Raw genomic sequence first — 144,179 nt, forward strand, 5'->3', positions numbered from 1 at the left:
ATTGAATGTGTGCTTGCCAAGTATACATCACATTCATAGTGGGTTCATTTGTTTTAAAATGCATCAGGTTTAGTCTGCTCAATATATTTTTTAGCTTTGCTAAGCAACATTAAATGCATTGAAAATGTTCCTGATGTTTTCAGCACGTTCAGCAAAGGAAAATATCGCTTTGAGTCCAAAACCACCTTCTGCCATCCATCTTTGGTAGCCAAAACAAATCACATGCATTGCCCTGGCATCTTCCTCTAGATGAGGTTTATTTTAAAATTTAAGCAGCCAGATCTTTTATCTCCTCTGGTTTGATGTTTATTAACATTTGTATCAGTCTCCCACTGGATTGTGCTGTTTTCCTTTTAACCATATAGAGATCTTCTACCTCAGTTTTAAGACCAATAGACTAGTGGACTATGTAGTAGACTTCATGTGTTTTACTTCATTACTGCAATGAACTCTAGCAGTTTGGTTATTCATACAGTACACAAATCCAATACAATTTGTACACAAATCCACTTAGATTTGCACTATTTTTTTTTTATTTTTTTTTTATTTCACAATCAGGTATTTGGTAACACTTTGCAATTAGATTCCATTTATTAACAATAAACTATATTAGTTAACATGAACTTACAATGAATAATACTTCTACATCATTTATTAATCTTTATCTTTGAACATTCGTTAATGCACTGTGAACTAACATGAATGAACAGTTGCATTTATATTAACATTACATTAACCTTCTTGTGGCAGTCAAAAAATGACCTTTTTTTTCAATGAAGTGAATGTACTATATTTTAGTTTGATAATATTTTTAACCTTTAATATTTTGTAATTTTAGTGGATTATATGGTACTAAATTATATTTATGCCATAGTTACAATCTATTTATTTATTTTTTGAGCATAGACCTTAAAATGATATTTCCAACCTAAACTGTACTGAAGTTTAAAGAAGTGAACTTAAAGTTATAGAATTTTATGTTTATTGTTATGAAAAATGCACAAAAATACTATTTTTAATTTTTATGTAAAATATACAGTACTGTGCAAAAGTCTTCGACCACCACCAGCTTTGTTTTAGCAATGCTTTAATAACATCCATATTTATTTTTCAGTCTCTTTATTACGATACAAACTGAAAATACAGGACATATGTACTCAAAATGTTAATAAAAAAAAAAAATAAAAAAAATGAACAAAATTGTTTCTTTAAGCAAAAATCAGTATTTAGTGTGAGCTCCTGGACTTCTTCCATTTTCTCAAAACTGAAACTCTGAGAAACTTCTCATCAGATTTTGAAAGTTTTCTTGGCCTTCCAGCCATTTAGGCTTAGGAGAACTTTTCCCTGCTATTGCTCAAGTGTAAGGGACACTAAATACTTAGCCTTAAAGGGACAGTTCACCCAAAAATGAAAATTTGATGTTTATCTGCTTACCCCCAGCGCATCCAAGATGTAGGTGACTTTGTTTCTTCAGTAGAACACAAATGATGATTTTTAACTCCAACCGTTGCCGTCTGTCAGTTGTATAATGCCTGTCAATGGTAACACAATCTATAAAAGTAAAAAAATGCACAGACAAATCCAAATGAAACCCTGCGGCTCGTGACGACACATTGATGCCCTAAGACATGAAACGGTTGGTTTGTGCGAGAAACCAAACAGTATTTATATCACGAACAGAGCAAAGCCAGGGCTGGGTCTGACTCCTCCGAATGCAGCGCTTGCAGGTTCACTACCTGATCTCTGAAGGGAGTGGTAGGAACCTTGGGCCCACATCCGGGCCGGGGTCTCAGGATAACGTGAGAGTCACCAGGCCCGAACTCCAGGCACGATTCGTCGACCGAAAATGCGTGCAGGTCCCCTACCCTCTTAACCGAGGCCAATGCAACCAGGAAGACAGTCTTAAGGGACAGTTCTTTTAACTCAGCTGATTGCAAAGGCTCAAAGGGAGGTCCCCGGAGAGATGTAAGTAGTAGGGACAGGTCCCAAGAGGGTATGGAGGGAGGGCGACGTGGATTCAGTCTCCTCGCTGCCCTCAGGAACCTGATGATCAGGTCATGCTTCCCCAAGGACTTACCATCAACTGCACTGTGACGTGCAGCAATAGCGGCAACATACACCTTGAGGGTGGATGGAGACAGCCTTCGCTCCAAGCCCTCTTGTAGGAAGGAAAGCACTGACAGGCGAGTTGCGACATGCAACAGGAGCGTAGACAGCCCTGGTGGTTGACGTACGCAACAGTCACAGTGCTGTCAGTATGGGATATCTCTAGCGATATCCCAATTCGTCGGTTCATTTCTGACGTACATTGAACGTGACTGACTGAAAGGGAACAGAGGTTTTACTTAGTTTAACGGCTCTGGCCGAGCTGTGATTTAAACAAAACGCTATTGGCTATTTTAAAAAAGGGCGGGGCTGTTCAATATATCGCCCTGTCTTCCTGTCAACACACTGAATAACAACGATTAAAAAATGTTGTAAGAAATATATTACTCAGTTCATGATAGCTAATGTACTAACTAATGTTCACAAATGTGATCTTTTTATAAAGTATTACAGAAGATTTTATATACAGTAACAATATATTTGGAAGTGTGTGTATACAGTTTCACATTTTAACATATTAAAAAAAATACCATGGTAGTTTTTGTTTATATTAATTTTATTTTAAAATGAATTTTTACAATGTTGTTTACATCATTTCCTATTTCCCGTAACTCTCAGTTGGTTTCCTGTTGGTCTCCATTGTGCTCTCCCATGAAAAAGTCTCTTATACAGTTCCATACACATGCAGCTCACTGTGTTTGACTGCTCTGGTGGTATGTTGGGATGTCATATGAACAGTCATCGGTTGGTAGGTCACAACAATGTTCAGCAGCTACTGGTAGTGAAGTGGGCATATCCTAGTGGGTTGTCTAATCTAGGTGGTCATCGTCCTTGACTAACTGGTTTTGATAATAATTGTAGTGGATGCCGGGGGGTTCAGGAGACATATGTGCACAGATGCTACCCCCTGCAGTGGCTCGACTTACTCTCCTGACCTCGTACAAGCCTCAGCCCAAATACATCTGATCATGAGTCCAACATAACCTGCTGTGTGCCACGACCAACCCAAACACATCCTGCGGCTCATTGATCCTTTCTGTTGTCAGACAACAGGCCGCAAGAACAGGATTAAACTTGTTTTTGTCCGTCTCTTTAATCCAGCTTCACTGAAACGATGAGTGCTGAAAAAAATGAGAAAGAAGTGAATGAACATGATCATAGAGTAGGAAATATCTAGTCATTTAGTAAACTCTTTTCCACTGCACAGTACACTTACAAAGACAATCCACTCAGAGCAACCTGAGGTTAAGTACCTTACTCAAGAGCACAATGGTTCTTATAGGGCTTGAACCAGCAACCTTACATCTCAGTTGCTAAGTGGAAAAATTTGTCCCAATGCACTTGAGATGGTTGACTTGCTCATTTTCAAACTGAAGACAATGGGATCTTGAACGATGGACAGAATCAAACCCATGTATCCCACACCAGCACCATAGCTTGATGTTTCTAGAGCATGTGTGCCAGTTGCTTGACCACTGTTGGCAAGTTTACATTTACATTTACATTACATTACTTAACATTACATTTTATTTGTTTGTTTGTTTGTTTGTTTGAGCATTTACACATTTTTTAATGCATTTATTCAATAATTTATTTATTTAAGCATTTATTTTGTTCATTTGTATATGCATTTATTTATTATGAATTGGTGTATATTTTTAAGCATTTATTTATTTGTGCATCTGTTTAAGCATTTATTCATTTAATCATGTATTTTGTTTGTTTGTTTATGCATTTAAGTATTTAACCCTTTACGATCACACCGGTGTGAATAGAGGGTATGCATCGACGTCACTTTCCCGCCGAAAGCGCGCTCCCTCAGCTGGACTGAGTGGCAAAAGAACCTGCTGCGTAACTGCATTTAATAGAGGAAACTGCGAAAACGCGAGTAAAACTGACCAATTACACTAAAGGTTGGAATTGAATGTGTTCCTTACAACTTGTCAAATAAACCTAATCCATGGATATTGTATGCAGCCAGGAGTCGTGTTTCCTGACATTTATATGTGCCTGATTTCGACGCCGGGGAAATACATAAAGCAAATCTGCCTGTGAATATTTTATATAACTACAATATAGATAGGTTTAAATCCGCATAATCACTTATATCAATGTTATATCGTCATATTGTCCAGCCCTAAAACATATATAGTTTCATAGTATAGTTTTTGTCAGTGTTGTTTATTTAAAAACACCCAATTATGCAGATTATAAGATGGGAAATATTTAATTGATGAGTTGTCAACATAATATATAACAATACAACATATACGGTATGATTTTACCTCAAAATCCAACAATTTGACACAAAATGATTAAATCCATGTTTATCTGCTGGAGTCAAGTTGTTTCTGTGAATTACAGTGATCCATTTGCTTCTTTTTTCTGTAGCTTTTGGCGGTCTTTGAATATACAGGGTTTGTGTCAAAGCTATTTGTACAGTCAATCACAAAGCTCTTTCCCGTTTTGGATGTGTTTTGTGTGTTTTTCGCGACATTTACGCTGAAAACCAATGCTGCCGCTCAGTCTTTTGCCACTCAGTGGACGTGACCGCAGTCGTAACGGTCGACTGTGACGTCACGTGCATACCCTCTATAGAACGTTCAGCGCATCACGTGATCAACTGCCAAATTCAAATGTGCGTGCTTTGGCTGGCGCTAAACCAGAGACGGACACGTGCAACGCTTTCATTTATCACATATATGCAGTGTTTTCAACCAAATAACATTTATTTTAGGTTTCAGACATTGCACATGAATACTAACAAAACAATATATCTAGAGTTTGTATAATACACAATGATGTCCATAGAATACAAATTGTGAAAGTAACTTTAAGTAACTCTATTCTTCCCCAGTTCACTGACTCACTTACTTTAATGTATTTCGGGAGAATTGGATGAATTCACGTGTTGTAAATCCAGCAGATCCGATACTCTGTGCGGCGTGATCGTTATAAAGGTGTTTAAACAGCAAAACACATCCACTTGCACATATTTGACAATCGGAATATCAGATATTTCATGCTATTGCTAACAAATTTGTGAATATTTTGAATAAAAAAGGAAAAATTAAATAAAAGTAGATCATCAGTCATAAAGCGTTGTGGTGTGTTACTGACAAGCGATGACGTGTCACCGTGGAAACAATAAAGTGATACATTCTAAATAAGGGTCGCCTTAAAAAAAAGGTCAGCCAGAATATTTTAAACTTAAGTGCGAAAAGGGTTATTTATGCAATTTTTACTTATTATTGTTTATTATTTACTTGTTTGTGTTTTTATTCCTTTTATTTTGTTCATTTTTTTATTTATGCATTGGTTTAATAATTTATTTATTATGAATGTGTTTATTTAAGCATTTATTTTGTTTATGCATTTATTTATTTATTTGAATTCATTTATTTTGTTCATTTGCTTATGCATTCGTTTAAGCATTTATTTATTATGAATTTGTGCATTTAAGCATTTATTTATTTGTGCATATTTATGCGTTTATTTAAAGGTGCCCTCGAATGAAAAATTTAATTTACCTTGGCATAGTTAAATAACAAGAGTTCAGTACATGGAAATGACATACAGTGAGTGTCAAACTCCATTGTTTCCTCCTTCTTATATAAATCTCATTTGTTTAAAAGACCTCAGAAGAACAGGCGAATCTCAACATAACACCGACTGTTATGTAACAGTTTGGGTGTACGCCCCAAATATTTGCAAATGCCAGCCCACGTTTCCAACATTATAAAAGGCATTAGACAAGTGCAGCCAGTATTAACGTCTGGATGTGCACAACCAAATCATCAGACTAGGTAAGCAAGCAAGAACCATAGCGAAAAATGGCAGATGGAGCAATAATAACTGACATGATCCATTATAACATGATATTTTTAGTGATATTTGTAAACTGTCTTTCTAAATGTTTCGTTAGCATGTTGCTAATGTACTGTTAAATGTGGTTAAAGTTACCATCGGTTATTTCTGTATTCACGGAGACAAGAGCCGTCGCTATTTTCATATTTAAACACTTGCAGTCTGTATAATGCATAAACACAACTTCATTCTTTATAAATCTCTCCAACAGTGTAGCATTACCCGTTAGCCATGGAGCACTATCAAACTCATTCAAAATCAGAAGTAAACAGTATACAATACTCACATAATCCGACGCATGCATGCCGCATGCATGACGAACACTTTGTAAAGATCCATTTTGAGGGTTATATTAGCTGTGTAAACTTTAAGGCACTGTTCAAGGCAAGCGCGAGCTCTGTGGGCGGAGAGCACGGGATTTAAAGGGGCCGCAGCATAAAATCGGCGTGTTTATAATGATGCCCCAAAATAGGCAGTTAAAAAAATTAATAAAAAAAAATCTATGGGGTATTTTGAGCTGAAACTTCACAGACACATTCAGGGGACACCTTAGACTTATATTACATCTTTTAAAAACATAATCTAGGGCACCTTTAAGCATTTATTTTCTTTGCTTATGAATTAGTTTATTTAAGCATTTATTTATGCACATTTTTATACATTATTTTTATGTATGTATTTTTGTGCATTTGCGTATTTATTTATGTGCTCATTTAATTTAAAATGTATTTATTTATTTATTTTCATTTTCATTTGACAGTTAATGAAGGTGATCAGGCTGTTTCTTGTCACTGACACTCCACTTTGTCTCTCACAAGCAGCATACACAAAATAAGTGTGCACAGCTCACAACTACTCTCAGGTACGTAGCTTTATAAACACACACGCACATCATACTCACACCTCTAGACCTCATAAATTCTTGCAAAAATATTTAATTACTTGTTGTAGCACCTAGTTGCCCTTGATAATGTGAAACTATCATCTATCAAAAAAAGACTCTTCTTACCTGCAGCCAATCAGAGTCTGCGCCTGACAAGTGACCTTGCTGCTGAGCAGTTGATTGGCCATGTCAGAACTGTCAATCACTTCAAGAATCTGACAGGATAAACAGAGTAGAGATATGCACAGAGTCACAAACAAAAGAGATGCAGGAGGAATGTGAGTGAAAGGAAACATACAGAGAAAATAAAAAAAAGCTGGAAAGGCATTTAAGCAGTCTATCTATTAAATATTACCTTCAAGAAAAAACAAAATAAGAATTATATTCTAAACTAATATATAATTAAGAAAATAGCATGCCCACCATAACCATTCAACCATAATCATTGATCTCAAGTGTAATGTATCTTTACCTCATAATAATCGTTTTATAGAATTTGACCAAAATGGATATAACCTCTCCATCTCTGCCCAAACTAGAAATGCTGACTTAAAGGTGCTACAGAGGATCTTTTCGTCGACTGAGAAACCAAAGACTGAGTTTTTGAAATGAGTGCATGCGTAAGAACAATCCCCTCCTTCACAGCTCATTTCGAGGGAACGCCTCCCAAAACTCGTGCACGAGTATTGGAACACAAGTGTTTACCACCGGCATTCGCTGTGTCGTGTTAGTGGATTCGTTATGTTGGACTCACCGCAGGTAACTCATTATCTGCAGTTGTTACTCCTGTCTCCTGACAAAAACATTGCATGCGGCGCCTGTGGAGTGTGGAAAGTTACGAGTGTGCAGCCGCGCACGTCTCTCACAAGGAATGTCATGGCAGTGATTGACAAGCCAGAGGGCCAATCGTTTATGCGATGATCGCGTAAACGATTGGCTGATGGTTTTAAGGCCCCACCTCATGCACAGATGATGTATATTAATATTATTCCTTTCAGTGCACCTAATAAATAGTCTTTTATCAGTTAGTAAAGACAGTTTCAAGTAATATTGCAAAAATATATAAAATAAAACATCCTCTGTAGCACCTTTAAGGTCTGTTGCAAATAAATGGCAGATCATAGCTTGATATTTTGGTGTGAAGACGTTCATAGAGATGGACAGTGTTAAATAAAGCAAGCATCACTGTTATCATTAGCCATATACTTTAATAAATAAAGCTTTAAAAGCAACTCATCCTGCAGCACTTGTAGACATTTCAGTGGAATCTTTTTGCTCTTTCATTTACTATTCTTTAGTCTTTTTGTTTGTCATATTCATTGTGTATTTGTGCTTTATTTTGCAGTGCATTAATGTTTAGCAGAAGACAGGAAGAGAAGTACTCGTTCCCCAGGTCGTTATTTGTATGGGTGAGTCATATCCATTCTGCTTTTATTCTGGTCATGCCCATCACGCAGGAAGCAGAGCACATGGTAGCAGGAAGTGCCCCATGGGCAGCTAAAAGTGTCACAGCATGAATCGAAACACACACACACACACACACACACACACACACACACTATGAGCACGAGAGCCCCAGATGCTATTCAGGATAGGTTTGCAGACATACTGAGAGTTGTCATTGCTAAATTCAAGACTGAATGAGTACTTATGCACCATCATATTCAGCTTGCATTGTATGAATCCCTTTTAAAGAGACAGACAGTATTTTGAAAGTTGAAATATATATATATATATATATATATATATATATATATATATATATATATATATATATACGGTTAGTTTCTGTCCTTGATTCTGATTGGTCAATATCTGTGTTTTATTCACAATAAAACACGGCTATGACTACTTCACCCAACGGTTCTGTGTATCACTACACAACACCCTTAGCAACCACTCTTAGCAACGTAAACTGTATGTTCTCAATTGATATTGTTCATTGAAGCTTACTGCATTATGTAGAATTAGCATTTTCCTTCAGGTCAGTCCTATGTTCATAATAAAACATCTGTTTAAATGTCTGATGTATTATCTTGTCCTTTTAACAGTTAAGGGGTTTTTCTGTGACTGACAGCGCTAGTCAAAACATTTGTCAGTTGCGTCTTGTTCCGTGTTCACAACAATTCAGTCTTTTCAATGTAAAAGTCTTCACTACTGACTGGCACACTCATAAAGACAGTCTTTGCCTTTAGAAGCAGTCTTTAGAAGCAGGAAAAATGGGCAAGCATAAGGATTTGAGCGAGTTTGACAAGGGCCAAATTGTGATGGCTAGACAACTGGGTCAGAGTATCTCCAAAACTGCAGCTCTTGTGGGATGTTCCCCGTCTGCAGTGGTCAGTATCTATCAAAAGTGCTTCAAGGAAGGAACAGTGGTGAACCGACGACAGGGTCATGGGCGACCAAGTGAAGGCTGGCCCGTGTGGTCCGATCCAACAGATGAACTACTGTAGTTCAAATTGTTCAAGAAGTTAATGCTGGTTCTGATAGAAAGGTGTCAGAATACACAGTGAATCACAGTTTGTTGCGTATAGAGCTGCATAGCCGCAGACCAGTCAGGGTGCTCATGCTGACCCCTGTCCATCGCCGAAAACAGTGGGCACGTGAGCATCAGAACTGGATCATGGAGCAATGGAAGAAGGTGGCCTGGTCTGATGAATCACGTTTTCTTTTACATCACGTGGATGGCTGGGTGCATGTGCGTCGCTTACCTGGGGAACACATGGCATCAGGATGCACTATGGGAAGAAGGCAAGCCGACGGAAGCAGTGTGATGCTTTGGGTAATGTTCTGCTGGGAAACCTTGGGCCCTGCCATCCATGTGGTTGTTACTTTAACACGTACCACCTACCTAAGAGTTGTTGCAGACCATGTACACCCTTTCATGGAAACGGTATTCCCTTGTGGCCGTGGCCTCTTTCAGCAGGATAATGCACCCTGTCACAAAGCAAAAATGGTTCAGGAATGGTTTGAGGAGCACAACAGCGAGTTTAAGGTGTTGACTTGGCCTCCAAATTCCCCAGATCTCAATCCAATCGAGCATCTGCGGGATGTGCTGAACAAACAAGTCCGATCCATGGAGGCTCCACCTCACAACTTACAGGACTTAAAGGATCTGCTTCTAACATCTTGGTGCCAGATACCACAGCACACCTTCAGGGGTCTAGTGGAGTCCATGCCTTGGCGGGTCAGGGCTGTTTTGGCAGCAAAAGGGGGACCGACACAATATTAGGAAGGTGGTCATAATGTTATGCCTGATCAGTGTGTCTTATATTATACTATAATATATTTTCACTTGATAGTTCAAAGATTTTGAAAATGGCAAAATTTGGTGGAATTACAAAAAAATGTTTATTTAAATAAGCAAACAGTAGATCTTTTGCTGTTTCCAGTGTCAAATGGGACCTCAGAGTTTGACCTTTGTGTTTCAGGCTCAGATTAAACATTGACTCTTTCACGTCCTCCTCGAACCCACTGACCTTTACTGATGTCATTTCAACCTCTTACCTCACCCCTGTTTTCCTGTAGTTTAATTTTAGATGTAAGACAAAACTTGCCTTTCAGTCTAAGAGCACTTAATAAATTACCCCCACTTTTCTGTTTTCTCTTCTGTCTTCTGTCTCCGGCCTTTTCTTTTTTTCCCCCAGTCTTGAATATTGCTTTTGAGACTTGAGGTATTTTAAAAGGCTTGAAGGGAGATGTCTGTGCAGATGTTCTGAGGCAACAGCGTGGATGGTCCATAAAGGAACTGCCATTTTAGTCACTTATTGTAAGCGGAGAAACACGTCAATACCAGAACTGAAAAGGCCTGCCTGCCTACTTAACCTCAGAGCTTTCATGAAAAATTCTCATAAATTACAGGCTGCCACTAGCATTAAGGCAGGTAATTTTCCCTTGTGATTTTTTCTTCTTCTTTTTTCTTTCCCTGACACACAAAAAGTCCTGTGACCTCTTCTGCAAAAGAACTAGCAGACAACGAAAAGATTTTATTCTTCTCTTTATTTTGCAAAATGAAAGAACATCAAATCTTTATTAAATGTGTTATTTATGCAGTCTTTGGAGGAATTTGCTGTCACTGCATGTGTTAACTATCATTGTTAATGCATATCATTAAATAATTCCTTAATGTCCAGAAAAAAATTCATTTTAACGTGGGATTGCACATCAACTAAAACACTTGTCAGATGTTCTCAACTCTATATTTCCAAACATTAATCCTTTGTTCTGGCTTTGGAATTTACATTCGGAGTGAAGGCAGTGCTGTTTTGGCTCACACGTACGAGAGGTTGGATGAATGGGGATGGGTGGTAAGCGACGGCAGAGGACGGATGGGTTGGTGAACAGAACAGGAACAGAGACGAAGGAGATTTGCAGTGCATTGCAAAACAGCAAAGAGCAGCGGCAGACACAGGGGGTTATAAATAGATCTCCATATATAGAGCCAGAGGCTACTTGGCTGGTGAGGGCGAGCGCTCGCTACAGTAATCACGGATGATTTATACCTGGTCCGGTGAGGTGCCGCGGTTCTACACCTGAGTTCTGCCACATGTGGTGTCAATTATGTGATTAAAGATCAGACGGTGACTGTGTTTACATAGACGGCACGGCAATAATATGACCACAGACAATATCTGGGATAAGAAAATTGCTGTAAGCAAGGCATGTGGAACATTTTTCGAATTTTGTCATGTTATTTAAGACATGTTGACACTTTAATCGGTCTATAACTCTTTATTTAGTTTGTGAGCAACTGGCAGTCAAAGCACTTTACTGCACGTGCTTTACATTCCTTAGATGCAATCATTAATCAGACCATAGCATGAGAGTAAGTGGGGAATTTGAATGAAACAGTTGTACAACCCATGTTAACAAATTCAAAACCTATGTAAACAACTTAATCAGTATATCGTCTAATTCCGAATAATGCTGAATATGTAGACGGTGAGTTGTGAGTGAAGCTGAGAAATTAATACAATAACAAAGCAGAAAATGTATTTTGATCGGCTCTTTTAACTGAAAGGAGGGACTTCCTTTACCTACAGCTGTTATATTACGCGTTACAACTTCAGTGGTATCACTGAGTGTTTTTGTACAGCACAGTCATTGAAAGTTCAGATATTTTTTCACACATTGAAGTGTTAGTTTACACAAAAACCCTCAAGCCATCCTAGATGTATATTGTTCTGTCAGTCAAACCAAAGACTAACACAAGACGCGTCACTCGTATTGTTTTGAATGGGAGAAAGTGCAAAGTGCAATATGGCGGAATAAGTCCCGCCTTCTAAATAAGAAGCAATCACTGATTGAACAGTCTGCACTTGCATGCACGAGAGGCGTTTCAATGTTGGCCGCCAAGTGAAATGACTTGTCTTAAAGGGACTTTGGTCAAACACAGTCAACCTCGATTTTGAAGCCCAAAAAAGCACATTCATCCATCATAAAAGTAATCCAAACGGCTCCAGGGGGTTGATAAAGGCCTTCTGAAGCCAAGCGATGTGTTTTTGTAAGAAAAATATCCATATTTATCACTGGCTTCCGTATGCGTGTCGATTCCGGCGGAAGAGTGAACTTTGACCTGACACAAGACTTATTGACAAACACAGAAGTGCAGAGGATAGAGCAAAACAAAAGAGGTCTTTAGAAGTCTAAAACGAGAATTTTTAAAGAGAAATGTCGGAGGAGCTTGAGTTTGTTTCCCAGCCCTATTTATTTGAACCGCAAGAGGCCACCCAAGCTTACGCTACTCCTACATCCTCGCCAGAACTCGACTCTCGTGACTGCGAGGACGGATCTTACCGTAAGCTATTGATTATAGTTTAAGTTATAAATATGGATTTTTTTTTTAACAAAAACGCATCGCTTCACTTTATTAACCCCCAGAAGTCGTATAGATTACTTTTATGATGGATGAATGTGCTTTTTTTGGGCTTCAAAATCGCAGTTACTTTTCACTCCCATTATAAATATTTTTTATTATAACTCCGATTTTGTTTGGCTGACAGAACAAAGTCATATACATCCAGGATGGCTTGAGGGTGAGTAAATTATGGGATAATTTTTAGTTTTAATTTTTAGATTTTTGGGTGAACTAACCCTTGAAGGCTTTTTTTTTAGCTAACATTTCAGGTTGTGGTGTTTTTAAGTCACTTTACAGTAAACGCTGACAATTCAGCAATTAAATTAGCCATCTGAGAACAATTCAGAGCAAATGCAGTGTTAGCGTTTGACAGCTCAAGCACAACGCAACTAGAGTTACACTTAGTTAAAGTTATACACACACAGACATCTTATCTGAACTCTTAATAGCACGTAATAATTCATAACCTAATAAAGAACCAGATAATTGTCCGAGCATATAACATGTCCCGTAACGATGTCTGGGAGCTTGCCCTACTCCCAGAGCTCTATGACCTATATAGAATATTTATTTTCATCTAATTCCAGTTTTAGCACACAAATCATGCAACATGAATGCAACTAACATAGTAACCTAAAAATTTAATTGAAATTATTTTATTTATTTAATTTTTTCTTGAGCACTGCCTTTGATGTTTGTTATTTCTACTGTTATTCCTTTTCTCTTTTTTCTCTTTTTGTTCCTATATCCCAGATGGTACATGGTAAAAAAAAAGAAAAAGAAGAGTAACTACACATAACTAGGAAACACTTTTGTAACGAAGGCGGGACTCAGAGTGAGATCCAAATGCAGCGTTTATTAGAAGTAAGAGTGGTCGTACAGGCAGGGTCAAAACAGGAACAAACAGGAACAGTGAGGAACAGGCAGAGTCGTAGTCAGGGTACAGGCAAGGATCGAGGCAGGCAGCAATGGGTCGTAAAACAGGAATCAGGCAGGAACAGTAACAAACGGGTAAACAGGGATATAACGCTCGGAAATGTCACACTGGGTAAACAAGACTTCGCGGTGAGGTGGTGTGTGTATGAGTCTTTTATAGTCCAGGTAATGTGTGGCAGCTGGGTGTGGTGATTAGTGTGGAGTGATTGTGAAGTGAGTGCAGGTGATGAGCAATGGAGGATCATGGGAAATGTAGTCCGGGATGTGACAGGAACAGACGTGATCGTGACATAACGCCCCCCTCCCGGAAGGCGCGTCCTCGCGGCGTAGATGACACCAATAGGGAGGGGGGGGGGTGCATTGGAGCTCTAGTGGCGGACAGGAACGGAGTCTCCAATGCAGGTTCCCGGGCCGCCATGGCGGGTCAGGTGCTACGGGCAGCCATGGCGGGTCAGGTGCCACGGGCAGCCATGGTGAGTCCGGAGTGTCAGAAGGCCATGGGGGATCAGGTGGCTTGGGTAACCTCGGCAGGTCAGGTGACTTGAGCAACCACGGCAGGTCAGGCGGGTCAGGTGGCTTGGTCAGCCACAGCAGGTCAGGTGGTCTGGGTAACAACGGTAGGTCAGGTGGTTTGGGTAACCACGGTAGGTCAGGTGGTTTGGGTAACCACGGCAGGTTAGGGTCCATAAACGGCCATAATAGTTCAAAGGCCAATGACGGCAGTGGCCAGGCAGAGTGCCCACCCACAAGCTCCCCACCCTCAGGTATACTGCTCCCCCCAAAAAGTTCTTGGGGATTTCAACGGGGTCTGTTGCGGCCTCGTGGGCAAGGAGTTCAGGTGGTTCCGGCAGGGCCAGGCGTTCGGGTGGTGCCGGCAGGGCGAGACGCCTGGGTGGCGCTGGCAGAGCAAGGAGTTTGGGCGGCGTTGGCAGGGCTAGGAGCTTAGATGGTGCCAGCAGGGCCAGGAGCTCGGGTGGTGCCGGCAGGGCCAGGAGCTCGGGTGGTGCTGGCAGGGCCAGGAGCTCGGGTGGTGCTGGCAGGGCAAGGAGTTCAGGTGGTGCTGGCAAGGCAGGGAGTTCAGGTGGCGCCGGCAGAGCGAGAAGCGCAGGTGGCGCTGGCAGGGCAAGAAGCGCAGGTGGCGCTGGCAGGGCAAGAAGCTTAGGTGGCGCCGGCCGAGCAAGCAGCTTGGGCGTAAGAGGGGAAGAACGGAAGAAGCCTTCCTCCTCCTCCTCTTCCGAGGATGAGGCGATGCGGCCATCTTGTCCGTAGACACAGGCAATGTGGCCCTCTTGTCCGTAGACACAGGCGATGCGGCCATCTTGTCCGTAGACACAGGCGATGCGGCCATCTTGTCCGTAGACACAGGCGATGCGGCCATCTTGTCCGTAGACACAGGCGATGCGGCCATCTTGTCCGTAGACACAGGCGAAGTGGCCCTCTTGTCCGTAGACACAGGCGATGCGGCCATCTTGTCCGTAGACACAGGCGAACTTGAGAGCGTTGCAACCGGTTGGCTTGAGTGCGAAGCGACCGCCGGGCTTGAGTGCGAAGCGGCCGGCGGGCTTGAGAGCGAAGCGGCCACCGGGCTTGAGAGCGAAGCGGCCACCGGGCTTGAGAGTGAAGCGGCCGACTGGTTTGAGAGCGACTTGGGGATGCCAGTTGCTCGGACCGTAGTCAGTGGAGGATCAGCCACACCGGAACGCAACCCTCTCCGCTCCCGGACTGATCTAGAGACGTGACGTGACTCTGGGTGATCAGCGGCGACGTGACTTTGCTCTGGGCGATCAGCGGCGACGTGACGTTGCTCTGGGCGATCAGCGAAGGCGTGACGTTGCTCTGGGCGATCAGCGAAGACGTGACGTGACTCTGGGCGATCAGCGGAGACGTGACATGACTCTGGGCGATCAGCGGAGACGTGACGTGACTCTGGGCAATCAGCGGAGACGTGACGTGACTCTGGGCAATCAGCGGAGACGTGACGTGACTCTGGGCGATCAGCGGAGATGTGACGTGGCTCTGGGCGATCAGCGAAGGCGTGAACTGTTGCTGTTGTGATGGTAGCCATCATTTCGTGCGTGTTCCTTGGCGCGGCGGCCGTTACGTGATTTACCATGGTGTCGGAATCCTCCGCGACACCCACAGTAAAACGTGAACCATCAGATAACAGGGCAAAGTCCAGGAATTCCACGAACGACCCTCAGGGACCATTGGTAAGCAAATAGTCCTTTAGTGGTTCATTTAATCCATAACAGAAAAAGTCCATGAGGGCACAGTCCGGTAGATCAGATAGGTAGGCAATATCCAAAAATTTCTGAATATGTGCCTCGAGGGTACAATCACCCTGACGCAGGCTGACGAGACACCATGCCGGGTCCATGCTGAGGCTGGACATGCTCAGAAAAGCTGCTGGATCTTGGTTGGCGAAGTCTTCTGTAATGAAGGCGGGACTCAGAGTGAGATCCAAATGCAGCGTTTATTAGAAGTAAGAGTGGTCGTACAGGCAGGGTCAAAACAGGAACAAACAGGAACAGTGAGGAACAGGCAGAGTCGTAGTCAGGGTACAGGCAAGGATCGAGGCAGGCAGCAATGGGTCGTAAAACAGGAATCAGGCAGGAACAGTAACAAACGGGTAAACAGGGATATAACGCTCGGAAATGTCACACTGGGTAAACAAGACTTCGCGGTGAGGTGGTGTGTGTATGAGTCTTTTATAGTCCAGGTAATGTGTGGCAGCTGGGTGTGGTGATTAGTGTGGAGTGATTGTGAAGTGAGTGCAGGTGATGAGCAATGGAGGATCATGGGAAATGTAGTCCGGGATGTGACAGGAACAGACGTGATCGTGACAACTTTACACTAAGGTTCATTTGTTAACATTAGTTAATGTATTAACTAACATGAACTAACCATGAGCAATACATTTGTTACTGTATTTGTTAGTCTTTGTTAATGTTAGTTAATAAAAATCCAGCTGTTCATAGTTTGTGCTTGTTAGTTCACAGTGCATTAACTAATGTTAACAAATACAACTTATGATTCTAATAATGTATTAGTAAATGTTGAAAATGAAATTAACATTAACAAAGATGAATAAATGCTGTATAAGTGCAGTTAATTATTAGTTCATGTTAACTAATGTGGTTAACTAATGTTAACTAATTAACCTTATTGTAAAGTGTTACCCATAACTGTTATCAGTTCACATACTATAGTAAAAGCTAAACCTATACTCCAGTAATAGATAGGATATCAACTTTATTTTATTTTAGATGTGGGCCTACACTACTGCGCAGGTGTTTGAATTACTAATTTTCCCATGGCAGTTTATCATTGGCTTTGACTTTGACTTCAGATTCATGCATCCCTATATGATACAATAAAACACAATTCACTGTAATCAGACAAACATTTCCTGTTTAACTGGGTGATTCTCAGCCAGAATAAACTGTAAATTGGACCAGACTATTAGTCAAATGTCTGGCTACATAAGACTATGTTCAACATAACCAAAGCTATGGCTAGTTAGCATGACCCTGTTTTCCCCTGCTGGTAGATGTTATAACTACACCATCTGAATACATAGAGATTTTTTTTTCTATTGACATCCTTTAAAAGTAACTATATATTTTAGGAAAGTAAATGTTATTTTATTTATTTTATGGTCCTACAAATGTAACATGTACTTATTTTCCCTGTCCATTGCTTTTAACAAATTTTATTTTATTTGAATTTATTTTGGTGTAATTTTCCTGTGGCATGCCATAAACAGTTCAGATAACTGGAATAAAATGTATTTTCTTAAAATCTTCCAATCTTCAAATAATGGATCCTGTTCCAACCAGGCAGCTGCCATTGAGATGAATGGGAGTGTGAACGGCTATCTCTCTCCAGGTATTAAAGACTTCCTTGGACATAACTAACTTTCCCTTCCTGTGTTTTTTGTCTATGCAATCATATTTTGTGTATGTATCTATATACAGTTGTGGCCAGAATTATTAGCCCCCTTCATAAATATGATCAAAGATGACTCTAAAAATAAATCTGCATTGTTTATCCTTTTGATCTTTAATTCATAAAATTAGCAAAAATCTAACCTTTCATTGAAGGAAAAGAATTGAAAGTGGGGGGCAAATAACATTAAGAAATAAATGTTTTTCTCCAAAACACGTTGCCCACAATTATTAGCACCCCTAGAATTTTTTATGAGTAAAATATCTCTGAAGTATATTCCCATTCATATTTAAATTTTTTTAGCTCACCGGGGTGATCATGAACATGAAATTGGCCAGCCATGACTTCCCGTTCCACAGGAGTATAAACATGAGGAAACACAAAGGCCAAATTCCCTTAATCATTCATCACAATGAGAAAAAACAAAGAATTTAGTTCTGATGTGTAGTGACTGTAAGAAAATAGCTAAAGCATTGAAAATCCCCATTTCCGCTATCAGGGCAATAATTGAGAAGTTTCAATCAACTAAAGATGTTACAAATCTGACTGAAAGAGGACATGTGTCTAAATCATCCTAATGCGCAGTGAGGAGGAATGTTTAAGTGGCCAAAGACTCTCCAAGGATCACAGCTGGAGAATTGCAGAGATTAGTTGAGTCTTGAATCTCAGAAAGCCTAAAAAAAATTATCAAAAGGACCTACATCCCCACAAGATGTTCGGGAAGGTTTCAAGAAAAATCCTCTGCTTTCATCCAGAAACAATCTCCAGCATATTCAGTTGTCAGACAAGACTGGAACTTCAAACGGGACGAGCTTCTATGGTCAGATGAAACTAAAACAAGAGCTTCTTGGCAGCAAACCCACCAGATGGGTTTGGTGCACACATGGATAAAAAGTGCCCATGTCCACGGTTAAATATACTGCTGGATCTTTAATGTTGTGGGCCTATTTTTCTGCTGGAGTTCCTGGACAACTTGTTCAGATATATCGTATCATGGATTCTATCAAATACCAACAGATAAAAAATCAAAATCTGACCGCTTCTGCTAGAAATATTATAATGGGCCCTGATTGGATCTTCCATCAGGACAATGATCCAAAACAAACATCAAAACCAGCACAAAAATGTGTCACTGAGCACAAAATGAAGCTTCTGACATGGCCATCTCAGTCCTCTGACCTGAACCCTAAAGAAAATGAGTGGAGTGAACTGAAGAGAAGAAGCACCAACATGGAGCTGGAATCTGAAGGATCTGGAGAGATTCTGCATGAAGGAATGGTCTCTGATCTCTTGTCAGTTGTTCTCCAAACTCATCAGGCGTTATAGAAGAAGACTCAGAGCTGTTCTCTTGGCAAAAGGAGGTTGCAAAAAGTATTGAATAAAAGGGTGCTAATAATTGTGGGCAACATGTTTTGGAGAAAAACATTTATTTCATAATGTTATTTCCCCCCCACTTTCAATTCTTTTCCTTCAATGAAAGGTTAGATTTTTGCTAATTTTATAAATTAAAGATCAAAAGGATAAACAATGCAGATTTATTTTTAGAGTCATCTTTGATCATATTTATGAAGGGGGCTAATAATTCTGGCCACAACTGTATGTCTGTATGTATCTCTATTTGTACCTCTTTTTTACCCAAAGCCCTTGTCCACCTTATCCACTCTCTCTTTAAAAAACATGATCACATTACTTTTGCCCCTCATACTCTCAGTTTCCTGTTGTGATTTGTGAGAAGGTGTCAAGGGATGCTGTGAATCTGGAAGAGGGGTCACTCTCACACCCCCTGTCTGACACCCCTCGACAATACCCTACCAGACCTCACAATCAACCCATTGTTCATGCAGACAATTTCGTAAAAGAAAAGGTAAGGTGTGTGTGTGTGTGTGTGTGTGTGTGTGTGTGTGTGTGCGTGTGCGCGCATTTATATTGACTCCTGCACTTACTGCAACAACCCCAGTAAGACTGTGATCAAAAGCATGAGGATTTTAAGATCTGGTAACTCAATAAATTAACTATAATAGACTCCATTAACACAACAGTAATAATGAATCAATGACTATTTACTTATTTTGTGTTGAAGTGGAAAAGTGTTTTATTAATTTTTTTATTTTTATTTTTTTTTGCATTTGAAAAAATACTTCAACCAAAAAATTTACAGTTATTATTTTCAACTCCCTTACAATTTGTAACCCTAATGATATTTTTTTTTCCCCATGGTACAAACACACACATCAAAAATACTGAAAAAAAAACAGTAATATTGTGAAATATTATTACAATTTAAAATGACAGTTTTCTATTTTAGTATACTTTAAAATATAATTTATTTCTGTGATGCAAAGCTGAATTTTCAGCATCATTACTCCAGTCTTCAGTGTCACATGATCTTTCAGAAATCATTCTAATATGCTGATTTGATACTCAGTTATTATCAATGTTGGAAATAGTTGTGTTGCTTAAAATGTGACCCTGGACCACAACTTCAATCCTAAGATTTATACATCATCTGAATGCTGAATAAATAAGCTTTCCATTGATGTATGGTTCGTTAGGATAGGACAATATTTGTTAAAGATAATCTGGAATCTGAGAGTGCAAAAAAAAAAAAAAAATCAAAATATTGAGAAAATTGCCTTTAAAGTTATCCTTAGCAATGCATATCCACTCACAAAAATACATTTTTGATATATTTATGGTAGGAAATTTACAAAATATTTTCATGGATCATGATTTGTACTTAATATCCTAATGATTTTTGGTACAAATTGCTACAAATATACCCGTGTGACTTATGACTGGTTTTGTGGTCCAGGGTCACATATGTTTTATAACCTGTGATACTTTTTTCAGGATTCTTTGATGAAAAAACATTAAAAAGAACAGCATTTATTTAAAATAGAAATCTTACATAGAATATACATATATATGTAATGTATATAGGTGTATGTATATAATGTATACCAAAGGTGGTACCAAATATATATCGAACCAACTACCATTGGCACTAAATCCTTGTCTTATTTGCAATGATTTTTAACCAGTCTGGCTCCACAGTAATTTTTAGTAGATGATTGCAGTCAGTTTCCCTCATACCTGATGATTTCTGATTAGAAACTGTGTCCATGCGTCTCTGTTTTGTATATTCAGCAGCTCCATCTGAAGTTTAGCACGGCAGATCTCGTGAGTATTCGCTCACACACACACACACACACACTCCTGTATATACATATAATGTAAATGCTGCAGTTCTCAGTATAATGAGCCCTTGTGTATACACATCTGGACGTACACACACACTTAGCTTCCTCTGTACATGCTAATATTCAGTCTCCCCTGCTAGTGCTGCAAAAACAAGCAGCTCCCGTTAGAGGCCTGGAATAATTGGCTCCATTTTTCTCTCTTACTCTCCCTCTCTTTCTGTTTCTTTTTTTTTCTCTGAGACGGGCCATTCTTTACATCCCATGAATACTGCATAAAGCTAGCCACGCGCCTACTAGTCCTCCGGGGCCTTCCCCAGACACAGGCGGGCAGGCCTAGGCCCACTCAAAGAGCTCTCTCGCCTTTATTCTTGTGTAAAGCGTTCACACAGAGCCTACGGACTGCTCAGAATCTAAACCTTCAGAGCTGAGTTCACAACATACAGTGAAGTGCAGGACAGGTTTGGCCAATTCTGTGTAAGTTTGTCTTAAGGCCAAACATACATATTTATGCGGCCACATTGCACATGAATGGAAACAGACTTATATTTATTGAAGCTACTAAACTGCTTACATTATCATCTGAATCTCAACTGGAAACTGTAGAAGTCTCCCACACAAAAACACTGCATATGGTCAATAAAAAACCAAATGCAATGCAGTTTTTCATACCTTGCACCCTGGATAAAACAAATAAATGGTTTATGATGAAGAACAGCAAGTTGGCCTTGTCATATTGTACATTCATTTTAAAGTGCCCTTATTATGCCATTTTTAAGATTTCTAATTTTGTTTTGAGAGCCTCCTAGAAAAGGTTTACATGCATGCAAGGTCAAAAACACTTTCGTTTTCTCATAATATACATTTAATATCTCCTTATTTCTTAAAGGTGCCCTCGAATCAAAAATTGAAGTGATTCATTCCAAGCAGTTTGAAGACTCAGTCTCTCTAAACCCCTCCTTTCCGTGCCTACTCAGATGCTCTGATTGGTCGGTCTGTTGTGATTGGTCTGGCTTCCGCCATAAGTCCAACTATATTCCCGCAAGCAGTAAGTAGTGCTTTTATCCACATCTTGGCTGTAGAAACTATTTCTGATTAAATGTAAAGTTTCTTAGTGAGCTAACAACATTAACGACCATGTACCCAGTGTTGTCTAGATCTAATGAAGATGCTGTACAGTAACAAATAGCAAAGTTTACGTAACTACTATTAACGTGAGGTTAAAATTTATTACTGTCTTTGTTATATAAATCTATAACATAACCGTAGATACATATGCCAATTCTCTTTGTCGGATATAATTATAATTTGACCTATATTTAACCAACAACACATTACACCGAAGCTAACTATGTTAGTTTATTTGCTTACAGATAGCTACAGATACTCGATCCTTCTAGCTAACTTTCTACACCGTTCAAACTGAAACGATAGTCATTTGACAAGACATTTAGTCACTTTTTTTCAAATATTTTTATTTTTGAGAACTTGTATGACTTGTATGCGTACACCTGTGGAAAAAGATATTTATAGACGATGTAAGTTTTTGTTACTAATAGCTAAATCGTAATCACACTACGGCAGCTGAGTAGTAAACATGACACTGCTTTTTTGGAATGTCTTCTATGCTTTACTTTGGTTGGCTAAATAAATCAAATTTAAAATCATATCGGTAATGTCAATATATTAGAAACAAATTTTCGTTCGTTGTTTAGAGTTGTTATTGCAAAGTGAAGAAGCTATCATTGTAAAACCATACAGCGACACATTATTACAATTATTTTTTTTTACAATGCTAAAAACAAAGTTGCAAATACTGACGTTATGAGTTATAGTGTAAAGTTAACGCTATATGCTAGTTCCATTGACGTAACAGTTACGTTTTGCAGGTGCATACTGAAAATAAAGACTAACTTACCACTCAGAAACGTCTATGGCCAATCGCAACAAAATTGGTTGTTCCTCTACATCTGCATCTTCGTCAGAAACAGGCTCAAACATATAAGGTTGAATACCAAAACTCTCCATCGTTCACGCCGTACAGTACAGATTTGTTCGCTATCAGTGTGAGCTACTGGAAGGAGCCGAACAGTGAAACAGCCAATCAGAGCGGAGCACCATATTACTATTCATGAGCCTTCCAAATAAGGCAAAAACAGACCTTTTCATTCTAGGGGCTATTTGTGGGGTTATAAATGGAGCTGTAAAACCATATCTGGACAATTTTCGGCCATAAAAAAGCCACATACCCTCTATGTAGATATCAGGGAACAATTTAAAATGTTTTTTCAAATCACTCAAGGGCACCTTTAAAGGTTCTTAAGTGATTCATTCCAAGCAGTTTGAAGACTCAGTCTCTCTAAACCCCTCCTTTCCGTGCCTACTCTGCTCTGATTGGTCGGTCTGTTGTGATTGGTCTGGCTTCCGCCATAAGTCGACTTGCGTAGCCTACGGATGTTTGTCGGAAGCTGGTTACTATAGTTTATAAAGTTTTGAATATGGATATTTTTCTTACAAAAACACATCGCTTGGCTTCAGAAGGCCTTTATTAACCCCTCTGGAGCCGTATGGATAACTTTTATGATGGATGGATGCGCTTTTTTGGGCTTCAACTATTCACTCCCATTATAAAGCTTGGAAAAGCCAGAATATTTTTTAATATAACTCTGATTGTGTTTATCTGAAAGAAGAAAGTCATATACACCTAGGATGGCTTGAGGGTGAGTAAATCATGGGATAATTTTCATTTTTGGGTGAACTATCCCTTTAAAATGCCTGTTCTCTATGAAGTCACAGAAAATATTGAATGTAATGTTCTATTTATCAAAACCAAGTCAATCTCATCAAGTTAGAGTTTTAAGCATTTCTACATTCATTCCAAAATAATAACTAAAGGCAATAATAATTTAAACAATATTTGATTTGTGTATTGCGGTTTTTCTTTTTAATTGTCAACCTAGGATATTTTGGATCATTAGTCATGCTCCGTAAACACCGTCTGTCACAGACACGAATTGTATTTTCTATTTCACCAAGCTGATTGCAGTAAAAAAAACCCGCAGTCATCATGTTTTCAGTCCATTTCCGTTTGATTTTGACGTGACATAAAGCGGTGATATCTAACTGTGATCTGTTTACTTACTTTTCAATTAGTTTTCCGATTGACGCCATCATTTGTTTAGTGAGTCAAACCCACTCGCGGAAAGTGCACGTCAACAAGAGGCGGGATTTATCGCACAAACCAATCATATCCAATCATAACCAATTACATCCAATGATAGCGCGATGGAGACATTGCCTTCTCTTACGTGACTTTCCCCCATTCATTCTCAATTACCCCCCACAAAACCCACCGCACGCCGGGGGTCTGATGATTTTAAATGGTTTTCTATGAGAGGAAAGGGAGGCATGACTCCATAGACTGTAAAGCATGACTCCTCTGTGTAACTTTACCTGCAGGTGTCGCTGTTGGGCAGTGTTCCTTAAGAAATACGCGTGACTTGCGCTCTTTTTAATGTCATAATTTGTAATATTTGTGTTGTTTTATATGTAATATGGATTATTTTCTCATACTATTTTTTTGAGGAGGCACTGCCTCCCTTGCCTACTTGGAGGAAACACCCCTGATATATATATATATATATATATATATATATATATATATATATATATATATATATATATATATATATATATATATATATATATATATCAGGTGCTGGTCCAATAATTAGAATATCATCAAAAAGTTGATTTATTTCACTAATTCCATTCAAAAAGTGAAACTTGTGTATTCATTCATTACACACAGACTGATATATTTCAAATGTTTATTTCTTTTCATTTTGATGATTATAACTGACAACTAAGGAAAATCCCAAATTCAGTATCTCAGAAAATTAGAATATTACTTACAAAGAATAAAGTAATATTATATAATGAACCATATATATTTTTATCCCTTAACCCTTTTTTTTCTGCCATGTACTGTACCTGATAGGCTCCAGATTAATCAATATTGAATTAAAGTTAATCAAATCATAATTAAATCACAAGCTTGTGAATCGAGTCCAACTGTAAAATTTGTGGCAATGCCCAGCCCTAGTGTCAATAATGTTTTTCTTTTACTTGCAATGTTGTCTTTTCCCTTTATTTTCTTGTCAGAGAGCACCAGAATGCTTCGTTTACATGTTAAAATCACAAAAACTTTCTCAAGGGGGAGGATGTACCCAGACCTCCCTACAATTTATTTCGTGAACATGTCACCTGCAGATTTTCACCTCTTGTGAATCTGCAGGTCTGATATATTATATATAGTATAATATATAATATTATAGTATAATATATATGATATATATATATATATATATATATATATATATATATATATATATATATATATACACATACTACAGCATAGTGTGTAATGATTTCATATATATCAGCTCCAGCAGGGGCTTTTGCATGTGTTTCATTCAAATATGGCTTTTCAGTGAATCCGTAAGAAAAACTACAGCCTCCCACATCAAGGTGAAAATTGTACTATTGTTAGAGCCCCTGCTGAGTGAGTGATTGGAAACATGAGCTGCAGCTACATTACAAGGTAAATAATATTGTAAACTATATACACACATGCATGTCATTCTTTGCTTGTTTTTGTGATTCTTTCATGTCATCTGTATTTATTTTGACTGAACAGACAGCATGCAAATATTTGTGTGTGTATGAGAGAAAGGCATAGCCGCGCCACAAGTCCAGATGGAACACATGAGTGAGCGGCAGAATTTGATTGTGTGCGATGGCCCTGAGGTTGAGAGATGCCACAGTTATACTTGAGGTCATCAATTTAACAGACAGACTTTATTTGTCCGTTTCTTTTCTTGTCCCACTCTCAGTTTTTGCCCATGCACACGACATAAACACATCTCCTCATCAGCACTCTCTTTCTTGTTCATTTATCTTTTTGTGTATGTGAAAAGAGATATGTTTTGTACTGTAAATCATGAACAGGCTTTTCATATATTTCAGCAATCTGCTTCTTGGGTCCAGTAGAAGATCTGATTGGACTGAAGCATTGAGGATGCAGTTGATTTTTTGTGTCTTCAGTAAATTTGTCTCAATAGATAAGATAAATTATCCAAATTTTTTAAAGATGAAAATCATATTTCATTTATTTTCAATATGCAAAGTCGCTTTGGATAAAATGTTTCTTGAGGATCAAATCAGCATATTAGAATGATTTCTGATGGATCATGTGACACTGAAGACTAGAGTAATTATGCTGAAATAATTATTCATTATTATTCGTGCATATTCAATGTAGTTACGATGCAAGCTGCCTCTAAAAACACGAACGATTTAGGAGAAGAACAACATAGTGACCTAAACGCTGTAGAAAAACATGCCGGCACAAAATGACGACTTGACATGGAGGGGGGACCCCGCGCGGTGTGAGATTCTAAGGTAATAAAAACATAACAGTTCATTATGTAAGGTCTTTATGTACCACTGAAAACATAGTTATGTATATTATATTGAATTTCTGTCAATAGATCCTCCCAGATTTCACATTGCACCTTTAACTTATAAAATCATTTTTTTAAATTGTTATCATTTTATTGGTTTGTCCTATAAAATGTGTGCTTAATTTCACTTTCCATTGCATTAGTATTTATTTAACAGTGCCATAGTGACATCATCGGCCAGGAAGTGACATTTTGGTGTGAAAATAACAGAAACATAAGTAATCTGTACTAGCAATGAATTTGATTTTTTTTTTTTTTTTTTTGGCATTAGTTGGTATTTTTACATTCCACCCAGCTTGATAGTATTATAGAAATATGTATGTCAACATTTCAAAAGAATATTTAAAAGATAGCAAAATCAAGTCGACATCTTTGTTAATCAATCCCTCATTTATCAAAGGCTACTTTAGTTCTTGATTTCAGTCCTGTTAGGCATTCATTCATTTTTGTGTCATCACGTAAATAATCAACTTATCTAAAATGTCCCTGAAGCCTGAATACCCTTTAATATAAATACATACATAAGATACAAGCGTATTCATTTTTTAGAGTTCAGAAGGGATTGCATAGCAGGCATGACCCAGGAATGCTTTTTATGAAAGCGCTATGAACAGCTCAAAAATATGACAGACAGAGTGAGAAAGAGAAATAGAGATGAATTGAAAGCAGGCAAAGAGGGGCGGGAAATAGCTTTGCAGTGAGGAGTTGGCTAAAACATGGTAAATCATGGCCACGGGACAGCAACCAGGAATGCCATTGACAGGATATAAAACATTGCATGTACTCGATTGGCTCTCAGTCATCTCTCTCACACACACACACACACACATGCACACACAATCATGCTGTCTTCTTCCACATAATGAAGAGACCATCTACAATCTCCTCTCAAGATGGAATAGAGAGTTAAATGGAAGTGGGAAGAGAGGAAGGATGGGGGAAGGGAAGGAAAGATAGAGACAGATGTGTAGAGATGGAGCAATGGGTAAATGGATGCATACAGGAAGCAGAGATAGAGTAAATATGCCACACAGGAAGTAGTTCTGTTTTGAATTCACCCCTGAATGACAATCATGCTAAAGTTAAATCCACAAAGACTATACAGAGCTAAAGAGGAGTGAATCCTTTTTAGTATCATTCTGTGTGTGAACAGAGTAAAGGATTCATTCTTGAACTTGTGATTGTGATGGCCATAGTTTTTTGGTATCTCCTTAATATAGACATGGATGTTTAACCTGTTTGGTATTTTTGACTAAATGAATTTTAGAAACTACACTACCCATAATCCTGCAGAAAGCTCATTTACTGAAATCACTGTCGCCATGCAAAGTAGTGTAAGTATGCAGTAATGTTGTGAAGTATTATTATAATTTAAAATAACTTTTTTCTGTTTGAATATATTTAAAATTGAATTTATTCCTGTGATGACGAAGCTGAATTTTCAGCATCATTACTCCATTCTTCAGTGTCACATGATTCTTCAGAAATCATTTGAATATGCTGATTTGCTGCTCAAGAAACATTTCTTCTTCTTCTTCTTCTTCTTCTTCTTCTTATTATTATTATTATTATTATCAATGTTGAAAAAAGTTGTGATGCTTAATATTATAGTAGAAACCGTAATACATTTTTTATGTAAGGATTAAAGAATAGAAAGTTCAAGAACAGTGTTTATTTGAAAAAGGAATCTTTTGTAAAACTATAAATGTCTTCATTGTCACTTTTGATCATTTTAATGCATCCTTGCTAAATAAAAGTACTAATTACTTTGAAAAAAAAAAAAAAAATGAATGACCCAAACCTTTGAATGATAGTATATATTTGAAGATTTTTTAAAGGAAACCCTTTTCACAGGATGTAATATAAGTCTCTGGTGTCCCCAGAATGTGTCCCCATAGATCATTTATTATAGCTTGTCAAATTTGCCCCAATTTGGGTGTGAGCAAAAACATGCTGTTTTTGTGTGTGTCCCTTTAAATGCAAATGAGCTTTAACAGCTCGCGCTTCAGTTGCTCAACAACAACAAAACTGGAGAATCTCACGCAGCCAAAATGAGGATTTTCAGTAACGGTGTTCAGCGTTACATTGTTCAAACTGGAGTCGGACACTGATGGAGAGACTCAGGAAGAAGTTACAACTTTTAGAATGATTTTAGGATGTTTCTGAATGGTTAGTGGATAAATTTATGTAGTTGCTGAGGAGTTGATTCAACTCATCGACTAGTTAATTCATGTTAACCTTTTGTGCAAAACCCGTATGGACGCCCATACATAGCGTACCTATTTGCCAAACAGAGCCATACACACCAGGCTAACATTTATGATTGCTATCAGATGCTTTCAATGGTCTAAAAAAAAATTCCAAAATATGGCTCAGACAGAAATGCTCCTTTTTTAGCATTCGAGCTTGCCAGGGTCAACTTGCAGGCTATCCAAGCTAACAAGACTCTAAATAGTGTTTCATACTCGTCTGTGCAGCCAACGACGGAACAGTTAGCATGCTTTGCTTGAACTTTTGCCATGGCCTTATGCTGCCTTCACGTGCTATTGGAAAATTGACCTAGGAAAACTTGTATTATCGGATAATTCCGAGAGCACATGAAGGCAGCATTAGAACTGGTACACCGTTTTCGCTTACAAACAAACAAAATGGCGGCACCGCGGTAATATAATAAAAAAATCCCCTTCCTATGTCACAAGGGGAGCGAAATCTGAGCGGCTTGTTTTTTCACATGCTTGCAGAGAAAGTTTTGCCAAAATAAAGATACTGGGTTGTCCTTTTTCAAGTTTTCTGGGTTTTTAGATGCACCAGGGACCTGATTATAGCACTCAAACGGAAAAAGTCAGATTTTCATGATATGTCCCCTTTAAATAAATTGCAAGTTTATACTGCTATTTGAAAGACTATAAGTCAATAGTTTTATATTGTACTGTTTCTATTAGATGAGTATTTCATTCAGCTTATAATTACTGATTTTGTTTCAAATTATATTGTAAATGTGGAGCTGGTTGTTTTGATTGATGCATTATGGTTTGGTACACTGTGAAAAGTGGTGTGGTGACATTTAAAATGGCTTTTATTAGCAGGTATAGGCAGTTCTAATTTTAAATATATACATAAAGTCACATTTATATTTAAATTAATAATAGAAAAAAGGGATTTCTAAAAATGTCCACATTTTTTTGTGCCTTAAATAAAATCAGTTAATTTAGGAGATGTTTCCAAGCAAAGCACATTGTTTTAGGTTACCTGACAAAACATTTATAATTTAGGGGATCCACTCCCGTCGTCACTGCCAAACCTTAGTCACCACAGTGTTCATGTGGCCAAATAGTTATAACGTGCATCCAAACAACTGAGAGCTCCGAGCTTTCAAGAAATTAAACAGTGCGGTTTGTTTGCTTTCATTCCAAATGAGTCTGAAATTTCATTAGAACCAAGAGCCCGAGAACATCAAGCCTCTCAATACTATTAACGGCACACATGATTTCTCTTTTCTCATTGAATATGGGGAGACTATAAAAATGTAATCAATACGTTCTAAATCAAATTGGTTTTCATATTTGTTCCTTTCAAAATATAATGTGTAATCATAGAGTGCATGGGCTTGCAGTCTGATTTATTTGATTATTGGGGACAAATAAGACGTCAGCCTTGTGTGTTTCATTGCAGGCCTGTTGACTGATTGAGAGGGATGAGAACGAATGTTTGACAGAGAGTGAAATAAAGACGCTACAGAGACAAACATCGCCTGCCGCACACACACTTACACGCACATACACAAACAATTCTCAGAGCAAAACACCATCAACAACCACAGCAGGGTGGAAAGCAATGAAAGTGTTCTCGTGCCAGTGCTAAAGCACAGACTTCATGGTCCAGATATATCACACTTCTATCTAAAGATAAACAATATATACATATATTCATGATTCACATGCATTATTCACATGAGAGACCATTTCAAGTGGTATATCTGAGGCCATAAAGTCTAAATGCATTAGATCACGTGTATATATATGACCATCATGTAGTAAAAGTTCAGTTGGTTCACCACTGACTAAAATCAATGTTTACAGTCAGATGCCTGCATGATTACACATACTCTTTTGTCCAGATTTGTCAAAGACAGTTATATTTCAAGCCAAAAATAAAAAGAAATTATATTTTGCATGAAGAAAATTAAGTCTATATTTTAGGCCATGTTGGGCTGCTTTATAGAGAAAAGGAAGAGTTGTTGTAGTAGAGCGTTGTTACCATGCAAGGTCCTTTTACTCCAGACTGCTTCACAAATGAGGGTCAATTCAATGCTGGATTTGCACAAAAGTGTAACTTGACGGTTAGTCGATGAGTTAAATCAACTTATATCCACTAACCATTCAGAAACATCCTAAAATCATTCTAAAAGTTGTAACTTCTTCCCGAATCTTTCCATCAGTGTCCGACTCCAGTTTGAACAATGTAACGCTGAACACCGTTACATTCCTCATTTTGGCTGCGTGAGATTCTCCAGCTTTGTTGTTGTTATACAACCGAAGTGTGAACTGTTAAAGCTCTGCCCTCTTCTGGAAAGGGGGCCGTGAGCAGCAGCTCATTTGCATTTAAAGGGACACACAAAAATGGCGTGTTTTTGCTCACACCCAAATAGGGGCAAATTTGACAAGTTATAATAAATGATCTGTGGGGTATTTTGAGCTAAAGCTTCACAGACACATTCTGGGGAGACCAGAGACTTATATTACATCTTGTTAAAGGAACATTTTAGGTCACCTTTAATATAATTATATATTAATATATTTTTAATCACAATTAAGTTGTTTCTTATATTTTATTATATATCTTATCTTATTTTATTATTATATATTGTATTAATATGCTATTTTCATGGCAATTAAGCAGATTCTTACCATAAAAATTTTGTTTCCATTATGTAAAAATATTTCAGCATTTAAATAATTTTATTTAAACTATATATATTTTTTATATTAAAGTAGAGAAAATGAATTTTAGGAACTGAGGTAATGTAAAAAAAAAAAAAAAAAAAAAAAAATGGGTTAATTGGGTCAAAATATGTCCTAGACAGATTTTGTGAAATTTACCTCATTAGCTTTTGTTCCTTATTCTCTTCCACAGCCCAAACTTGGACTTGCTACACCTTCTAACCAACATGTAAGGCTGTCTTTTGTTTCACACTTTAGTTGCTGTCAGTATCCCATCTCTACAATAAACCAGTTTTCTGTTATTCCTTGTCTATCTATCTATCTTGCACCTAAGAGCAAAAGATCAGCTTCAGTCATGAGTGGATCTGTCTTTATGGGATGTACTGTTACAGAACAACAGACCTTTGTAAACCCTGTCAAAACATGACAAGAGGCCAATCCACGCTTTGTAGAAGCAGCATTGTGTCTCAGTTCTCACCCTGATCAGTGCTCCAGTTCTCCGTGATTTCCGAAAGGTAATACTTGTAGCGTCCACCTTTGGACCCACAGGCGCACAACTGTCAAAGCCACAATGAATAAAACTCCTGGGTTAAACTTTATGAATGGAACCTGATATTTTACAAATATACACTACCATTCAAGGCTGCATTTATTTGATCAAAAATAGTTTTATTTTTTTTTTTTTTCAATTTAAAATGGTTTTTTTTTATTGAATTTAGTCATATTGAATTTTATTGTGATGTAAAGCTGATTTTTCAGCATCATCTTCGGTGTCACGTGATCCTTCAGAAATCATTCTAATATGCTGATTTGCTGCTCAAGAAAAAATTCTTATTATTATCAATGTTGTTTATGTATGTGTCCTTTCTGAATTAAGTATTAATTCATTTTTAAGCATATTGACCCAAAACTTTGAACTTGAAACAATGTATTTATATGTGCTGCTTTACTGTCAAGTCAACTAGTGTGTTTCATTATTTACAGGGAAGTCAACATTATAATAAATGTTAAAAGCTCTCCCTTGTGTTCTACATTTCATGGCTGCTCTCTCTTTATGTACTAATCTAGTTTTTTAACTTGGCATTGTGTACTATGAAAATGTAGATGTTCCCCATTTGTAAAGTCTGAAATACACTTCTTGCGACTTTTGTCCAGACTTTTGCACCTATTTGCAGTTTGGACGAGTCGACACTAGTTGTGAAAGTCAGAGTCAGTCTGCAGATTTTTGGCAGTCAGAGTTGACAGATTGCACAAAAACTTGTATGTATGATGGGCACAGACTTTTTTTTTAGCTTCAGACTATAATTCACTCCAAATGGAGGATATCAAACCTGTTTGATATTTCTGAGAATTTTAGAACACAATGTTTTAATTTGTCATGCATCTCCAGCAACAAGGCACATGTTTCTACATGAATTTGTTGTGTTCGGAAAGACAAGTCTGCGATCCTCAATTGTTTAGTGTATGATGACTAGTTGTATCCATTTACAAAGTAGGCAATGATGCCTAGTTTTTTAAAATCTGTTCGGTTTTTTAAAGTTGTGTAGTGTTTTCCAGCCTTAACTAGCTTTGGATAAAAGCATCTGCTAAATGAATAAATGTAAATGAAAAATATCAGGGTATAAATATGAAAATTATCAAGCACGTACAAACAAAGGTTCAGTGTTTGGCTGCTTAGAATTGGGCAGTCAGCCCCTGCTGGTACATAATGTAATGACACCATATTGTTCCTCTACTGATGGCTATTCAAAATTAGCTGTGTATACTGAAGAAGTGCAAATATTTCATATTATAGTAGATGTTTGTGAAATAAATTTTTTTCCTGTCAGCTGCCTTTGATGACACAGCTCAGGATACTCTTTTAAAAATAAAGCTTCTTTATTGGCATTGATGGTTCCATGAAGAACCTTTAGCATCCATGGAATCTTTCCATCGCACAAAATAATAGTGGAAAAAAAAAAAAGTTCTTCACACTAAAGAAAAAAATATTCTTTTAAGAACTGAGTGGGTTTCGTGTGCATTCTGACATCAGTCAATCAGTGGAATCATGATATCATGTGACCTTTTATGGCTCAGGTGACGGGCTCAAAAAGAAAACTGAGGCTGTGTCTATATAGTATGAATGTAATCTGGATGTATACATTTGCCATGCTGTCATTATCATGTGACCTACCAGCGTCAGTTGCGTCGCTTCACTGCCATTCACAAATCCCTTCCCGTGGACTCATGGGATAGTAAAGTGTCCATCGAATGCACACTTCAGAATATTGCCGGAAGTAGTAGGTACTTTTTGCCTCTTTTATGAGTACTGTGAATTCAGACTACATCTTTTGTCACATACTGTTTTTCGCCAACTATACACTGTAAAAAAAATCCCAGTAAAATTTACAGTAAAAAACCGGCAGCTGTGGTTACCAGAACTTTACCGTAAAAAATCTGTTAAATTTATGGTAAAATAACGTATTTCATGAACTGATATAATGTTAATTTACCAACCTAATGAAGTACTAATATCTGTTTTGTACCTTTATAATACACTGACAGTCACCAAACACAGTGGTGATAAGAGTCACATGATGAATCAAAGTTCATCACAAGCAGATTTTACACAAGCTGAGAAGGACAATACTAATTTATAGAAGGTGCACACAGTGTCATTCACACAAACACTAAACACCATCATGGTAACATGCATGAAATTGTAAAAATGCAATAAACATTAATTTAACAACATTAGATGTAACATAAAACCCTAATGAACTGATTAGAAAAAAAATGAGAAAAACTAAGAAGAAACAGAGTTATTTCAATGAAAATATATCAAATGTGAAGTGTCACGCAGGGAATTGTGGGAATGTCAATTTACGGTTTTTCACTGTAAATTTTACAATGAATTGTTATTTTTCACATCCAAAAACTGTGAATTTAACTGTATTTTACCGTAAAATTACATTAAATGTACCGTTAGATCTATTACAGTTATTCACCGTATATAGTACGGACACTTTCTGTAAACCAATTGACAGTTTTTCACCGCAGTATTTTTACAGTCTTTTACTGTTAAAATCACAGTCATTTTTTACAGTGTAGGGAAATATGTGATTTCATGAGCAAAGATAGCCATTGAGGTGAATAGGAATATACTTCTTTCTTTCAGGTATTACTGACTTTATTATAGATAAAAAAAAAAAAAAAAAATCCTTTTGACTGAAATTAATTCAGCCAGTCATGCAGTGCAATAGCATATGAAATCCAATTGTTTTATTTTTCTCTTCATCTCTCGTTTCCTATAGTCCTGATTTCCTATTACAAAGAGCGATAATATGTGTAATCACTATAAATCTATGTGTGCGTGTGACTGTGTTTGTGTGCTGCTATCTATCCGTGAGCCCCTCGTGCCCCTGCTGCTAGATTTGGGTTAAGTGAAAATCACCCACCTCTCGTCACACAGAGTCTATCTCACCCTCCTGGTTAATATGGCTTTTATTCCATTTTCATTTTCATGGAGTCATTTTGCCCCTCTTTTATAGAAGGTCATAAAATATATAGTGAATTTTTAAAGCATTCTGCATAACATTTACATTTTCTATTGTATAGATGTGATCAGGGGAAGGAGACTGAATAAAACATTCATGTCAGAGGCCATTTCTTCAGTGACATTTGAAGCTGTATCTATCATCACTCTCTCTCGCTAGCGCGGGCAGGGGAACAAATGATGGTGCAGTGTTTAACGGCGCTCTCCACGAATAAAATTCCTACCCTGCCTTCACATTACTGCCCGCTGGCTAGTCAAAGAAAACACATTTTCCAGAGATTAGAGAAAAGTCAAATAGAAATGTTGCTTAGTTGTGAGTGGTTTGTCTGTATTAGTGTGTGTGGGTTTGCGAAAATTGAAACATGTCAGTGAAAAATTCCACATTTCAAAGATCCACCTTTTTGTGCGACACACGTATGCAGTGTCCAATGCCATCACTTCTGTTAGTAATGGATTTCAGATTTCATTGAAAGAATACACAAAACTAAATGCATTCCTCATAAGAAATTAAAAGCTTTCATTCCGAGTAATTCATATTTTTTTCATTAACCCTGTCGTGATTTTCTCGGATCAGAGACAATAAGGAACCATATTTATGAACCATATTTTGGATATGGCATTCAGATCTGAATAGGCTGCCAGGTAAGATAGGGGTTTCATTTTCTTTTAAGATTCAATATTCAATCACTGCAAATGCTTTTGCCACAATAGTATTTGATGTGTACACTGATTTGATTGAGTTCGCCAAGGTGGGAACGATGTTCCGGTTTTAAGGTTTATAATTACAAAACATATATACAGTCAACCCAAAATTTATTCAGACACCTTGAACATTCCATTCATTAATACAGTTTATTCACTATAGTAATGGTAATAAAATATGACAAGATCTCAGAGTGAAACTGTCAGAAAAAAATGTATCTTAATTATGTCAGATAACACTTAAGGTCAAAGTGTCTGAATAATTTTTGGTCCCAAATTTTTATCAGTTTTACTGGTAGTCCACTGTATAAAGAATTTTTGGGTATAATAAGTCAGTTTCCTTTATTATGCTATCCTCACTTACATAAATGAACTACAGTGTCCTGCACCCACTAGTAAAAAATATATAAAAAATATTTTAAAAAAGTCTGAATAATCTTTGGTTTTACTGTACATATAAAGTTTCTAAACTTAACGTAAGATAAATTGGGCCACCAAGTTTATCTTTTATTAAAACTAATAAAATAATTAAAATAATCCAATTTCAGTGCCCTGACATACATGCTAATTGCAACTTATTTTCAATTATAAGGTTTTTTTATATGTACAAAACAGTATTGAACATCTAAAAACCATCATGAATGACAATTTTCAAAAAAAAAAAAAAAAAAAAAAATTGTCTCAATTAAAAAAAAAAATGCTGGGATTTTCAAAACAATCCCATATAAAGTTGCTAAATCACATGTCAGATACAATGGGCCACTAAGTTTATTTATGACCTGATTTTTAAGATATTTTGATGGTTTCTTTTAGTAAAACTGAATCTAAAAGAATCTAATTTCAAGCTAGGATGTCATATTTACAGTATATTGTATGAATGCATTATCCATAAATATATAAAACACACTCACTCACTATCAGTTAAAAAGCACCGTTGCACATTAAAATCTAAAAGAAATCATGAATGCTTCTGTACAACGGTCTAGACTGTTTGAGAAATTCTATGCAGTTGTTCTTTAGAGCTCTACACTAATTTGTCTCTCTCACACACCTACACACTCTAGTTGAGTTTTATCAGAAGTTGCTTTTTAATGATATATTTTTCTTATTTGACACCCACAAGTCAATCAGTCTGAACTGAACCTGTCGCTCACATACATTTAGCACATTTAATTGGTCATAATGCATGTCCTATAATAGCATGTTATAAATTAAAGTCACCATGAAATCAAAATTGACAATTCTCATTTTTTATGGAATATTGCAGTAATTATTATAAATTATGTGCCCTAATAATCTTTAATCAAAATAACTTGCAGTGACATCTCTTCTCTGATGACACGTTTACTGGCGCGGGGGCGGGGCAATCTGTCACTCACATGAATTCCACCAATAGCAAACCACAACCATCCAATCAATTCAAGTCCCGCGCCTACATTTATTCTTGTTCGAGAAGCCGTTTCACTCGAATATATGTCATATATGTCTGACTTTAAATCACGAACAACTGCAAAAAGAGGGTTCGATTCTCTGTTCACATTTTACCATGAACACAGCAGTGTTTAGATACTGAAGTAAGTCTTGTGCGATTTGTTACATATTTTCAACATAAAATGAGGGAAGGGATCCGATATAACACAAAGAGCGGTGTGGAAACTGTGGCCGTGATCAAAAAGTAGCCCATTTTACATGACTTCACCCTACAAAATAAATGAAAGCAAGACCATTTTTAGTCAGCCATAGATTGAAAAGTTTGCAAACGTCACTTGATTTTGACAGTAACAAAGACCCTGACCTACAGCTCTCTCACACACAGTGTAAATTATAGTTTCTTCTTTAAGACGTAAACTAAATTAGCACTCCCTCAAGGTACTTTATGTCCTCTCAGGTTTGATTAAAGCAGTGCAATAAAATGTAACCCTCAAAACAAAGGACACTGCAGAAAGACCCGAAAATAAGCAGCAGAAGAGGTTCTCTCCTCTCCACGTGTGAACGCGTATCATGGCAGACTCTTCAGAGGGAGGGGAGGAGTAACCACACACACACTCACACACATACTCGCTCCGCCATACTAGTACGGAGGCTATGCTCTCGTCGCTGCTCTCTGACCCCAGTGGCAGTCCTTTCTTCCTCCACTGCGGTCTAGACTCACTCCCCCTCTCCGCCAGTCAGAGCGAGGCTCGCCGCCTGCCTGCGCTGCTTTTCCCGCGTGTCGCCGCCAGCTCGCTGGAGGGTCTCCCAGGGTCGAGGGTCCTGCCCCTGCCCGGCTCCGAGTGCCACCTCTTCGGCTACCGACATCTGCATTCCCCGGCGTGCATGGAGCAACATCTTTAGAGGTGGGCGAGAGAGAAAGAGACGCTTTCAACCTCTTCTTGTGTGTTATGCAGCTTGGACATGTACGCTTAGACAGGGAGCGAGAGAAAAATAAGACACAAAAGGGTTAGAGGTGTCTTGTCATTGAGCGGCGGTGTCAGCGCGGCCACTCACCCGGGGAACGATCACCCTCCGCGGCGAGTGTGTTAGACACATTTACACACGAGTTTGCGTGTTTTAACTCGAAATGTCCGTGATATTGTAGTCGGGGGTGATGTAGGTTCAACTTGATCTCTTTTGCTCTCTCTCTCTGTAAGAGTGTAAGCCTGCACTTGAGGCATGATTTCCAGCCTTTATTTTGATCGTTCCCTCGCATTGTTCAGCCGGAAGCAGTAGAGTTGAGCGCAAATAAATATCACGCGCGTTATGTAGACGTTATATTAAACGCAAAGGCAGTTTTTTACGCAGCTAAGCTAGTGGTTGCTAGCTAGCTGAGGTGAGGAAAGCGTTTTTTTTTTTTTTTCAGAATATGTTGAGTAATGAGGATGAATATAGTTTTATGGAAAATTGGGCATTTACAAAACCTATATTTTACATTAAACAAAATAGTGTATTACCTGTAGAGTTATTTGTAAATTACTGTAAAGAGTTTGACGTAAAATCAAAAATAACTTAATGACACATGTACGTGACAGGAAATTACTGTATTTCATATTAATTTTGTTTTTTAAAACTGTAGTTTACAGCATATCGTATAATGTCATATAACAGTACGTGATAGTAGACTACTATTAAATTAAAATGAACCTATTTTATCATTTGTATGTCATTAGTACAGCACTGTAGATATAAGTACAGTAAGCATAATTAACTACAATCTGTTACAGTTGAATGAAAAAGTGAAGACTTTTTGCAAAATAATAGGTAATGCATAATAATAATAATAATATGCAGTAAAGCTACAGAAATATTGAACAGAGGACAGGAAAACAAGACTCATAAATTAGACAAGACAAATAAATAATTCATACATTTAAAAAAAAAAGCATCGAATTGATTGACAGAATACTACTGACTAATTCTTGCATGCCCAAACCTACAGAACAACATACAATTCAGTTCATTTGCATCGCATATTAACAGTTAAATGCCTTCAATCCTTTACATATTTAAATGTTATATTTAGTGTAATAATGTGAATGTGGTTTTTGCGTTCGCCTGGCTGGTAAAGTGGTAGATAACTCATTTCTTAAGGATGTGTGATAATGGGTTGCCTCATTAAATGATGTCTAGTAAGGTATCAAAGCTTATCAAAGCTTACCCGTATTTTAATAAGAAACTCAAAAGCAATCTTTGTGGCGGGTGTTACTGAGCAAATTCAGTGATTATTATTGCATTCATTTATACAGTAAAATAACGAACCTCTAATTGTTTTCATTGGGGTTTTTTTTCAAAGAATAAAATGGAAACTGACAGCAATGTACTGCACAGTTTTTAAAGTAAACATGTTTACACATCATTTTGAGTAAGTGAATGAAAGTAGTTTTGAGAGGGTTAGATGAAGTAGCTCAGGGGTTGGTCGTAGTTAACTGGCCCTCCAGATGGCGAGAGAGCTGGAGATGTTGACTGTGCTCACTTCTGTCTTTCAGCGTTTTTTATTATGTTTTGGTTTCAACACTTTTGCTCAATTTTATTTATTTGTTTTGGATCATATATTAACCTGTCATTAGACATTATGTTTAAGTTTTGGTCAAGTTTAAAACTGGAGTTTGTGTGCATGTTGAGTTTGGATAAGTTTAACTTTATAAGCGATCATGAATTTTTAATTTGTGTTTGTTTGTTATAATAAGAGGGGCATCAATACAGCATAAAGTTTTTCAGTTGTTTTATCATAAGTTTTAGTGGAAAAAAATGTAATAAATTATAATTAGCAAATGTTTCCCTGAAAAAATGTAAACAAATATTTAAGCAGATGTATTCTAGAAAATACAATTGATATCCACTGTTATGAAATGTTTTATTAAATGTGTTAGATGTGGTAACATCTAAATTAACTGGTTTTATTCAAGTCTAAATATGACCTGTCAATACCAACAAAAGTCATTTTTCAGATAGAAATAGCTGTTTAATGTAACAATTGCACAGTGTAGGTATTACAACATATCTTTGAGAAGTAATCCACATATAAAGAATATAAAACACTTAAATATCTGACTTTCCACAATCCAAATGTAGTTATTTGCTTATTTCCATTTCAATCCTTGTTTTACTCTAAATTTTTTTTCTGTATTACTCATACAGTCATTTTATGCAATTGATTTCACATCATAATCTTTTTCCGCGGCTCTTTCTTTACAGATAGTATCTTGTCCTCCTCCTCGGCGCTATCAAGGGTTCTTTTCCGTGTTTAAGTGGTGGTTCTGAAGGATGCTGACTGCGTGGGTCGCTCCAGGGTCCTGGTGAAGTGTCTCATGTGTCACGTGGAGAGAGAATGGCCCACGGAATGCCGTCACAAGGCAAAGTGACCATCTCGGTGGACGAGTACAGCTCCAACCCCACGCAGGCCTTCACCCACTACAACATTAACCAGAGCCGCTTTCAACCGCCACACGTGCATATGTGAGTAACAAGGGATGATGGCACAGAAATGCATTTTTTTTATACATTCCCTTTATGGTTGTGATTCATTTTAGTTTTTAGCAATTCTGTTTTGTGCTCACAAAAAAAAAAAAGTATCAATTCATTTGTTTTTCCTAATCTGTCAGGCTCGCAGTATCGCACTAGCTTATATGTCTAACATGGCGTTTGGTCCTGAATAAGCAAACTTTGTAATAGGTTTGGACTGCATCAGACACAAGATATCTTTAATAGCATAATGGTCTACACGGGTCAGACAGAAATAGATAGTTGCTATTACGATTTTTCAGGCTCTTGGTTTTTCTATCGACCTCAGCTGTGGCACAGTATTACATATTTCATGTGAAACGTACACTGAATGCTTTGTCAAATATATTTTCATGCACTGCGTTATGTGCAATTTAAAACCAGATTGTTCACTCCACGTGTAGTGGTTTGTGGTTTGGAGGAAAAAGTATTTGGTGCAGACATGTTCGAGCATTATTCATCTTCATGGCAGTGGTAGAGGTGTGCGATATTGACAAAAAAATGATATCTCAATATTTTCTGGGATTTTATCGATAACAATAATTGGACAATATTTTGCTGTGTGTTGTTGTGCCGGTACCTTGGCAGGCTTAGGACTGCCGTGGACAGCTGACTCCTAAAGTTTTTCTTATGCTGTATGGTGGTCAGTTCGCAGCAGTGACAGACATTATCTTTTCCAATAAGTTTAAATAGATTTTTACCTTTTATGGGCATTTTTACCTTTTATAAAGCCATTTTTTTTTAAACTAAATTAAATATATGCATCATCTTTTGTGTCAAATTCTTATATTTAATCAATAAATTCAATTAGAATAATAAGACACAGTAGGGCTGTTACAAATCAAATGAAATCAGTATCAAGAAAATTCATCTTTGCAGTGCAGAGGAAACACAGAAGCTGTGGCATTTAGTGGCATTGACACAGATTGTTTAATGCAGCTCAGAGGGGTTTTAACCTGCAGTTATGTTTTGATGTTTTAAACATGTTAGTTAGTGAGTGAGTCATTGTGTTTCAACTGATTCATTCAGAAACAAAGCATTTGACTGTCTTAATGAGTGAGTCATTGAATCATTCATTCATTCATTCAATTTGTTCATTCAGTAACGAAACGCCGCTGTGTGTTGCTCAAATGCAAAACAGTCCTGTGGCTTTGTTTGGATCTACCATATTGTTCTGAATAGAAGATGTTTTTTTTCTTATAAATACATCTGAAAAAAAAAAAAAATGTGTTCGTCTTAGATTCAGGGTCTAGACTTTTACATGTCAATAATACACCAGCCACCATAGGTGGCTCCAAATATTCGTAAAACGAGTGTGCCAAGAAATACGGCATGTAAGAGTGTAATGTTAGAAGATCGCAAGTGCAAAAAGACAAATGCTAACAATCAAAGAAAAGCTTACACGAAACTTACCCCATACATGATTAAAACGTAAGATGTTATCCAAATTTCAAAACTACAATAAGATTTTACTTCTATTGTTAATGAAATTTTGGTAGGCTACATGGTTTCCACTGTGAGATGGATAGCCTAATTGTTATATAATTGAGACAAAAAAGTGTTTATTTTTAAATGTGATCATTGGTACGTTTTTACCAGTATCTACCATACTTTCAATACAAATATTAAAATACGCAAAATATGTAATATGAAAATTATTTTCAATTAAAAGCATTTTCTTTATAAACAATACAAGATTTGCTCTACAAAGGGTACATCTTGAAAAAGGAGGGGAGGTCTTATAATCGCGGTCGTCTTATATTCAGAACAATATGGTATTTTCTTTTGCGAAATAGACCAAAAACAGGCAATATTGTGTCTAAAATGTAAGGCACTTAATATTAACTTCTTGTTTATTGAACTGTTGTATAAAATCAATATTACATTTGTAATCATGCTGATATTTGAAGAAAAAACAGCACTAGTCTTCGTGTGATATTGATTAACTGTATTAAATGATATAAATATAGAAGACATACAGAGGTATTTTTCCCACTTATCTTGAAAATTGGGGGCATTTTAATAGACTCTCTCTAGGTGTGTTTTTGTAAAGTGAAGGACATACTCGATAACGTCAGATTGCACATCATTAAAACGGCAATTATTTTATTACCGTAGACGATATATATCCCACACCCCTAAGTAACGGTGTGGCATCGTCTTAGTTTTGGCTAAAGTCTTCTAGACTATTGAATATGGTGTCATTACAAAGCTTTTACATTACTCCAGTTCTCATTGTCTGTGCTATGGGATGATAATTTTGCATGATCCACCGTTCAGTTAAATTATAAACCAAGCCATTTAAATTCAGCAAGTGTTTTCGAGCTGTAACATGATGAAGATTAAAAAGGTGGCATCATTATTTAAAGTTTGCATCACCCGTAGTTTAATGTCCCAGTGCCTGTGATTCCTCTCTAGTAGCAGTCCTCTCATCCACTGCTTTCTCCTTAATCACCTCCTTGCTTATAGAGCAGTGTGTTCTGGGAGAGCAAAGGCTTGTTTAGATTGGGGAGATAATGATCGTGTTTACCAGAGGCTTGCGTTGCTGAACATAAACACACACAACTGCACATTCGCTTGAATAAACGGGGGATGATTAGAAAAGGCCTTTTTCTTCATGTTTTCAGTTTCTGGTCAGCATGCACCATGACTTACTTTACTTTAAAGAGTTTCTTCAACCTGATCTGGCCCTTAATGTCAGCATGAAATGAAAATGAAGACTAGCTAGTTGGTTGAAACTTAAAGGGTTAGTTCACCCAAAAAATGAAAATTCTGTCATTTATTACTCACCCTCATGTCGTTCCACACCCGTAAGACCTTCGTTAATTTTCGGAACACAAATTGAGATATTTTGATTAAATCCGATGGCTCAGTAAGGCCTGCATTCACAGCAATGGTATTTCCTCTCTCAAGATCCAGAAAGGTACTCAAAACATATTTAAAACAGTTAATGTGAGTTCAGTGGTTCTACCTTAATATTATAAAGCGACAAGAATATTTTTTGTTCACCCAAAAAATAAAATAACGACTTTTCAATAATATAGTGATGGGCCGATTTCAAAACACTGCTTCGGAGCTTTACGAATCAAATCAGTAATTCAGATCTCCTATCAAACAGCTAAACTGCTGAAATCACGCGACTTCGGCTTTCTGAATCACTGATTTGATTCGTGAAGCTCAGAGGCAGTGTTTTGAAATCGGCCCATCTCTATATTGTTGAGAAGTTGTTATTTTGCTTTCGGGGAACAAAAAGTATACTCATTTATAATATAATATTTATAATATTTTATATACTTTATAATATTAAGGTAGAACTACTGAACTTGCATGAACTGTTTTAAATATGTTTTTAGTACCTTTATGGATCTTGAGAGAGGAAGTACCATTGCTGTCTATGCAGGCCTCGCTGAGCCATCGGATTTAATCAAAAATATCTTAATTTGTGTTCTGAAGATGAACGAAGGTCTTACGGGTTTAGAACAACATGAGGGTGAGTAATTAATGACATTATTTTCATTTTGGGGTGAACTAACCCTTTAAGCACCCTTGCTGGCGTCAGTTTAAAAGTGGGGGGAAAAAATGCTGGGTTAAAAATAGCCCAAGTTGGGTTAAATATGGACAAACCCAATGATTGGGATGTTTTAACCAACCTGCTGGGTAGTTTTATTTAAAGGTTCTCTTAGCGATCCTGAGCGGAGTCACTTCCTGTTGACGTTCGAAGTGTTGTCAAACAAAACAGAGGCTAGCTAGACCCTCCCTCCTCCTCCTCCTCCCCTTCCCCTCCGTGCTTCCTGAAACAGTCATGAACGCGCATTTAAAATCATTCTTGTCGGTTATTGGCTGGACCGTGTTTATTATGTTTCGTGGTCCAGGCTGCACCAGTTTGTTTTTGTTTCCGTTTTTGGAGCTTGTGGCGACTACAGAGACCGCGTTTTTTTTACAGTGTGTTCAGGGGACAGGCAGCTAGCGGATAGTGTGGAGATGTTTGCTGTATGTGACAAAAAAATGTTTTGGCCTAAAAACACTTGACATCGCTTAGAGGACCTTTAAAGGTCCCGTTCTTCGTGATCCCATGTTTCAAACTTTAGTTAGTGTGTAATGTTGTTGTTAGAGTATAAATAAAATCTGTAAAATTTTAAAGCTCAAAGTTCAATGCCAAGCGAGATATTTTATTTAACAGAAGTCGCCTACATCGAACGGCCAGTTTGGACTACATCCCTCTACTTCCTTCTTTAATGACGTCACTAAAACAGTTTTTTGACTAACCTCCGCCCACAGGAATACACAAGAGTTGCGTTTGTAGAGTGTGTTTGTCGCCATGTCGTCGAAACGCTGTTATTTTCATCCCGCAGTCCAATCACCGGGTCTGATTCCGGCTCAAATTGATAGGGTAAAATTAAAGACATGTTTACAATAACACTGAGCGCGTGCATCTCCACGTTATGGTAAGAGGAGTGACCTTGCCGGGCAAGGTGCGCTAAGCTGCTGTCGAACGCTGTCGAATCACAACACAGGAACCGCTGGCACAATCAGAACTCGTTACGTATTTCTGAAGGAGGGACTTCATAGAACAAGGAAGTCATCAGCCCGTTTTTATGACCGTGGAAACAGCGGTATACAGATAAGTAAATTATGTGAAAAATACTGTGTTTTTTTACACGCGAAACATGAACACATGTTATATTGCACACTATAAACACAATCAAAGCTTCAAAAAACACGAAAAACAGGACCTTAAACTCAACTGTTGATTAAAAATAACTATATGGCTGGCTTAAAATGAGCCCAAAATAGGTTGGAAATTAAAAATCAGGCACATTATTACTAGAAGCAACACTAATAATCAAAAGGTGAACGTTTATTAATAAGCAATTCAATAAATGTTTATTATTTATTTATTATTTATTAAACTTATTAATAAATGTTCATTTATAAAACATTAATAAATGTTAATTTCCAACCTATTTTGGGTTCATTTTAGGCAAGCAATATAGTAAATTTTTAAACAATAGTTGAGTTAAATAAAACTACCCAGCAGGTTGGGTCAAATATTTAATTGCTGGGTTTGTCCATTTTTAACCCAGCATTTTTTAGAATGTACAAAGTCATAATGTATATAGATGAATAATGTGTATAGATGAGTCAGACCCAAAACAGAATATTTTTAAGAATATTTTCAGTTTTGCTTTCACATTGACTTCATTCATGCAGCCCTCGTGTTTAGCAGGGAATTTTGAGACATTACACATTAGACGGAGTGTGTTCAGATGATCGCGGCCGTGACCCAGTTTTGTACATGGCCCCTGTGCATCGACAGCAATTACCCTCGTTAAGACTCGCCAATGTGACCTCAGGACTCAGAGGGGAACTTCGGAAGAGACGTTTTTCCTCTGTGCAGCATTCCAGCCCGCAGCATTCCCAGCACATTTGTCTGTTTTGCTTCCCTCCTCGTTCGCCTATTTGTTTTTGGTTTTTTTTGGTTTTTTTGTGCTCTTGTTCATGTGGAGCAAATTCATAGCAACAGAAAGCATATGCCCTGGTGCTAATCTTGTCACGTCAACTAGTGGAGCTTTTGTGAATTCGGGTGACTGAATTGAAAGGAAAGAAAAGGAACATTTTTAAATGTATTTTTTTTAAAAGCAGCAATAGATTAAACTCATCTTCTTCTAATCCACAGAAAATCTACTATTAGTTTAGATTGATATTCAAATAATATTCAATTTTTGTGTAGATAATTATTTTGTTTTTTTAGAAACTTTATACTTAAGAAATTGAAGATTTGAAGATTTAAAACTTAATACAATGTCAGCATTCAAAATGTAAAATATTAAATTGTGATTTGATCTTATGTCTTGCATTATTTGCATATTGCATTGTGATTGGTCTTTTTTTCTTGAGTTTATTTGCATATTGCATTTATTTCTTTTTTGCATCTATTTAACCACATAGCTAGCCACCTTTGCACTGAATAGTTAACATTGTGTTATGTATTTATACGCAATTTACAAATTTCTGATGCAACATTTACGCAGAACCTAAAGCTTTGACTATTCTTTTGCTGCCTTGTAAGCATCTGGGAATGTAAATCTAGTTATATATTTGTGTTTATTGTCTTCCCTTCATTCTTCTTTATTTGTTCCCTCTCTTTCTTGTTCTCTTCCTCTCTTGTTTGTGATTGAAATCGGTTGTTCACCTGCTCCCTCATTACCCCTCCTCCCCACATCCACCTTCCACCTGAAATTGGTTGTAGCTTTTTTTCTGTTTAACCTGATCTAACAGAAATAACCGAGCACAAGCCGGCAGCTCCTGTGCCTTTATTTCTCCAGCCCTCTTTAATAGGAGTGTAATTGATCTTTGGCTCCGTTGCCCTGCTCTTTAATGTGCACATGTTCAGGCCTGAACCGATGCCAGCCTAAAAATACTTGGCTGTTCAATACAGACTAGATTGAATATAAAAAAACAAAGAGAATATGTGAAAATACAATAGTCCTGTTTTCAATGAATTCATCAATGGGATATTGAGTTTACCTGAGCTCTGAATGTGAATTTGCAGTTTGAACTGAATGTGATATAAGATAAAAATTCAAAGAAAACATGTTTTTTCATACAGCATCTTATTCACAAGCAAACCACTCTTGTGAGCTGATTCTATTTAATGAAAAAAAAAAGTATAATGTAACCAGTCAGTGTATTGTGATTCACAAGCAAATGACTTCTGTGCTGATTCTTTTAATAAATTGTTCAAAAAGAGTTGCTGTGACAAAGAGAATATGTGAAAATACAATAGTCCTGTTTTCGATGAATTCATCAATGGGATATGGAGTTTACCTGAGCTCTGAATGTGAATTTCCAGTTTGAATTGAATGTGATATAAGATACAAATTCAAAGAAAACATGTTTTTTTCATACAGCATCTGATTCACAAGCAAACCACTCTCGTGAGCTGATTCTATTTAATGAAAAAAAAAGTATAATGTAACCAGTCAGTGTATTGTGATTCACAAGCAAATGACTTCTGCGCTGATTCTTTTAATAAATCGTTCAAAAAGAGTTGCTGTTTGGAATCAGTCTGTCAGACTTGGAATGAATTGCTTACTGAACCATAAATGTCTCAGTGCACATTTAAAGAGATAGTTCACCCAAAAATGAAAATTCTGTCATCATTTACTCACCCTCAAGTTGTTCCAAACCTGTATAAATTTCTTTCTTCTGCTGAGCACAAACAAAGATATTTTGAAGAATATTGTTAACCAAACAGTTGATGGACCCCACTGACTTCCAGTGCTTCCCACACATAGACTTTACTTGGGCGGGCCGCCCAGGTATAATAACGGCCGCCCAAGTATATTGGAGACACATTTTTGCTTTTATTATTTTTATCCTCTTATACTTTTATATCTGCCCAAGATAATGAAACCATCCGCGATCGATTAACTAGTCGTTTCGTACCTGCTCGTTATGTGTGCGTCAGAACTGTTTACTCCCTCGAACATTTCCACAGGTGCTGCATGTTGCAAAGTCACAAGGGGGCGCTGTTGCACGTTCTACAAGCTCGCGCAACAGCGCTTCAGACTGCTTCAAAGTGATTCTCAATCAATGAAAAGCGCAGATTTATGCCAAGCGATTGCTAATGAACTCAAGTTAATGAATTATTACAATGTCTACTTTATGGCCTTTATATAAAATGTTTTATACGGTTGTAAGAATCTGAAGGATCAGCCTGCAATAGTACAGACATTTCAAAATAAGAGTCACTGTGGATTTCGGGCTTGTTTATAATCAAAAGTCACACGATAAGTTTTTTTCTAACATTCTTCATTATTGGTATTTTGGTTACACAATAAATTGTATTTAATTTGATTTCCATTTAATTCATATTAAATTATTGTAGTCTCCCCCACAGGAAGAAAAGACTAAGAACATTATTTGACACAAATTATTCATTATATAAATTTTACTAGTAAAATCTGTGTCCCATTCACTGAGAGAGACACTATATGACAGCAAGGAGAACATAGGAAATGGATAAACATTTAAATGCTGTAATTTTGCATAATTTACAATGCATAATAATGCATAATATTAGTATGTAATTAAATGTAATAGTATGCTATGTAATTAAAATTAAATGAATAAAAATAATGTTAAAAATCACACATTATTTGTTTGTCACATGTAGTAGACCATTTTTGTGCCGTGGGTAATAGGAGGATTTTTCACCCGGCTACCACCACAAGTATATTTCAAACCTGTGGGAAGCACTGACTTCCATAGTATGGAACAAAACACTACGGAAGTCAATGGGGTCCATCAAGTGTTTGGTTTATGACATTCTTCAAAATATCTTCTTTTGTGTTCAGCAGAAGAAACTCATACAGGTTTGGAACGAATTGAGAATGAAAAATCATTTTTGGGTGAACCATCTATCCCTTTAATGTTTGTGAATTAAATCACTGTTATTACTAACTAGATTGTTTATATGGCAATGTGCAGTTAAAGATTTTTTTTTTATTATTTAAATAAATTCTATTTTAATTATTCTGTAGGACTTCTATAGAAAATGTTGTGCAGATATTGTATATACTTTATGTCAGCAAGACTAGACAAATTATCCCTCTCTTTTTCCTCCCTCTCTTTTTTCATTGTGCTGCTGATCGGTTTCCTTTAGCCTTGTTAATTTCGCAACCTTTGAATAATTAAAATGTTCATAAAAGTGCAAAGCGTTTAAGAATTTCAACTCGACGTTCATTTCATCCCAGCCACGGGGAAGAAGAAGGGCTTCGTATCGAGTTAAACGAATGCAGCACGCTTTCCTAGCCCATAAACTGAGACTTTTTTTTTTATCCGCTTTGAATTCAGTGTTGTTTGAATTACGCCATCTATTTATCTTGCTGTTGGACAGGAAAAAGAATATTGTGGCTTTATGATGTCTGTTTCTCTTTTCAAGTCTTTGCTTTTTTTTCTCGTTGATGAAAGACTTGCTGAAAAAGAGGATATGGTGACTAGGAGTTCGGATGCATCGACATGCAGCGTGCGAGCAGGTTTTACCGCACCTGTCTTTATAGATTTATGTTAGGGACGTTTACATTCTCTTTCTGAAGCATATGAGTGACAAACGACAGGAATCGAGTGCAGTATGTGTGCATCCGTGCACCGAGCGTGTAATGGAAGTGCACGGGATTGAAAATATTGGAACTAGCGGGGCTTTGCGTGGACTGTAATTGCAGTAAGCACTCTGGTCGGCTTTCATAATGCAGATGTCCTGCAGAATTAAATCAGAGCTCTCTCTCGTTCCGTCGGTTTCTCTGAAAAGGCCTGAACTCTTTCTGTCAGGGGGATCTGGTTTAGCTTGTGTGTGTGTGGGAGGGTCACACAGGACTTCTCGAGGCCCTTGAAATGAGAGAACCCTTGATTAAACTCACAGCTTCTGGTCGCTGAAGCAGCCACTGCACAAGGTCATGGAGGTCAAGTGACAATTGACATTCGGCAGGTCTGGGACCTGTACGTTTAAAGGTTTTTTTTTTGTTTTTTTTTGCACAGGCAACCATGCACTTCCCTTCCAGACAACAGCACTGGGCCAGTACAGAGACGGGAAGATCCTGCTCCCGTTTATTTTTGCTAAAGCGCTGAGCTAAAATTTCCCTCTCCTGTCTCAGATAAACAACTCTTGACTTGCTAGTGATTCGTTAAGATTAGACTGGCCTCATATTTGCTTTAGATGTCACGGTGGACTGCATTTTATGCTTGGTAACTTTTCCTTAAGTTGGTTTCTATAAGATTGAAGGTATTTGTTTTATAACAGCCAGTTCATGATTAACTGTTTCAGCTCTTAAAATCTAGTTTTATTCAAGTCAGAAATATTTAATATGACTCAATCAATTGGACTGCATTAGATTGCGCCAACATTATGTAGAAAAGGCTGTTTAACATTTTCACTTGATGTGCGTTCAAAAGTTTGCAGTTTTTTTTATGGTTTTGAAAAGTCTCTTATGCTCACCAAGCCATCATTTATTTGATCAAACTAAGAACAGTAATACTGTGAAATATTATTATGATTTATAATAATTGTTTTATATTTTAATATATTTAAAAATGTAATTTATTCCTGTGATCAAAGCTGAATTTTCAGCATCATTACTCCAGTCTTCAGTGTCACATGATCCTTCAGAAATCATTCTAATATGCTGATTTTATGCTCAGGAAACATTTATTAATGTTGAAAAGAGTTGTGCTGCTTATGATAATATTTTTGTGGAAACCGTGATGAATAAAAGTTCATAAGAATAACATTTGGAGTAGAAATCCTTTGTAACATTAAATGTCTTTTGATTTAATGCAGCCTTGCTTTAATCGTACTCACTCCAAACTTTTAAACAGTAGTGTACTGTTGTTATTAATAATTATATATAAAAGTAAGTTTCATTAAATAACATCTGAATAATATTAGTAGTAAATTGTATTGCCACCTTTTTATAGAAGCAATAATGGAAATCTGTGCAGTAGTGGGGGGTTTTTTTATCCACACTTTGTCATGCCTCATAACATCACTTTTATTTTGCACTTTTTTAAAATCCTTGTCAGTTGTGAATCTGAATGCACTACTTTTTTTTTTTTTTTTTTTTTTCAAACAAAGGGCTGAAGATGGTATCAGGCATGAAAAAAAAAAAAAAAAAACGTGTTTTATAGGGTAGAGGTTTGAAGGAATATGAAATGATACTATTTAGTTTTATAGATTTTAGCCTTAAAATTCAGCAGAATTGAACAAGAACACAATGTGTGGAAAAACACAGTGGTTTCTGAAAGGGCTGCAAATTGTCATCTAATTGAAATGTTTGTTCATGAAGTGTTTCCTCATTTATCCTCATCCTCCATCCTGTTTTTCCAGCTTCTCTCTCTCTCTCTTCCTCATTTTTGTGCACTGTGTGTTACTCTGAAGTTTATTGAATTAGCGCCGACAGCTGAGAAGCACAAGATAAGATAGAAACGCTGTGTCTCTCTGTCTGAAATGGATTGCATTGCTATGTATGAGTGAAGGTGGTGGACTGCACGTACGGTTTGATGTTTCTTCACCAATAGCAGAACAAGCCGAGCCACACGAGCGGAAAAGCCAGTAAATATTTGGCTCCTCTTGATGATTATCATTATAATTTTTATTCTTTGGCCCTGGTTCACCGAGCTTCCTGCCCTGCTTGTCTTACTCACACATACACACACACACACACGTGGCCCTGAGTGAGGCAGATAAGCCTGAAAAGTCCATTTCCTGCCACAGATCAGTGCAGTGGTGGTGCTATCCGCATCAAAGGCTTGACTGCAGGGCACTCTTTTCACAGCCCTGTGCCCCACATCTACAAAACACGGCCCTCTGAAATATTCATACTGTACACAGAGGGTTCAATCTCTCACTCCGACTCACTCTCTCAGTCACTCGCTCACCAAATTCCTACATTAAAGAAGGAATCTTTCCATGGCAGGAGAGAAATGCAAAATATTTTCTTGTAGTCTGCGCAGAGCCCTGATTTATCCTTCTATTAAGAAATTGCATGTCGTCTTTTATTGGCTGTAATTTTTTCTTAGCATATTTGACAGACATATGGTTCCATCTATTTATCTATCTGTCTGTCTGTATTATAACATCTGTCTGTCTCTCCGTCTGTCTTTCTGTATTATAATGTCTGTCTGTCTGTCTGTCTTTCTATATTATAATATCTGTCTGTCTGTCCGTCTGTCTTTCTATATTATAATATCTGTCTGTCCATCTGTCTGTCTTCTATATTATAACATCTGTCTGTCTGTCCGTCTGTCTTTCTATATTATAATATCTGTCTGTCTGTCTGTCTATATTATAATATCTGTCTGTCCATCTGTCTGTCTTCTATATTATAACATCTGTCTGTCTGTCCGTCTGTCTTTCTATATTATAATATCTGTCTGTCCGTCTGTCTTTCTATATTATAATATCTGTCTGTCTGTCCGTCTGGCTTTCTATATTATAATATCTGTCTGTCTGTCTGTCTGTCTGTCTTTCTATATTATAATATCTGTCTGTCTGTCCGTCTGTCTTTCTATATTATAATATCTGTCTGTCCATCTGTCTGTCTTCTATATTATAACATCTGTCTGTCTGTCCGTCTGTCTTTCTATATTATAATATCTGTCTGTCCGTCTGTCTTTCTATATTATAATATCTGTCTGTCTGTCCGTCTGGCTTTCTATATTATAATATCTGTCTGTCTGTCTGTCTGTCTGTCTTTCTATATTATAATATCTGTCTGTCTGTCCGTCTGTCTTTCTATATTATAATATCTGTCTGTCTATATTATAATATCTGTCTGTCCATCTGTCTGTCTTCTATATTATAACATCTGTCTGTCTGTCCGTCTGTCTTTCTATATTATAATATCTGTCTGTCCGTCTGGCTTTCTATATTATAATATCTGTCTGTCTGTCTGTCTGTCTGTCTATATTATAATATCTGTCTGTCCATCTGCCTGTCTTCTATATTATAACATCTGTCTGTCTGTCCGTCTGTCTTTCTATATTATAATATCTGTCTGTCTGTCTGTCCGTCTGGCTTTCTATATTATAATAGCTGTCTGTCCATCTGTCTTTCTATATTATAATATCTGTCTGTCTGTCTGTCTGTCTGTTTATATTATAATATCTGTCTGTCCGTCTGTCTTTCTATATTATAATATCTGTCTGTCTGTCTATATTATAATATCTGTCTGTCCATCTGTCTGTCTTCTATATTATAACATCTGTCTGTCTGTCCGTCTGTGCGTCCGTCTTTCTATATTATAACATCTGTCTGTCTGTCCGTCTATCCGTCCGTCTTTCTATATTATAATATCTGTCTGTCCGTCTGTCTTTCTATATTATAATATCTGTCTGTCTGTCCGTCTGGCTTTCTATATTATAATATCTGTCTGTCCGTCTGTCTTTCTATATTATAATATCTGTCTGTCTGTCTATATTATAATATCTGTCTGTCCATCTGCCTGTCTTCTATATTATAACATCTGTCTGTCTGTCCGTCTGTCTTTCTATATTATTATATCTGTCTGTCTGTCTGTCCGTCTGGCTTTCTATATTATAATAGCTGTCTGTCTGTCTGTCTGTCTGTCTATATTATAATATCTGTCTGTCTGTCTATATTATAATATCTGTCTGTCCGTCTGTCTTTCTATATTATAATATCTGTCTGTCTGTCTGTCTATATTATAATATCTGTCTGTCCATCTGTCTGTCTTCTATATTATAACATCTGTCTGTCTGTCCGTCTGTCCGTCCGTCTTTCTATATTATAATATCTGTCTGTCCGTCTGTCTTTCTATATTATAATATCTGTCTGTCCATCTGGCTTTCTATATTATAATATCTGTCTGTCTGTCTGTCCGTCTGGCTTTATATATTATAATATCTGTCTGTCTGTCTGTCTGTTCGTCTGGCTTTTTATATTATAATATCTGACTTTCTTTCTATATTATAATATCTGTCTGTCTGTCGTTCTGTCTGTCTGTCTTTCTATATTATAATATCTGTCTGTCCATCTGTCTGTTTTCTATATTATAACTTCTGTCTGTCTGTCTTTCTATATTATAATATCTGTCTGTCTGTCTGTCATATTTGTGATGTACAATGTCTCAACCCTATTGATATTGCCCGTATTAGCCAATATTTATGCATCAACCTGATGTCAGGACTTCTTTATTAATAAAATTGTAATATTTTTTTTTATTATTATTAGTCTATTCTAGGTTTATTTCAAAGCAGACAAAACTGTATCAAGTTGTAATATTGCCCATTATAATATTGTGAGTTATAATATTTATTATTTATTGATTATATCAATCAAGACATTAGTGCATTATTTTCCTTTTTTAAATTATTATTTATGTATTATTTAAAATATTAAAATAAGATATTTTTAGTGAATTTTGAGTAAACAATGTCAGCATTTTTTGTGTAAATTTGCTTAATATGTAAATTCACTATAATGTGTTTTAAAATATTTTAAAACAGGCAATGTACATTTATCCATTTGATTGGCTGATTCTGATCTCAAAAATCCATGTCAAAGTACCATCTCATTTGCCTAGATATATTGATCTACAATGAAATGTTTGACTTTATAAATGTTTTGTAATTTAATGAAGGTTTCATTTACATGAGGAAAGGGTAATATTAGTAAAATGAATGTTTTAGGCTAACATAATAAACCGGATAATGGGCATCTGATGTTAATTAGCAGGCAGAGCACTGCCTTTAAACCCGTAGACCAGAGGTCAGGCTCTAAATTAACCGCCTATTGACCGGACAATCATTATGTCATAATGAGTGCTGGGGGGGGGGCGGAGGGTCTAACATAATTATTCCTTCCTCTCATTGGACAGCAGGTGTCTCTGTGCAGTAAAGTACCTTGACTAATAGTTCCTGTCTGTCGAATGTAGATGGAAATAATAATATTCACTTATAGGCCATTAGAAATAATCTAGAAAAGTTTTTTGGGGGGCAAGGTGACTTTCCATGTCATTTCTCATTTCACACTAAGAAAGTGAAAATGCCATGTGATGCAACGCAGCCAATCAGAGCATATTTGATGTTTAATATATACTGTTATGTGGAGCAGGATTTTGAACCAGTGAAATTGTGTAGTGGGTGAGGCTACCCAGAACAACATGGAGAAATAGAAACCCAACAAAATGACGTCAATTATTTTTTGTTTGATTGTGACTGTTGTTGACACAAAAATTGAGGGTACGTTTACGCGACAACAATATTCTAAAAATAGAAAAAAGTTTTTCCCTTCGCATTTTTCATGTACAGACAACAACATTCTTGAAACGATCCCTATTCACACGGATCTGTAAAAAAATAATAATAATAAAAAAAAAAAATTATCCTGCCAGGCCAGTAGTTGGCGATGTCACTTTGTAAAGAAACACTGAAGGACTATAGACTGAACACGTATACCGTTATTGTTTTCAAAAAGTTGTACTTTGAAACCAGTTTGCATTTTTAGGCACCCAAAACACTGTCGTCGTATAAATGAACGGCCAAAACGCATTAAAATGTTTTCTGTTTTTAGTTAAAAACGGCCCTTGCGTATTACATAGCAGCTTTTATTGGATATCTTTTATCACTTGTCACTTTATTGTATCAAATGAGGAATGAGGGCACGATGTTAACCGTGCTATAGAGGGAAAAAAGTCAAAATAGAAACCAGCTACTTGTTCCTTACTTCAATCTTGACCTGACAAACAATTGTAGCTGCTATTTGCAAATTTTAGGTTATTTTTTGTAAGAAAAGTCAAAGGAAGGAAGAGAGATCCACAAATAGCACGCTCATGTTCGGCTCTCTGAAATAGATGAACTGTGGCTGTCTTTGAAGCTTTGATACAGTTCAATCGTTTGTTGTTCCTGAAGGTTAAAGAATCAAGTGAGCTCTGTCAAATTGAGTATCTTTGAACAGAAATCAAAACGCTTTCCTCTGCAATATGACACATGTATCCAATAAAAGAGACGCAGTGCATCCAGAGTCTAAATGTGTGTGTGTGTGTGTGTTATAAAGGTCTTTTTGTAGCATAAGGAATTCTGTGCTTCTGTTGTTTTTACTGTACTTTTTCTGTGGATTTGAACGACAGTGTTTTTATTCACTTCGTTTTTTTTCTTCAAGATCTATCTTGCCTTTTTTCAGTGTCAAACACTTCTATATTTTCTCTCTTTCTCTCACACGCACACACATTGCAGTTTAGCTCTAATGCAATTTCAGCGGCACAGTAAGCCCCTGGTCCGAATAATCCTTTCTTTTCTCCCCTCGCCTAATGAATATTTAAAAGACTGAGTGAATATTTAAAACAATGAGCAAATATTCAAAAGGCTCTGTCCGGTCATGGCTATATAACTGTGGCTGTGGTGATTTTGGTTTTCATTTTAGAAAGCTAAGCACCTTGAACAAATATTTTGTTAGGTAGCCTAAAAAAACGTCTAAATGTATCAAAATTTTGTCTTAAATCAGTAAATCAACCCGACTACATTAGTTTTTATCAGTCAGTGATACAGTTCTACTGGTTTCATGCTTTCAGCACCAAAGTCAAGGGTTTGATTTTAATATGTGCTTCAATTGTGTATTAAGAAAGTAAATGTCTTTTTTTTTTTTGTTGCCATTAAAATGTTGATTTTCTTGTGAAACAGATCCTGAGTCGCGTGTTCAGGTGACAGTGGACCAACAGATACATGGCTCTGCTTCCATTTGGAAAAGTCTTGTTGACTCTAATAGATTCATATGACCGTGTGTGTGTGTGTGTGTGTGTGTGTGTGTGTGTGTGTGTGTGTGTGTGTGTGTGTGTGTGTGTGTGTGTGTGTGTGGCCACAGAGTTCAGCACACCAGCCGCTTCCATAACTAGATCTGTCGAGTCTTTTATATCTCCGTTGCTGGCCTGACCACCACAGACCACATTTAATCAATACGTGTGTGTGTGTGTGTGTGTGTGTGTGTGTGTGTGTGCGCGTGTGCGCGTGTGCGCGTGTGTGTGCGCGTGTGTCTTGCTTTTATTTACTGCATTGTGATCAATAACAAGTATTATTTTCTGTCCGCCTGTTTCTCTCCCTCCTTTTTAAAGTGTCATGATTTTCTGTGCAGGTGGTTCATTTCAGATATGACTTGGTCATATAAATGTAATCACAATTCAGACATATGCACAAGCCACTGACAGTGGAAAATGAGTGGCTCTCTCTTTCTTTCTATCTTTCTCTCATTTATATGTTATATGTTCTCACAGACATATATGTGTGTGTATATATATATATATATATATATATATATATATATATATATATATATATATATACACACACATATATGTCTGTGCATATTTCTTCTTTTATTTTTTTGTCTGTTCCTTCCTTTTTTGATGACGCGCCAATTCCCATCCTGCACTATTTTCTTTTCTTTCATTCGAGTAGATTCTCTTTTATGTACAACTGCTTAACGTACTTGTTTTCCTTAATGGAAGTGTGTGTGTTTGTGTGTGTGTATGTTGTGCGCCTTGTGCCCACCTCCCTTCCTAAGGTCCTTTATATTTTTAGTCGGACAGGAGATGTAAGTGTTAATTAGAGAGCCGAGGGCTTTTTGTCGACTGACAACCCTTTTAGTAATGAAATAATAGTGGGGGGAACAAGTGTGGCTTATTGCACGTTTCTGACTTCAATTACAGCCAAGATCCTTTTTTTTCCCCATTACTTTTGAGTTATAGAGGAGAATTTCCTCCATCCCCATCTGCCCCCCTCTTCCCCCAAAACTATCTTTGGGAAAATAAATAAAAGGATGTTCAGACAAGAGGAGAATGATTCTCTTAAATAGACATCAAATGTGAGAATTTCTGAAGGCGGCTTCCATTTTCAGAGCTTTTGCGACAAAAGATTCTGCTCTAGTTTTCAATTTTACTACAAAAGCTCTGAATACAAATAAGACAATGTTTCTGAAACAACATAGTTTTTTGCAATCTGTCATAGTTTTTCTATCTGTCTGTCTAGGGCAGGGCCATGAATCAAATTTTATTTTCAACTATGATTTTGGCTTCCAACGATTAGAAAAGATATTACAAAGATATAAATGATTTATTTATTTTAATATTATTTTTTAATGTGTGTACTGTGTATGCCTGATGTTTCCAAAGTCAATGAGTAATCATGTTAAAGGGATAGTTCACCCAAAAATGAAAATTCTGTCATCATTTACTCACCCTCGAATGGTTCCGAACCTGTATACATTTCTTTGTTCTGCTGAACACAAAAGAAGATATTTTGAAGAAAGTTTGTAACCAGGCAGCTTTGGGGCACCATTGACTTCCATAGTAGGAAAAAAAATACCCCAAAATGTTCTATTTCCCACATTCTTCAAAATATCTTCCTTTGAGACATTTTTACAGGTTTGGAACAACTTGAGGGTGAGTAAATGATGACAGAATTTTCATTTTTGGGTGAACTATCGCTTTAAATGATCTTGTTCTAGATATTGACCAATATCATCATGATGATTTTTGCCATAATCAGTCATCCCTACTATTTACATAATATACATAAGACATTAATATTTCAGACAAAATTGTAAAAAAATATATATATATAAATTAAATGAAATGTTTTCCAAAAGAAGCAAGGATGATTTTTCCCTACCAGCTCAAAGCACTCTGTAAGCTTTCTGCTCCAGCCAGTGGCGTAGCGTCTGGGAATGCAAGGTATGCACGTGCATATGGGCCCGGGCGGATTGGGGGCCCGCTATTACGGGCTTAACCCCAAGGTATACTGCGGGCATCCACGCAAAGTCCGCATTGCGAAATTTTTGTTATCAGGAGAATTCGTGGACGTCCACACTCCCCGTCCGCGTGCAGCCCAATTTTTGTGATGGCACGGACAGTGTGTATACTGAAAACAGCCCATGCAAGAGAGTCTTTCTGCAGCCAAATACTTTCAAAGTTTCGCACGCGTGTCTGTGCGCGAGACAGAACCTGTGTACATATGTTCAGAAAAATTAAGTATAATAGAAATAATGTTGTCAGTAACTTGCTATAGCCTATCTATGTTAAATGTACTGAAAATCATTAAGAATCTGAATAAATGGACCAAAAAATGGTCCATGCCATGTCTTAGCGATGATCTGTTTTTGGCCTGTATTCGCTTTTCTGTCATTTTTAAAGTGGGTTTCTGAAACTTATGCATGCAGTAATGTCAGTATGAATTTTAAATGAGTCATATTGGTTTTCTGAAAAAAACGACTACATCTGCACATTTTAAGATACTGCACAAGATGTGAGTAAATGTAACTCATACACTCGTTGGGATGGATACTCTTTATTCAACTAAATAAAATCCACATAAAATGTGATGGAAACAAATTTAGAGAAGAAACTTCTAGTAAATTTATTAGGAATAAAACATGTGCATTAAAAGTAGTCTGTGACAGAATAATTAATTCATAACTGGAATAATCTTCGGACTCATCGCATCTGAAATGCTATCATCATTCTGAAATTCCTAAGTCGAATCGGTCGAATTCAAGCGTAGACTGTGTTGAAAAGCGGGTTTGTTTGACATTTTTTAAATAGATCCGCAATGCAAAGTCAAAATGATGGAGGAGCGCATAGTAGGCCTACTGTAGTGCTGTTAGTGATGATATCTTATTCATATTAAAGTCCGCGAAGTCAAGGGGGGCCCGTAAAAAATGTTTGCATATGGGCCCGGGGCTGACTTGCTACGCCACTGGCTCCAGCTCTACTTCGGGTTTCTCCCTCGCTGTTGAGAGAAACTTGCTCTTAATGATTGTGGCGAGAGCATTACATAATCAAACATAATCACTTCAAAAAAATCCAGCACTCTTGGAACGGCGCCCTACCAATCAAATTAGAGGACCTGAACTGAGATTATAAAGTATAGCAGTGTAATTTGTTTTATTTATATAAGTTTTAAGAAATGTAACCATTCTGATTAAATGTCACTTAATGAGTCCAGTTCTTTATTTTATTATTATTATATTATTTTTATATGTTTGAGGGTTATACACCATGTTTATCAGAGTTTATCACATAACATTTGTACTTCATATTTGTCACTTAAATAAGATATAATTATCTTCTGTAAAAGTCACAAATAACTCTTATGTCACTAAATAGAGGGACAGAGCTTGGTCCATATCTTCAGTCACTACTTTTTTTAATTTGTTCTGTCTGTTATTTTAACTGCAATGATTTTAAGCATGTCGCTCAGCTCGCATACTTCTGTAACTAGCCGGCTAGCAGTTTTGTAGAGTTATTTCTGCTGATTTTTATGCTCATAGAATAACCTCCTTCTCTTTCTCTCCCTCCATCTGTCTCTTTACCGCTCATTCTCACTCTCAGGGTGGACCCCATCTCGTACGACACTCCCAAGCCGGGTGGCCACACGCGTTTTGTGTGCGTGTCAGACACACACTCACGGACAGATGGCATCCAGATGCCTTACGGGGACGTTCTCCTGCACACAGGGGACTTCACCGAGCTGGGCCTGCCCTCAGAGGTCAAGAAGTTTAACGACTGGTTAGGTAAAGAGCTGCGATTAACCACCGTTTAACCCCCTTGCATCACATCCGACCCTCACGCACGCAGGGTTTAGCGACGTGTGAAGTGGTGGTGACAGGTTTTAGTGACTGAAGCTAATGGTCAGAAGAAGCTGAGTTTCTCCTTTCAGCATCTGTCAGCATAACAGAAAGTGTTCAGTGAGCTGTGTGCATCATTACTGGATTTTTTTTTTTCTGTTTAGTGAAGAATTCTGGGAACTATAAATTATTTTGTGAGGTGTTTATGCTGGTTTTGGTTTGTCAAAAATAGTCATTTTATACTCATTCAGAAGTTTGGTGTCAGTAAGAAATGTTTCAAAAATAAACAAATACTTTTATTCAGCAAAGACGCATTAAATTGATCTAAAGTAACAGTAAAGACTTGTACATTGAAGATTGCCATTTCAAATAAATGCTGTTTTTTGAACCTTCTATTCATCAAAGTATCCTGGAAAAAAGTCATAATAGTTTCCACCAAAATATATTAAAGGTGCCCTAGAATCAAAAATTGAATTTACCTTGGCATAGTTGAATAACAAGAGTTCAGTACATGGAAATGACATACAGCGAGTCTCAAACTCCATTGTTTCCTCCTTCTTATGTAAATCTCATTTGTTTAAAAGACCTCAGAAAAACAGGCGAATCTCAACATAACACCCACTGTTACGTAACAGTCGGGATCATTAATATGTACGCCCCCAACATTTGCATATGCCAGCCCATGTTCAAGGCATTAGACAAGCCAGTATTAACATCTGGATGTGCACAGCTGAACATCAGACTAGGTAAGCAAGCAAGAACAACAGCGAAAAATGGCAGATGGAGCGATAATAACTGACATGATCCATGATAACATGATATTTTTAGTGATATTTGTGAATTGTCTTTCTAAATGTTTCGTTAGCATGTTGCTAATGTACTGTTAAATGTGGTTAAAGTTACCATCGTTTATTACTGTATTCACGGAGACAAGAGCCGTCGCTATTTTCATTTTTAAACACTTGCAGTCTGTATAATTCATAAACACATCTTCATTCTCTATAAATCTCTCCAACAGTGTGTAATGTTAGCTTTAGCCACAGAGCACTATCAAACTCATTCAGAATCAAATGTAAACATCCAAATAAACACTGTACTCACATGATCCGATCATGCATGCAGTATGCATGATGAACATCTTGTAAAGATCCATTTTGAGGGTTATATTAGCTGTGTGAACTTTGTATTATAGTCGAGAGCTCAGGGGGGGAGGGAGCGGTTTAAAGGGGCTGCAGCCTGAATCGGTGCATAGTTAATGATGCCCCAAAATAGGCAGTTAAAAAAATGTATTAAAAAAAATCTATGGGGTATTTTGAGCTGAAACTTCACAGACACATTCAGGGGACACTTAGTCTTAATTATATCTTGTAAAAACTGGTTCTAGGGCACCTTTAAGCTGTTTCCAATATAAATAATAGTAAGAAATGTTTATTGAGCAAATAAACATATTAGAATGATTTCTGAAGGATCATGTGATGCTGAAGATGGCAGAAATGTCTGCTGGAAACTTAGCTTTGTCATCAAGGAATAAATTACATTTCAAAATATATTAAAATAAAAAAAGTTATTTTAAATTAGAGATGCACCGGTCGACCTGCCATAAATCGGCTTTTATTATCTATATTCCGGACTTGCACACAAACTGCATTGCAATCATTTCCCAAAATGTCATCTGTGTGGAAATATTACAAAGTCTGTAACAGGACTTTAACACAGGCCAGAGACGTGACACGTTAAAGACAGATGCAAAGAGAAGAGGTGGCAGAAAAAATACTACCAGGCACAAGTTCACTGTTCACAATGCTCGAAATATTGGAAGAAATAGCAGTACCCAAAGAAACTGCTGCTGTTCCATAAGCGCCACCTACTGTCAGAGAGTGAATTAGCATTTTTATTCAGTCCGTCTGATGTTTTTGTTTGTGCAGGTGTGTCTTATGTAGCATATTTTCACAAATCTAAAGTCAGACCATACTGTTTTTGCGGTAACACTTTACAATAAGGTTCATTAGTTAACATTACTTACATTAGTTAAAGGTGGTAAAGAGGATGTTTTGTTTTATAAATTTTTGCAATATTACTTGAAACTGTGTTTACTAAGTGATAAAAGACTATTTATTAGGTGCACTGAAAGGAATATTATTAATATACATCATCTGTGCAAGAGGTAGGGCCTTAAAAACATCAGCCAATCGTTTACGCGATTGGCCCTCTGGCTTGTCAATCACTGCCATTGTGAGAGACGTGCGCGGATTGGCCCTCTGGCTTGTCAATCACTGCCATGACGTTCCTTGTGAGAGACGCGCGGCTGCGCGCTCTAGTAACTTTCCACACTACATGCGCCGCATACAATGTTTTTGTCAGGAGACAGGAGTAACAACTGCAGATTATGAGGTGAGTCCGACATAATGAATCCACTAAGTGTGTGCGCGTTTTAACGATTGTAAGGCCGATTATGAATGTAAATTGATACTTATGACTGATCGCGTTCAAACGCGTCCAGTCAGAGCCAGTTGCGTTCAGTCTGCGATTACAGTCGGTGTTCAAATTCCATGTGAAAGTATATAAATCTGCTTCAGCAGCAGGAAACTATCGCTGTATGTTGAGCACAGTCAGAATGTTTTAGCTAGTCGTAAAATGTGTATCATTTCAAACGCTCATTTCAAAAACTCAGTCGACGAAAACATCCTCTATACCACCTTTAACATGAACTAATAATGAACTGCACTTCTACAGCTTTTATTAATCCTTGTTAATGTTAATTTTAACATTTACTAATACATTATTAAAATCTTGTTAACATTAGTTAATGCACTGTGAACTAACATGAACAAACAATGAACAACTGTATTTTCATTACCTAAAGTTAACGAAGATTAGTAAATACAGTAACAAATGTATTTCTCATGGTTAATTCAATACTAATTCATACTAATGTTTAAATAATGAACCTTATTGTAAAGTGTTACCGTTTTTGCTTCTAATTAATCTAATTAAGAAACAACAATGTGTAGCATCTTTGTTTGGATCGTCATTAAAATGCAGTGGTTGCCTCTAATTTCAAATGGCTGCAGATATTTTTTGTTTAAGGCCAGTTTGCCTGTTATAGAGCAAATAAACGACAAATAAATTTACTTAAACAGAGAAAAAAATAGACAACTGGTATCGAAATCAGCCAATTTGTAAAGTAATTGTAAAGAAATCGGAATTAGAATCGTCCATGAAAAATCATGATCGGTGCATCACCATTTTAAATAGTAATGACTTTTGACAACATTGCTGTTTTACTGCAAATAAATGAAGCCTTGGTGAGCATAAGAGATATTTAAAAAAAATCTTACTGACCCCAAACTTTTTAATGGCAGTGTATCTGTGCCACTGTAGCTCATATTGATTGATTGATAAAATATTGGTAATCCAGAATCCTTTACACTAGAAGTGTCCAATTTTGCATCAGTTTGAGGCTATTTACTAAAACGGACCAATCAGCAACAGTAAAACGAAGGAACAATCCATTGAAAATGATTCTAATGACTTTGAATGGGTTACGTAATTAAATAATTTGCACAAAATGGTAATATTTATAAAATATATACATGATTAGTTTAAAAGTATATACATGATTAGAAACCAAAAATGCATACATAAAATTCATAATAGAAAAATATATTTATATTTCTAAAAAAAAAAAAAAAATGTTTTCAGACAGACTAGGACAATGGTGGTAGGAAAGATGGTTCTGTTGATTATAAACGGTGTGATCTTTTTTTTTTTTTTTTTTTTTAATCTAATGTAGACTGTGAGAATTATTTTGTATTTTCAACATGACATTCTAATTACAGATTCATAGGAGAGCAATGGGTACTTCATTAGCAACTAATTATGCTTATTTATGTAGGGTTAAATTCAACATGATTCTATGTGTAAGAATAATCCTCTGAGAAAATGATGTAGAATACAGATGAAGAAATAACTGAAGATTGTGAATATCACCATTTTTAGCTTCATTTATTTATTCTATCTATAGAAAATATTGAAGATTTTGCCAACGTTTTGCATTCACATTCACAGATTGGTAATAAATATTACATTTTATGTTTTTTGGAAACCTTAGCGTAAATTGTGATTTATAGATGGCTGTATGCTAATTACTAGTATATTAATTAACCATCTGTCAGTAGTTATTGCAAAAGTATGTTTTCAGTCAAAAACAAATCATGCTTTTCCAGACAAATGTATGATTTGTTTTTGAGAAAAAGCCTCAGATTGTAGCCAGCTTGCAGCACGTGGCCGTCACGGACTTTCTTACTGTGACACACTGCGAGATTGATAGATTTAAAATTGAAACATCAGTCCTGACTTCCATAACTCTTGTTAATATATCTGTTTGGAGGCCCTTGATGCGTGACGTGCTCTCATTATTTTGAGCTGTAGCACAGCGAGTATCACACACACACAAAATCTAGTTATGTAGTGTGTGTTAGCATGCATGGAGTTTATAATTTGCATAAGCCTTGGTCTTTTTGTACTGCACTCTGTTTAAACCAAATCTTTTTTTTTTTTTTTTTTCTAGGGAATTCGTCTTTTAATGTGTTTTCATTTCAGTTAGAAAGTCATAAAGTTCCTGCATTTGAACTCTGGGTTAGTTTATATTTATCTTTAATGGAACTACTTTAATATGGTGTTTTGTTTATGATGATGAAAAAAGAAAAAGTGCCAAATACAGAATAATTAACTTTACCACTCTACAAATACTGTGGTATTACCATTGTTTTTGGACATTAGGCTACACTGTGGAAAACCATTTTTATGATGATATCTTGAAATGATGTATATACCAGAGTATTGAATGATTTCCATATTTGTGTTTAAATGGTAATTTAAATACTAATTGTAATTTAATTGTATTTCAGTGTACTTCAAACAGTACAATAGTATTATCATAGTTCATGTCCAAAAAAAAAGATGATAATGTGGTATTTTTTTATTTTGACATTCGATTGGTTCCTTGAAATGTAGTTTAAGAAGTTCCTGTATTGTTTTGATCATGTATGTAGTAAATCCTTTACCTCAAATCCTTTTTGATCCTGTGCTTTAGTTGAGGTGTAGATCAAAACCCATGTGATTAAATCAAACGGTTGCCGGCTCTGACATCCTGAGCTCTATTGGCGCCAGGGAGTCTTGGGCCGAGGGTTTGGGATGTTGGCACCTGATGCAGCCATAAAGCGGTCACATTGACCCTGTGGAGCCGCTCACACCGCTGACCTTCAGACCAGTGAGCCTTGTGTATTGTCATTTGGCCTCTCGACATGAGCCATGTGCCACAATTATTCAATGATGAGAGTGAACAACTATATACAAGTTAAAAGTGCTACACTAAAATTGCTAGTTTAACTATTTTTTGTAATGTGACCATAGTTCAGCTGTTTTTGTATCACATTGTATTGCAAATACTTTACACAAGAATATGAACAGACACTTCCAGCTATGCAAACTTAATTTCATACATAACTATAATCCTGAAAAGAGACAGATCGCTAATACACTGTTGTATTCAGACACGGAAACACTATGTATATATACAGTCGTTTCTGCGTATGATAGGAAAAACATCAAACGGCGATGGAAAACACAACAGTTGGAGTGAAGAAGAGACCGTTTCATTCTTACATTCTAAACTTGATATTACAGTCAGCAATGTGCGATGTGAAACGGCAGTTTATGAATTCCCAGGATTAACTGTTAACCCCAGGTATATTATGAGCAGGGTGAAACGTGAATAAAGATAACCCAGGATTCCATTTACCCGGGGTTTAGAATGACCCAGGGTTAACTATTTCAAGTGTGAAAAGCCCTAATAGGCACTAGGAAAAACAAATGTTAGCATAAACTGTCTTCTACATTTTCTCTTTCAGTTCAGCTACTCTTCTGGTTTAGCAATGGTTTAAAGAGAATCTTGCTAAGAAAGTTAGTTAAAGCCAATATGTTTGCAGCTGATTTGATTCAGTGAATTGGTTCATTCAGAAATTAGATTCGCTGATTCATACGTGTTTATAAAATTCTGTGTCATTTTTCTAATTTCTTTTTTATATGGCAAAATATTTAGCAATATTTATAATAATGTTAACAATATATTTAGTTAAATACTGCATTTGACATTGTTTTCAATGCAATGTTTTTAGGTTTTATTAATTACTTTTTTGTATGTATTCAGATCCTCAATTTTGGGCCACAAAACTGCTCTGTTTTTTATATAATATGAGAATATAGTTAGAAACTTGTGCTAGTAGCTTGTAGCAGCTAACTACACTCACAACAAATGCTGGGTTGTTTCAACTTACGTTTGGGTCAATTTTTTAATTAAATTTTTGGTCCCACTTTATATTAGGTGTCCATAACTATTATGTACTTGCATCAAAAAATAAGTACAATGTACTTATTGTGTTTATATTGTATTGCAAAACACTTTTGCTGATATTGAGGTGGGATTTGGGAAAGGTTTGGTGGTATGGGTAGATTTAAAGGGTTAATTCACCCAAAAATCTAATTTCTGTCATTAAGTACTCACCCTCATGTCGTCCCAAACCCATAAGACCTTCGTTTGTCTTCTGAACACAAATTAAGATATTTTTGATGAAATCCGAGGGTATCTGATCCACACATAGGCAGCAACAACATTGCAACATGATCTAATATAAAGTGGGACCAAATTTTTTTTTTAAAACAACGGTTGGGTTTGTCCATATTTGTCCCAAACATGGGTTGAAACATCCTAGCATTTTTTAGAGTGTACTTTTTACTATAGTTTAGATATTTAATTAATTTTAAGTAATCCTGGCAAGTTGCCATTTCAAAGTAGCACTTGTATTTGTACTTGCAGGAGCTTGATTTTTGATGTCACAGGCTCTTAGTTTGCCCTTCGCCTCGTCATTCCATCCATGCATACGCTCTTGTCACACACGGTTGAAATAGTGCATCAGAAGGGATGAAACGGAGAGAGCTGTCAGCAGTCTTTCCATCCCTCCATCTATCAACGTACTTGACGCCACATTTTTTTCGAATCCGGCATGTGACACCAGCAGCTTTTGAAGTGCCTGGTGGTCGGAGAACGCTCCGACTTTCTTATTATTCACGTCCCAAAGGAAACCTGACGATGAAATTATTTTTCACATCATCGCTTTTTGTTGTAAACACACAGCTGGGTGCCGATAGATAATCTCATGACGGCTGAAAGCTGTCTTCTGTCAAAAACATGTTTGGATAAAAGAGTTTAGGCACTTTAAAACAAATCGTTCCCTCAAACATGACGTGATGATGGAGTAGTTTATATAAGCCTTTTGACGAACTCAAAGAACGTCGCTCAGATGAGCCTGTAGTGGATCTTCGGGAAAACTGATTTTTGTGTGTTTTTATTATCCGAGCCAAAGCATTTCGGTTATATTTTCCCTAGTTCCGTAGTATAAATGCTTGCATTTCTTTCCAAGGTCGCTACTTTGTTCTTTAGCAGTAGGGGACAAATGATACAGGAGAAAAAAAACATGAAGGGACTTTATAAATGAAACTTTCAAAGGGAAATTGGTGTTGTTTATATTAGACCTTTTAAATACTGCTGGGTTTGTCTTTCCTCTCTTTTTTCCTCTCTCTCTTGCATTTGCTTCATTTACCATGCATTTTCTTGAAGCGTAGCTTGCTTTTGTTTGTTTTTCTGGCAAGAAAGCCCAGCCACTAATCGTTGTCATTGATCATGGTTTTTGTTGATAAGTGGGATCGATTCTCAGGAATCGTTCAGTGGGAATGAGGTTTCTTTGCTAAAGTTCAGTTCTGCTCAATATCTCGCCCGTGAGATCTGACCTGTGCTTCTCCGCACGGGATTCATGAGTGCAAACATGGATCTGTGCACCATAAATAAGGAGCTTTACTAGGTCTTGACTTCGTTTGTCTGAGTTCACTGTTTATTTCTTTGATCAATGCAGGACAGCCAATAGATCCCATGTCAAATAGATCAGCTTTGTTCCTTTGTTTTGCGATGTTGTGAGAGCAGCAAAAGAACGTGTTTGCTGGGATATAGGGGTAGTTCACCCTAAAATTACAGTTCTGTTATTATTCACTCATCCTCATGTCATTGCAACCTTCATGACTTTTGTTGTATTGAACAGGAAAGGTTTATTTCTGAAGAATATCCTGCTTGCTCTTTACAATACGGCACATATGCATCAAAAAAGTATCTTAAAGTAGATACCAAAATTTAAGCTTATATACCCCGGTTATATGACCAAAATCAGTCATATAACCACTTTACGGTGTAAATTAAATATACATTTATTCTTATTAAAGAAAGCAGTGAGAGATTTTCTCTCTTTTTTGTTGTTTGATTAGCATTAAAGGCAGCAGGTAAATTTGGATGCTGTCCCTTTAAGACTGACTGCACCGGTCCATTATACTCGAGCCTTGTCTTTCTCAACTGTACCTTCACTTAAGACATAAATGGCTCTGTTTACTTGCTAATACGTGGTCACTTTGACACATAGGTGTGTGTATTTAACCGTTCAAGCCCAACTAGGTGGCAAAGAGCACTCGCACGCTCTATGAGCAGTGGCTTTATGTCGCGCACTTTTAACAGTCTCTCAGAGAGCGTGTGCAAATGCTGAAATGGGTTGTCTTTCGCTGCTAACTGCACTTCAACAGTTTAAAACCACTTGTTTTTAAACTGCAATGCTTAAAAACTCATACAAATGATAAGCTTTCGTGACCGTGCATCATAGCAACCTCACGTGATTGTAACTGCGATAGAGACGATAGTCTAAAATCTGAAGTTTCATAAATTTGATCTCCAATTTCACAAAAAGACTACTAGCCTAACTAACATAAGTAAAAAATAAAAAAATAAAAACTTAAAAAAAAATCTTGCTGAAGACGAGTAAGCAGTCAGTGATAAAACAGGAACAAAGAAATTAATTACAAGCAACAGAACAAAAAACTACAATAGAACAAAGACACAAATGAAATAGACCTACCTGAAAAACTTTGAGCACTAGATAGGCATATAAATAGGCTACTACACAAATTGTATAAAGTAATCAAATACACAAAACCGTTGCATAGTCTTCACTGTCTTCACAAGTTACGCAAGCGATTCAGTCAAGAGCAATGAAATTGTTTAATTAATGGCATAGACGGCAGCAAGTATATATTAGGCTGCTGTCACTTTAAGACCAAATGCACTCATCTAATATACTAATACACATGTGCTTTGTTTACATTCACTTAGATATAAACAACTGTGTTTGATGTGCATTTTGACACATTAAGTGAAAGTGAAGCATTCCAGTTATATTTTCGCAAAAAGCAGCAATAAGCATGATTGACTGGTGTGTGTTCATGCCCAATAAGTTCCCAAAAAGAACTCAGTTCAGTACTCACAGGCTGTATGAGCTGCAGCTTTATGTGTGCATGTTTCATTTGTTCACTTCTGTTTCTCAGACAGTGCGCATATGCTAAAATGAGTCCTCGCTGCTTGTTGCACTTGTACAGTTTAAAATCACTTGTTTTTTAATCTGCAAGGTATAAAAAGCATTCAAATGATAAGCTTTTGTGACGCCACAGCACGGCAACGTCATGTGAGTGTAACCGCAATATAGACAGTAGTCAAAAAATGCACATCAAATTAAAATGTTTGATGAGAACATTAATAATTATCATTTTTAAATGAAATAATTGATATATAAATATAATTTATATAAATTTTATATTGTCATTGTTTAAATTATCATTTTACAAAAGCAATAAGTGACGAAATACTTATCATTACGCTGTGACCCAGTCCCCTTTTCCTTCGTAATACAGTATGAAAAAGTGAACAGGATATTCTTCAAAAATGAATATTTTGTGTTAAATGGAAGAAGAAATAGAGACATTTTAGTTGGGAAAAACCTGATGGCAAGTAAAAAATAACAGAGTTTTAATTTTTTGGGTGTACTATTCCTTTAATTTATGATTGAACTTTTTGTGATTTGTGCTGTTGGGCTTTCTGGTACCATGTGCTCATTGTTTTTAATTCTATTCATCAAATCCTACATGTTTTTTGCGGCAGCAGTTCGAACAACTTGACGGATGTGATTGCGCTGCTCTGTTTTCAACAAAACACACATGTTCTCTACCAGCCATCCTTCAGTTACAGATGTTTACGGTGTGTAGTTTATTTTCACTAATTTGATTTACATTCATTACGCACAGCGATCGCCAAACTGTGCCCCGCGCCCGTCCTCTGATGTAAATCAAATTCAAACAGTGAGGCTAAACCCATATTACTTTGACTTTAAGCAGTTTCCCATACTCCACATACCTTCCCATATGTTCCTCCTCAGCTTCTTCAAAGTAATAAACAGAGTTTATACCTAGAGTCCTCTTTGAAAAATACATTTTGATGGCAATAAAATGTTGTAAAAATCCCTGCGGGGACGCAGAAGATGCAGTCGGTGGGGAAGTAATTGCATTCTAGGCCTTTTTCTGCCGTAGAGAGGCTGGCACGAAGCTCGTCCGCCGGGGGTTTGTGATTCGGTTTTGTGCGACTGGAAAGCTCCATGTAAATGGATCCGTGATGGCGTTTGGCTGACTGCGGGCTGCGGAGCTGAAAGATGGGCTCCTGTTATTAGATTAGACTGGGATTTATGATATATCCCAGTCTATATAGTGCGGAGCGCGTGGAAGGAGCAAGAAAGTAAATTAAACTGCTGGGAAAGTGTTTACTTTTAAATCAGTTTATCTTTTTATTTTCTTTTTACTTCGGTCAAGTGTTTTGCTCCTTTCTGATACCTTTACAGTTCCAAATTTAATTGGCTTTTATTGTTTCCCAAGAAAGAGACGCTTCCAGTTCAAACCGCAAAAAAAAGCCATCATTTAAACTGGCTATTTCATAGTATGTTTTTTTTTTTTTTTTTTTTAAGAGAACAAATACTGGTCTGCAAAGAGCACCTTCAAACATATTATTTTATAGAGCTTCTGAGCATACCAGATTTGTTTTTTATTGTTATTTTTATTTTTATTTTTTTTTACTTTTATTAAAAAAAAAAAAAAAATGCTTTTTGCATTTTCAGTCCCATTTTGCTTTGTGCTCTGTCTGAAAAGCGTCTTGTTTCATCTGCATTTTGGTTGGTGAAATATTTTTGTTCTTTTAAAGCGTTCCATATGTGTTATGCAATCCACTGAGAGATGATCTGTGTGTGTGTGTGTGTTTTCCTGTCTGAGGATTGGCACATAGCGAGAGTGCACTCTTTCTGTTCGAGTTCTGTAAAGAACAACTTCCCCTGTTGCATTATCCTGATGTACCAGCACAAAAGAGCTATGCTGTGAGGATGGAGGCTGAGGTGAGAAAGGGAAAGAGGAAAAAAGCCTTTAAAATACAGCGGCCATGACTTTAATAAATATTTGTTGCTTTTGTATTTTTTAGCACATTTTCTATAGAATGGAAAAGAAAGGCCATAATGGCCTGCAAGACACATACTGTATCTAAATCTGTGACTTAAAGTATTTGAGATGTTTTAGCTGAAAGGTTTTTTAGCCAAAGTTGTCCAGGACAAAAAAGTAGACTTTAAACAATGCATCAGCTGTTATAGACAGAAGCGTTAATAGAGAGGTAAAGAAAAATACTTTGATGTATGTTTTGTTGTAATGGCCTGTTTCCACTCGCAGAATCCTGTTTTTCATTATCTGACTTTTCTTCAAGATCACAGTAACCTCACATGAACTTCAGCATAGCATTTTTGAAAATGCATTCACACCGTGTCCTAACCAAACGTGAGTTCCATTGTTCAATGGTGAATTCAAACCAGTTTGCGATCATTTACATTTTACATTAATAACCGATACAATATATTGATATTTGGGGTAAATATTTTTGAGTCATGAACAATGTGTTTAAACAAGTTTCAGTTGTTAAAGGGTTAGTTCACCCAAAAATGAAAATTCTGTCATTTATTACTCACCCTCATGCCGTTCCACACCCGTAAGACCTTCGTTAATCTTCGGAACACAAATTAAGATATTTTAGATGAAATCCAATGGCTCCGTGAGGCCTCCATAGGGAGCAATGACATTTCCTCTCTCAAGATCCATAAAGGTACTAAAAACATATTTAAATCAGTTCATGTGAGTACAGTGGTTCAATATTAATATTATAAAGCGACGAGAATATTTTTGGAGCACCAAAAAAAACAAAATAACGACTTATTTAGTGATGGCCGATTTCAAAACAATGCTTCAGGAAGCATCGGAGCATAATGAATTAGTGTATCGATCTGCTGTTCGGAGTGCCAAAGTCACGTGATTTCAGCCGTTGGCATTTTGACACGTGATCCGTATCATGAATCGATACGCTGATTCATTTGTGCTCCGAATCTTCCTGAACCAGTGTTTTGAAATCGGTGTTTTGAAATATATGTCATGAGATATATATATATATATATATATATATATATATATATATATATATATATATATATATATATAATAAAATATGGAAATTGATTACGAGGAGTTCTGATTTAACGGATGAATTTGTTTGGTGTTGCAGGCAGCCTGCCATATGAGTTCAAAGTGGTGATCGCTGGGAATCATGAGCTGACCTTCGATAAGGATTTCATGACGGAGCTGGTCAAGCAGGATTACTATCGCTTTCCCTCCGTGTCCAAGTTGAAACCCGAGGACTTTGACAATGTTCAGTCTCTCCTGACAAACTGTGTTTACCTGCAGGACTCTGATGTCACCGTCAAGGGCTTTCGAATATACGGCACACCATGGTAAGTTCCTCATGCATTTTTAAGTCACTGAATTGAATCAGAATTGCGTATTGTTGACAGTCATTTGATATCCAGAATGATGTTTGTTTGCTGTATATATCATCATCATCTTAAACTCTGTTTATGGAGATATATGTTTGTTTATCATTGTTTGGCAACATATATATTTTACGAATTTATAGATTAACAGAATTTGTATCAGTGATTTATTCTTCATACAATTTGTGAGTAGATTGGCCAGACTTTATGTCAGACTTGTTTAAAAGACAAAGTGACAGCAGTGACGACATTCACAACACATTAAACCTCTGTTATGTGATCTAGATGTTATTTGATATTATCCACCGGTAATTTTATTTGATTTTTTAAGGGTTGGACATTATTAATCAATATTGGTTATTGGTTAATGTTATTTTACCCATCCATGCAACTTTAGTTACATCAGCAGAATATATATGTGACTTCAGGTGGTGAAAATTCTTAGTTTTTTATGAAATATTATATATGTACTATATATGTATGTGTTTAGATTGGTAAATCAGTAAGATTTTTTAAAAATGTTTTTAATTAAGTATCTGCTCACCAAGGCTGCATTTATTTGATCAAAACTACAGTAAAACAGTAATATTGTGGAATATTACACTTTAAAATTTCTATTATAATACATTTAAATATATTTAATATATTTAAAATGTATTCCTGTGGGGTAAAGCTCAATCATTACTCCAGTCTTCAGTGCCACATGATCCTTCAGATATCATTCTAATATTCAGATTTGCTGCTTTTTATGATTTTTACATTTACATTGCTGCTTAATAGACCATTTGGGTGTTTGCAAACAGTGATGACATGTTTTGTGGGCGGAGCCTACCTGGTGGCAGAAAATTACAGTTCTGCAGTCTATGGAAGCCACGGAATAAAAGAATAAAAAAAGGTAATTCTGAGTTTATATCTCACAATTCAATTTTTTTTACCCCCTGCAATTCCGAGCATATATCTCACCATTTTGAGAAGAAAAATATATATAAGATATAAACTCGAAATTCTGCCTTTTTTCCTATCAGAATTGTAATATATACTCGGAATTGCTGGTTATAAAGATTTTCGAGATATAAACTCGAAAGTGCAAGAAAAAAGTTAGAATTGTGAGATAAAAAATGTTATAGATTTAAATGTTATTTCATGCTGTAACTGTAAGGCTAATACATTATGATACCTATGAACTGCATATATGAATATTATGTATACATCAAATTTTTTGTTTACATCAAATTCATGCTTTAATGGTAGGGTTATCATTGCAGTTTTCATCAGTCCAGTCTGTTCGTTCAATGACTTTCAATCATAAATGCTTCAAAATTCTGTAAAAACGAAGACCATAATTTTTTGCATTCTGATTCTGACATCCAACGGCACAACGCGACACTTTTCTCTTATTCCGTGGGTTTCGCCCATTTTCCTCCACTTGTTTACCGCTGTTTTTCTGCCACCACAATGCGTGCGCAATTGCAGTGAAGTCGGCTCCCATATGGTCAATATTTTGGTGGAAACCATGATAATTTTTTTCAGGATTGTTTGATGAATAGAAAGTTCAAAAGAACAGCATTTATTTGAAATAGAAACCTTTTGTAACATTATAAATATCTTTACTGTCACTTTTGATCAATGTAACGCATCCTTGCTGAATAAAACATTCCTTTTTGTCAAATCTTACTGAATTTCTTTAGAATGCACACAGGAACATGCATTAAGAAAGTAAATATGACATTTTTGAATTCATATTAACTTCAAAAGCTCTTGTGATGTTGTTTCTGCGATGGTGCCACTGCAAACTAGCAAACAAGACGGCCTGAGAAAGCACCTCTGTGTCATTCCCATACTCCATCCCTGTATGTTTGAATTTCCTCGGATGCTCTGATCCTCTTGGATCCTCCTGTGTGTTTTTCTAGCGCTGCTGTGGGAATTCGCTCTATTGGGCAGCATGTTTAGCTGCACCTCTGCCCTACTTCCTGTTTCCTTAGCATCCATCTAAAAAGATAAAATGGCCCTGAACTATAATTATCCCGCACAACATCTTTAATGTTTCCTGGCATTTTCTATTTTTGTGTCTTGCCCCCTAGTCTTTGTTTTCCTCTTTGTTTTTTCCCCTCTTAAGAGCCATTGTAAGATTCACCTCTTGTGCTGTCTTGTTTTTGTCTATAATTAGCTGTGAAATGGAGTTAAAAAGGGCGTTGTAGAGGGCATCCCTCAAAATGTAGCGAAGCAGACAGTGGGGAAGCGGAAAACAGAGGGAGGAAGTGGAGAAGGAAGGAAGGAAGCCCCCTGTGGCCCTTTAGCGTGAAAGCTGCTAAATGTCTGTTGTGACAGCGTGGGGTCTTGTGGGAAACGGGGGAAGGGGGCCGGCGGGTGGATACTGTGATAACTCAGCACACACACACACACACAGATGGCCGTGAGGTGGTCAGTCTGACCGGCAGCGTGAGGTCTTGCTACGAAAGCTTTGGGTGGCCCTGGTGCGGCGTGCGGCTCAAATGGCCGAGAAATTTGAGAAGCCGGCTAATTTGTATTACCATATTGTCACACCATTGAATCTGTAACATAAGTCAGAAGCTCGCTTAAGAATATTGTGACTGCAGACCAGCCGTTCGCCCCGAGTGCTGCTGACTCATTCCCGAGAGTGAAAACAGAGAGAAAGAGGTCTAAAAGAAAAGAAAGATATCCATAAAGCTAGCTTGATGGACAGATGGAGACAGTAATGACATACTTTGAGACACAGAGGCGAACGGTGACAGAGGAAGGACTGGAAAGGGAGAGAGCAAGAGGACAGGTGTCAGAAAAGGGCAAAATGCATAAAAAAAAAATTAGAAAGCACTGATGCAGATAGACATGACAGTGGCTGTATTGATGGGAACACATCATGTGCTGACACGCTTCGGGAATTAAATACATCTTCACACCAAGATCCTGTTCTTGAAATTGTCAGAGATAAAAAAGAAGTTTTTGTTTTGTAGTATTGCATGAACATAGTCTGTTAAATGTAAAGTGAACAAATTTCCTTTTGTTTAGCTAATAGAAATGCATTGCCTACTTTACTTTTTGGCATGAAATCACTTTCTTAAACATTCACATTACATTTTAGCATTATAATTTAGAGGAATAGTTCACACAGAAATGAAAATGATGTCATATTTTATCAGTGAATTATCAGTGTCATTTTAGTAGTATTTATATACTACTATAGTATTTATCAATATTTTGAATTTGCATTTAGTTTTATATATTTTAAGTTTTCATTTTATTTTGAGTTTATTTTATTAGTTTTAATCACCAAAAATATATTTTTTAAAGTTTAAAATAACAACACTGCAGTGAATAACTTAAATTTCAGTCTGTTCGTCACACCAATGACTGTGATTTTAACGGTAAAAAACTGTAAAAATGCTACGGTGAAAAACAGTTAGTTGGTTTACAGTTGGTTTCCTTACTGTATACGGGGAATAACTGTAATAGATCTATCGGTACATTTAATGTAATTTTTTTGGTAAAATACCGTTATATTCACACTTTTTGGAAGTGAAAAGTAACAAGTCATTGTATAATTTACAGTGAAAAACCATAAATTGACATTCCCACAAGTCCCTGTGTGACACTTCACATTTGATGTATTTCCGCTGAAATAACTCTGTTTCTTCTTAGTTTTTCTTAGTTTTTTTCAAATAAGTTATGTACATTAGGGTTTTATGTTACATCTAATGTTGTTAAATTAATGTTTATTGCATTTTTAAAATTTCATGTGTTACCATGATGGTGTTTAGTGTTTGTGTGAATGACACTGTGTGCGCCTTCTATATATTAGTATTGTCCTTCTCAGCTTGTGGAAAATCTGCTTGTGATGAGCTTTGATTCATCATGTGACTCTCATCACCACTGTGATTGGCGGTTGTCAGTGTATTACAAAGGTACAAAACAGATATTAGTACATTAATAGGTTGGTAAATTAACATTATATCAGTTAATGAAATGCTTTGTTTTTTACCGTAAATTTAACAGAATATTTTTTTTTTTTTTTACATTGCTACCGTATTTTGTATGGTAAAGTTCTGGCAACCACAGCTGCTGTTTTTTTATCATAAATTTTACGGGGATTTTTTTTTACAGTGTATCATATGTCTTCAGAAGACTTGGAATATATTGCACGAGTCATATGGATTTGTATTAACATGTTTTTTGATGCAGATTTCATGAAATTTTGTTGTATGGACAAAGACCTGCATGAAGATTCTTCAAAATGTCTAGTTTGTCGTTCCACAGAAAAAATAAAGCCAGGCAGGTTTGGAATAAGACAATGAATAAATAATGTCTGTATTAACATTTTAGCCCAGGCCAGTGTTGCCACCTTGTGAAACACCTGATTGGTGCAAAACAAATTTAATGCGTGATGAAATGTGCACCACGCCAACTATACGCGACCCTCACGTACGCGTAAAAACGAAGTAAACTTTGGGTATAGTATACATTTTTCTTCAATCAGCTACTTAGAAATATCTGTTTGACATTTACCAGTCTTCAGTCCAGAGATGTGTGTTGAGAAGTTGAAGTTAGCAGCAGTAAAGACCTATGTTTAAAGGGATACTTCACCCAAAAATGAAAATTCTGTCATCATTTACTCACCCTCAAGTAGTTCCAAACCTGCATAAAATTGTTTGTTCTGCTGAACACAAAGGAAGATATTTGGAAGAATATTTGTAACCAAGCAGATCTCGCCCCTTGGGTGAACTATCCCTCTAAGAGTCTTAAAAGCTGAAGAAAAAAACTCCTTGTTTTGTCATTTTTATTTGTAAAAGTTCCTGCTTCAGAAAATGTTGATGTACATTACCGTTTAAAAAGTGTGGGATCAGTGAGATTGCTCCCAGACTGCAGTTATTTGATTAAAAATACAGTAAAAGCTGTAATATTGTGAGATATTATTGCAATTTAAAATAACGGGCTCTATTTGAATATATTTTAAAATGTAATTTATTTATGTGATGGCCAAGCTGAATTTTCAGCAGCCATTACTCCATTATTAGTTTCTTTGTCGTATTGACAGCAGATTTTTGAACTTTTGATTTTATTCTTTGTTGAGAGAATGACAAGTATGGAAAAGTAAAAATCAAGATACTTATGGCTATCTAAGAACCAAATATAGATGTAATGATAAAGGTTCCTATAAATGTGTATTTTTCTTTCTTACTCTGGCAAGCTCTTGTGTGCATAGCGACTGAAAACCCAGACATCTTTCAGGAAGTGGCCTTTTGTTCAGGAACATCCTGATGGTTTTGTCTGCTCCCAGAGATCAAACCCTGGCCTGACCCCAGAGAACCACTTCCACAAACAAACCCACACAACACGATAAAGCCTTTGAAATTAAAGGACAAGAAAATATGAACTGAGATTAAAAGACTCAAAAGTCAACATGCACATCCAATTACATAGACCAAGGTCCTTATGGATACTGGTAATTTTGGTATGCAAAGCTTTGGTTTTCAGGTAGAAATGAGTTTTATATTTCATAAAAACTTGTGTATGGCAGTAGACTACTTTCACGATCCTTGTTGTTCTAGACTTAAGATGAATGCGAAGTTAGTAAGTTCGATTAATTTCCGTGATCAGATCAAACTGTCCCATTCAATGAATCGATTGATCTTTCAAGCCATTTCAGAACAAACATTCGCCAAGCCGCTGGTGGAGATTTTTGGAGGTTGAAGGGTTGGTGAATGCCTTCAGAATGGGCACAATGAGTGAAAGCCATATGAGGGGTCATGGTACTCAGGTTTTAAGGAGAAGGGAGGGGGTGTCTGTCTGGCTTTTTAAAGCTTCATGCTAGCAGTAATCCCCCTCAAGGCCTGACCCGTCTGCCAGTGTCATTGCCGTAATGGTCACGTGATACAGTTCAGATAGGGTGAGTCCACTGGTAGTCAATCTGGGCGTAAGACCAGCGCCACTCCCCAGGGGTTTTGACATACCCTTATACTCTCTTATGAGATTCAATCCCTTTAAACTTCAGAAGAATATTCCTGGCATGTTTTCATTGTGGGCACAGTAAGTATTTGCCTTAAAGATGCCAAACTGTGATGGATTTTGCCATTTATAAAGCAATAAAAACAGTATTTAGAACAATGTTAACGACTTTTACAATGTATCCTTGCCTACATGACTTGAAAAATGGAGTGGAAATTGGCAAGTATATATTTTTAAATAATTGTAAAAGTTTAACCACTTGCAGAATCTATGAAAATGTGCAAAATTTTAACAAAATAAGAGAGATCATAAAAAAGTTATTTTTTATTTAGTACTGTCCTGAGTAAGATGTTTTACATAAAAGATGTTTACATATAATCAATAAGACAAAAAAATAGCTGAATTTATTAAAATGACCCAGTTCAAAAGTTTGTGAACCACTGATTCTTAATACTATGTGTGGTTACCTGGATGATTTACGACTGTTTTTTTTTTTTGTTGTTGTTGTTGTTTTGTGATGGTTGTTCATAAGTCCCTTGTTTATTCTGAGCAGTTAAACTGAGCTCTGTTCTTCAGAAAAAATCTCCAGGTCCCAAAAATCCTTCAGTTTTCCACCATCTTTTGCACATTTTTAACCATTTACAACAGTGACTGAATTATTTTGAGATCCATCTTTTCACACTGAGGACAACTGAGGGACTCAAACACAACTATTAAAAAAGGATCAAACATTCACTGATGCTCCAGAAGGAAACACGATGCATTAAGAGTCGGGGGGTGAACACTTTTGAACAGGATGAAGAGGTCCAAATTTTTCTTATTTCGCTTGAATATCATTGTTTTTCATTTAGTACTGCCCTTCTGAAGCAACAGAAGATACTTGCATGTTTCCCGGAAGACAAATTAAATACAATTTACCTTGATCTTCAAATTCTAAATGTTTTCACCCCCCATATATTAATGCATTGTGTTTTCTTCTGGAACATCAGTGAATGTTTGAACCTTTTTTAATAGTTTTGTTTGAGTCCCTCAATTGTCCTCAGTGTGAAAAGACGGATCTCAAAATCATTCAGTCTCTGTTGTAAAAGGCTCAAATATGCAAAAAATGCTGGAAAACTGAAGAATCTGCAGAAGCTGGAGATTTTTTCTGAAGAACAGAGCTCAGTTTAACTGCTCAGAACAAACAAGAGACTCATGAACAACCATCACACAACAAAAAAAACAGTTGTAGATATATATATATATATATATATATATATATATATATATATATATATATATATATATATATATATATATATATATATATATATATATATATATATATATATATATATATACACTTATTTTACAAAATTAATTGACATAGCAAGTTTACATATCTTAAATTTATTTTATTAAACTTTTTTTTTAATGCGTTCATATATTTTAGAACGTTTCTTTACGTTTTTTTCTCGTTATTTACTTTGAATTTAGTATATGATTCTTCAAGATGATTTTAGATTATTTTAGATGATATATGATTTTAGAATATGCCAAAATTGTGAAAAATACTACAACTATTTATTGATCTAAAACTATTTGACTAAAACTATTTATTGAACTATTTACTAAACCTAATTATTGATCTTGTGAAGCCAATGTTAGTAGAAGTACTGTGAACAAGTTTCACATGTTGACAAAAATATCTAAATAGAAAATCATCCAGATCCTGAATGATTTTGCTCGATCCTAACTTAACTCAAGTGTATTCAACGCTAGTCTGGATCCTGTGAGAGTTTGGCTGTGTTGGGTAAATATTTCTCTGTGGCTCAAACGGGGCTGGTGGTGCAGGCGCCAGGCTCTTCTCTCGTTTGTGTTGGCCCAGCGCCCTTAGCCCACGTCCAGTTCTGTACGATAATGTGAAAATCCCCCTCCATCCACAGGCACTTGCTCCGGCGCTCGCTCGTACTCGCACACGGAGACACTTATCCTCTTCCACTGTTCTTATATGCTGTGAGAGTAATCCTGAGCCGTTCATAATATCTATCTCTCTCACCCCTTATCTGAGCATAGAGTGATTGATAGTGTGTGGAAAAAGACCTCACAGAACCAGAGAAAGAAATGATCGCTTCTCTCTCTACCACTTCCAGATTATTGCACACGTTTGATAACTGCTGGAAAATATTGAATTTGAGACACCTAATCCGGTTATTTTAAGTGCACCAACATTCCTTGCATATTGTAGCTTCATCATAATTTCACACACTGACAGTAGAGCAGGCCCTTAACCCTTACAAGAATTTACCTTCTATCATCTAACTAAATTGGCAAAACTCACCACCATGATGCTAGGGTGTTTTGGATGGTTGTTTTCAGCCAAAATAAAAGCTCAGTGGTTTCAGAAATTAAAGGAATAGTAACCAGGAATTAATGTTACCAAAAAAAAAAACTAGTTGGCTGCATACTTCAAGTCAAGATCCCACCGATAAGTGTCTAAAACAGGGGTATTCATTTTCGTTTTCTACAATGTTTTAGTAAAAGATCTTTTTTGCTGCTCACGTGTTTCTTCTATTGTTGTTAAAATAACCATGTAATATGCAGCTCTTAATGTGGTGATTTAAGTCTTCAGCTTGAGAGAGAAGCAACACACACAGAGCAGAAAGGGCTTGAATGAAGCACATTTGGCTCTAGATAAAAATATTAGAGGATATAGGGCCGAAAACAGTTACTGTAAACGAACCTGAACACTTGCGGTGTGAACCGCTCCATTGTTTTGACGTGCTTCTCACTTTAATCTGTAGAAATGGTAAAATGGCGCAATTATTGGGGCTTTCGCACCGGAGGAACCGTTTCATGGTTCCTAGAACTATTGGCTAAAGTACCCGGATTTTGCCGTGTTTGCATCACAGGAACTAGGAACTATTTTAGTTCTAGGAACTCCTGTTGGGGGAACTAAATTAGCTTCTACTTCAGAGTAGGGTCTAAACCAGCACTATAGGAACTATCAGTGACGTAAGTGTACATTGATTGGTCAAACGCATGTCAAACACCAGTATCCGGCATTTTTAAAAAGCTGTGTAAACATATTTACTTCAAAAACATGGAAAACAGTGATAACAGCATTTACCTGCTGTCTGCAGGGTTGTGTTCTTTTCTCCACCTCGATGATATGTAATACTGAAATTTGTCATTGGAGATTTAGTCTCTTAGCCCCACTTTTTGCTCTTTCAGTCGCGTAGATTATGCATTTACATTCCATCACCGTTATCACGGAACCCGCGACACACAACAAACAGCTCCGATCCCGGCATCCTCCATTCACCGGTTTTTAGCATTTGTAAACGCAACGCTTAAAGACGCCGCTGTTGGCCGTCTTCTATTCCCAGTGCGATTGCAACCAGGAACATGGCCCGGGGGAGAAATTAGTTCCCGGGGAACTATCCTAGTGGCTATTTCCTATAACTGAGTTCCTAGAACTATTCGGTGCGAAAGCTCCTTCTGTCCCGTGGTCTGGATGGAACCAAGCCGAGTCCGGAACCGGACTGCATTCTGCCATTTGAATACCACTGCTTTAAAACACACTGGCCCCTAGATATGACTTGGAATGCTTCTTTTGTACCTGTTTTGTCTTCAAACAAGCCACAAGATTTGAGGCATAAAGGTCTTTGCACACTGAGTCCTAAACATTCACATGCATTTTTTCGTATTCATCATCCTAAAAATTTGTCACGCACAGAAACCTTGCACACTGTTCATGTCCATAGCATGAAAGGTCCAGGATGAACTACATGTCAAGGTTTAATAATAGCTTCTCATTCTGCCAGTGACAGATAGTGTCTTTTGCAGGTTAAATGGCTTTTTGTTCAGATTTTGGACTCCTACTGAGACCTGTTCAAGTGAGAAGGTGTGAGTGTTATGTGTCCCTGGTGATTTGGTAATTTTAGTTTAGGGAACTTTGAAATGGTGGCACCAGGTGTTGGACTTACAGCCCGAGCGCTCTACAGTTCCCCCGACTGAGCCATGGGCTTAAAGCGGGACTCGTAATGTAGTCAGGTTACTGATACTGGGGGATTTAGGCAGTCGGACTTCATACAGACTTTATGGAGCCTACAGGCTGAGGGGGAGGGTTTCTATGTGTGTGTGTGAATGGCTTTCCCAGGCCGAATCGCCCGGTTGACTGAGTGAGTTTTAAATGGCGCATTTGTCATCACCTTTGCCCCACGGAGTGTGACGGGACGCAGAGCTCCCCCTCAAAAACCTCCCGCAGCCCTTCTCACGTATACACTCACACACTCCATTCTTCCATCATTGGCTCATCATCCGACCCCCCCCCCTGCTCTCCACGGTTACTCCTCCGTCACATTCTCTCTGTCAGGCGAAGGGTCAGTGACAGCCGCTACTGTTCGAGATCCTCCCGACACATCCAACACACACACACGTTTAGACTTCTAGTTTTATAGAAAGCAAATTGTAATGACTAAAGAGTTTTAAAAAATATCATTATTTACTTTGTTTGATTAATTTTGATCTTTCAGGGAGTCCACAAAGGGAGGTTTTACAATTTTGTCCTCTAAGTACAGCTAAGTAAACCCACACACACACACACACACATTTATCCATCAGTGTCCGGTCAGACATGGCTGATAAACCATAAACGACAGGGAAAGTTTGAGGAAATGAGAATTTCAGAATAAAACTCTTATTTGGTATTTATTTGTTTGTTTTTCCTCATGCATTAATTATTTACCCTTCAATAAATGGGTCTTAGTGCTTGTTTTTCTTCAGGGCTAATTAGGATTTGCTGGAAATGCTTTTTTGTTTTTTTGTGCCAAATTATAATCTTTATTAAATACTGTTTTGGTTGGTTGTTTTCCATTAGTTCTCCCGCTCTCTCACTCCCATTACACGTTTCTGAAAACCAAAGAGCATGTGAACTGAATAAAACAAAGCTTCTTCAAAGCATTTGTTCTTTATCATATTTTGTAATTTCTTCTTTTGTAAATTCACATGTAGTTTTCACATGTATTTATAGTCACAACAAGCCTGTTTCAAGATTAAGATTAATATTAATAATCTAAGGCCACATTCACACAGCAGCAGAATACGGTTGTCAGTCCTGTATCTGAGTCCTTAATACGGATACGTTTACATACAGCTTGGTTATTTTACAGGAGTGACAACCGTATTCTATAACCGAATTCACACCCGTAAATTTTCATTCTCAGAACAGAACCGGACTCGACAACTAGTTGTCTGTCTCGTCATACAGTGTGAAAGAGCCGCTCTGCGCTGCACAAACGTGTGTGTACTGTGCGTTGCGGGGTGTTTTTGGTAACCTCGATGGAGATTTGACCTGTGTGTCATCTGAAGGTTTTAGATCCAGTCACTGTTCTCCACCGGAGCTGCTCACGTCAGTTTTGTGTTCTATGCACGACTTAAATGCTCTGCTTTTCACCCAGATATAAAAGCTGCTGTTGTTTAATGAAGATTTGATGGATAAACATGTGAGTCGTGGCTCAGTTGGAGTAAAAAAAAAAGTGATAAGACTTTTCAGTTATATATATATATATATTGCTGCTTGTAGTGGATCATTATAGCCTTTTCTCACAACAGCTGAAATAATTAAACATATCATTTTGATGGCGGATTGTAATCCAGAAAGGTTCAAATGACAATCATCAGTGACAACTGGAGATTTACCTGTAGTCAAAAGCAAAAGGCTTCTACAGGTAACGATAATACACATAGTCACGCAATGCTGATGTTGTTAACATTAACAATTTGAGAACAAAGTATAACATTAATAATGATTTGCACGGTTTGGCATGAACCAAGCTAAGCAATCGTTAGAGGCCTAATGCTATTGTAGGCCTAATGCTTTTTTCCTCAGTTGTTCAGAACAAATGTGGCAGAAATGTTACTTACTTGTTTAGGTGACATTTTCCAGTGAAAATTATAATTTTGGTCATACCTCCAAAAAGTAGAATCTGTGTTTCCGAAGTACAGCATCCACACAGATGTGGTGACTGACACTAAACATTAGGTGCATCCGCACGGAGTCGTGCCGACGCACAACGCACGTAACAATAATAATTCCGCATATAACTGCAATTGCAGGTTTCAAACAGAGATGGCGACGAAGAGGCAAAACTTCCAGACTGCAGCTTTAATCTAACTTCAAAATTAATTATATCTCCATTTTGTTTTGTTTTTTACTCTTTTTAAAACCTTATTCATCTATGACCCAGTTAATAATTAATTAATAGTGAGAACTGGACCCTACTCCAAAGTGTGACCATTTTTCCTATTGTACTGAAATCGTACCAAACCGTGACCCCAAACCTGAGGTACGTACCAAACTCTGACTTCTGTGTACCGTTACACACCTAAAATATATATATATATACTTATATTTATATTTATATTTATATTTATTTAAATGCATCTGTGTGTGTCCTTTAGATTAAAAAAAATCCTTCCTCCCCTCTTCCTTTATGCCCCGCTTCTTTTGTACTTCCTCCTTTCATTGAGTGCATGAATGGGACGGAGTCTGCTTTGCGTGTTTAAGATGCACAGTGGAAGAAAAAAAAACACTTTGCCCTCTTTTCAAGGAGGCGGAGGGGGAGGTTATGGGGGTAGAAATCACTGCGAGTACTAGAGGAGGGGGGAGGAGCGGCCCAACAGGAGAGGGAGGGTCGGAGGAGGTCGTCTGGGAAGCTTTGTGTCGTCTTTCCAGGGGCAGACACTACCTGCACTTGTCAGTGATTGCAAGGTGACCTTTGACCGGGGGGAGTGGCGGCTTGTCAACATTAATTAGCGGCCCATGTCTGGGTATGCTGCACAGACCCTCGGCCATGACCGTCAGACAGACAGACCCACAGCGGCAGGCGGGGTGACGGAGGGGTAGCGGCCCCCTCTCGGCTTTGAATGACTCTTTTCTCCTTTCATGTCATAGGTCATCGTGTAGCCGCGCTCTGCTAATTGTGTTTAAAAATGTGTTTCTGTGTCTCCTGCCTTCTTTCTTCAAATTTAAACTGCATAGACGTAGCAAAAAACTGCTTGCCATCATTCTGAAAAGGTGAAGGGAAACATATGGCGAGCATCGATGATTTGTGATTAGAAAGACTCTGCGCTGACAGGACGTCAAATGGAGCCGGTGTTTGTTTACGTGTACGCACATGTGTTAAGCTCTAACCTTCCGTGCACCGGGCCACGACTTACAAACCACACCGCGGCCCCCCTCAATCCATCAGTCTTGAGACCAAGCAGCCAGAGAGAGAGAGAGAGAATTAGCTATAATGAGAACTAGGACAGTTGTATGAATCTAATTACCCGTGAAACGAGCAACATAGTAGTTCTGCTTTTGACCAGGCCGTTGTTCGTCATACACACCAGAGATTTTACATGCACAATGCAAACACAAGATGCCACACACTATCCTGACCTCATGTGACTCTCCCGTTCATTACGTTTATTAGATTTCAATGCTGTTTATTTTAGTACCAAAGGTCCTGAGTTTATTGCATGGCACTTTTTTGCAGACATATTATATTTATTTATATATATATTTTCTAGTTAAGGCGAAAATATACAAAATAAAAAGCCAAATGGTCTCTTATGGCATCATGAATCTTGTGTGTTATATTACATTCTCCTGTGTTTTAAGAAAAAACTGAAATGAGTTTGAGATAAAGTGTGACATATTATACCCAAAAATTCTTCATACAGTGGACTACCAGTAAAATTGATAAAAATTTGGAACCAAAAATTAATCAGACACTTTGACCTGACCATGTTTTGCTTAAGTTTTATCTGACATAATTAAGATTATTTTTTTCTGACACAGTTTAGAGGTGCGGTCACACTGCACTTTTCCTTCCATTGACTTCCATTCAAACGCATTCGAATGCGTCAGACCGGAAACGCAAGCTCGTGCGAAAAATTTCGCATTTCGCTGCGTTCCAAAGTTCAAGTTTGGTGAACTCTGACCTGCGAATTCGCATCACGTGAAGACGTGCGACCAGTAGAAGATCAGTTCGTCACGGCATGACCTCTTAGCTGAATTAATAGAATTATATTTTTGCAGTAAAGTCGAGTAGGTTCTATATTTTTACATTTTAAATGTATTACTTTAAGTTACGTGTTGAATTCATGTTTATAAAAAAGACGCGTCATATCACGACCGTTACAGCATCTGAAAAAATTTCGCACATTCAAAGTCTAGTGTGACCGCGGCTTAACTCTGAGATCTTGTCACATTTTATTACCATTTTTGTAAACAATAGTGAATAAACTGAATGAAATGTTCAAGGTGTCTGAATAAATTTTGATGTAGTATATATATATTTATTACAATTTTTAAAAATGTTTTGGACTAATACTATAGAAATAATGAGGATTCTGTTTTACATTTATTTATATATCTATTTTTTGTTTTTGTTTTTTTGACATGCACCTAAATATAATAATCACAAGAATTTTTTTTTTTTTTTTTTTTTTTTTTTTTGTAAGCATTTTATCTGAATATTTTTTGGTAGCAAAATACTTTTTGAGACTTGAAGTAAATGTATTAAATTGTGTATACAAAAAAACAGTAAATAATATTAGAAGCAAGATGTTTTCCAGCCTTTTAAGTATTTGAAAGCAATAATATGGTTTCATTTCTTCACTGTGTAAAGAAAATGTAATATGTAATAATATAAGTTTTGTTTTTTTGTAAATGCTGATTTCTGCTTGTGTTTCACGTGTTGTTCCTTCTGCTCATGTTAATTTCCACAAGACTCAGATGGGAAAAAGAAAACAACTGCCAGTTTATATGACATCCTGTCCATTGTAAGTGCCTATTCTCTCTGACCCTGGCAACACCCTATATAGAAAGGTTAAGACAATAGCCTTTATCACCGTGACTCTCTTTCTCACTCACATGGGCATTTATTCACTTACCCCCTTTTCCTGTTGACTACTACTAAACCCTTTGCCCTGGACTCCTTACAAGCGATATAAGGTGCACGGCTTGTAGTGTCGCCCACCCTCCTCCCAGACTGCAGTTGATTCTAATCTCTTTCCTCCCAACAGCCACTACTTCTGGCAGACTGAATGGAGATCTGCATGAATAATGCTGCCTTCCTTCAAGTTCCTACTTATGAGTTAATGAAGCGTGTTAAAGTGATTTTGGTTGGAATAAAATGCAATTTGTTTCTTTCTCTTTTTCACTTCCTGATAAAGACGGGAAGCTTTTAGCACTAGCTTTTAGTGGTAGTGCTAATACAGAAAAATGAAGAGCGAAAGATGCTCATTAGGCATTTAAATGATGCTTTATCTATTGTTGTGTTCAAGTCATGTCGGAATTATCATTGAGTGCACATCAATGTTGCTGTAAAGTTGTCAGCAGTTGGAAACTTTCTTTAAGCCAAACTTTCCAAAGAGGATGAGTGTCAATTAAAGAATCACAATGAAAGCAAATTGTTATTGATCAATAAGTAGTTGTGAATGTTGACTATTTAGCGTTTTAAAGAATAATGATAAAGCATGCCAGAAAATTTGATTCATTGAGCTGATATATTATCAGATTAGACAGATTTTGTGGAACCAAACTATGTTTCCCATCATTATTTGTGGCAGCACAAGTACACAGTTATGGCATCAGTTACACAACTATATGCACATCCTTCGTCAAGTGAGTCTGTTTTACTCCAAACAAAATCATAAGTATGACTAATATGTTTCGGCCATGATTTCTCAATTAACACATGCACATATGGTTAAAGACAACATGATTCTCTCTCTGGCTGAATCCCAGTTCACATTTCTGTGCTAGATATAGTATGCAAGATAATACTAATTCCAACCGTAATGCATTGTAAATGGTATGTCATGGTGGCATACTGCTTTTGATGAAGAATATGTATACATTTTAGCCAAATATTATCTACAAAATTCATGCATTACAGATTTTTTTTTTATACACTACCCTTTCAAGTTTGTGGTCGGCAAGATTTTTTAAATGTTTTTGGAAAAAAACGTCTCTTATGCTCACCAAGGCTGCATTTATTTTATCACAATATAGTAAAAACGGTAATATTGTGCGAAATATTATTACAATTTAAAATAACATTTTTTTTTTTTAAATATATTTAAAAATGTAATTTATTATTGTGATGGTAAAGCTGCTGATTTAGTGCTCAAGACACATTTGTTATTATCAGTGTTGAAAACAGTTGTGCGGCTTAATATTGTTGAGGGAAACATTTTTTCTTCAGAATTCGTTGATAGAGATCTTTTGTAACTATTATAAATGTCGTTACTGTCACTTTTGATCAATTTAATGTGTTCTTGCTGAATAAAGGTGAATAAAAAAAAGTTTTTTTTTTTTTTTTTTTTTTTAAACTGACCCAAAACATAGTATGTACATAGTGTTTGCAGCTAATACGTAATCTAGGATTCAGTTGCTCTGTTTGTCTTTTTCTCACTTTGAGAATTTAAAAATGCACTTTGTTGGTGTAAATAATGGTCCCTTTGAAGCAGTTGGAGTAAAGCTAGCAGAACGGGCATGGTCTCTTTTGTCTTTTCTGTGTTGTTCGCTGAGTCTTTGATTTGACGCTCAGCCCTCTGAACGTCCTCAGAAAAAAATGTCTGTTTTTCAATAGTGTAGGTTTGTTCACTTCTCGTTTGTGGGTTTTTGAATCAGCTCTGAACACTAATTCGCATTGGTATGGTGAAGGATGTACAGTACACAAGCTCGAGTCGATAAAGGGAAGCAGATGCCAAAACGCTAATTGGTACAGCCTGTGAGCCGCTCTCTTTCTCATCTTCCTCTGTAATCTTTTTTCATCCACCTCTTTTTGATCTCTGGCTTACAGTAGGAGAATGAAAACAGGGATTTCTATTGGGCTCTTTCCATGTCTTCCCGAAACATTTGAAACAATACATGCAGCCCATAGGAATGAGCCTTTACCTGCTTCTGAAGATTTATGTTCACCTCAGATTTAAGTTCTTCAATCAAACTTAAGTCTAGTCACAGACTAAAATGCATGTTTGAGCTGTTTTAACTGAAAGCAACTTCTTAAAATATGTCAGAGCCATTGTTTTGACTCAAGAAGCACACCAGTAATGTTTCTTCTTTTTTTTTTTTCTAAGGCATGTATATAAAAGCTATAAATGTCCTAATTGAGCTAAGGTCTAATCCTGGCTTAATCTAAGCCCTGTCTGTGAAACCAGGCCTTGATTTTATATCCAAACACAATCCTTTTGGGTGGGTTCTGGTGTTGCACATCTTTATTACATTTGTCTTCTCTTTGAAGGTCAAGTGAATGTTTTTCTTTTGAATATTTGATATGGTTACATAGTAAAGCATCTCTGTGAAATGCATCACACTTAAGCTTCTTTCTGGAGAGAATCAGACAGGCGTTACTCTTCTTTTCATGTTGTTTTATTTCGGTTTAACATCTACAGTCCATAAAGTTGTCTGGCCTGGGGTTGCAAGTTTCAACCCTGCAATGCATGAAACATCAATGTGCCATTGACCCATATGAGATTTAACATGGTAACCATAGATTCCATACCATAGCTGTGTGATAGTATATATGGGTCAATGACGTGACAGGTCATTTTTTTCCAAAGGCCTTAATAATAATAAAAAACAAAGATATGACATCCAAAGTATGTAAGGTAGTAGAACTAGATCTATTTTATTGAATCCAGAAGGTTTTAATTATATTTTCCTACATATAAAGATATTTTAAAAATCTTTATAAAAACCACATAAACTCATTTACACTTAAAAAAAATTCTAATTTAATAGGTTGTTTGTAATCTTGTGGTTCTGGTGACGCGTGAAATACCGGTGGAGGGCAAGCAGTGAAAATTAGAATGGAAGAGATGGAGAAAAGTCCTTTCTGTGCTGGTTTAGAAAGGTATAAACAGAAAATCACAACATATGTTGGACGTGATCTTTATGTTATGAAGATGAGTGACTTTTCCACTGAATTGAAAGACTTTCCTGCCATCGAGGAGGTAGATATAGAGAATTTGAAGCTGCTGTCATGCCACGTTCAGTTCTAGTATGGGTTTGTTTATATCGCGCTACCTTTCTATAAGTGAAGTTAGGGCAGTATTTTTGATTTTCTGTCGCGATTGTGAAAAATGTCGCCATTGTAGGTAATTTATGCTGAATCGAGAATTGCAACAGGAGCTCATGTCATCGTTCAAAGAAAAAACTGGACGGTGTAATACAATTGTTGCCTTTTATATGTGTAAAAACACACTAAGGGAAGCAGGCTGAGGAGGTGACGGGAAGACACTAATAATGTCACTGATTTAACCCACTCCCTATCACTCAATAAAATAATCATATAGCTGAGTGTTTTTGAAAGTGTTGTCTTTGTTGTTGAATCAACTTCTGTCAGCTTGTTAAACATTTATTTGGACATTTTCTACCATATGATGGCTGAAGCAGCAGCGCATGACACTGTTATCATGGTAACCAGATCAACATTGTGAACGGAATACTACAAAATGGAATTTAAAACACCAAACTATCATTCAGTGGGATAAAATAGCTTCTCTTCCCCGCAAACGATACCATGAAGAATGTGGATATTTAACCAAGTCAAAAACAAATAAGGTAAGCAAGTATCCATATTCATTTCAGTATCAGCAGACGCAAAACGCTATTAAAGGCGACAACTTTTAAAGTTAAAAAACAATATAAGTTATAAAAAAACGGTATAAGTTATGTAAATGATATAAACACCTTCTGGATTCTCGATTTTATCGATTTGAGGAACCATAAACGACACAAAACATTAGAATTTTGAGTTTTAGATAGGATTCCTATATAGATAAATCAGTCCCTGCCCTCCAGATTCATTCGCGCTGCTGCTGTGACGTCATGTGCAAACAACCTATTATATCCCCATTAGGTTTTTTTTACACTTTTAAAAACCTTATTCGTCAATGACCCATATGCATAGAACAGACGTCTGTTCAATGTGCGTGTAATGGAAAAAAATCTATCTGTGGAAAAATATTGCAATATATGCAATATAACTTCCTGTTGAATGTAAGAAAAACATTGAGCAAATGTTTTTGTTTTGTATATGGATGGGTGGATGGATGAATTGAATGTGGTTGATCATTTTCTAACAAGGCCACATATTAAGGTCTGGTTAGATTAGATGGTAAGCAAACAAACAGTTTTCGTAATCAACATGTTGGATGCAGGAGAAGTGGGCAGGAAAAAAAAGAGTGACTTTGAGAAGGGCCAAATTGTTAAGCCAACAGAAGGTCTACTGTGGCACAAGTCACACACAGTTTTAATGATGTTATGGGAGGAATGTGTCACAACACAGTGCATCACACTCTTCTGCGTATGAGATTATGTAGCCGCAGACCAGCCAGAGTGACTATGATGACCCCTGTCCACCGTCGAAAGTGTCTACAGTGAGCATGTGAGTGTCGGAACTGGAATTTGGAGTAGTGAGAGAAGATCACCTGGTCTGAAGAGTCCTGTTTTCTTTGATATGTGGCCAGCCATATATGTGTGTCCACATATGTGGCTGGTGAAAGTGATGGTACCAGGATGTGCTGTGGGACGACAACAAGCCAGTGGAGGGAGTGTGATGATCTAGGCAATGTTCTACTGGGAAACACTGGGTCCAGCCGGTCATGTGGACTTAAATTTGACACATGCCACCTACCTGAACATTTTTGTAGACCAGGTACACCCCTTCATGGTCTTCCCTGGTGGAAGTGGCCTCTTTCAGCAGGATAAAACATTCTGCCACACTGCACACATTGTTCAGGAATGGTTTGAGGAACATGATAAAGAGTTCAAGGTGTTGTCCTGGCCTCCAAATTCCCCAGATCTCAATCCAGTTGAGCATCTGTGGGATGTGCTGGACCAACAAGTTCGATCCACGGTGGCTCCACCTCGCAACTTACAGGACTTGAAGGACATCTTGGTGTCAGATACCAAGGGACACATTCAGGGGTCTTGTAGAGTCCATAGCTGTGTTTCCACTGGTACTCGGTGTGTTTCAACCGCAGGGACCAGGATCTAAATGAAGTCCCCCTCAGAAAGTCCCTGCTCGCAAGGTAGTACTTTTTCAAAGTTCAGTAACTTTCGGGAGTGGGGACTTGGGCACTGAACATGCTGATTGGTTTTTTGATTGGTTGACTCCACACAGCATTTTATTTCAACCACCGTTATTAAAACTCTGTTGCTGTGCAGGCAGTAAGAGTTGTTTGCTATTCGAATCAACAATGGAGTTTACGACCATTGGACCAACAACGAGGTTCAGGCTTTATTAAGCTTGTATGCGGAGGACGAAATCCAGCGGGAACTGTAAAGTCGCACGCAGTCTTACGTCACCGGACTTAATCTTCACGGTACTTTAGACCATGATGGAAACGCAGACAGCAACAGGTTTGGGAGGGGGAAAAGTTCTGGGACAGATTGTTCCGGGTAATTTCGGTGGAAACAAGGCACATGCCTCACCGGGTCATGTTGCTTTGGCAGCACGCGGAGGATCAACAGCATATTAAGGCAGGTGGTCATAATTTTTTGGCACATTAGTGTATATAGCAAGCAATGGATTTCAGGTCATGTTTTCTTTAACTGGCAATTTATATGGTTACCATGAGACATTTTTGTATAAGAAGCAAGACACTTGACGCCAGGTTGCTCCAGGGTGTTTGTCGTTGTAATGTAAGTATACTTTAAGGTTCACATAGTAAATTAACCATGACCAGCATCAAGTTTTTGAGAACCTCAAGATCTCCACCCTACTTCTTCACCATTTATCTGTGGATCATGTCTGGTAGGTCAGGTAACCTTACCGCACCTCTGGCCTTCCTTTAGTTAAACAGAGCGCAGTCCGGGGTCTCTGTGGGTCTTTTGTGTGTATGAAAAGGCTTTAGTGTGTGAATAGGGTTGAGGTGGGTGAATAGGGCTAACTGTGTCTTTCCATCTGTCTATCAGAGCGGGCTCTTATTACTCTTTGGCTTCCTGAAATGATCCATATTTCAAAGTCATGTCGTCCTGCGTTGATGTGTGAATGCACAGGTCTTCATTTTCTTTTCCGCGAGGCTTTTTATACCTGCCAAGAGGGAAGAAAAGGAGCGAGAGGGAAGCATACGGGCTTGGAAAGAGCACACTTGCTCTTTGTTATGTGACCCGAAAAACATACAGTCTGTGTATTCACACGCACACACACGTTCTCTTTGGCACGTCTAGACATTTATCTACCCTGTGTGCTCTTGAACTGTTCTTTATATTCCACAGCACAATATGTTTTCCCTCCTGGATGAACATTAATTACTCAAATAATTCTGCTGTACATTGTGAATCTTTTGTGTCCTTAGCCTCTCTTAATACACTAAATATGTCAAGAACAAGTCTAGGTCATACTTCACCCCAAAATCAAAAGACAAAAATAAAATATAATATATTATGAAGAGCCATTAAGATTTTTTTGCATTGTGACATTGTTTTTCTTGACAGTCAAACACATATTCCTCTCAAAATCTCCGTAATGCAACAATAAAACATTTTTGCAATTTGTTAATACTCAAATGAGGAAAAAATATTAAAGATTTACTTTTATATAAAAAGTTAAAAAGGGATAAAAAGTTCCTTACACTGTTGAAGCTTAAAAAAAATTAAATCTACAGTGGTGCTCAGAATTATTGGCACCCTTGGTAAATATGATCAAAGATGGCTGTAAAAATAAATCTACATTGTTTATCCTTTTGATCTTTAATTCATAAACTTGCAACTAGCAAAAATCTAACCTTTCATTGAAGAAAAAGAATTGAAAGTTGGGGAAAAGTCACATTATGAAATAAATGTTTATATCCAAAACACGTTGGCCACAATTATTGGCACCCTTTTATTCAATAGTTTTTGCAACCTCCTTTTGCCAAGAAAACAGTTCTGATTCATCTTCTATAATGCCTGATGAGTTTGAAGAACACCTGACAAGAGATCAGAGACCATTCCTCCATGCAGAATCTCTCCAGAACCTTCAGATTCCCAGCTCCATGTTGGTGCTTCTTCTCTTCAGTTCACTTCACTCATTTTCTTTAGGGTTCAGGTCAGGGGACTGGGAAGACCATGGCAGAAGCTTCATTTTGTGCTCAGTGACACATTTTTGTGTTGGTTTTTATGTTTGTTTTGGATCATTGTCCTGATGGAAGATCTAACCACAGCTCATTATAGGATTTCTAGCAGAAGCGGTCAGGTTTCGATTTTTTTATCTGTTCATATTTGGTAGAAACCATGATACCATATATCTGAACAAGATGTCCAGGATTTCCAGCAGAAAAATAGGCCCACAACATTAAAGATCCAGCAGTATATTTAACTGTGGGCATGGGGTACTTTTTAATCCATGCGTGCACCAAACCCATCTGGTGGGTTTGCTGCCAAAAAGCTCTTTTTTTTTAGTTTCATCTGACCATAGAAGCTTGTCCCATTTGAAGTTCCAATCATGTCTGACAACTTAATATACTGGAGATTGTTTCTGGATGAGAGCAGAGGATTTTTCTTGAAAACCTCCTGAACAACTTGTGGGGATGTAGGTGCTGTTTGATATTTTTTTTAGCGCTTTCTGAGACTCAAGACTCAACTAATCTCTGCAATTCTCCAGCTGTGATCCTTGGAGAGTCTTTGTCCACTCAAACTGTCCTTCTCACCGCGCATTAGGACGATTTAGACACATGTCGTCTTCCAGGCAGATTTGTAACATCTTTAGTTAATTGGAACTTCTTAATTATTGCCCTGATAGCGGAAATGGGGATTTTCAATGCTTTATCTATTTTCTTACAGCTACTTTCTATTTTGTGAAGCTCAACAATCTTTTGCTGCATATCATAACTATATTCTTTGGTTTTACTCATTGTGATGAATGATTAAGGAATTTGGCCTTTGTGTTTCCTCATGTTTATACTCCTGTGGAACAGAAAGTCATGGCTGGACAATTTCATGTTTATGATCACCCTGGTGTGCTAAAAAAATGTAAATATGACTGGGAATATACTTTAGAGATATTTTACTCATAAAAAATTCTAGGGGTGCCAATAATTATGGCCAACATGTTTTGGAGAAAGAACATTTATTTCATAATGTGATTTTCCCCCTACTTTCAATTCTTTTCCTTCAATGAAAGGTTAGATTTTTACTCATTTTATGAATTAAAGATCAAAAGGACAAACAATGCAGATTTATTTTTATAGTCATCTTTGATCATATTTACCAAGGGTGCCAATAATTCTGAGCACCACTGTGTATTAAAATATTTGCAAATTGCTTTAAAAGGTATGTATAACTTAATATTGCATGTCACTATTGTTAGAAAAATAAGTACATTTTGCGTGTACAAAAATATGCATATTTTGCATATTTTACTATGGCAGCATGGAGAACTTTTAAATTTCACTGTGAAATGTGACACGTTTTATGAAGCTCACTGAGATATAATGTACTTTTTGTGCTCTTGAATGGTTTTATATATTTTGCACAGCACAAAATATTTTTCCCAGCTTAATTACTCCAATGATTCTACTGTAGTTTGTAGACCTTTTTATCTCCCCTTGAGTTTTTTTTTTTTTTGCCATCTCTCACCTCAGCTGTGGAGCTCATATGCATAGTGTGAAGTCATTTCCAGCCCTGTTGAGCTGGTTAAATATTTAATATGTGTCTGACACTTTCTCTGTACAGGGTTCAGGTACTGAATCCCTCGGCTTTGACTTTTGTGTGCGTGTGCAAGACACACATGCACCGGAGCTCCCGGTTCCCGCAGAGACTGCTGAATATTTCACTGGTGCTCCGTGCCCTTTGATGCCTGCTTTAATCCTTCATGGCGCGCTGCAGGAGGAGCTCTCGGGGGAATTGTGTGTGTGTGTGTGTGTGTGCGCGCAGTGCCCGCACACGTGTATGTGTCGGATGTGTTTTAATGAGCTGTATTTTTTTTTTTTTTGTGTGTAACCTCAGTCGGGTTATGTCTGATGCTGTTTTATTCTTTCACCTCACCCGAAAACCCACAACCGGTATTTTGCGAGTCAAAAGTAAAAAATGCGGGCTTGTTTTCTCTGCTCAGTTCCTGTGTTTCTCACTTGTTCAATTTCATTCCCCACATAACAATGATTGTACCTTTCATCCCTCAATTTCCAAAATGTTGAGACATGTAGTCGACACTGTTATGTGAAACATGTTGAATTTGGAGATCATATTACAAAAACTGTGATTGCACCTGGTATTAACACCTGTCTTGGGTGATCTGATCACAAGTGGGCAGCACGAAAATACAGGTGGAATCCAATGTGTCTTGAGTCCAATCAGAAGGGTCTGTAGATGGCCACATTGTATATGCAAATGTTATTTATATACATATATATTGGGAGTGTAACATCAGATGCACATTATTTAATGCGTTTGTGACGCGCACACAACTTAGCATTGTACACTTACCTGTAAATGTTACAAATTCACGCAAGTATTTCCATTTCACATAAAGGATTACCCTGTTTAACTTCACAGACTTCAGTGAACGAGTGCTGCTGTGCTTACATGTGCGTCAAATAGATGGAGCAGATTAGAATGTGACCGCAATAATTCTAACCTAATTCTAAAATATTTTGCTAATATATTTTGCATCCAAAAGTGTAAGCACTTCAAATCTCTTCCACCAATTACAGCAGCACCATAAACAATGTTGCTGCCAATTGCAACAGTATTCACAGATTTTTTTTTTAAGACATAGTTTATTCAGTAAACCGCTGTTAAATAAAAATAAATAAAAAAACGTTTGTTTTTTCTTCTGCTGTACCGAAAACGTACTGAACCGAGGTACATACCGAACCATATATATATATATATAGTTGCAAGAAAAAGTATGTGAACCACGCGCAGAATGTGAAAATGTGCAAAATTTTAACAAAATAAGAGAGATCATACAAAATGCATGTTATTTTTTATTTAGTACTGTCCTGAGTAAGATATTTTACATAAAAGATTTTTACATATAATCCATAAGACAAAAAAAAGCTGAATTTATTAAAATAATCCCATTCATAAGTATGTGAACCACTGATTCTTAATACTGTGTGTGGTTACCTGGATGATTTACAACTGTTTTTTTTTTTTTTTTTCTGTTTTTTTTTGTATGATGGTTGTTCATGAGTCCCTTGTTTGTCCTGAGCAGTTAAACTGAGCTCTGATCTTCAGAAAAAATCTCCAGGTCCCAAAAATTCTTCAGTTTTCCACCATCTTTTGCATATTTGAACCCTTTACAACAGTGACTGAATGATTTTGAGATCCGTCTTTTCACACTGAGGACAATAGAGGGACTCTTCTGAACAGGATGAAGAGGTCCAAATTTTTCTTATTCCACTTGAATATCATTTTTTTTTTTTTCATTTAGTACTGCCCTTCAGAAGCAACAGAAGATACTTGCATGTTTCCTGGAAGACAAATTAAATACAATTTACCTTGATCTTCAAATTCCAAATGTTTTCACCCCCCATATATTAATGCATTGTGTTTTCTTCTGGAGCATCAGTGAATGTTTGAACCTTTTTTAATAGTTGAGTTTGAGTCCCTCAATTGTCCTCAGTGTGAAAAGAGGGATCTCAAAATAATTCAGTCACTGCTCAAATATGCAAAAAATGCTGGAAAACTGAAGAATCTGCTGGACCTGGAGGATTTTTCTGAAGAACAGAGCTCAGTTTAACTGCTCAGGACAAACAAGGGACTCATGAACAACCATCACAAAACAAACATCGTAGATCATCCAGGTAACCACACACAGTATTAAGAATCAATGGTTCACATACTTATGAATGGGGTTATTTTAATAAATTCATCTTTTTTTTTTTTTTGTCTTGTGGATTATATGTAAACAACTTTTATTTCAAATATCTTACTCAGGACAGTACTAAATAAAAAATAACATGCATTTTATGCATTTTGTATCAACTCCCTTATTTTGTTAAAATTATTATTAACGTTTTCACAGATTCTGCAAGTGGTTCACATACTTTTTCTTACAACTATATATATATATATATATATATATATATATATATATATATATATATATATATATATATATATATATATATATATATATATATATATATATATATATACAATCAAATAAAATTAATCGCAACTAATCGCAATTAAAAGTTTATATATATATATATATATATATATATATATATATGTATATATATAATATAGTAATAATTTCACAGTTACTCTCAGAAACATTTATGAATGAAGGCCAATATCACTCATACTAATGCTGGTCTGATGTCTCTATGAAATAGTTAAATTAAAATATGAAATATTTTTAAAAACATTAATTATAGATATTCAACATTACAGTATAACTGAAAGCTATAATTTCAATATTTAACTTTTAATTTAAATGAACTTAAAACAAATCTTCACATAAACCCATTATAATAAATGTCATATATAAATATATAAATATACACTTATTCATTTTAAATAGTCTTGCAGCATTTTAAAAGTATAAAGTTTTTATTTTATTTGAGGAAATTTTGGGGATGATTTTAAATGAACTACCATATTTATTTGTTTATTTTACAATTTTTATCATATTCGGACAAATGTTTTATTTGGATTTAATATTTGGAGGATTTATGTCAAGGATTTATTACTTAATACTTTATAATCCGGTGCCTAGCCTGCTCTCTCTCTCTCTGAGGACCACACCACATCCCTGCCCCACCGTCATGCATCTATTTCACTCCTGTTGTCCTGCAGGACCTCTATAAACTCGGTCGTTCCCTCGCCCTTTACCCGCATCCATCCATTACGATCCAGCACGGGTCATTATCGGTGTCCCAAACAGAGACAAACCCCCACATTACCGCCCTCATCTCCTCCCCTAAGTTAACCCGCGAGTGGCCTTGGGCCGAGAGGTCGTTTATCAGGGGTCGGCGCATTGGGTATGATTACGGCAGGGACTCTGGGTGCTTGATAAACTAGAGATGAGCGCTTTGAAACGGGGCATTACACGTGTGCGGGGATAGATAAATATACTGTCCTGTGGCAGTCGGGTCGGCCCCCCTCGGGACAAATAAAACCCCTATTAACATCCAACCCTTCATTGCGTTTGACAGGCGAATCAATTAGGCCGGTGTTTAGGTGACCTGTGTGCTGCAGTGACAGTGAGGTGAGGGAGCAGATGAATGGAGCGGTCACTGTAACTCTCTCCAGGGACTCCAGTGTGCTGCTCTGTGCTGGATCACTGTCACATGATGACCCTTCTCTCTGTCACACTTCCTCCAGCTCTTAGTGTTTTTCACATTTTTCCTTCTGTTTTCCTTTTCCTTCCCTGTTTGCTTACTTTCTTCCCTTTCCTCTTCCTCTTTTCCCTCCTTCCTTCCTTTTGCGTTTTCATTAATTCCGTCCCTCCCTCCTCCTTCCTGTCCACTTTCTTGTTCTTCCTTCTTTCCTTCCATTCCTTTTTACTTTTCTTCCTCTCCTCCTTCATTTTTTACTCTTCCTTCCTTCATTTTTTTATTTGATCCTTGTTTCATTCAGTTCTCAACTATATCTGCTGCCTTTTTCTACCTTCTCTCCTTTCGTTACTTTATGTCATTCTCCCCTGCCTTTCCTCCTTTCTTTCCTGCCGTCATTCCATCATTAAATTTATACTTTAGCCTTCCTTGTTTTTCCTTTCTTTTTTCTTCTTCCGTTTCCTTCCTTTCTTCCTTTTCCTCATCCTCTTTTCCCTTCTTCCTTTTCTGCTTCTTCAATAATTCCATCGCCTTCCATCCTCTCCTTCCTTCCCTACTTCCCTTCTTTTTTCATTCTTTCCTTTTTTTATTTCCTCCATACTTTTTGTTCCTTACTTTCTATTATCCTTCCTTTATATCTTTCTTTGTTTTACTTCCTGTGTTCATCCGTCCTCCTCTACTTCCTTTCATTTCCTCATCCTTCCTTTATTTGTTATTTTTTGGTCCTTTCTTCATTCTTTTCTCCACTTTTCCTGCCACCTTTTCCACCTTCGGTCCTATATCCTTTCTTGTTCTTCCTTACTTTCCCTCTTGTCCTTAGCTGTCCTTTTTTCTGTCTCCTTTTTGTTTCTTTCTTTCTTTCTTGCTCCTTGTTTTTCCTTTCTTTTCTCCTTCCTTTTCCTTCCTTTCTTCCTTTTCCTCTTCCTCTTCCTCTTTTTCCCTCCTTCTTTCCTTTTCTGCTCCTTCAATAATTCCCAGCACCTTCCACCCTCTCATTTCTTTCTTTCTTTCTTTCTTTCTTTCTTTCTTTCTTTCTTTCTTTCTTTCTTTCTTTCTTTCTTTCTTTCTTTCTTTCTTTTCTTTCTCCTTCCATTTACTCTATTTTCTCCTTATTTCCTACTATTATCCTCTCTTCATATCTTTCTTTTTATTTAACTTCCTGTGTTCATCCTCCCTCCCCTACTTCCTTTATTTTCCTCTTCCTTCCTTTATTTATTTTTTGTTCCTTCCTTCATTCATTCCTCCAATTTTTCTGCCACCTTTTCCACCTTCTGTCCTATATCATTTCTTGTTCTTTATCTGTCTTTTTTCCTCAACCTCCTTTCTTTCTTTCTTTCTTTCTTTCTTTCTTTCTTTCTTTCTTTCTTTCTTTCTTTCTTTCTTTCTTTCTTTCTTTCTCTCCTTGTTTTTACTTTAATTTATTTTCTCCTTCCATTTCCTTCCTTTCTTCCTTTTCCTTTTCCTTCCTTTTCCTTCCTTTCTTCATATCTTCCTTTCTGTTTTACTTCCTGTGTTCATCTTTCCTCCCCTACTTCCTTCCTTTTCCTCTTCCTCTTCCTTCCTTTATTTGTTATTCTTTTTTCCTTCATTCATTCATTCCTCCACTTTTCCTGCCTCCTTTTCCACCTATCCTTTCTTGTTCTTCCTTCCTTTTCCTCTTGTCCTTTATCTATCTTTTTCCACCTTTTCCTTGTTTCAGCCTTCCTTTCTTTTTTCCTTTCTTCCTACCATCATTCTATCATTAATCTCTTTTTTCTCTCGTTCAGCTTTCTTTCTTTCTTTCATTCTTTCTTTCCTCTTCCTTTAATCCTTTAAACTTTAGTTCTCTCTCTCCATCCTTCCTCTACCTCCAATAGTTTTTCATCTCATCTCTCTTTCTCACACATTCCTCTGCTTTCTCCCCCATCTCTTCTCGATACTCTTCCATTGTTTGTCATCTAGAGCAGATTAATGGTGTCTCAGATGTATATCACACTTAGGTTTCTGATCTTATCGCAACACTCCACACGGCCAAACAAAAGGCACGTTTACCTGCATGCATCGTGTCAATACACGCTCCCACATTCATCTCCAGGCCTATTGAATTTAGATCCTCTAAATAACATCAGATAGTCTTACCAGAAGAAGGCAGGCTTCACCCCTGACCTGAACCCTACCCTTTCATGACATGCTGTAATCCACAACATTAAGGAACCATCCCGCTTTCTCTCCTACACAAAAAGTCTAAACATTATGCCTGAAGTTCATGGATGCACAAAGGAGGAAGAGTTCACCTCTCAGCATTGACCAAACCCGCAACTCTTTTTCACATTCTGGCGGCAGACGTCGTTTAAATAGTGCTGTTGCTTAGGGCACGGCAGGGTCAGACCTCAAACCCTGGTGGGGTTTTTAATAGTGTAACTGGTTCAAGCGCAGAGCTCGTGCTGAGTGTGGGTGGAGTGTTTGTGTTCATAAGCTCTATGGACTTTCCTTTGTAATGGTGGAGGAGGTAAACATTCAGGATTTTGCTCCGTGGTGCTGTGGCGTGGGTCATAAGAGCACTGTGTATTGAGAGTTTAACGTTATCTTGCTCCCCCTTTCTCTCTCTGTTTGTTTTGTCTATTATATTCGCAGGCCTCTGACCTTTGCATTGCTCGGTGTGTAATGTCCTGCTGCCTGACAGCTGGAGCTAGTAATACTCCATCCGTTCCTCACACATGAACAGAGAACAGTATATGAGCAGACAGAGGGGCTGTGTTTGACTGTACTCACCGTGGTCAGCACAGAAAGCCAACTGAGGCCAAATATTGTAAAATGTGGTTCTTTAAATGGTTTCCTACTGTGTATTGACGTTAAATTCCTAATGTTTATATTTAAAATGTTGGTTAATATTTTAAAAAAACCTTCTATTCTTTTGTTATGGAAGTTATTCGTTCATACAGATTGTATTCGCTCCTGTAAGGCAATTCAAGAGTCACACCTGTTATTTGTTGTCAATCCTGAACAATGACTGTGTAAATGTAGCCTATATCGCAAGTAATATACTAATTATCCTGTAGAATCTGATAAGTATAATTATCCATTCTGAATGAAGTTGTCTTTTTTAGGCACATACATTCATTTGTTGCACTATAAACTCATTCTACAGAATGCTAATGAACTCTGTATTGAAAATTGAAATCAGTAGTATCATAGTATTGTCATCTAATGGGACTACAGGTGCAATCCTTTATTCAGTAATGATATAATTAAGTATTCATTAAATACTTGATTGATTGAATTATCTTTTTTTTATTTCCTGAACAGAAAATTATTAACTATTTCAAGTTCTTCTGAATGTGTCATGAACCTCAGATTTGCTCATATATTGGTGCACTTGAATTGTTAGATCTGCATTTGATTTTCAAGTTCAAATCTTCGGGATATTTTGAGCACAGTGAGCAAAATCATCCCCATTATGTTACATCTTTGTCTGCATGTGTCAAAACTGCCCACAAGCTTCTTTTGACATTGTGCAGATGGTGGACCAGCGAGAGTGCTATCTAATCTGGTGCGTCGGTGTAGTCGGATCACATCCCATCCTCGGATCTCCCCCTCAAAACACACACACACATACTCATACCTCTGTACAGTATAATAAGACCTATGTGCTTGGGTCCACAGAGGAAACAGGCTTTCCTTTATATGACCAGGATGTCATTAATCTTTATGGAGGTTAACAAATGCACTTGCATGGAAGGTGTATTTCATTCATGGAGACTAACAATGGGGCCATTGTGCAGTCTGATCTCCTACCTTAACATTCCTACCACATACTACACGATATGAATGAACATTGTGTTTTCTGGACAATATATTTATTTGAGAAGGATATCTGAAATATGCTCAGGTCATAAGATATAGGGTAGATTTACCTTATACGCCATCTTTGTTCCTCGCTGCGCTCGTCCTTATTCTAGTTTTTAAAAGACAATATTGCTGGATTTTTTTTTTTTTTTTTCACAAAAGCTCCATTTTGTGCGGCGTCTGTGACAAATTGCTGCCGCAGCGCAGAATGGCCTGGTTCGCTATATGAGTTATGTCAAGTCAGAGCTGTTTAAGAGTTGTACTTCCCCCAAGACACATCTCTGCTTATCCTCACCACAGGGATGCAACGGAATACAGCCTTGTCAGCTTAACATACTCATTTTCCTACACATTCTTTGACAATTTCATATAAATCTGTTCACCTCAAAGCAGAGTTCAGTTCCTTGTTATAGAAACAACACCTTAAGACCTCTGTAAATCCACCCCCCCCCCCCCTTTTTTTTTCTTCCTTCCTGCAGACCGAGATTGAACGACTGCAGGAACCGTTTTATATGTGTCAGGTCTCCCCTCTGCCCGACCGCCGTTCGATAATCATTCGTCGCTGTCGCTGTGGCGGTCCCTGACTGTAACAAACCCTATTGACTTTCTGAGCCTTGATTTCCCCCCCTGGTCAAATTCAATACAAAAAAAAACACTGTGGCTAAATGAGTCAAAAATAACCTTCCTCTCTCTCTCTCTCTCTCTCTCTCTCTCTCGCTGTTGCTGTTTTCTAAAATTGTAAACCTGTTTCAGAACAACTCACTTTATTTTCTTAATCTGCTTATAAAAATGTTGGATGATGAATCTTTTTATTTGATAGATCATTTTTATTCCTGTAAATCTACTGTGCATGCTGTAAATTTGATTTGAGTTAATCCAACCTTTTCACATATATAATATATATGACAAGATTAATAAAATATGTGACAAGATTTCTCATCGAGGTGAAAAGCTGTCTTGCGATATCGCCATGACAGAGCATGAGGCGAGATGACTGACAAGACGTTGGCAGAGGATTCTTGTGCAACAGAGCCTAAGCGACTGATAAATGTCTTATCTTGTAAAATGTATGCTCAGCACCACCACTTCCTGTACACAGTACGAGTGATTGCGAAAAGCGAAAAGTAAAACGTGAGCTCCCTGATGCGCGCAAATTAGGCTACATACCATAGTATTTCTTAAAAATACAGTGCAAAAGTCTTGTGAACCCAATCTTGTTTCTCGTCTCGTCACACACATTTTTATATATATATAATATATATATATATAAAGTTTGTATTTATTTATTAAAATAGATTTTCATTGAGTATATATAGATAGATATTTTATTTATGTGATTGAAATAATATCATTGCTCCACATTTCTTTGTCACTCTCACTTGTAAATAACATGATAACTGTCCTTCCCACTGGTACCTGCACAAATATTTCTAATACGGTATAAAAATTCTGCAAAATCTCTAGCAGTTTACTGTATCCGTCATAACGGCCAGCCCAAATATGAAGCAGTGTCACTATTAGGCATTGCTAAAAGCTTTTTATCATGAAATGTGCTGTCTGTAATTTTCTATAACGAGTGCTACACTTCCTTTTCTGGTGATTTCCACAGACAGTAATCAGTGATTTTCACCAGACCTGGGACAAATGGACGCTCAATTTATCATCACTATCAGACCTTCAGCTTGACACACACATATAGATGTATAAATGCACAAACATACGAGCATGTGCTCATTTTTCACATTATTTCATTTAGGCGTCGTACCTACATCAACCCTGTGGCTTTATTCGAGCTATCAATCCATAGCAGTCATGGGAGAGGAGGTTGTTTGCTGCGGCTGCATCTCCTGAAGCATTTGCATTTATTATGGCAGCCTGCAGTGAAGCCCTTCTCATTTCACACTTTGAAGCTTCCTCTAGGGATGGATGGGGGGGAAAGAAGATCACTTTGACAGGTTGAGATTGTTTCTCCACATCTGCCGTCAGCTGTCATTTTAAATGGCGCACGTACGTCTCTGTCCCGCCGCGTGGACGTATGCATGTGTGGTGCTTATGAATGTGTTTTTCTCACTCTCCCCGCAGGACGCCGTGGTTTAATGGCTGGGGTTTTAACCTGCCCAGGGGACAGTCCCTGCTCGATAAGTGGAACCTCATCCCAGAGGGCATTGATATTCTCATGACCCATGGGCCGCCCCTTGGTGAGTTCAATTAACCAATCCTAATGGAGTTCTATCCAATTATTTAAATGCTCTCGAATACATTAAATGGCTTTTGTATGAAGCTTGTTGTCATGCTTGTGGAGAAACCCGTCATTTGAAGTTATAGGAAAAGGAAAAAGTGACATTTTTTACACACATGAAGTAAAATCTATCCTCACATTAGGGATATTTTTTAATTAACTAAAACTTAAACCATAAAAAAAAAAATAATACTTGAATTACTGATTTACAGTGTGTGTGTGTGTGTGTGTGTGTGTAGGTTTTAGGGACTGGGTACCGAAGGAGTTGCAAAGAGTTGGGTGTGTTGAGCTGTTAAACACAGTCCAGAGGAGAGTCCGGCCCAAACTCCACGTCTTCGGAGGAATTCATGAAGGTGAGTAACCACAAAGACAAATTGGCACTTCCATAAAAAAGCAAAAAAGTGCTCTTTAATGATTTTTAACATCATTAAAGGGTGTTTTTGACAAGGCTCAAAACAGAGGCAACAGCAATGTGATAAAAGACACCAAAGTTCAATTATTAATCAATTTTATTAAAGGTGCAGTAAGCCATTTCTGAGAAACACTGTTGATATTTGAAATCAGCCCAAAAAACACACCCCTCCCTTCATTACTCTACCCCAAAATACAAGAATGGATGTCTCTTTATCACAGCTGAAATGAAGCAATATAATGCTTAGCAAAAAATAAAGCAAAGATAAGGTAGAACAAAAAACATTAACATACAGTATGGCAAGCCGTTTTGACTTTTATTCATTCCCAGGATATGAATTTTTGATATCAACAATTCAATTTTCACTAGTTAAAATGCTAATTCTTGATATGAACAATGACATCATCACTCGCAGAAATACAAATTCTTAATATCAATAATTAAATTTGAACTAGTAAAAAATATAATTCTCTATATCTGTAATTGTATTTTCACTAGTGAAATGTCACCATAGGCTGCCATTCAAATTCAATTATTGATATAAAGAATTGATTTCTTACTTGTTGAAATTCCAATTTCACATATTAAAAACACAATTCTTACTAGTAAAAATCATAATTTTTGATATCAGTACAGTGCTTCCCACACATAGACTTTACCTGGGTGGGACATCTTCTGTTTGTATGTATATGGTAATTACACTAAAAATGTATTTCCTACAGATTTGTCTAAACAGCAGAATTCTGCCTCTAACACCTAGATCATTATCCAGAAACAACTCATAATTAATTTTGATCATCATTAAAGTGTTTTTTTCATAAAAATGTAATATTTCAAATGCATGCACATGGTGTAGTTGAGAAATTTTGCGGTAAATTGATAAAAAAGTACTTTATACCCCCCAAAACACAGCATAATCTGTATCAAAATGAATTTCAATAAATAAAAATATTTTTAAAAGTCACGCATTATTTGATGTTTGTCACATGTAGTAGATCATTTTTGTGTCGTGGGTAACAGAAGGATTTTCCACCTGGCTACCACCAGTGTATTTCAATTTATATTTCATCTTTCAGTATATTTCAAACCTGTGGGAAGCACTGCAGTAATTTTGTGGTTACTAGTGCAAATGTATGGCAAGCCATTTTGACTTTCATTCATTCTCAGGATATGAATTCTTGATATCAACAATTCAATTTTCACTAGTTAAAATGATCATTTTTGATATCAAGAATTACATTTCACCATGAAATATCACCATAGGCTGCCATTAAAATTCAATTGTTGATATCAAGAATTTATTTCTTACTAGTTACAATTCCAATTTCACATATCAGAAATACAATTCTTACTAGTAAAAATCATAATTTTTGATATCATTAATTTCTTTGTTACTAGTGCAAATATCTATTCTTGATATCAACAATTGAACTAGTAACAATGTTAATTTTTGATATCAATAATTTGATTGTTACTAAGAAAGCCATTTTAGATATCTGAAATTATATTTATATCAGAAATACATTTTCAGATATCAAAAATGAACATTTTTACTAGTAGCAATTCAATTGTTGATATCAAGAACTGATGTTTCAATTAGTGCCAATTTAATTCTTGATATCAAAAATGCACATTTTTACTAGTAACAACGTAATTATTGATATCGAAAATTGTGATTTTTACTAGTAAGAATTGTATTTCTGATATGTGAAATTGGAATTTCAACTAGAAAGAAATTAATTATTGATATCAACAATTGAATTTGAATGGCAGCCTATGGTGACATTTCACTAGTGAAAATACAATTACTGATATCAAGAATTATAGTTTTTACTAGTGGAAATGTAATTCTTTATCAAAAATTGCCATTGTTACTAGTAAAAACTCCATTCCTGATATCAAGAATTACCATTTTAACTAGTGAAAATGTAATTGTTGATATCAAGAATTCACATCATGGGAATGATTTAAAGTTAAAACGGCTTGCCATACATACAGTACACAAGAGCATACAAGCAAGAGTTGGTTGTTAGTCTCCAGCAGCACACCAGCTCCAGACGAACAACGGCATTCAAAACTGTCCTGTTATTATAGCTAACATTACAACTACAGCATATCTTGGTTCTGTGAAAAAAAATAGCAAAACCAATGTTACTTGTATGGAGCAGAAACAACGACACCTCTGCATCCATTTTCAGGCTTTCCCGTTTGGTCTCTCCAGTGCTAGAGTTTTAATAAAAGTTTTAATTTCTTTAAATTTAGTTTTATTCTTAATCCCAAATTGTGAATGGCCTCATTTAATCCCCAAAGGTCAAATAAGCTTTTATGCAATAACGACCAGTCAGCAAATGTGAGAAATTAATATTAATTTTTTAACAGTTGAGAATACTACAGAATATCATGCTTTATTTGTAACTGAAATGGCTTGTTCCTTCTTCCTGTAGTGAATCACAACAGTATTAGCTGCATCAGCACACACATAAGCAGTCTAGGATATAAATATATATGGATATGGGTTGCATTTTCCAGGGAACAGGGATCAGAGAGATCTGCCTTTAGGTTAAACTTGAGACTCTGTTCACCAGATGTGCTACATCCCCTCTCTTCCTCCCTCCAGCTTTTGAGGCTTTTTATTATTATTATCATTATTTTAATTAAACATGTTTAAGAGAGAGAAGGGTCTCTGAGCCCATGGGCTAATTTAGACAAGTGCTCCACTCGAGTAAAGGCCTTTTACTGTTTATCGTGTTTACTCAATGTTTTGTAAGCACACACATTTCAGTCAGTGGGCAAATTTAATTTTCTTTTCTGAATATGGACTTTAGCCTCATTCAGACGATCAGTCCAAATCTGACCTTTGTGCATTTCCGATTGGAATCCAATCCAATTTAGCAAGTGTGAACAGCAAAAATGCAATGCATAATCATTAGCCGCGTTTCCACTGCCGGGCCAAAGGCAGGCGTGCTAGTGCGTGCCAGGGCCGGTCGCGTTTCCACTGTCACTTCCGGGGCTTGATCGTGCCTCTTCGGTGCTTCCTCTGTGCCAAAGGCACGGGTTTTTCGGCCCGCCGAAAACCTTGGTCCAAAGCTGGGGCTTGAGGCGCGGTCGAGGTGAAAGGCAGAGCTAATCGTAGTCAGGTGATGGTCTACACGCTGAAATGTGGTTGTGTTTGATCAAGGGAGGTGTGTTTAAGGGCGGTTTTTAGATCAGCGCTGCGGAGCTAGCGGACCGACAGTGGAAACGCAACTTGATTTTGACCTCGGTGCCTAAGGTCTGTGGCCATAGGCCCAGCCCGGCACGCTGTTAGCCCTGGCTCGCACTGGCCCGACAGTGGAAAAGCGGCTAGTGTCATAGAAACCAGCGCAGATATTCCAGAAAACGAAAGAGCGCGACAGGATCTGCAATATAGTGTGGACAGTCAATAATTTAGATCAGATTCCAATCGGATACACAAATAATCAGATTTGGACTGACGGTGTGAACATAGCCTTCGTCTCTATTTAATCATGTACCAAAACGTCTGAAAACTATTTAGATATAAATCTGTAGTTTGTTTCTTTTTGATATGTTTAAATTTATAAAAAAATATATAAGTATACTTGAGACTATAGGCTATATAGATCTGGCTATAGGGGCTTTCACACTGAATAGTTCTAGAAACTCATTCCCGGGCCATGTTCCTAGTTGCATTTGCACCGGGAGTAGGAACTCTGAAGTGGCCGGAGGATGCCTTGATTTGAGCTGTGTTTGTGTGTTTGTTGTGTGTCGTGGGTTTCATGATAATGGAGATGGAATGTAAATGCATAATTTATGCGACTGAAAGAGCAAAAAGTGGGGCAAAGACATGAAATCTCCTATGACAAATTTCAGTATTACATATCATCGAGAAAAAGAACACAACTCTGCAGACAACAGGTAAATGCCGTTATCGCTGAAGTAAATATGTTTACACGGCTTTTTTATTCCATTGTTTGACATGCGTTTGACCAATCAACGTACACTTACGTCACTGATAGTTCCAATGGTGTTGGTTTAGACCCTATTTTGAAGTAGGAGCTAATTTAGTTCCCCCAAAAGGAGTTCCTTGAACTAAAATCGTTCCTAGTTCCTGCGGTGCAAACACGGCAAAATCCTGGAACTATGAAAAGGTTCCTTCGGTGTGAAAACCCTCTATGTGAGACTATAGTTTGAATGAATCCCTTTTCTTTGCATGACACATTGACATGATGATACAAAATAGCTCTTGGCATTATCCTGAATATTGTATAAACATTCATTTCATGTGTCATTGAAACGGAAGAGAGGCTCTTGGGAGTGCGCGTGAACGTCACATCCATTGGATTTTCCAGAGTCCTTCATGTAAAAAAGCGTCCCGAGTCCTTCACATAAAAATCAGTCTACAGACAACGTAGGAAATTTTGAATATTGAAATCTCCCTTTCTTGTTTCCTCTAGGTTACGGCATTATGACAGACGGGTATACTACATTCATCAACGCCTCTACCTGTACAGTCAGCTTTCAACCCACCAACCCTCCCATCGTGTTCGACCTCCCGAACCCCCCAAGCTCTTGAGACGCCTGTGCGCTTTGCCATATTCTCCTTTTCTTTCCTTATGTTTTCTAACAGTACTTTGAAAAAAAAAAAAAATAGTTGAATGTTTCTTTGGAAATCGCCAGTCTTTTGCTAAAAGATTCAGTGGAAGTTTCTGATGACGGATGGGGTCATGCGGGGTGTTTTGCGTACAGAAGTGGTGAACAATCTTATGAAAAGATCTGATTAAATCTGTAAGATAATAAGCTTTGTGAATTTGTAAAATTGTCTCTTTTTTGTCAATATTCAAATTATGTTGGTATGGAATGCCATTGTTCATTTTGTATATTCTTTTTTCAGGATAATTAAGCTTTCTTTTAGCTGACAGGGATATAATGCCTTAAACTAGCTTTAAGTTCCCCCGGCTGGAGCCCCTTCTTTCTGCTAGCGAAGAGAAAGCGTCATATTTATTGTTTTTATCCAAAACTAAGGGGATTTCTTTTCTTGCATTCAAAGAACACTTTCTTACAAGCGCAGGGAAGACATGGATGCATTTTAACTCATGTATATTCTGAAGCGCCTCATTCTGCATAGAAATTGGAAAATGTCTTAAAATATGAGTATATCTATATGTGTGTGTAAGCTGTAAAATCTCTAACTAAAATTGTGTTTGTTCTAAGCCTCTTGAAGAATATCATTTTGCCTGTAAGTGATGACTTAAATGTGCGTAAAGCGCACACATGCTCTTTTCTGTTTTCATGAAATGTTCCTACTTTGCGGCGTATTGTTCCATACAATAAACGAGTACTCAAGTTGAAATTATTTTAATGTACAATCTCAAAGGTTGTTTTTTTTTTTTTTCCGGAACCTGACAAAACCAGGATTAGTTGTCCTCTGATATCTTGCGTATGATAGTTTTTGTTTTTCTCTTCTTCTTTTTTTTTTTTTTTTTTTTTTTTTTTTTTTGTAATTTTGCACTGTGTAAATGCAGTCTTGCTAGCACAAAAAAAAATGTTGCCAATAGATGTTTTAACTCTTGCCACTGTAAATGCCTCTCGGCTTTTCTTTCAGTTACAGTCTCATTCCTGGAAAAGTTTAGATACGTTTCTTCTTCTTCTTTTTTCAGGTTTAATTGTGATATATTTAGCTGCCTTTATATGCAAATAAAATTGCAAGATTTTTACTTCTAAATGCTTTGTTTGGTTCATTCTAGCCTCAAGTCTGGCTTTGTTCATTTGATGTCTGCAGGTTTTTACAATTTCAACTAAAAACAAAGTTGTGCCTTGTTATTTGGGATACATTTACACAACAACAATGTACTAAAAACAGAAAAGTTTTTTCTTTGCATACAAATTCAATTCAATTCAATTCACATTTATTTGTATAGCGCTTTTCACGATACATATCATTTCAAAGCAGCTTTACAGAGAACACATGTCAACATTACAATTTAAAGAATGCAGTTAGCAAATAATGTAATAATTTAGGCAATTAATTTACAATCACTGTTAGCAGTTTAACTGAACGTAGAAGAAATGAGTTCCTGAAAAATGAATTACATTAACAATAATTAGGATATAGAAATTGTGTAATGTGCATGTTGATCCAGACGATTGCGTCTTCTGAAGTCCTCGCAGGAGTTGGCGCCGTCTCTTCATAGGTGTTGGTCATCTGAGGTCTTCTTAAAAGGCTGGATCCAAACTGAAGCTGAAGTCCTCTCTAGTCACCTCAGGACAACACTGTCAAAACAAACCATGTTCAAACGGATCCGCGACTGAAAGATGACAACTAAAAATGCTATATTAAAGCATCTTTACACAGCCGAGTTAAGCCGGGTCTGTACCTGCTTAAAATTCTGTCTAAAGATGCAATGTCGCATAAAAGCAGACCTAAAATACGTCAGGTCTGACCCACCTCAGCCCCTAGTATCAAAGGCGACTCTGATACTGTTTTGGTTCAGTGTAAATGAACACAGCATTAAACAGAGCAGCATTAAACAGTCCACGTTTTCATGGTTTTATACCGCTTCAGCTTTGGTTTCTGTCCCACCGTTGCTGTGTAAAGATGCCTTCATGCCAGGCCAGTAGTTGGCGATATCACTTTGTAAAGAAACAATATGCACCTATAGACTGAACACTTAATACGCATGCGCATGACATCGAGGTTTTCACAAATTCACATTGTTGTTTACATGGAGACAGTAAAGGTATCATTTTCAATAATAAACCAATATATTTTGAAACCCGTCTTCAAAAGTTAGCATTTTAAGGCCCACAAAACGCTGTTGTCGTGTAAATGAATGGCCAAAACGCTTAAAAAGTTTTAGTTTTTAGTTGAAAATGCCATTGTGTAAATGGGTCAGAGTCTTTTTGTGATTTTTACTTGCAAACAAACTAAATATACAAACAGTAATGTATATACAGCTACACAACTTTTATTTATTTTACTTAAAAGGCCTAACTGAAGTAATATATTGCCCTCTATATATAATCTAATAGCTCAGACTTTAAATATTCAAATGCAAATGAATGCAATTCAAAAAATTTAATTTGATGTAGTTGCTTTTTTTCCTGTCACCTACGAACTGCCCACCTGTTTCAGTCGAGGTCGGAAGTTAACATTTTCATCCTCTTTCCTCAATATAAATCTTCAAAAGATTTTTTCTCTTCTAAAAAGACCTCCAGAGAGTTTTCACACTCAGAAACCTCATTCACATTTATCTGTTTGTAATCCAATTTGAGATACACATGAGCCAGTGGTGTGCTAGAGAAAGAAAAATAGCCACGTTCTGGCCTTGGAAGTCAAAGTGGGATCTCTTTTCGTCAATTTAAAGCACTCCAAGGCCAAAAAAACTGAAAATACATACTTTTCCACACTCTCATATTCACCCTCCCCCATCCGGCTTACCAGCAGTCACATCAAAGGCTCCAAACCAATTAACACTTCCCCCAAACGAGAGCATGAAATATAGCCCCGGACCAGCTCGTTGGCATAATCCACATAATCATATTAGTGTAACCCTGTGAGCTGGCAGACTGGCACTGACACTTTTGTTTTCTCAAACCCCATTTATAGAAGCATTTATAGAATCTGTGCTTTAAATGGACAATCCTAATATAGTATTCGCGGTACTACCTATGCAAACTCGCCACCACAATGCCAGAGTGTTGCTATCAGATTGTGAATAAATTCTAGCATTTTGCTATGCAGTTGCTAAAGTGTTCTGAGAGAGTTTAGCGCATGCAGTTGCTTAGAAACCTAATTCAAAATATATTTATGTAGAATTGTTACTATAGAAAGTCTATATAAATTGTTGCTATAGAAATCATCAAACAAAAACACCATCAAAAACAGTGGAGGATAACTAGCTGAAAGTACGGCTGTTAGCATTTAGCTGCATTAGCTTAGCTACATTTAAAATTGTGTCGCTTTTTCCGTAACAATGCTATAATGGTCTAAATGAGATCAGCTCTAAAACGTATATCTTCTGTGTTGTTCTAGGTTTTTGTCCCAACCAGCCATGATAGGAACAACCAATGATCAGCGTTACATTTTGTTGGTTGTTTAGTTTCTTTAAAGAGTAATTGATTTTTAATGATAACTTATGACCCTTAAAGACAGGCCTATGAGCTACGATGTTGTAGTCGATGGTATATGCTTTTGTTGAACCTGTCAGTCCACATTATTTGAACATATTTTTTAAATAATCATGTTTTGTTATGAATCACTTTTACGCACCATTCTATAGGCCTGTACGTACGCTTGGGCTGTTGGAGAAAGCATAAAAAAATCACACAAACAAAAATGAACAAAACGATATGCTGTGACAACACAATCATGTTGCATTGTGGTCCATGGTTCTGTGTATAAAATCGAGGGGTTGGGGGTCTGTGCAAATAAACTTCCCTCGCCCACCCGATGAAGTTGTACACACTTCAAAATGGCGGTGGGGATTCCCCCAAGGGGAAGTGCTTAAGGAAGTGGAGTTAAACGGAGCCAATCATATGGCAAAACTTTTCAGCGCCTGTCCATTCCCATGAAGCACTGCAAATGACATGGATTCAGCTTCCTTACACTCTTATGCCTGGTACACAGTGAACAATTTTGGCCTGTCCCTGGCGATTTCTGTGGTCGTAGCTCCTAAACAGTGGTCCTACATCATACAGTGAAAGAGGTTCAAAGACGGCCGTTGTCACAGTCTTATAACCAAAGATAGCCTGCGATAATTTTTCTGACAGTGTCAGAAATTTTGCATGATCATCTCAGTATGTTTGCAGCTACGACCTACGTCTTCTGACTAACCAATAAAAATGGCACATTGATCAACCCGACATGGCGCTAAAACTTAAAACTACTCAACTCAAGCTCCATTTGCAAAATTGGCATGCTAAGTTGGCCTCTTTTCCCTAGCCATGACCGCATCCGCATGGAAATACTACTCCTTGTGTATTAATCAAACTGACTGCTTTCAAAGGTATAGCTTTAATGTAGATTAACTATGTAGCCATTAGCTACAGCTTCAAAGTAGCTTCCTAGACACAATGAAGCATCGAGCTTTTCTCTCTCTGCCTGCTGTCCCTGCCTCAAATGAAGGTGAAAGTGTGTATGTCAATCTAAATTGTGTTGGGAGCATGTGTGAGTGTATTAATTACCTCGTCCTGCAGCAGGGGCCAGGGCTTAATAGGTGCCCGTGACAGGGACAGCTATTACCCTACGACGCCCCGACAGCTTCTATTAATATTGGAAATTTGTCAACTTAGCCTTCGTGCCATTGTGATGGATGACACGCAACTCTGAAGGCTAATACCCACTGTCACCACTTGAGAGATTGTGTCTGTGTGTGTGTACATACTACTACACAGAGGGTACACTCTAAAAAATGCTGGGTTAAAAACAACCCAAGTTGGGTTGAAAATGGACAAACCCAGCAATTGGGTTGTTTTAACCCAGCGGTAGGGTTAAATGTTTGCCCAACCTGCTGGGTAGTTTTATTTAACTCAACTATTGTTTAAAAATTACTTTATTACTTAATTAAAATTAACCCAAAGTATGTTGGAAATGAACATTTATTAATGTTCAATTAATAATTATTAAACAATTAAACATTTATTAAATTGCTTATTAATAAATTTATATTAATAAACTATTAAACTATTAAATTTATATTAATAAAATATTAAAGCTTATTAATAAACATTCACCTTTTGTCTATTATTGTTGCCTCTAATTGCATCTGGTTTTTAATTTCCCAACTATTTTGGGTTCATTTTAAGCTAGCCATATAGCAATTTTTAAACAATAGTTGGTTTAAATAAAACTACCCAGCAGGTTGGGCAAACTTTTAACCCAACCGCTGGGTTAAAACAACCCAATCGCTGGGTTTGTCCATTTTCAACCCAACTTGGGTTGTTTTTAACCCAGCATTTTTTAGAGTGTAATGTAAGGTTTAGCTTGAAAAGACATGCATGCAACGTGTTTTGATGCCATTGTTTTACTTGTTTATTACAAAAAGTTTTCAAAAAGGTTTTTTTTTTTTGCAAAATTAAATAAAATAGTATGAATTTAAGTGATCAAATGTAACTGTAACAAAGTTCACGTTAAATGTAACTTTAGTCGTGAAAAAAACATAAACAACAAAAGGAAAGGAGCGGCAGTAGCCGACTGTGGAATATAAGAATAATAAAAGCTCCGGAGCTCCTCCAAGGGACTCGATCTGCTCCCACGGCTCTCGGCCCCACCCTGCTTCATACTACAGTAACGTTAATAAAACTTTAATACTTTAGCTCATCCATGAACATGATTTCTGCCTGAGTCCCGTCGGTTTGCTTTCCATCAGCTGTGGAAGTGAAGACGACAACTCCCATGACTCCACACTCATTTACAGCATCATCAAGCTTCGCCTTTATTTTGTGATTCTAAAGACTGCTGATCGAAAAGGTTTGCAGTAGATTAATCTAAAACATCCAACAAGCTCACTTACAACTAGCAACTAAAACATCCAACTAGCTCACATCCATTCAGTTCACTTCTTTTATGGCGCTTTTCCACTGCATGGTACGTCTCGGTACAGCTCACTTTTGGCGCTTTGGTTCGACTCGGCATGGTTCGACTCACTTTACTTGCTTTTTACCATGAAAGCTCCAAAAGTGAGCAGTACTGAGCCGTACCATGAAGTGGAAAAGCGGCATAAACCTAATTAATTCATCAACAGGACACTGCTCTAATGAGGGTGCCAGAGATAACTAAATCAAGAATTTTAATAAATAATTACTTAACTTAAAAGTGCAGTGCGCAAATGTTAGCGGCATCTAGTGGTGAGGTTGTGAATTGCAAGAAGCTACGGTGGCCAACACAAGACAAAGATGTCATTGTCTGAGACAGAAGAGAGTAGCCAGTGAAGCAAACGCGCTCTGTAGAGCAGTTTGTCCGTTTAGGGCTACTGTAGAATCATGTCGGCGCAAAATGGCAGCTTCCATTTAAGGGGGCCCGCAGTGTATGTAGATAGAAATGGCTCATTCTAAGGTAATAAAAACATAACGGTTCATTATGTAAGGTCTTTATACACCACTGAAAACATAGTTATGTATCTTATATTGTATTTATGTCAATAGATCCTCGTAAAATTTACACATTGCACCTTTCATTTTTGTCTAAAAAATATTCATCTGTATCTTAAGAAAATCTATCATATTGCTTCAGATGACTTGAACTAGGGTGAATTCAGGTTGATTGGGACTTTTCCCAGTCATCTCAATGGCAAAAAGTATCCCAATCAACCTTAATTCACCCTATACGTATATACTCCAAGATACAGTATATAACTTTTTTGAATGAGGTAAGTTGCTATTCTGTGGAAATCTATAGATCTTTCTGCATGTAGGCTGTGTATGTGTTTGTGTAAATGTGTATAAGTCTGACTGTGCTGCCGGGAGCCCAGTATAGAGTGTTTACGCTCTCCTAATTGAACCCAGCCCTGCTGTTATTGTAATCTGGATTTCATTTGGGCCCCACTTGACACACCCATGATATAATGAAGTCAAATCTGGGGTAAGAAGAGAAGTGTTGGGTCCTTTTGTTACCCATTTCCTCATTGTCCATGTGTTGTGAATTATCAAAGAAATCACTGTAATATTATTTTATTGTTTCAATTATGATTAAAAGATTAGCCATGTCTGGGCTGGAAAAAATGAAAATGACACCAGCTCAGAAATGTCCTGTTCCCTTACAAACGCACACCCTCTCTGATGCTAAGAGACATTACATGGCCTCATTACATTAGAAAAATGACTCTCCAAGGATTTCTGTGATAAATGCATCACTATTTTGAGCGACAGTATATTTCTTCTCTTGATGTATCAAGATGAACTATTCACCCTCTTTTCCTCATACACTTATCCACACACACCATGACCGTAATGACACCAAATTTGAATGCATTCAAAGCTTAATGTATTTCATGTTGTTGATAACAAAGAATAGAAAATATTTTCTTTTTCTTTGTTATTTTTAATATATACACTGCCCGGCCAAATAAAAAATAAAAAAAAGTTGCTATTTGGATTTAAATAGGCAAATGCTTAAGAGTCTATGTAGGAAGACACATCATGGCCAAATTCCAGGAAGACAATGTCAAGATTCATCAGGCTCTAAATGTGAAAGAATAGCATGGAGAATCATTTTCGCAGATGAATTGGCATTCAAACCTTAAATTCATTGAAAGTCTTTGGGATGTGCTGGAGTAAACTCTAGAGTGCTTACCAAAATCTTGACCAAAAATTGATGACCTCTTGATGGAAATAGCATCTCAATATTTATTTCCATCAAGAGGTGCATCCTTTTTTATACAGAATTGGTATGCCCTTTTAATTAAAGTTATTAAGTGTTTCGATATTTCACATAGAAATCCATGTAACACAGACATGCTGGTTTTGTGCATCAGTGGCTTTTAGTACCAGGCTGTGTTCTGATTATTTGATGAGTCTTATAGTTGTTTTCAATGGAGCTGTAATCAGAAAAAATAACATAAAAACCTGTGATGCAGCAATAATAGCTCAGCCATATCGCAGTCTGATTAAGAGACGATGGGCTGAAGTACACAGGACTGTGTCGAGATGAAGATGAGGGATAATCAAGACTTGTTTGGAATTCTGGAACGTGCATGAATCTAGTTTGAATTCATCATGTCAGTTTGTACAGATTGGATGATAATTGGCACATTCGATTGAAATTAATTTCCATCCCCCTGAAAAATCAGAAACAAATGATCTTAATTATGAACATCTTACATCACACAGCCTTGTTGTTAGATTGAATAGAGCTTAATTGATAAATTAATATGAAAAACCTTAGTCTGAACTGGTATGTCAACAAGTACAGACAGCAGCTAAATAAATATTAGTTTGACATTCAAACTTATTTACATTTTGATATGTGATCTTATGTGTAAAAATACTCCCATTTGAGAAGTTGCAACATAAGTAAGTTCTGTGTAATATTACAGCTATTATTATTGTCATCATGGCACCTGTTAGTGAGTGGGATATATTAGGCAGCAATTGAACATTTTGTCCTCAGAGTTAATGTAGGAAAAATGGGCAAGCATAAGGATTTGAGCGAGTTTGACAAGGGCCAAATTGTGATGGCTAGACGACTGGGTCAGAGTATCTCCAAAACTGCAGTATCCATCAAAAGTGGTTCAAGGAAGGAACAGTGGTGAACCGACGACAGGGTCATGGGCGTCATTGATGCATGTGGAGAGCGAAGTCTGACCTGTGTGGTCCGATCCAACAGATGAGCTACTGTAGCTTAAATTGCTCAAGAAGTTAATTCTGGTTCTGATAGAAAGGTGTCAGAATACACAGTGTACCGCAGTTTGTTGCGTATAGAGCTGCACAGCAGCAGACCAGTCAGGGTGCTCATGCTGACCCCTGTCCATCGCCGAAAACAGTGGGCACGTGAGCATCAGAACTCGATCACGGAGCAATGGAAGAAGGTGGCCTGGTCTGATGAATCATATTTTCTTTTACATCACGTGGATGGCTGGGTGCATGTGCATCACTTACCTGGGGAACACATGGCATCAGGATGCACTATGGGAAGAAGGCAAGCCGACGGAGGCAGTGTGATGCTTTGAGCAATGTTCTGCTGGGAAACCTTGGGTCCTGCCATCCATGTGGTACTTTGACACGTACCACCTACCTAAGAGTTGTTGCAGACCATGTACACCATTTCATGGAAACAGTATTCCCTGGTGGCTGCGGCCTGTTTCAGCAGGATAATGCGCCCTGCCACAAAGCAAAAAATGGTTCAGGAATGGTTAGAGGAGCACAACAATGAGTTTGAGGTGTTGGCCTTCAAATTCCCCAGATCTCAATCCAATCGAGCATCTGTGGGATGTGCTGAACAAAAAAGACCAATTCATGGAGGTCCCACCTCACAACTAACAGGACTTAAAGGATCTTCTGCTAACATCTTGGTGTCAGATACCACAGCACACCTTCAGGGGTCTAGTGGAGTCCATGCCTCAACGGGTCAGGGCTGTTTTGGCAGCAAAAGTGGGGCGACACAATATTTTTATACAAGGTTTTATACAAGGGTTTACAAGGTGGTCAAAATGTTATGCCTGATTGGTGTATATATGTGTGTATGTGTGTGTATGTGTAAAGATTCTTATGGAAGAAAAGGTTACTTTAGAGGAGGATAGAAAGATAAAAGGATAGTAGAAAAAAACATTTTCTTGTAGAGATGTTAATGTCTCAGATTGTGTTGGGTAAAATCAATAGACACTTAGGCCTCGTTTACACCAGGTATTAGCATCCATCTCAAATGCGGCTCCTGTGACCTCTTGTGATTAGATTTTGTTGAGAGGACGATCTCTGATTTTGTGACTACTTACTGTGATGCATGTCTTCAAACACAAAGAAGTAAAAAACGTCACAAAGGTCGGTCTATGTTGCCCCCCCCCCCCGAGATATCGGTTTTACACTGTTTGTGATTGGATTGCCAGAATATACAAATACCAGGTGTAAACAGGCCATTTTCATTATAGCATAAAACATTTTTCAAACCATCTCAGGGTCACTGACACATTGCAACTATGGTTCCAGAATTCTCCATCATTTGCAACACTTGTGTGGTATAAATTGTGGCACTTGCATCTCACAGCAGAACACAAGTGCAAATCAGTTGATTTAATAGCTGCTGTTGATTTGGGAATTAGTGCCTAGCATATGACGACTAAGTGGCGCCACAACATCACATCCTCCGGTTTTCCATCCCCACAGCTGCTGCTGTTGGCACTGTCCACGGAGATAATCGAGATGTCCAAATGAAATATATTCACTGTAGAGAATGCATTGTGTGTATGCATCAGGAGAATAGATAGCAGTGTTGCAAAACTTTCATACTGAGCTGTTGCTTGAGCTGGTTTTGCAACATTGTACAGATTCGACTATACAAAGGTCAATTTTCACAAACATTTTCAATAGCAGCTTTTTTAGAAGTAGCAATTTGGAGCTCATATAAACTCTTTTTAACATTGTGAGCATAATATTTTTGCAAGGATGGAACTGCTTTTATTCCTGAACCCAAAATTAACTTAAATTAAAGGATGTCAAGTCACACAAATCAAAAAATGAATAAAAGTGTTTTAAATGTTTGGTCGTAGTGAGTTGGACTGGTACATTAATTGCATTTTGACACCTTTACGCTCTCCTCCTCTCGTTTGCCTTTGTCTTTCCTTTTCTGTTAATGGGTGAAGGTCCAATCGGTTAATTAGCATTAATTCATTTTCAGCCTAATTGAGGACATTTAAGCAGGCCTTATTTAATTGACTGACCCTCACATAATTATAGTTATCATGAATGTAAAATGACAGCATAGCAGCTGCATTTCTTTCTTGCTCCTCATCTTTGTCCTCCAGCAGGGGCATGTGGGTAATTATTAATGGTGTACGCCATGCAACGTCAACTGGCGGCCCGCGGGCCAAATCCGGCCCGCCAGAGATTTCCATCCGGCCCCCAGAATAATACTGAATTCAGGAATAGCCTTGTAAGAGGAAAAAGTTTAGGGCTGGTCCGAATACCATTTTTTGATGAACATCGACTATTCGAAGCTTCGGAGAGAGGGGCTGAACATATTTTTCTCTCTAATAAAGGCAGGAATCTGTGTCTGTATATCCGTTTGCATTTTTATTATTTCGAGAACCGTTCATCCAATCGACTTCACAGGGGAGTGCAGTGTCGCATTTGGTGCAATATAGATGGACACGCGAGACGCGACACATTCAGAATTAATAAACTTTTAGTAAACTACAGTTAGAGCAGCGCGAGCGGGAAGCGGCGCACCTCACGCGGGCAGGGCTTATGCTCCGAGAACGGACACTGCACTAGTGATATAAAACGCACACACACAGGTCTGTTAAATTAAGCAATACTTTTAAGGTAGTCTAATAATTTTCTGACTAACAAATTGACACAGAAATTTAAACAAAGAAAAACGAAATTAAGTTAAATTAAAAACGAGATTAATTTAGATTGATAATAACGGGTAAAAATGCTAATACATTTTGTCTATTATTCTATTTTCCACAATGTCAAAGCAACAAAACACAAGCTCAGACATGCACAAACTCCGCTGTTCTGCGCTCTAGCCAGAGAACACTCCCGTTGCTGGAACCATAGGGCTGGAACACGCGTCGGTTCTATTTCTAGCATGCACGCGTTTTCTGCGTGGCTCGAGCGCGCCTGAGACGCGTGTCTCAGTGTGCAAACTCCAACCTGTTAAATATGGGAGCCGAAATAAAAACGGACACGCCACGCAGCTGAGTCGCTCACGCAGCCAGTGTGTCGCCGGCCTTATTCAAGGGGGAATGAGAACCGTTTTTTATTTTTAATCTAACGAAACAAAAAGCCTTCTGAAAAGTAGCTTGTGCCATAGCCTGCCTTCAGTCAAGAATGACGATAAACGCGTTCTCTCATTGAACATCTTTTATTGTTTCACGTGCTCATTTTTTCACAAATGTCAAAATTTTCCTTGCCTGGGATTTGCGCACAATTGCGTGACAGTGATGGACAGCTTGAAAGCCTCACAAATATGAAGCCTAAAATATCGCTATCGCCCCCTGGTGGCTTGCTGCAGTACAGGTAATATGAAAAAAATAACATAAATTTGGAATTAGAATTATATCAAATAATAACATATTAGGATACAATTCGAATTTTATTTTATATTACGAGTATCTGGCCCTTACAGTGTCTGCAGTGAAAAATTCTGGCCCTTGGACAAATATAGTTGATGACCCCTGGTGTACGCAAAAGCCTCACTATGCTCATTCGTTAGGTTAGTGATTTGAAAAATGTTTGTGGCGTGGCCGGATTTTGAACAGAGTCCTGAATCCTAGTTGGGTGCAGCGGACAACCACTAAGTTCACCCCTAGCAACTCATAGCAACACCCTGGCAACAACTCTCTAAGGACCACCTAGAAACATCTTGGCAACCCTGGAACCACCTAGAACCACTCTGCCAACCGCATAGCACATACAATTTGTATGCCTTTAATGAAAGTTATTGTTTCAATCTTTCAGATAGAATTCCATGTAACTCAGAAATACTGGTTTTGTGCATCAGTACCTTTTAGTATCAGTTCAATGGAACAACTCAGAAAACCAACCAGCCAGAACATCCCAGTAACTGCATCACCCAAGCATCTGCTTAGAAACACCCTAGCAACAACTCATACCTCCATTACAGCCACAGTGGTACAACCCTGGAACCACTCAGAACACCCTAGCAACTGCATAGCAACACCTTGGACTTGAAATGACCACTTAGAAACATCCTGGCAACCCTGGAACCACTCAGAACACCCTTGCAAACAGCCAGAACATCCTAGCAACTGCATAGAAACACCCTGACAACAACTCAGAACTCTCTAATGACCTCCAAGATACCCCCTGGCAACCCTGGAACTACTCAGAACACAATAGCAACTGCATAGCAATGCCTTGGCAACAACTCAGAACTTTCTTACAGCCACCAAGAAATATCCTGGCAACCCTGAAACCACTCAGAACACCCTAGAGACAGTATAGCAACACCTTGGACTTGAAATGATAATTTAGAAACATCCTGGCAACAGCATAGAAACACCTTGACAACAACTAAGAACTCTCTAATGACCTCAAAAATACACCCTTTAAGCATTTGGAACATCCTAGCAATCGCATAGCAACACCTTGGCAACAACTCAGAACTTTCTTACAACCACCAGGAAATATCCTGGCAACACTGGAACAACTAAGTATACCCTAGCAATCGCATAGCAACACCTTGGACTTGAAATGACCACTTAGAAACACCCTGGCAACCCTGGAACCACTCAGAACACACTGGCAACCGCATAGCAACACCCTGGACTTGAAATGACCACTTAGAAACATCCTGGCAACCCTGGAACCACCCAGAACATCCTAGAAACTGCATAGAAACACCTTGGCAGCAACTCAGAACTCTCTAACGACCTCCAAAATACACCCTGGCAACCCTGAAAACCCTCAGAACACCCTAGCAACCGCATAGCAACACCTTGGACTTGAAATGACCAATTAGAAACATCCTGGCAACTGCATAGAAACACCCTGGCAACAACTCAGAACACTGTAATGACCTCCAAAATATACCCTGGCAACCCTGGAACCACTTGGAACACCCTAGCATCACCTTGGACTTGAAATGACCACACCCTGGCAACAACTCAGAACTCTCTAACGACCACCCACAACATGCTTGTGTTACCTGCTCATATTTTCTTTGGAAAATGTAAAAAATAATACTGCTATATTCTTCTACACCTCAAATAACAGAAAGTGGCTGACATTCTGCTTAAGTGAAATACACTGTAAGACATGACTTGAGACCCCCAAACCCTCTCTGGTGTTCTGAATGTGTTTGATGATGAAGTGGAAACATGTTTGTGTTTCAGTGCAGTCATGTAGGGTTTGAGTTAACACTGATTGCTGCGGTGCATTGGACGTCAGGGTTTCTGCTGGTAGGGAGAAGGGGGTGATGGGTGATCGCTTCACAGATGGGTATCACGTTCCTTTTGTTCTCTGCCTAATTAAAGCACTGCTAATCAAGGCTGTTGATGAGGGGAGAGAGAAAAAAGAGGGGCAAAACAGCAGGAGATGCTTTCCTCCGTTTGTAGGAGTTGCTCATCATGTTCATACGATTAAAGTCAGACCAAGAGTCTCTCTCCCTCATCCTCGCGCTCTTCCCCTCTTTCTTTCATCTCTGTGGTAGTAAAATGACATTTGTATTGAACTACATTTCCTCTGTATTAATCTTTCACACTAGAATCATTGCAGGGGATCCAGGAAGCTTTGAGATGAGACTGTTTGATATGCCAGCTGCTTACCACAGCTGAACACTACAGTACAGACACTCTTTAAATGAATGTTACAACTTCAAAACAAGTTTGTAGAAATAATAAAAGCACTTTAACAAAAACAAGATGATCAAGTTGCTTTTAACCCCTTTTTAATGTCCCTGTAAGTGCATAACAAAGATGAACGAAGATCTTACGAGTTTCATTTTTGGGTGAACTAACCCTTTAATGACTGCATGTTCTGGCTTTGGCACAAACAGACTATACGTGAATCTTTCAGAGATTCTGAAATCTCAGCCCCGATAATCCTTTTGCCCACAGTTCCTCAGCAGCCACGTTCACTTAGTTTTGAATGCCGAATGCATATGAAGACACTCCGGGTCTGATGTTTTTCTCACACTGACACATCTCTCCCCTCCTCCCTCTCTCTTCATCCCTGCAGCTATCTCTCCGTTCCACTGGATCACTATAATCAGAGAAAGACAGCCACATATATCGTCTGATTCCAGAGAGAGAGAAGGAGCAAATACATGTACAAATTTTGGGAGGTGGCAGAGAACCAGAAATGCTTGAGCCACAGACAGGCAGTAAAAAAAAGTTGGCAGATCTCAAAGCTGTAATCCAGTGTCCACAGACCTGTGTGACAGATAAAAGATACAGGGTGAAACACAATCACACTCCAGACTGAGAGGAAGAGCTCAGAACACTTCCCAGGTGAGGATACGTGCACCTGCTTTCACTTCAGATAAAGATAGCATCTCTAGAAATCTATAGGAAACATGGATGGTTTATCCACTGATTTCGCCATAAGTCTGGTCTTTATAGAGTTGTAAGGGATAATGTGCAGTCTTGATTTGAGTTGAAATAATTAACTATTTATCATTTTACTTCCGCTTAAAAAAGTCAGTTTTTCTATGTAACATGCGCTAGATGGACGTTTTTGACCATTGCATTCGCTTCTCACCAATGACACAAAGTTCTTTACGCTTTTTTTCATTCGTCTCGCTTTTTCCATCCAGTAGACACTACATGGGAGAGGAATTGTGAATGGCAGTGAAGTGACGCAACTGATGTTGGATGCTAGTATGACTGGATATGTCAGTCGTTCATACTATACGCGCAGTATATAATTTTTTAAATGTCGCGAAATACTAATTAAAAAATGGTACCTGAGTCATTCCACGAAACCGGTACGATTTGGACTTACACATTTTTTTATTTTTTACCCAAATTTATTACTTTTCTGAACACCCCACAACATTAATGACATATTTAACTTCCAGAAAAACATATTTTCTCATCTCAGGCATCAAATCCCTATTATTATTGGTCATTATTTTAAGTTATGGTCACTATGGGAGCTCTCTGTATATTATTTTAAAATATTTGTGATAAAATCAACATTTTCCTATTAATCAGATGTGCCTCACACTAATTCAGAAATTGCAAATATACATAAAATTCCAAATGTGCATGTTCTTGATTGCTACTTTATGTCACCCCAGACTTAACATCCTTTTTTCAATGGCTGCTCTCTACAAGGCTAAGAATTGTGAGTTTTAAAAGAGATTGGAGTAATGAAAAGCAAGAAAGATCCAAAAAAAAAAAAAAAATGGATTGGATCCATGAAAGCCTGAGTGGAGAGTTCACTCCCTCAGAAAAGGAGAGGTGAGATCTGAACAGATGAATCTCTGAAAGTGCAAGGTTCTCGTGTTATGGGTCGGCGGCCCTGTTGTCAGGGGGCAGGTTCGTTTAATGCATCCCTATTATTATTATTGGTCATTATTTTAAGTTATGGTCACTATGGGAGCTCTCTAAATATTATTATAAAATGTATTTGTGATAAAATCAACATTTTCCTATTAATCAGATGTCCCTCACACTAATTCAGAAATTGCAAATATAAAAGTTACATAAAATCTCACACTTTTGCTATACTAAAGCCTGAAATGGTCACTTTTTGTGAAAGTAACCTCATCATTTTTTATCAAAGGCTTAACTTCAGAATTTGAACTAAAATCAGTATTCTTATGATTGCTCTGAACATTTCAGACAGAGTTCAACAAATTTTAAATGACTTTTTCATAAACTTAAAAAAAAATAATAATAATGTAGGTGTGATGGGGTTGTGATTTTTTTGCCCAAATTGGCCACTGCTCTAAATCTAGTGAATAAATGGAGAGCGCATGGCATGCATGATATTAAGAAATCATTGTTAATGATTTAATTATCATTATCTATTAATGAAGTCACATAAGTATCAGTTCATTATTTTTAAGGGGGAGAATGGTTTGTGTAACGGAGTTGAGGATACCGAGCTCATATACTTGTACTCGTACTCGTAAAAATCCCCCCGATACCAAAGACCGATACCTCACGTGACGTAACTGACAGAATTTTCTGTGCACATAGACACCGGCGGCAGCAGCAGAAACAATGTCAGCCTCAGAGGTATGGAAATACTTCAAAATTAATGATGACAACCCACACGTTGCGAACTGCATGCTTTCATTATCGATTAGTGAAGGCGGGATAGGTGGAATCCCCCCCCCCCCCTCTCTCTTCCTTGCATGCGATCAGTTCTCCTCTCGCCTGAATGGTCAAATGCACACATAGTTTTCAAAATGTCCATCGTGTGGAGTATCTCAAGTAAATACAGTCGGTTATGACTTAAGTGGACGTAAACATTTGGGTGAAAACAGTATATGTGTCAGTATCCATGGATTCGGTCTTAAAGTGACCGTAGCCTATATTTGTCATTAATGTTAATAAAACAACAAAAGATGTTAAATAAATGTATACATGGTAAATAAACCTACTGTATCTGAACAACAAGTTTATTTAATTTGTATCTCTATAGTATTTGTTGTATTGTTTGTAATTTCTTTTTATATAACAACAATTATATATATTGGTAATTATGCCTTTTGAAGGTTATTGGACACTGAAATTTTTGTTCTTTAACTTTGTGACAAGCACATAAAAATTATTACTTTTTTCATTAGAATAATAATAAAGAAGCTGTCCTACATTCATTAGTCTCACTGTGTTGTGCTTGGAAAACTGCAACATCACCAAAAAAAAAAAAATAGAGAGAGAGAGAAATTAATAAATGTATAGGCATCGGTATCGGTATTGGCGAGTACTAGAAAAAAGTATCGGTACTCGTACTTGGTCCTTAAAAAATGGTATTGGTGCATCCCTAATAATCATGAATTTACTTAGAAAAAAAACATTACCAGCAAAAAAGCACAGAAGATTATTTATGGGAATGGCAAAATGCATGGATTTTTTTCTCATTTTATTATTCATATCCCAAGTACACTTTCATAGAAGGTCTTGAGGAACATGACAAAATAGGTGGTGTCAACTGAAAAAAATAATAATTTCTAATATAAAGATAAAATGTATGTCATGTTTTTAAACATTATTAAAGGAGACATTTCAATTAATACAAAAAGCATTTAAAATATATATTTTGGTGACCCAACAGACTCAAATCGTACCAGTTTCGTGCAATGACACCTACAGAGAGTTTGAGTTATCGAACGCGATCATAAATATGAATACAGTCTACATGTAGGCAAGACAGATCACGAATAAGATCTAGGAGATCTACAGCAATGTGTTTAAATGGAGAGCAGTTGGAAACTTTGCTTAAATATCCTGATTTTTCTACAGAGAATTAGATCTTTCTAACAATCTCATTTATCCTCTATAGTCTAGAATTTCTGAAGAGACCTCAGTAAAGCCTCAAACTATGCTTAGATTTATTTAAGAAGATACCAAAGTCTACATTGAAAACTTCATTTCATTATAAACTTAAATATGAAAAAATATATATTAAAAGAAATCTAGAATGTACATTTCCTGAAGAAAATTTGAGAGGTGGTTGCGGTGACAAAACTCGCCACTCGGTTGCTAGGGTGTTTCTAGGTGGTTGCTAGGGTGTAGCTAGGGTGTTCTGGGCAGTTGCTAGGGTAACCTGGGTGGTTGCTATGGTGTTGCTAGGCAGTTGCTAAGATGCTCTGGGTGGTTGCTAGGGTGTTGCTAAGGTGTTCTGGGTGGTTGCTAAGAAAATGGAATTTCTGCATAACGTCTCTTTAGCTGTCTGAATGAGCAATAAAATGACATACATAAACTAGGTTTTTCTTAACCCTTTGATGCACAACATGGGTCAAAAATGACCTGGCTGAGTTTTTATTTTCTATATCTTTGCAAGAAATTAATTTCATCATTCAGTATTCCAGGTATTCCTCAATTAACTTGTTTTTGGTCATCACAAATCCTCATTTTCATTTTTTCTTTCTTACTTTTTTAATAAAAATCATTTTTGTATCACTACCCTTCTAATGTGCAACATGGGTCAAAAATGACCCGTATTCATTTCATATGTAATTTTAATAACGGTTGAGTGTTTTTTTGCTGAATCTTTAAAATAAATTTATTTTATCATTCATTTATTCCAGGTATTCCTTAAATATCTTGTTTTTGATTGTAAAAAATCATTATGTTAATTTTTTTCTTTCTTACTTTATAAACAAACACAGTTTTTGTTTGTCTACATCAATTTTACACACATGGGTCAAAAATGACCCGTATTCATTTCCTATGGTATTTCAGTCATGACTGAGTGTTTCTTCGCTGAATCTTTGAAAGAAATGTATTTTATCATTTATTTATTTCAGGTATTCCTTAAATATCTTGTTTTTGATTTTCTACAAATAATTATGTTTATTTTTTCTTTCTTACTTTATAAACAAACACAGTTTCTACATCAATTTTACACACATGGGTCAAAAATGACCCATATAGAAATCTTTAATATTTGCAAATTTTTGCAAGTAGGAACATATTTACTGCAGACAACTGTTCATCTGCCACACATTTCACATCTTAACAAGGCTACTTTTGTATATTTGATGGATGTAAGTCTTATTATATTTAATATATTAGGCTATATATTTCATAATTTTTTATTTTTTGTCATAAATCAATGCAATTGGTCATCCTTTATGTCTGTCAGCGTTCCTGAAAAGTAACAGTTTTGGACATATACAACATGGGTCTAAAGTGACCTGAATGAGTTTTTTCTATATTGCATATATTACAATAAATTAATTTCATCATTCATTATTCCATCTATTACTCAATAACCAAATCCTTATTTTAATTTTTCCTTTCTTTTTGAATGAATTTTTTGAATCTGTGTATCATTACCTTTCTAAAGGCCAAAGTATACTTCACTTTTTATGCGTACGTGAGTGTCAGCATACAGATTTTTGTAACTTTTTATAATTTCCACCAGATTTCTGTAACTGTGTGTGTGCAACCTGCACATACACATTTAAATTGTGTTTGTGCGCAAAGTATACTTTCAGCTTTTTTTACAGTGATGTCATCATCCACCTCAGTTCTGTTGAGGACCAGCCGCGAACACTCTAGATAAAGAAAATCAAAAGCACTGTTGATCGATTCACTTATTATATATTTTCACTGTTGGACAGAAACCTTGTTCAAAACTGTTACTTTTCAGGAACACTGATAGATGTAAAAGGTGACCAGTAGCATTGGTTTATGACAAAAAATACAAATTATGAAATATAATATATAGCCTATTATATGAAATATAATATGACTTTCATCCATCAAATATACAAAAGCAGCCATGCTGAGAGGTGAAATGTGTGGCGGATGAACAGTTGTCTGCAGTAAATATGTTCCTACTTGCAAATATTTGAAAAGGTCATTATGGGTCATTTTTGACACATGTGTGTAAAATTGATGTAGAAATACAAAACCTGTGTTTGTTTATGAAAAAAAAAGAAAGAAAAAATAAACACAATGATTTGTTAAAATCAAAAACAAGATATTTAAGGAATACCTGGAATAAATAAATGATAAAATACATTTATTTTAAAGATTCAGCAAAGAAACACTCAGTCATGATTGAAATAACATAGGAAATGAATACGGGTCATTTTTGACCAATGTGTGTAAAATTGATGTAGACATACAAAAACTGTGTTTGTTTATAAAGAAAGAAAAAATTTACATAATGATTTTTGTCAATCAAAAACAAGATATTTAAGGAATACCTGGAATAAATGAATGATAAAATAAATTTATTTTAAAGATTCAGCAAAGAAACACTCAACCGTTATTGAAATTACATAGGAAATGAATACGGGTCATTTTTGACCAATGTGTGTAAAATTGATGTAGACATACAAAAACTGTGTTTGTTTATAAAGAAAGAAAAAAATTACATAATGATTTTTGTCAATCAAAAACAAGATATTTAAGGAATACCTGGAATAAATGAATGATAAAATAAATTTATTTTAAAGATTCAGCAAAGAAACACTCAACCGTTATTGAAATTACATAGGAAATGAATACGGGTCATTTTTGACCCATGTTGCGCATTAGAAGGGGTTTTCATAGCTTGTGCATCAAAGGGTTAAAGAGGACCTATTATGCTTTTTTTTTTTACATTTTCAACATTCTTTAGTGTGTAATATTGCTGTTTGAGTATGAAAAAGGTCTGCAAGGTTACAAAGCACAAAGTCACTCCAAAGGGAGTTCTTCTCTATATCAGTGCGCAATGTTTCTGAACTCCCTGAAACACATCAATCGTAGTTTTGAGTTTTCTTCCGGGAATGAAAATGTCACAATATTACATTTACATTTTACATTTATGCATTTGGCAGACGCTTTTATCCAAAGCGACTTACATTGCATTATACTATACATTTGTATCTGAGTATGTGCAATCCCTGGGATCAAACCCATGACCTTGGCATTGCTAGTGCCATGCTCTAACCACTGAGCTACAGGAAAGCTAATATTCATCATTTAAATAATTCCCACCCAAGACAAATCTAAAAAAGGGGGTTAGTAGTGTGTTGAAACTCGTTGTTATGGTAAGGGGCGTGAAGTTTCTTAAACACGTTCAAAGCGGTTGACCAATCACAACACACTGGTCCAGCCGACCAATCACAACACATTGCGCTTTTCAGAAGGAGGGGCTTCATAGAGACACGAACTAAACAAGCATGAAAATCTATTCTAGTATTTCCCCAAAACAAATCCAAGACTTTGAAAAGGGGCATAATAGGTCCCCTTTAACCCATTTTCCTCTCTTAAATTTGATCCTTTTATTAGCAGTGTCATCAGGCTTTTATGTCCTGTTTGAGTTGGCCCAAGACATGACCTGTGCCCCTTGGCTCCTTGAACTCCTGCTTTTTTGTCTTATGTACAAAGCCTTACATAAACATAAAATGTTTTCCAGCAGTCAACAGAAGCCCAAATGAAGACATACTATAGCTCTTTATAAGTTCTTCCAAATAGATTTTTCATGTGCATGTTCTTGATTGCTACTTTATGTCACCCCAGACTTAACATCCTTTTTTCAATGGCTGCTCTCTACAAGGCTAGGAATTGTGAGTTTTAAAAGAGATCGAAAGTAATGAAAAGCAAGAAAGATACAAAAAAAATGGATTCATGAAAGCCTGAGTGGAGAGTTCACTCCTTCAGAAGAGAAGAGGTGAGATCTGAATAGATGAATCTCTGAAAGTGCAAGGTTCTCGTGTTATGGGTTTGCGGCCCTGTTGTCAGGGGGCAGGTTCGTTTAATGCATCCTGGGTATTGATTCTTTCCCACTCTAAATGTAGGGGACATGCCTTTTTATTAAAGTAAGCAGCTGGTCAATGGGCCTAACCAGTAATGGGAATTGACTTTCTGCTAATTACCCAAATGCAAAGCATTAATGCAGCTTCATAATGGAAAAGAAGCACTTTAAACCTCGAGATGGTGTGTAAAATTTGAAAGATCACTGCTCTTTCCTTTTTTCCCCTGTCTTTGTGGCTCTAGCTTGTACAAATGCTAAAATGCACTATCTATCCATCCATCCATCCATCCATCCATCCATCTATCTATCTATCTATCTATCTATCTATCTATCTATCTATCTATCTATCTATCTATATTTATATATCTATCAGTGGCACATTTTTTAATTTTTTTATTAATCAAATGTAGATTCATGTGCAATACTCTTAATGTTGACACATCTTCCTTGTTAAATAAACATTACTTTACATTACATCAAAAAAGAAATAAAGAAACCAAATACAATTCTATTTTGTAATTTTACATTAACAATATATTGTAATAAATGTTCTATTTATCAAAACCAAGTCAATCTCATCAAGTTAGTGTTTTAAGCATCTCTACATTAATTCCAAAATAATAACTAAAGGCTGTAACAATTTAAACAGTATATTTTATTTGTGTATTGATGTTTTTCTTTTTAACAGTCAACTTAAGCTATTTTGGATCATCAGTCATGCTCCATAAACATCGTCTGACACAGACACGAAGATGTATTTTTAATTTCAATTTAAGTTGATTGCACTAAAAATCATGTTTTCAGTCCATTTCAAGTTTGATTTTGACTGGGTGATCTGTTTACTTACTTTTCAATTAGTCTTCATTAGTCGCCATCATTTGTTCATTCAAACTGACGTGAAAACGTGGACGTAAACAAGAGGCGGGATTTATCGCACAAACCAATCATATCCAATCATAACCAATTACATCCAATCATAGTGCGATGGAGACATTGCCTCCTCTCACGTGACTTTCCCCCATTCATTCTCAATTACCCCCCACAAAACCCACCGCACGCTATAGGGGGTCTAATGGTTTTCTATGAGTGGAAAGGGAGGCATTACTCCTGCTGTAACTTTACCTGCAGGTGTCGCTGTTGGGCAGTTTTCCTTTAGAAATACGAGTGACTTGCGCTCTTTTTAATATCGAAATTTGTAATATTTGTGTTGTTTTATATGTAATATGGATTATTTTCTCATCCTATTTTTATTTTATTTTATTTTATTTTTTTGCGGAGGCACCGCCTCCCTTGCCTCCTATATATATATATATATATATATATATATATATATATATATATAGTATATATCTAGTGTTACCTAGAGACATAAGCTGTGTCTGAAATCAAATACTTCTCTACTATATAGTATGTGAAAAACAGTATGCGAACAGAGTAGCATGTCCAAATTCATAGTTTTCGAAAAACAGTAGGCGAAAAGTACACCGGATGACTTACTACTTCCGGTGATTCAGATTCTGAAGTGCGCATATGATCAAAGAATATACACTAACAAGAAACAAAACTCAATAGAATGTTCCATTGCAACACCGGTGCCCAGCAGCAGCCCTGCGTTTCCGCCATTTTGGCTCCACTAGTTTTTATGGCAATATCAGCTGCTTTGTCAAAAAAAAAGTACATTAAAGCTGAAATCAAACCTGAATGATGACAACACAGAATAAAATACTATCACTAGTGATCATCAAGTCCTTTTTACAGTTTATTTTACACACTTTGTGTAAGCCTTCCACTTTTTTTTTTTTTTTTTTGCAGTGTTGTCTAATGTCCGTTGAAGCAAAAGTGTCCAAAAGTGTGAATTATGCGATAATGAACACAGCAATGCATCATGTATTATAAGATCATTATGTTTGTCGCGTGATCCATTAAAACGTACAATAAATATATTTCAATTCAGACAGTGGAGTAATACTATTATTATTCCATTTGGTCTGATCTATATTGTTCACTGCAAACATGATGATCTTAAATGTATTAATTATTAATATACTATTAATACATGTGTAAAGTTACATAAAATGGAAATACTCAGTAAAGTAGGCTAACTACGTTACCTCAGATGGATGAATGGTTGGATTCCACAACTGGTAAAATAAAACATATATAAGACAATACAACATTTACAGTAGGTGCCATCAAATTTACTGATGACTTAATCTGAGAAATGTTCTATTGCGCTTCTGATTTGGTTGTGAAATTCGCCGATTTGGGGTGCGTAAGATGTGAAGGATTCTAGGGTCCAGTTGGCATTTTCACCCCAAAATGGCAGCCGCGCTACCGGAGCGTCATCTAGTGGCTGTTGCCCAAAAAGGATAAGAGTTTCGCCTCTTGGGTTCTATACTCTTTGATACAATGGACATTTTACTATCTCATGAGGCCACAGGAGAGGGTTTATGAATGGAATTGAAGGGACGTAAAAGCTGGTAGTAGGTCATGTGATAGTAATAACATGGCAGATGTAGTACGTCCAAATTCATTCATATTACACGTATGCGTAACATATAGAACATACTTTAAAAACGTTCATGAAGTAAATTTAAATTCAAATGTAGGCTATTACCTACTCAGATAGAATGCAATTTCGGACGCAGCTATAGTGTTCGTTCTAACTAAGCCAACACTCAAAAAAATGAATTGTTGGATTTACTTAAAAAATAAGCGTCAAGTGGTTCCACGCAACAATATTGAGTAATTGGTACAAAAAACTATTTAGTTGAATGAACAAAAGAATTCAAGTAAAGCTGACAAAATTTCTTTGAGTAAATACAAATCATTTGAACATCACTGTTACATAATAGCCTATTTATATGTGCAGTTTACTTAATAATGTTATGTTGATTACGTAAGGTGAACACTTTTTTTTTTTGAATAATCATTTAAATAAAAAGGATACAACATATCAGAATGCAGCCCCCTCACCCCAAAATGCATGCAAAAAATAACTAATTGAACAAACTCAATTGAATTGAGAGCAGAAATTTCATCCTATAAACATGCGTATATGAGTGCGCACAGCCTGAACACAGGCGACACTCTTCTGCATGATGTTAATCACAAAATTCAAAAACATTACAGAAACTACTCTAAATGTCCAACATAACTGAACATTAAACACTAACATAAACTAACAACATCTTTCCCTTTACTGAAAAACACATAAAATAACACTTTAATCCCTAAATTTACTCTCCTAATGCAGTCCCTTGCAAAGCATGCTGGGAACTACGGATCCACTGCACAGTTAGTTATGTCAACAATAATGTGTGCGTTTCACACAGCAATGTTAAGTTGAATGAACAAACACTTACTAAGTAAAGCTGACAATACTCAATTTTAGTAGAAACAATGCAGTTAAATTAAGTTAATGTAGCTACATGAGTTTTTTAAGTAATATGAACAAGCGTGGTTTGAGTGAAACTAACAACAGTGAAAGTTCATTTTTTTGAGTGAATGCTTGTTCTCAATCAGAAGTTTCTCATTTATTAAACAACTATGCAGCAAACAAGAGCCATTTTCTAACTAGGCCTACTACAGAACTAATCATAAATCTACTAATTTTAACAATCCGCATGTGATTTAATTCATAATATATACAAGTTAGTACTTTAACTTGGAAAAGAAAAGTCAATTTGTAGCCTCATGTATGCAGGATTTGCTCCCTGGGATCTTTTACTCTAGTATACTGAATGCATAACATAATATGAGTTTCTTTAAATTGTATGCTGAAGTAACAGGAGAACGGCATTAATGAAGATGCATGAAAGTTTAACTAGCGTTGGTCTCAGTACATAGCCTTGGCCAGAGCATGGGAAGGAGAAATTCAGTGTGTGAAGACCTTAAATTATATGTCTGTGATCCACAAGGAGATTAAATAGGCATTAGCCGTTATTTATTATTTAAACAGGTGTCTGAATCAAGCAAGTGTGTCCTGTGGTTTAGCAGGCTAACATCCCATGGCCGTTCCATATTAGCATGCATGAAAGCCTGTTAGCTTTGGCAAAGAGGTGTTACCACATGCAAGTGTACTTTACTGTAGGCATGTTTTCATTTCCTATAAGTGCAATAGAACAATAGGAGTGGTGTGTGTGTGTGTGTGTGTGTGTGTGTGTGTGTGTGTGTGTGTGTGTGTGTGTGTGTGTGTACATCACTTCTATTGTAAATACAGGTTTTTTATATATATATATAAATATGCACTTTTGTAAAAAGTACAAAAGAACAAGGACTTAAAATCTAGTCAAATCACAATAAATGTTCAACCAAAGGTCTGTCATCATTTATGCTATTCTAAACCCATTTAATGTTCTTTCTTATATCGATTGCTTGTGATGTTCCTCATTTGTAAGTCACTTTGGATAAAAGCATCTGCTAAATGACTAAATGTAAATGTTTGACTAAATGTAAATGCTAAATGACTAATTGTAATTGTATATCCCTTCCAACTTTATTTTTTATATGCTTTGCCTTGAAATTTCAAAAACTGTTAAAGGGATAGTTCACTCAAAAATGAAAATGGAAATGACTATGGATGTCAATGGAGTCCATCAACTGTTTGGTTACCCATATTCTTCAAATATCTTTTTTTGTGTTCAACAGTAGAGAGAAACTCATACAGGTTTGGAACAACTTGAGGGTGAGTAAATGATGACAGAATTTTCTTTTTTGGGTGAACTATCCCTTTAATGTGACATTTAACCCAAATTTCAAAGTTTACATTTTTTCATCTTAGCTAATATCTCTCACACCGAGAGGTCTCGTAGCAGACTATTTGCATGTCTGGCTGAGGTTTTCTTTCTCCATAAAAATAAATATGGGCAGAAATGTCCAGTACTGCAGTTCTTTTCGTTCTTTTAGCTTCAATCTGATCCCTTCAACAAAGATTTAGGACTTGACCAGAAATGGGCCTCAGCTGTTTTTACAGTGAAACAGAGACCAGATATCCAAACAAATGTGGAAAATTTAGTACTAAAACAGAAGCAATAACATAACACGCATAGCATAGTGATGTTTAGGCATCTGTATTCCTTGACTCTGTCAGAGATTGCAGCAGATGAATGGACGGCCCAAAGAGCGGCACGCGAAAATGTCTCTCTACGTTTTGTCTGCCCTATTCAGATGTAAATTTCCTTCCTTTCTCTGGGGGTGTGGAGGAGGGTGGGAGGTTGTGGGGGCCGGTCTGAAAAATCTAGCCCAAATTGAAATGTCAATAGTAATTTTTGGCATACTGGAACCTTTAAGAGTCAAGAGTCTCCCTTCCTAGTGAAGAGAGAGAGAGTGCTCGTCCTCTGGGAGTCGATGTCTTCTTGACGGATATGCTGAAATACCAGGGAATACTACCTTCTTTAATGGATTGATGAATGAGCTTTACTGCCCTTCTCCCCACATGCATGTCTGGATAGCGGTGAATGCTGATGGTATACATTCATTCATTTAACATTCAGCTGGATATGTTTCTCATTAAGGGTGACTGTCCTGAATATCAGTTTGTAACTCATCCTGCACCAAATGTGGTAAAGACTTGAATGATGTTTTAAATGGTTGAGAAGAGGGGTGCTATATTATGTTTCTAATTAATCTGACTTTATTATTAAAAAAAAAAAATAATTACATCGAAGGAGTGACCTTGGTCATAAAAATGTTTTTTTTTTTTTAATTCTTTTAAACTTTTAAGTAGGGCCAGTAAGCAAAACTCCCGGTTGAATAGCATCATGGCAAATAAATGTGTCTACATACATTTTTAATTTTAGTTGAAGTTGCCTGTATGTTTTCTTAAAGCTTCCGATAGAAAAAAAGAGAAACAAATCCCACAACGACACTGACCAAGCAAATAAATATAGTAAACAATAGGATAAAAACAACAAATTGTCATGGTTTTTGCTACAAAATACATTTTAATATGTCCTGAAAGTGCATACTCTCTCCCGCTCTCTTTCACTCAAACACACACACACACTATGGACCCACTATGGACACACACTCACACAGAAACCTGTTGTCCGTGCTGCTCTGACGAATTAATCAGTAAAATAGTTTAGCGGCTTAAAGCTACATAACATTTCTCACCAGCAAGGTAATAACGGTGCGGTTTTTGAAGTAGATAAACAGTTTCTTAGAGAGTATTAGTAGAGACACTGCTGCCATTAGAGACTCAGGTAGGCTAATTCACATATGCTTATTCTCTCTCTCATATAACTGTATTAGTCTGTTATCAAGTTTCAAGCCTCCGTTACTAGCTCTAAAATGATATTTTGGAAATAGCAAATGGAGGCTTGGGATGAGATGCATAAGGAATTTGTCCCACATAAAAAAAAAAAAAAAAAAAGGACAAAAACCTGACAAATGTTTTGAAAGACAACATCGGAACGGTGTCTTGAGGTGTGGTAACTGTAATATAAGTGGAATAATTGACTCCGGGCCATTGAATTATTAGAAAATAATGCACACCCGAGGCACTTGTAACATGCTGGTTGCATAGAAACGCAGGACGAAGAAGAATACTCAAGTCTTTACTTGATAATCCAATGGGGAAAATACAGATCCAGGCTGGGAAACAACAACACTCAAGAAGTACAAGACCCCACGAAGACACACCAACAGAACTGAACTTATATACACACAGACGATTAACTAAAATGACTAACAGCTGTGATGAATGAGATTAGTGTCCAAGGCGACAGATTGTGGCGGTAAACTAGAACAAAGGAGCACATGTGACCGATAAAAACAATCTGAAAGTTCATGTGGTGTGAGGGTGTGATAATGCCCCCTCTCGGAAGGTGCATCCTTGTGCCGTAGAGAAGAGGTGAGGAGGACGAAGAGGTGAAGAAATGGGCAGATGATGTAGGAGGCAGTTCAGGATGTGGACGGCCGACCAGGAGGAGGTGGAAAAGATGGTGGAGTGAGCCAAGGTGGAGCCTTGAGCAGAGGAAGATGGTGACCGATCCAGGCCACAGCCAAGAATGTGTTGCAGGGGGGAGGGGCCATGGCGATGTTGTCAATGACGCCACCATGGGGACGACCGGAGGCGACGATGACGTGGAAGCTGGAGCCCACCACGCAGCCGGAGAGCCGATGACGTGAAGGGACCCCAATGGCCTGGGCGACCGCAATGGAGCCGCAGCGACGACCCCCCGAGGTGGAAGCAGGGATCCGGAGGGCAGAGCTGGAGCTGGAGCGACCGAGGGCAGAGGTAGAGCCTGAGGGAGGGCAGAGCTAGCCGTAGCAGAAGGGGTGGAGGGCCAGAGAGGAGCAGATGGCCCACAAGTCCGCAGCGGAGGCGTGGCGATGTCTGACCCAGGCGGAGCCGACGTGCCGAGGGAGCCCAGCGAGGCTGAATGCCCGATGGTACCTGCTGACGATGAGGGTGGAAGGAGCGTAGGTGTAGGAGCCAGGTCGATGGGTCAAGGGGGAGTGGAGTGCTCTGAGGTCTCCCAGCAGTCCTGAGGTGGATCCACGCCACTGAGAGGAGACAGAGGAGAAACTGAAAGGCTGACGGGAGACAGTGATGGCTGGGTGACAGGCGTGGCTGGGGACTGGAGAGGGGCTTGGAGAGCACTGCAAAATCCCACAAAAAAATAAAAAAGTATCAAAACAATTTTGAAGAGGTGGTGGGAGAGGGAGGTTGGGTGGGGCCAGAGAATTAGATATGTAACAGACAGATTCGGGCGGTAGTAGAACAGGCAGAAGATTAACCTCTCCTAAATCAAAACAGATGTCTCCAGCTTGCCAATAACTCACTCTCAGTGTCGAAAGGGTGGGTGCTGCTCACTTCCATACCCTCATTCTACTAGAATTCCCTCGGCGACGGATGATGCAGCCGGCTCGCACACCTGGCAAGTACCACGTTGCTCATGCTCCATGGTGATGTTCCCATTGGCACTGGCTCAAACATCACGGCGAAGTCCCTCTCACGGCCTGCGGTGGGCTCATGCTGCTGATTCTCGCAGTCAGGGTGTTGATGGCTGGGCACTGGGTAGCTAGTGGGGCTGGTGTCGTCGTTGTCAACGATGTCCACTGTGAGCGGCAAATCACAGGACACCAGCACCCACTCTATGTATTCGGTGAAGCTCCCTCGAGGCCCTTCCCTGGACAGTTGCTCTTTGGTGGCAGTGTTGAGGCCAGCATATAGGAAGCTGCAGAGGCAGTTGTCCAGGAAAGTTGTAGCTGGTACGAGGCGGAGAAAATCTTCCAAATGTGCCTCAAGGGAGCGGTCCTTCTGCTCAAGGCATAGCAATTCGACTGCTGTGAAGTGATCCATGTGCAGAAAAAAAACAAAAACACGTAGTACAAAAATAAAACAAAAACACTAACAACAAAACACGCCACTTATCTTTTCTAAGTCGGGTCTTCTGTAACATGCTGGTTGCATAGAAACACACGATGAAGAAGAATACTCTCAAATAAGTCTTTACTTGATAATCCAATGGGAAAATACAGATCCAGGCAGGGAAACAACACAACACTCAAGAAGTACAAGACCCAACAAAGATACACCAACAGAACTGAACTTATATACACACAGACGATTAACTAAAATGACTAACAGCTGTGATGAATGAGATTAGTGTCCATGGCGACAGATTGTGGCGGTAAACTAGAACAAAGGAGCACATGTGACAGATGAAAACAAACAAACTGAAAGTTCATGTGGTGTGAGGGTGTGACAGCACTGATACCCCCTTTCCACCAGCACGAACCAGGTGCTAGTTCAGAGCTAGTGCTAGTGCCAGTTTGCAGTTGGTTCAACTGACGAGACTTCTAAGAACCAGTTTGCCTTTCCACGGGCTAGAGAGCCAGCACAGAGCCAGGACTTACGTCACTGCATACATCTCATATTTCACAGCAAAGCTAGCGCTGCAGTGCCAAACACAAACACACCAGGCTTTTTTGAGATGCATCGGCTTCCCGCATAGTGATCAGCGCATGACATCAAAGCTCCACAAGAACGATAAAAGTACAAGGAGTCGTATGCTCCACAAACACTCCCGCAGATCCGCTGCACCCGCCGAATCGGTCCGCGCTGCTCCGGTGCATCTCAAACAAGCCTTCTATGACCAATCGCAGATGTTTCACTTCTGTTGATGCTCATGGCTTTGCGAACCTACATCGGCATCCAAACACGGCTCGCCGTAATTTGTATATAGACAGATTACAATCGAGCTGCTATTAGCTCGATTAGCTGTTCAAAAATGGTGGTCACAAATTTCTTGTTGGTCATGGTAACCCCACCCCCAGCCTCTGACGCAAGTGGTTCTTACTTCTAGACCAGCAATGTTTTGGTGCAACTTACGAACCACTTTTCCTAGTTCGGAGCTGGTGCTTTGTGTGTCGAAAGACAAAGAACTGATTTAAAACTAGGCTCTGGCTCCGAACCAGCACTCAAACTGGCTTGGTGGAAAAGGGATACGAGACATGCATCATGGCCGCATTATCACCTCGGGTATGCATTATTTTCGAATAATTCAATGGCCCGTTGTCAATTATTCCTTACGTATAATGCCTCAAATTACTTTTTTAAAGGGGTGGTTCAGTTGTTTTTTCTAGGCTTGAGTGTGTTTTTGGGGCGCAGTTTAACATGTCTTAATGCTTCGTTTTTTTTAAAAAGCCGTATTTTTCATATATTTTACCTTTATTCTACACCTCTGTTTCCACTGTCATTTGAATGGCTCGTCTGACTTCCTGCTTCTATGAAGCCACTCCTTCCGAAATACGCAATGTGCTCAGATTGGTTAGCTGGCCCAGTGTTTGCAGAGCCATCATGATTCGCTGAAGCGTCCGGAAACACCACACCCCTTACCATTCATAGTTACATGCTTCAGTGGAAATGTAAATAATGGCGTCTATATTGCTGTATCAAATTAAGCCCAAATCAGATCCAGATGAAGAGGGTCAAGCAGAACCTCTGCAATCGCAGCATTTTAAAGGATGTTTATGAATGGTATTTCATTTTGTATTTGTGTCAAAATGTTTAGATATGCTGTCACAAAATGTTTAGATATGCTGCTTTTTTATGCTGCTTACTTAGTTTTCAATATACAGTTTCATCCTGATTAAATATTTACTGTAGCTGACTACATGACTGAGTAGTAGCATTTTTGTAAAGGTAGCATTTAATTTATAGCATGAACAACTGTTTGGCTATGAACACAGACGTTTGTTGGTGTTTTTAGAATTTAGCTAACTGGCTAGCGAAGCAAAAACGTGTTGGTCTTTGTTTACGTCCTTGATGCAACCAAAATAGCAACAGAACTATAAGTTTAAAAGACATGTACAAACAATAAAACGTACTTACAGTTTGAAGCCAATAAACAGCAGCTTCTGCTTTTACCCTTAAATGCATGACTGTTTCACCAATCATTCTTACATATTCGGGTCTTTATCGACCCGGATCTATATCTAACACGGAAAGATCTCTAGTTGTCGCGATAATATAAAACTCCACTGATATTA

The 144,179-nt window shown here is 37.2% G+C and overlaps 1 protein-coding gene and 1 long non-coding RNA gene across 2 annotated transcripts; one reads left to right on the forward strand and one right to left on the reverse strand.

Moving 5' to 3' along the window:
- Positions 1 to 2,691: 2,691 nt before the first annotated feature.
- On the reverse strand, positions 2,692 to 24,011 carry LOC125265292. Its single transcript, XR_007184243.1, has 3 exons — positions 23,937 to 24,011; positions 6,983 to 7,071; positions 2,692 to 3,227 (listed from the first exon to the last, which is right to left on the reverse strand). It is a non-coding gene; the product is annotated as an uncharacterized LOC125265292 (long non-coding RNA).
- Positions 24,012 to 37,693: 13,682 nt separating this feature from the next.
- Positions 37,694 to 112,851, forward strand: mpped2a (metallophosphoesterase domain containing 2a). Its single transcript, XM_048185415.1, has 7 exons — positions 37,694 to 37,832; positions 40,168 to 40,428; positions 60,372 to 60,553; positions 73,173 to 73,398; positions 106,561 to 106,676; positions 106,957 to 107,070; positions 111,584 to 112,851. Exons 2-7 carry the CDS (start codon positions 40,301 to 40,303, stop codon positions 111,700 to 111,702), a joined length of 885 nt encoding a protein of 294 aa, XP_048041372.1. The 5' UTR covers positions 37,694 to 37,832; positions 40,168 to 40,300; the 3' UTR covers positions 111,703 to 112,851.
- Positions 112,852 to 144,179: the final 31,328 nt, after the last annotated feature.

Source organism: Megalobrama amblycephala, linkage group LG3 (assembly GCF_018812025.1).
Source record: "Megalobrama amblycephala isolate DHTTF-2021 linkage group LG3, ASM1881202v1, whole genome shotgun sequence".
Taxonomy (NCBI): Eukaryota; Metazoa; Chordata; class Actinopteri; order Cypriniformes; family Xenocyprididae; genus Megalobrama; species Megalobrama amblycephala.

Coding starts and splice junctions, on each gene's coding strand:
- mpped2a (XM_048185415.1), top strand. CDS start 40,301: ATGGCCCACGGAATGCCGTCACAAGGCAAAGTGACCATCTCGGTGGAC. Junction 40,429..60,371: donor CAACCGCCACACGTGCATAT/GTGAGTAACAAG, acceptor TCTCACTCTCAG/GGTGGACCCCATCTCGTACG. Junction 73,399..106,560: donor CGAATATACGGCACACCATG/GTAAGTTCCTCA, acceptor CTCTCCCCGCAG/GACGCCGTGGTTTAATGGCT.